At 50.1% G+C, this 139,266-nt stretch overlaps 9 protein-coding genes and 2 long non-coding RNA genes across 21 annotated transcripts; 6 read left to right on the top strand and 5 right to left on the bottom strand.

Moving 5' to 3' along the window:
- Positions 1-20: 20 nt before the first annotated feature.
- LOC122394707 lies at positions 21-5,395 on the top strand. The gene is made up of 4 exons (XM_043391776.1): positions 21-750; positions 1,143-2,579; positions 2,907-4,600; positions 4,827-5,395. Exons 1-4 carry the CDS (start codon positions 21-23, stop codon positions 5,049-5,051), a joined length of 4,086 nt encoding a protein of 1,361 aa, XP_043247711.1. The 3' UTR covers positions 5,052-5,395.
- Positions 5,396-6,547: 1,152 nt separating this feature from the next.
- On the bottom strand, positions 6,548-16,391 carry LOC122394709 (cyclic AMP-dependent transcription factor ATF-6 beta-like). The gene is made up of 12 exons (XM_043391778.1): positions 16,272-16,391; positions 15,133-15,355; positions 14,778-14,957; positions 13,771-13,850; positions 13,369-13,504; positions 13,005-13,121; positions 12,563-12,786; positions 12,051-12,355; positions 11,602-11,817; positions 10,331-10,489; positions 9,089-9,285; positions 6,548-8,776 (listed from the first exon to the last, which is right to left on the bottom strand). Exons 2-12 carry the CDS (start codon positions 15,317-15,319, stop codon positions 8,256-8,258), a joined length of 2,322 nt encoding a protein of 773 aa, XP_043247713.1. The 5' UTR covers positions 15,320-15,355; positions 16,272-16,391; the 3' UTR covers positions 6,548-8,255.
- Positions 16,392-16,690: 299 nt separating this feature from the next.
- LOC122394710 (peroxiredoxin-6-like) lies at positions 16,691-35,928 on the bottom strand. Of its 2 annotated transcripts, none has more exons than XM_043391779.1 (6): positions 35,541-35,928; positions 21,401-21,491; positions 20,886-21,029; positions 19,912-20,139; positions 18,901-18,973; positions 16,691-17,043 (listed from the first exon to the last, which is right to left on the bottom strand). In XM_043391779.1, the coding sequence occupies exons 1-6, from the start codon at positions 35,554-35,556 to the stop codon at positions 16,912-16,914; spliced, it is 684 nt and encodes a 227-aa protein (XP_043247714.1). In that variant the 5' UTR covers positions 35,557-35,928; the 3' UTR covers positions 16,691-16,911. The 2 variants fall into 2 exon arrangements, with proteins under 2 accessions (XP_043247714.1, XP_043247715.1); XM_043391780.1 differs by lacking the exon at positions 35,541-35,928 and adding an exon at positions 24,753-24,982.
- Positions 35,929-36,139: 211 nt separating this feature from the next.
- LOC122394701 (proteoglycan 4-like) lies at positions 36,140-44,748 on the top strand. Of its 3 annotated transcripts, XM_043391764.1 has the most exons (13): positions 36,163-36,222; positions 36,408-36,504; positions 37,076-37,297; positions 37,676-39,205; positions 39,558-39,789; positions 40,275-40,433; positions 40,699-40,905; positions 41,194-41,273; positions 41,684-41,861; positions 42,341-42,845; positions 43,282-43,422; positions 43,939-44,091; positions 44,449-44,748. In XM_043391764.1, the coding sequence occupies exons 3-13, from the start codon at positions 37,136-37,138 to the stop codon at positions 44,525-44,527; spliced, it is 3,426 nt and encodes a 1,141-aa protein (XP_043247699.1). In that variant the 5' UTR covers positions 36,163-36,222; positions 36,408-36,504; positions 37,076-37,135; the 3' UTR covers positions 44,528-44,748. The 3 variants fall into 3 exon arrangements, with proteins under 3 accessions (XP_043247698.1, XP_043247699.1, XP_043247700.1); XM_043391763.1 differs by lacking the exon at positions 36,408-36,504 and having other exon boundaries at positions 36,140-36,174; XM_043391765.1 differs by lacking the exon at positions 36,408-36,504 and having other exon boundaries at positions 36,168-36,222.
- Positions 44,749-44,833: 85 nt separating this feature from the next.
- LOC122394704 (zinc finger HIT domain-containing protein 3-like) lies at positions 44,834-49,376 on the bottom strand. Of its 5 annotated transcripts, none has more exons than XM_043391772.1 (4): positions 49,286-49,376; positions 45,808-45,896; positions 45,350-45,501; positions 44,834-45,176 (listed from the first exon to the last, which is right to left on the bottom strand). In XM_043391772.1, exons 2-4 carry the CDS (start codon positions 45,882-45,884, stop codon positions 44,986-44,988), a joined length of 420 nt encoding a protein of 139 aa, XP_043247707.1. In that variant the 5' UTR covers positions 45,885-45,896; positions 49,286-49,376; the 3' UTR covers positions 44,834-44,985. The 5 variants fall into 5 exon arrangements, with proteins under 5 accessions (XP_043247707.1, XP_043247708.1, XP_043247709.1 ...); XM_043391773.1 differs by having other exon boundaries at positions 49,326-49,364; XM_043391774.1 differs by lacking the exon at positions 49,286-49,376 and adding an exon at positions 49,051-49,109.
- Positions 49,377-49,634: 258 nt separating this feature from the next.
- LOC122394703 (ras GTPase-activating protein 1-like) lies at positions 49,635-65,217 on the top strand. Of its 2 annotated transcripts, none has more exons than XM_043391769.1 (18): positions 49,635-49,967; positions 54,034-54,183; positions 55,063-55,269; positions 56,087-56,289; positions 57,047-57,161; positions 57,503-57,605; positions 58,022-58,136; positions 58,399-58,520; positions 58,782-58,943; positions 60,402-60,634; positions 61,008-61,128; positions 61,432-61,652; positions 61,978-62,182; positions 62,495-62,610; positions 62,970-63,124; positions 63,338-63,504; positions 63,753-63,878; positions 64,262-65,217. In XM_043391769.1, the coding sequence occupies exons 1-18, from the start codon at positions 49,798-49,800 to the stop codon at positions 64,409-64,411; spliced, it is 2,841 nt and encodes a 946-aa protein (XP_043247704.1). In that variant the 5' UTR covers positions 49,635-49,797; the 3' UTR covers positions 64,412-65,217. The 2 variants fall into 2 exon arrangements, with proteins under 2 accessions (XP_043247704.1, XP_043247703.1); XM_043391768.1 differs by having other exon boundaries at positions 49,661-49,967; positions 61,432-61,645; positions 61,971-62,182.
- On the bottom strand, positions 65,142-68,951 carry LOC122394705. The gene is made up of 3 exons (XR_006258916.1): positions 68,664-68,951; positions 65,823-65,932; positions 65,142-65,533 (listed from the first exon to the last, which is right to left on the bottom strand). It is a non-coding gene; the product is annotated as an uncharacterized LOC122394705 (long non-coding RNA).
- A 4,617-nt stretch (positions 68,952-73,568) lies between these two features.
- LOC122394702 lies at positions 73,569-110,771 on the top strand. Its single transcript, XM_043391767.1, has 7 exons — positions 73,569-73,626; positions 105,187-108,408; positions 108,622-108,725; positions 108,981-109,250; positions 109,607-109,980; positions 110,199-110,336; positions 110,571-110,771. Exons 2-5 carry the CDS (start codon positions 105,195-105,197, stop codon positions 109,754-109,756), a joined length of 3,738 nt encoding a protein of 1,245 aa, XP_043247702.1. The 5' UTR covers positions 73,569-73,626; positions 105,187-105,194; the 3' UTR covers positions 109,757-109,980; positions 110,199-110,336; positions 110,571-110,771.
- Positions 100,229-102,498, bottom strand: LOC122394706. Of its 2 annotated transcripts, none has more exons than XR_006258917.1 (3): positions 102,309-102,498; positions 101,454-101,638; positions 100,229-101,032 (listed from the first exon to the last, which is right to left on the bottom strand). It is a non-coding gene; the product is annotated as an uncharacterized LOC122394706 (long non-coding RNA). The 2 variants fall into 2 exon arrangements; XR_006258918.1 differs by lacking the exon at positions 102,309-102,498 and adding an exon at positions 101,767-101,790.
- Positions 110,772-111,330: 559 nt separating the features above from the next.
- Positions 111,331-124,872, top strand: LOC122394727 (ATP-dependent DNA helicase PIF1-like). Its single transcript, XM_043391828.1, has 10 exons — positions 111,331-111,417; positions 112,617-113,230; positions 113,396-113,513; positions 113,665-113,933; positions 114,308-114,428; positions 114,813-114,969; positions 115,400-115,542; positions 115,964-116,173; positions 122,343-122,491; positions 124,011-124,872. The coding sequence occupies exons 2-10, from the start codon at positions 112,631-112,633 to the stop codon at positions 124,188-124,190; spliced, it is 1,947 nt and encodes a 648-aa protein (XP_043247763.1). The 5' UTR covers positions 111,331-111,417; positions 112,617-112,630; the 3' UTR covers positions 124,191-124,872.
- A 1,183-nt stretch (positions 124,873-126,055) lies between these two features.
- On the top strand, positions 126,056-138,645 carry LOC122394725 (5-exo-hydroxycamphor dehydrogenase-like). 2 transcript variants are annotated; one of them, XM_043391825.1, is made up of 9 exons: positions 126,056-126,167; positions 127,127-127,296; positions 128,320-128,473; positions 128,715-128,936; positions 131,612-131,762; positions 133,574-133,635; positions 136,043-136,169; positions 136,510-136,634; positions 137,879-138,645. In XM_043391825.1, the coding sequence occupies exons 1-9, from the start codon at positions 126,144-126,146 to the stop codon at positions 137,927-137,929; spliced, it is 1,086 nt and encodes a 361-aa protein (XP_043247760.1). In that variant the 5' UTR covers positions 126,056-126,143; the 3' UTR covers positions 137,930-138,645. The 2 variants fall into 2 exon arrangements, with proteins under 2 accessions (XP_043247760.1, XP_043247761.1); XM_043391826.1 differs by lacking the exon at positions 126,056-126,167 and adding an exon at positions 127,504-127,684 and having other exon boundaries at positions 127,208-127,296.
- The last annotated feature ends 621 nt before the right edge of the window (positions 138,646-139,266 follow it).

Raw genomic sequence — 139,266 nt, 5'->3', positions numbered from 1 at the left:
CAGTGAAGCCACCAGCCTTCATGGAGACGGCTGTCCAGGGCTGGTTCGCGATCATGGAGGCCCAATTCCATCTGGCCAAGATTACCAGCGACACCACCAGGTTCTACCACGTCCTGGCTGCCCTTCCGCCCACCACAGTCTCCAAGCTTGACACATCAGTGCTTGGTTCGAGCAGCTATGCAACCCTGCGGGATGCTGTGTGCTCCCTCTATGAGCGGACTAGGTCTGAGCTATTCGATCAGCTCATCAGCAAGGTCCAACTGACCGGACGACCTTCTCTTTTCGTCAGAGAACTACAGGAGATTGGCTGCAAGGTGGGGGTCGGCGACGACCTCGTGAGACACAAGTTGCTCCAGAGCCTGCCGCCCACCGTGGGAACTGTCCTCGCAGCCCAGCGGGACCTCACGCTCCACCAGCTGGGCAAGCTGGCCGATGAACTGATGCCTCTGCTTCAGACGTCCTGCTTAGCAGCAACTGCCCAGCCTCAGCCGCCCTCGACCAGTCAGCAGCAGCACCAGTGGGACCATCGTCCTGCCGCCCGATCCAGTGGCCGCAGTCGGGATGGACCTCTACCTGCTGCCAGCTCCACTCCACGAGGCCTGCAGCCATTCTACAGAGACCAGCGACCACAAGTCTGCAGGGCGCACCTGTACTTCGGCCAGGAGGCCCGCACGTGCAAGCCCTGGTGCCGGTGGCCGAAGAAGGGGGACGCCAAGATGGAGCCCTCCTCCCGGCGTGGTTCTCCCCAGCGTCCGGGAAACTAGAGGGGCAGGCCCTCGCGACTGCGACGCGCGGCCTGCCACTCTTTCGAGTCGCAGCCCAAGCTGGAGCCAGCACTCTACACTTCATCGTAGACACTGGAGCCGGCGTCTCTCTGGTGCCTCAGGACGTCGTCAAGGGAGCCATCCTGCAGCCGACAGCTGTCCGCATCACCACCGCCAGTGGAGCGCCTCTCCCAACGCATGGTGAAGTACTGCTCTCCTTCGTCATTCCTGCCCTCCGCCGTTCTTTCCTCTGGTCGTTTGTTGTTGCTGACGTCACAGCTCCCCTGCTCGGCCATGATTTTCTTGCCCATCACAACCTCCTTGTTGACTGTGGTTCCCAGACTCTCCTGGACTCCGTGACCTCCCTCCGTTCTCCAGGTGCTCCCGTCGACCGCCCCGGTCCCGGCGCCTTCCTGGTCAACCAGAGCGACAGTCTACCACCGGAGGTCCAGACACTCCTGCAGCAGTTCCCCTCTCTGCTGATGCCGCTGCAACTGGGAACAGAAGCTGATGCGTGCCCGATTCCAGCCTCCCACAACATCGACACCGGCAGCTCTCCACCGACGTTCGCCAGTCCGAGACGACTCCCGCCGGACAAGCTGGAAGCTGCCAAGAAGACGTTCGACACCCTGCTGGAGGCTGGCATCATCCGACCGTCCAACTCTCCCTGGGCATCGCCTCTGCACATGGTCCCGAAGAAGACACCCGGGATGTGGAGAGCGACAGGGGACTACCGCGCGCTGAACGGCAAGACCAAGCCAGACCGCTACCCGCTGCCACACATCCACAGCATCAGCACCCGTCTCCATGGGATGCGTGTGTTCTCCAAGGTGGACCTGCTGAGAGCCTATCACCAGATCCCTATGTCGCCACAGGATGTGGAGAAGACGGCTGTAACGACACCATTCGGCGCGTACGAATACGTGTTCATGCCGCTGGGCCTGCGGAACAGTGGGGCTACATTCCAGCGTGTGATGGACCAGCTGTTCCGCCAGGTCAGCTGCGTCTTCGTCTACCTGGATGACGTCCTGATCTTCTCGCCAGACGCAGAGCAGCATCACAAGGACCTTCAGACCGTCCTCGGCATCCTCCATCGACACCGGCTAAGGATCTCGCTGGACAAGTGCGACTTCTTCAAGTCGCAGGTGGTCTATCTAGGCCACACCGTCTCCGCCGAGGGGCTCCGGCCGCCAGACGCCAAGATCGAGGAGATCGCAGATCTGCCGACTCCACCGGACTCCACAGCACTCCGCCGATTCCTCGGGATGGTCGGGTTCTTCCGCCGGATGATCCCACACTTCGCCGAGATCGTCCACCCGCTGACAGAGCTGATGAAGCACAACCAGAAGAGCACCAACCTCCCGTGGACCGAGACGGAGCTCGCCGCCTTCACAGACATCAAGGAGGCACTGCAGACAGCATGCACCATCCGACATCACCTGCCGTCCTGTGAGACCTACCACCTGGTCACCGACTGCTCACAGGTGGCAGCCGGTGCAGCTCTGTACCAGATCGCGGACGGTCAGCCTGTCCCCGTCGGCTTCTTCTCCAAGAAGCTCAGCGACCAGCAGAGGCGATACTCAACATACGACCGCGAGCTGCTGGCCGCCTACCTGGCCGTGCTTCACTTCCGTCACCTGTTGGAAGGTCGTGTCGTCGCGCTCTTCACTGACCACCGGCCGCTCACCACCGCGTTCCTCAGCCCGCAGACGGCCAAGTCGGACCGTCAGCAGCGGCACTGGAGCGTGATCTCCGAGTACGTCTCCTCCGTCCAGTACGTGCGCGGGGCTGACAACGTGGTCGCTGACTGTTGGAGTCGCCCTGTGACCCCGACGCCCTCAGTCCGCCCGACCAGAGCTCCGAGACCCAGGGGCGCGGGAACTACTTACCGACTGGGGGGGCACACCATAATAGAGATTAACCTAGGGTACCCCCAAATCTAGGTTTCTCACCGGTTTTAGGCCACTTATTTTTCACCCCTCGGATTTTTTCAACAAAAAAAGAAAACATTTGCAAAAAAAGTGTGGTATTCCGTCTCAAAGCTGTGGGGGCACCGCCCCCACGGCCCCAGAGTTGGGGGGGCAAGCTGCCCCCACTGCCCCCCCGGCTCCCGCGCCTATGCCGAGACCTCGCCACCGACAGGATCACTCCTGGCCACACTGGGCAGCGCGGCTACCGCGCCCGTCGGTGCGGGTGCGCGCCCTGAGTCGCCTCCGGTCACCGTACCGGACGGCGCGCGCGCGCGCCCTGTGCCGCCTCCGGTCGCCGCACCGGTCGCCGCGCGCGCGGTACGCCTCGAGCCGCCACCGGTCGCCGCGCCGGACAGTGCCCGCGCGCGCTCGGAGCGGCCACCTGTCGCCGCACCGGACCGCGCGCGCGCGCGCCCCGATCCGCCGTCTGCTGCGCTCCGCAGCACCGCCGCCGACACTGGCATGACCCCGGTGACTGCTGCGCCGCACCCGGCCACCGAGTCGCTGGCGGCTGCCGCGCCACCGAGCACCACGCCTACAGCGTCAGTGAACGCCGCCACCGTGGACGCCGCCGACCTGCACGCCATCGCCGAGGCTCAGAGGGACGACCAGGAGACAGCTGCCTACTCGGACCGGCTGACACCCTTCCCGTTGTCAGCTGATCTCACCGTCCTCTGTGATACCACTCTGACACTTCCCAGGCCGTTTGTCCCAGTCCCCCTCCGCACTCATGTGTTCGAACAGGTGCACAGCCTCGCTCATCCTGGTGTCAAGGCCTCCCTTCAGCTGGTCAAGTCGCGCTACTTCTGGCCCGACATGGACCGCTGTATCCGCCGGTGGGTACGCGAGTGCTCCTCCTGCCAATCGAGTAAGGTCCACCGCCACACCAAAACCGTCCCGTCTCCGTTTTCTCTCCTCAGCGACAGGTTCGAGACCATCCACATAGACATTGTCGGTCCTCTGCCGCCATCAATCCCTCACGGTGAGTCTTTCACCTCCCCGTGTCGGTACCTCCTGACGTGTGTTGACCGTTCCACCCGCTGGCTGGAGGCGGCCCCTATCGCCGACATCTCAGCAGCCACCGTCGCAGCCGCCTTCATGGACGTCTGGGTGGCCCGGTTTGGTGTGCCGCTGCACGTCGTCACCGACAGAGGTACTCAGTTTGAGTCCGCCCTCTTCCGACAACTGGCCGAGATCCTCGGCTTTCACCGCCTGCGGACAACGGCGTACCACCCCAAGACCAACGGCATGGTGGAGCGTCAGCATCGGACGCTGAAGTCGGCCATCATCGCCAGCAAGAAACAGTGGTTACAAGCACTACCTGTGGTCCTCCTGGGCATCCGGGCGGCCATGAATGAGACTGGCTATGCGCCGTTCACTGCCGTCACCGGGGGCATGCTGTTGCAGCCCCGGATAAGTGTGGACCGGCAGCCTGCTCCGGACGGCGCCGCCGAGACCGTCGGGGAGCTGGCCCGCCGACTCGCCAGGACAGACTTCCTCTCGCCGTCTGAAGGCAGCCACCATGGACTGACCCAGCCGCACATGCCGACCGACCTCTCGACGTGTTCACACGTCTGGCTGCGGGTTGACCGCGTGCGCCGCCCTCTGGAGGCGCCTTATATCGGCCCTCTGCGCGTCCTCAGACGATGGGATCGCTGGTACCAGCTGGAGCTGCCGTCGGGGAAGAGTGACACCGTCTCGGTCGAGCGGCTCAAACCAGCATACCTACCGCAGTCACCGCCGCCGGGTGGGCTGGGCGGTGCCGATGCCGCACCGCCCCTGCCCCCCGTGCAGTCCGGTACAACCACATCGCCGTCGGTGGAGCCGGGCCGCGCCGATGCCGCGCTGTCCCCGCTTCCCGGCCTGGCCAGCGCTGCACCGCCTGTGCACGCTTCATCATCGCCGCCAGCGGAGCCGGACCGTGCTGACGTAGCGCCGCCACCATCTGCTCCGCCACGTCGTGGTCGCCGTCTTGGGGGCCAGAGCTCGGCGCCCGCGTCGCCGCCGTCGCCTGTGCCTGTTCGTCCACAGCGAGACGCCGTGTACACTCGTGCTGGTCGCCGCGTTCGGTTTCGTGTTCCACCCTCGTGAGGCCAGCGCTGCACCGCCTGTGCACGCTTCATCATCGCCGCCAGCGGAGCCGGACCGTGCTGACGTAGCGCCGCCACCATCTGCTCCGCCACGTCGTGGTCGCCGTCTTGGGGGCCAGAGCTCGGCGCCCGCGTCGCCGCCGTCGCCTGTGCCTGTTCGTCCACAGCGAGACGCCGTGTACACTCGTGCTGGTCGCCGCGTTCGGTTTCGTGTTCCACCCTCGTGAGTTTTTTATCTTTTCCCGCTCCGCTCTTAGGGGGGGGGGGAAGTACTGTGGTGCCGCGCAGCCCACCGGCACATTATTTAGTTGCGGCGTCTCCGCCCAAGTGCGCTATTGTTTTGTCGCGTGTGCGCAAATACTGTTTCCTTTTCAAGTACCTTCTGATCTCGTTTTTAGTATTATATTTAAATCGTATTATCTTCGCTATTGTCTTAAGATTATATAATGTTACTTGCGTTCTAAAATAAGTTTATTGTGCTTTAATTGGCGTAATTATTTCGTTGTTTTCTGTAAGCCCGTTTCTATCTTTTATCTAAAATAGTTTGTGTTTCTGGCACTGTCGCTTCCGCCCCTTTGTTATTCCGGCTCTCGTTACACAGTTGTTTCACATCTCGATATATCTACGCTAAATATAGCTTTTCTACAGTGCACAGTGGCGTCTGACAGGCTGAGTATTCGCGCGAGCTTTCCTCACGTTTTTCCTTAATTTTTACCGCTGATCTCTCGTTATCTCGCTTACCTAAACATTGTCTTTCGTCCCACGTGTCATTTTGGCAGAACAATCATTTTCCTTCCAATCACAGAGCACGTAGCCTTTACCTGACCACTTCAAGGGAAGGCGCGAGATTCCCTCTACGTGCTCATTGAGAAAGGAATCGCTTATCAAACATCAGCACAAATTATAAGTTTCAGAGTTGCTTAGCTTGACGTGGTGAACTGACGGTAATTAGGTATGTACCTACCTTGGCGTGGGATCAAAATATTTATACGCTGTGGCTGTGACAAGTCATGTTCAATAAGCCTCACTGTTTCACTGCGCTGTGCGCCTTGGTTTTTCTGCCTATATGTACATCTAAACTTGAGTGTGACAAATACGCCCCCCACCCCACCCCGCCTGTACCACTGTTTCTGTAAATTCCGGCTCTGCCCCGAGAAAAAAGTGCTTCAGGACCTAATAAGCACATTTTGCCCGGTTCGAATTCGAGAGCGCGCTTTTTATTACCACCTTATGCTGTCTCAGCACTGCATCACTATGAAACGGATGAATTCCAATCCATTTCAATAAACAGCCATGCCTTCTTGTAATCTGACCATTGCTGACCATTGACCATTGCATCCAGCATGCATAGAGTCCTGTTGTTCAGTTTGCGTCCATCGGTCTCCGTTTGTCACACGGTCACACGCGGCCAGCCCAGTCCGGGCCGGAGCGGAGCGGAGCGGCCGTTTGGCGGGGTCGCGGCGCCGCCGTTTACCGCCCGTGAATGTTTCATGGAGCGTCCCGGCGCGGAGCCGCCAGCCGCCTCTCCGCAGAGTCCGGCCAGTCAAAGCGCTAATGCAGTATTCCGGCTCCGTCCCGGCCGCGAGTTACCGGCGAAATTCAACTCCAGCCCGGCCGTGACGCAGCGCCGGACAGCGGCCTCGCTTCCGGCGAGCCCTCGCCCAATGTCGTGCATTCCAGAAATGCAGTCGCAGTCCAGCGGGATCGACAAGCAGACGCCGAATCGGTGTATCCGGTATATTGCTGACGCATAACTGCCACCAGTACACTGTAAGTATACACAAATTAACAAACACGTGAAGTGCTACAGCCGGGCCGGACTGGGCCTCGGCTTCGTACAAATTAATGTCACCACCAGACTGACTGAAAGTGGGTTGACCACTCGGTGTTCCCTGCAACGGCCGACCGAGCTACCAAACGCACACTAACACGCATACGAACACACGACAAGCAGTGAAGGGCCGAGCACAGATCAGGGGACACCCACCCGCTGAGCGTCCGATGAGCGGGGGTCAGTGCGCAGTGGGCACTCGAGAGCCGAATCCGCCTTACGTGCATAAGACAGATAGTGTGATGTCACACCATCAAACTGACTGCGTCATCGTTCCACCCGCAGCGGCCGAGTGCCACCACCGTCTGGTCGCCCCTCCATAGCCTCGCGCCTCCCACCCCAATGCCGTCCAGTCTGCCGATGCAGACATTTCTTTGTACACGAAACGTGCCCAATCGAGCACTCCCTCCACACAGATACCGCCACCGTCACCGTGAGTAGCAACGGCTCCGGCCGGGCCGAGCCGGACGCCGCCACAGCGAGCACACAACCCGGACAAACAAGGCAACGCGGCCGCTGTGCGCGAGCCAAACAATCACAGCCCACAAACAAGACTCCCGCGGCTGTGCAACCCATAAAACAAAGTCGTCGTCTTCTCAAACGCACTCTGTCATGCACTTAACCCATAAATAACGAGGCTATTGTGGTATATCCGTAATTGGCAAATAAATTGATTGTTTAAAACGAACAAAAACAAAATAAAGCATGACTCCTCAAATGGTTGTAAACATATAACTATGGTGTGATGGTGCATCATTATATGACGTCATTTCCTGTTCACAACGTGTTATGTGCACATTGACCGAGCGATTGGTCAGCATTACCCCAAAGCAGTGGTTCGAAGGGGATAAAGGCACCCTCCCTTTACAACCCCATTGTGACATTATCGTGCACTGCGCGACCCACCAGCCCCGCACACCTAGCAGGGTAATGCCCAGATGCAGCGTGCTGTCGCAACTCTGCCCCTCACCACCCTCAAATTAGCCCGCCAGTGCACACAACTTTGCGAAGTGAGAGCTCGTGCGAACACCCTCCGGAGTATTCCGGACAAAAACACCCTGTTTGTGACGGAATAGTGGTACACCCGCGGAGAGACTGCCTCAGCCGAGACCTTAGGAAGTAGGTAGAAAAGAAGAGATCAGGCCCGCCACCAATAGCTTGGTCTGTTCGCCAACCGGGGAAGATGCCAACGGCCCAGCCGCGACCGACTACACTCGGGGTTCACCGTGCGTAACTCGATGAAACTATCAATGTACCAGCCAGGTCCAATTAGGCAAGACTCAACGACCCACTCACGAAGCGAAACTACACGATTAGAGTTACAAACTTCCGAATGACTTCCCAGCCCACGCTGAAATTAGCACACGCAACATCCATTGTAGACTTTACCTCTCTGGTGCAAAATGTGCGCTAGACAAAATACAAAACTGCAAAAGTCCGCCGTCAGTTGCGCCAATGGCTGCATTGTGGGGCAACCAGTGGAGGTATGTGAGGCTCATCACACCCAAATACTGTACGGGACGGCACGTGGGACCTGACTCGCCCGCCCCACCATTCCCCGCCCTCCCAGAACTCCATAACTCCGTTACGGAGGAGGCTCTCAGTGCTCGGAGCTGAAGTAGTCGACCCCATTCGCTCTGTCCGCCGCCGCCCGCGGCCGTGGTCGCCGCTCAGAGTCCGTTGGCAGACCGAAGGTCGACTCCGCACCAGCGCCATCTACCGAGTCGTTTCGGAAGCGCAGCCGACGCCACGAGTCCGCTGAGGAGTTGGTCGGAGCCGGCGCTGCCTTCCGGGACGCGGTAGGCGCCGCCGGCTGGCGCACCGTCCGTCGCGGTTTGACCTTCTCTCGCCGTCCCAGGGAGGCGCTCAAGTTCCAGCGGAGCGGCGTATCGACGGCCAGGCCCTCTGTCGGCGCAGCGGGGAAGTTGAGCTTACCGCGGGCGGCGCCGGTGTCGTTGAGCCGGCTGCTGCCGTCTCCGGAGTGCCGCGCGCCCGTCGGTGCCGAGTGGTTGGACGGCGGCGTGGGGATGGCCGACTCGTGGATGTGCAGCAGCTTCGTATTGACCACCTCGCAGTCGATCTGCATCATGGCCACGTAGTGCTCCGGCGCGCGCATCGACTCTGCGGACGGCGGCGCGGCGTCAGACACAGTCGGCGGGCACAGACTGACCACACCTCACCGCACAAGCCGCAGTTCACACACTGTTTGCAGTGCAGACACAAATAAACGAATATTAGAAAATCCGAAACATTAAACCTTCATTTTACGAAAGAATGAGCATAAAACCTTCATTTTACGAAAGAATGAGCTTGAGCTTTACTTCAAAATGGCAGTAAAGTTCAAGCTCGCCAACTTACAGCAATACCCCTGCATCGTCAATGACTACCTACGTGTGTAGCCCCCTCCCTTCCCTAGACAAGCCGTTTTCTCACCGTTGAGCGGCAGCGAGGGCAGCAGGAGCGACATGCGCGGCCGCTGAGTCTGGTTGTGGCTGAGCGCCGGTAGCAGCAGGTGGTCGCCGTTGAACGACACCACGTAGAACGTGTCGTCGCGCCGCTCGATAGCGTCCAGAAAGGCGCCATACGCGCCAAACCAGCGGTCGTAAAGCTGCAGCTCGGCCGCCCGAACACTGAAACACAGGCGGAGGGACACGGTCAGACAGAGCCAAATCAGCGGTCACAGAACAGAGCCAGCGGTCGTACAGCTGCAGCTCGATCGCCCGAACACTGAACAAAGACAGACAGGGTATAAGCAGTCAGACATACGAATTATAGACACCGTGAGACAGAACAGAGCATTCGGGCGTACGGCTGCAATTACACCTAGACAATGGCCGTAGGCATACATTGACACATACGGAGAGAAAATATGGTTCGAAGTTACGGGTGGCCACTTAAAGGAAGACTGCCACCTTCAAAAAGTTTTCTCAGATCGGCCTATGATTTATTCCCTGGACAAAACAAAATTTTAGAATTCACCTGACAAAGTATCATCACGTGAATCGCGAAAAAAATTGTCGATTATCATACAATTATCAATCGGTTAATGTCTAGCGACAATGTTTATACATCACTAGACTTCAAGGTCATAAGATTATTACATTTTATTTGAAAAAGTAAGGTATTTTATGATTTACTAATATATGATTTCATAAGAAATTGGCCATGTTTAATTTATTTTGCATTTAAGTTCGTAAAACATTTAAAAATCATGGCTCATTTGGAATGGGTCTGGCCCATGTTAAACCCCATTTCCCACACTTTTTTGGAAAAATGAACTACTGAATATATAGGTTTAACTTTTATTTTGACACTCCAAAATTCTTCTCTGATCTCGAAACAATCAAAGTTTTGACATATATTTACCAAAAGATAAGAAAATTCATGTTTCAAAGTTATCGATAAACAGTAGAGATGTCGGTTTTCTTGGACTAAAAAAATGGCATCAAACTGAACTTTGGTCTCCGATTTCTCGCAAACGGGTTCGAATTTCGGAAAACCGACTTCAGTCTGGGACATAGGTGGCTCAGCTCTAGTGAAAACCGTTTTGTGGAAAAAAGGTGGCAGTCTACCTTTAACCACATTTACCAACAATTGCTACGTCTAAAGATCAACACCATTACAGCATAAGTCCCTGACCACCCCGCGAGCTAGTGATCCGACACCCGGTCTGACCTGTCGCGTCTCCTGGATGGTCTCTTCCTGCGCTGGCGGCCGGCCGAGCGGGCGCGTGCGGTGCCGGCAGTGCGCGCGACGGGCGGCGGCTGATGGACGGTCCCATTGTCGGGCCGTGCCGGCGCCGGGTCAAACCAACCGTGCAGCACCCGTGATAGCCTGGAAAGACACGGACAGTCAGATGACTACAGCTATATCACACGCAACACTACACTGTAGTACTAGACAGCAGTACTATACGTATAACTACTAGACGTACTATAACTGTAGTAGGTCAGCCAATCCGCGTGTTTGTACGGAGATAAGCTGGTAATCCGAGGCCTCTTGCACCAAACTACCTAGCTAGGTAGAATCGGCAAAATACCTACCTAGTAAAACTACCTACGACGGTAACTTCTCTTGCACCATCCTACCTAGCTACCTAGGTAAACTTGACAGCTCGCGTTTTTAGGATTTGTTTTGATTGGCTGTTCGGCGACGAATTATTCGTGGGCGCAAACAAATAGTAAGCAAAGAAAACTAATAAATGGATATTGTTTCTATAAATATATATTTTGGTATTATGAAATCATTTTTCATTTATGTAAATACCGATGAAAGCTGCCTAGATATCAAATTATTTGAACAAATAGGCTTCGTTTCCATGGCAACGAGTGAGTCTTTAATGAGGCTGTTTTGTTACGGAGGTTTATCGCCTTGATACGGAGAAGCACCTCAGTGTACCCATGGAGTATGTGGTCAATTATATTATTATTCACTCATAAAGGATTGATTTATCATTGTCTTAAACATTTTATAATGCCTAATTTACATCAAAGTACCCGTGGATTATCATGTATTGTGCCTATTATTACTAATTGAATCATTTTACCTAAGGTTTTGCTAGTTATTTTGGAAGCCCGAGTTTACCGTCAAATCGTCACAAATTCCTCCGCGAGTACTTCTTTCCGGCTTTCGGTGCAAGAGGAAAACAGCCGGTCGGACTTTAACAACTGGTAAGTTCCGATGCCGTTCGTTGGAATTTCTAGGTAAATTTTCACGGTAGCGTTTTTTGGTAGGTAGTTTGGTGCAAGAGAATTTAGGTATAATCGGAATTTACCTAGGTAGGTAGTTTGGTGCAAGAGGCCTCAGGTCATTGATTCTGCTTTACTGACAGCCAAGATAAATAAAGCACGTCCTAATCCCACTTAGAGCAGACTTCCGGTGTGATTCACCACTGTACCGTGAACGATCGAAAGGCCGCCGCCCGGGCCTGTCCGCCGCCCACCCACCTCCTGGCCTCGGTCTGGTTGACGTATTTGGGGCACATGTAGCCACTGGACGCGTTCACCGCCTCCACCAGGTCGTTCAGGTCGGCCTCGGCGTCCGAAGGCGCCGGCGCCCAGAGCAATGTGCGCCCGCCGGGCGCCCGGTTCACCGCGCCCCCGTCCAGTCCGCCGCCGCCGCTCAGCTCAGGCGAGAGAGACAGCGGACTGGAGAATATCGAACTGGGAATGGAACACAGTCTGTTAGACGTGGGAAATGGTCCGTCGCAAATTACAGCTGAACGTTCAAAACAAACTTAACTTGTGCTTAGCAGGCAACAGAATATTAATTTATGAATCAGGGACGTTCTACGTTTAGTCCACACACACCATTTCTGATTCCGCGCCCATTTGCTCCCAGTCCCAGCCACATTCCCACTGATACGGCACCCAAACGCCCGCCCACCCCGACTGACCCGAGCGGCGCCAGGTTGAGCGAGGCCAGCAGCAGCACGGAGAGCAGCAGCAGCGGCCGGCGCGGCGAGCTGGGCGGCGGAGAGGCCGGCGCCTGCAGGCCGCCGCGCAGCATCTCCACCTCGGCCTGCAGCTGCGCCACGCGCCGGTGCAGCTGCGCGTTCTCCTCACGCAGCCGGCCGTTGTCCTGCTCCACCTCCTTCACACGCGCCTCCATCTCGCTGAACTGGTCCTTCTTCTTCTTGCGCGACAGACAGGCGGCCATGCGGTTCTTGATGATACGCTCCTGGCGCTTTAGCGCACGAGGCTACGGGAACATTAACATATGGTCAGGATCAGAAAAAGAACAAGCGATCAAGCAAGAAACTTCCAGAAATGTGCAGAAGTAGCTACCAATTCAAAAACTGTCCATTTATCAATTTATCAAATACGCTCCCATGTTCCCAAGATGTTCAGCTATGCATTCCACTTCACAGATCTGCCAACCCCTCCGAAGTCAGGTCAGGTTACTCACATCCATGTTCTCCCTGGTTGGTGGTACGGTGACGGTGCGCGGCAGCGGACGGGCCTTGGGGTAGCCGTCATCGGGCGAGGCGGCCGGCGCCGGGCGCGGCCGGCCGGCCGGCACGCCGCCGCTCGGGCGCGGTTTGATGACGGCCGCCGGCCGCGGCGCCGCCGCCGGGGCCGCCGCAGCTGGTGTGGTGATGATGTATGTGGTGGACGAAGAGCCCGGAGACACTGCCGCGAAAACACACAGTCAGAACTAAGAACAAGATACGTGTTAGTAGATAGGGTGCGACAGTGCAAAAAGCACGTCAAGATTAGCGTAGACCGATCTTTTAACTAGCGCGAGCTGAAATATTCGATACCAACTGATTACTGACTAAATGATGAGGCGCTACGAGGTACCCATCTATTTCCCGGTAACCAGGGGTGGAGCGAGGGGTGCAGCTCACCGTTCTGTGGTAGAATAACGCTGGGTGCCGGCCGCAGAGGTGTGCCTTTCGGCTGCAGCCGACGGGACATCGGGAGGATTTGCGATGATTGGTTGCTGCCAGAGTCGAAACAGATCACTGAAACAGATGGCACAGAGTAGCTGCGGTGAGTACACCAACGAGGTTACAGAGCCATTAAGCAATAAGGAAGAAAATCGCATGAGAATGGTCGTACAATTTGTATATGCCCGGTCGTATATCCTGTCAGCAGCTGAGAGATTTACTAAAAATGCATTCATTCAAACAGACTTCAGCCTCATGGGACAAGTCGGTACGTAGCATACACCGTTCGAACAGCACCACGCCTGGTGCTCCCGCAGCCCACCTTGCTGCGGCGTGGTGTCGATCTGGAGGGGCTGTGACGCCGCCGCCGCCTCCTGCTTTATCACCTGGATGATGGCGGCCGGCGGAGAGGCCGTCACCGTTGCCTGGGGCGGCGTCACCGGCGGCGAGTCGCAATACTGCCGGTGTCAGGGGGAAGCGGTCAGGGGGACAAGTCTGACAGCGGGAGTCAGCAGAGTGAGACAGCGGGGCAGATGGTCAGCATGGTCCAAATCATGGGTCGATTTCATTTAGTGACAAGTAGAACAATTACAAGAGATCCTTTACATATTCACCAATCACCAATTTATATCATAGTGCATAGAACAGATTCTCCGTGATAGAACGTAGTCCAAAACTCAAATTTCCCTTCAGGGGTTGAAGGACGGCGAGGTTTTGCTCTCACCTCAAAGCCGACTGAGTAGGACTCGACACCACTGTCGGAGCCACCGGGTGACGGCGGAGACCGCGGCTCCGGCTTCATACCTGGAAGAACGGCGGTAGCGTCAAAACCTCAGTCATAGGCCAATATATCGACTGCGGATATCGCGCGAACAATGGTGATTACAAGCGACCACTACAGGTTCTGCTGGAAATCGCAGGACGTTCCCACTTTGCTACCAGATACGGGATACCTACCATAACGCAAGAAAACCGACATGCAAGATGTCAGCCAAGAAGCCAATCGCTTGTTTCTTTTTTTTCGGAACAGCAAAATGAGCACAAATAATTATTCAGCTCGTATTTTTTTCGTAACAAAACATGCTGTGTGTGACTGTTTCACGATATTATCAATGTGCAAGAACAAATATGCCTTGAGTGTTTTCTCTTCTCGGTAAACAATGTGTTTCACGTGCATGCCCACGTGTTATATAACGCAAATATAACGTTTAGCTTGCAACGAAAGTGGGACGTGCACGTGCGGTAGCATCCAAGGGCTCCCTCAGATACCTAGCAGCAGAGGTTACAGCCAAGGCCCTAAAGTAAATACAGTTACAGCATGGAGAAAGGGCCGAGAGCAAGGCGCCAAGGGGATCCTCAGATGCTGCACTAGCACGTCAGAGGGCTGTTCCGGGCCCTCAATATACCCTGTTCACTCAATATACCCTGGTTCCGGGCACCGCAAACTGCTGAGTGCGGGGTTTGCAGCAGGCGTGGGGGAAGAGGATGGGTAGTCGGCATGACGTCACAGGCTGTGTGCGGCTGACGGTGACTCCCGACCGACGACAGCGGTCGCTGTGTGCGGTACCCGTCCACCGGCTGAAGGATGGCAGGGAGATAGCGGGCGGAGCTTATAGCCTGTGTGTGGCCCCACTGCACGTGCACCCAGTACCCGTGAACAGCCCTCTGATAAATAAATGCAGATAAACGAGCTGAGCACGTGTGGTCCACCGGCTGGGTGTCTATGCGTACCGCCGGGGTAGTCGGCCAGGTCGGCGATCTCCGGACACAGGTGGCCCAGGTCGATGGTGGCGTCCGGCGCTCCCTCGATCAGGTCCGGCCCGCCCGGCGCCAGGAAGAGCATGTCGTCGCTCAGCAGGCCGCTCTCCATCGACGTCGGCGACGGGCTGAAGATGTCCGACATGGCCTCGTCTGTCCCACAGGATGGTCCATTGCTCACATTAGATACAGCAGCAGTGAGTAGCTCATGATTTTAATTAAAATATTTATAGGAGCAACACATTACAAATTTAGTCCCAAAATATCATTTACCTATCACATGTTACAGAATTGGATGGTTTGTCTTTTTACTATCATAAGTACTCACCCATCACATTGTCATAGCTGCCTGAGGGTGGGTTCTGATCAAATATGCTTTCTTTCAGAAAGTTGGCAAAGCTGTCATCAATGTCATCATTTCTATCATCATCATTTGATTCTGATGATGACTGGGACCGTTCCTTGTTTGAGACAGATGAACAATGAACCTGGTTTATTGAGTAAAGTGACCTCATACCAGATTCTATTGCTCAACACAACTCACAGGTGCTCTGAAACAAGCATAAATTGTCACATATCTACCACAATTCCAACACTTCACATGATCGATTAGCTGTGAAAAAAAACATATAACACAGAACTCCAGTTCCATTCGTAGAGCTCACAGCTTCGTTGTTATGATTTAGGAAATCACTAAATAATTACCAAAAAATAAAATTAAAAAGAACCCTAATAATAATGTAAAATGATAAAAAACATAAGGGCAATGTCAGTTGACATCTGACAGCAGCATTCCACCAGCACTTCTGAAATTATGAATATAGAGTTTTGTTTTCTTTTCCTGAGGCCATATTATCTCAATCTGGTAAAGCAGACAAACCTTGGAAAGAATGGAAGCTCACGTACCCAAAACATTTAGAAAATTTGTTTGTGTTATGAACAATGCAAATATAGTTCCGAGATATCTAATTTGCCTGAAGACTGAAGAGCAGTGACAGTGAGAGAAATGTTCTGTTGTATTGGAGTGGAGGCAATGTAAGGGCATGCAAATCAAGGAAGGTTGCACCCATTTTTCTTGTTTGCCAGGCTAAAATTGGTATCAATCTACTTATTTTGGCTTAATACTGGCATGAAGCTTGCCTTGAAACAAAAGAAAGTCTAGACACTCGTACCAATACCAATGCTGATGTCAATGTCAAGAACACGAACGTGGACAGGAATTGAATATTGGCTATAGGAATTCAAGTGCAACCAAGGCAAAGCATTGGCTGGAGTTATTTTAAAAGGCATCTTAAAAATATACTCAAGTTAATCGATACTGATTCTGATGCCTTTGTCATCGTTCCTGAAGCAGCGCATTGGAATCCACAACCACAGCATAAGAAATAATTACCAGAATTTATAAAAACTACACCGTTGAGTGCGATTCAATATAGCATTTGTAGATATCAACTAAAAATTACCGACCTTTTCTGCCCTAAAGATGAAGACGCACATGCAGCACACCGGAAACCCGTCGGTCATTCACTTTCCTCCTCGCCGCGGACGACACAGCAGACTGGAGCCGGCACGCCACAAATGTCAACGCCCTCAAGCGGCGGAAAACTTCGGTTGGTAGCCGCGTGCCGCGTGCCTTTGCGGCCCAAGGTCAGCCACTCCTGAGCCACTCTGCCCGCGATTAGCCTGTTTCGGGTATTCCCCGGCCAATGGTAATTAAATGTTAAGTGATTTGCATTATTCAGCCTTGTGGCCTCTCTCCCTGTCCCTACAGGCCGTACAGGTACAGGCCTACAGCCTGCGCCCATTCTACATCCACCGGACAGGTCTTCGCGGACCATGCTTTGTTTATCATTGCTCGATATTCGATAATCGTTCCATCACAGCGATGACCGAGGAGGCATGTTTATTAGAGCCCGCAACAATATCACAATGAGGAATAGAAAGCGACCGTGCCCATAAGCCGCGTTACAAAACAGGTGCAATCACACACGAAGTCCTCCGGGCTGCCCCGCCCCCTCTGACACGTCAGCAGTCCCGGCGGGAGGGGGCGCGGCCGCCGCACCTGTCCGGCCGGGACTGGTGCGCAGCGCGGCGCCGGCCCGTCGGATCACTGCGGCTGCGGCGTGGTGCGGATGTACTTCTTGCCTGAAGGCACCTCGTGCACCTCGACACCGGCTGGGAACAGCTTTTTGGCGTCGTCCTCGCTGATAGATGGCAGCACCATGCACTTATCGCCGGCCTGGAAACACATGGGAGACCGGTGAGACGCTACGGGCGCTCACTTTCTCCGTCACTCAGAACCGACTGCAGCAGTAAGTGAGAGTGGATTGAGCAAATACAACGGATTAAAGTGCGGCCTGCATGATAATGTCCCACTGCATCGGATAAGTCGGTGTCGCCTGGCGTCATTCATTTCCCCCGCTGCCCAACGTTCCCCGTTCCACAGGTCCGAGGTGCACCGCCGCCCCAGCGGGTCACTGCCCCACGCGGGCCGGCCGCCGCCGCCAGCTGCGGGCAACCCAAGGTCAGACGGCGCGGCGACTGCCGGCGGACTGTGGGAGCCGACTCCCTCGTGGCCGGCCAGCCATGGACTCGGAGCCGACTCCCTCGTGGCCACTGGCCGGCCATGGACTCGGAGCCGACTCCCTCGTGGCCGGCCAGCCATGGACTCACGGAAAGGGTCTCTGATAAGGAATCGGAACGACCCGAGACGCAGTAGGGCCGGCCGAGGCAGGGGTGGGCTGCGGCTCGCGGTTGTAATGTGATGACTGGGGTGAAACCGATACGGTCACCCGTCACTCGACACCGCTGACAGCTCATATGTCAGCTCGAAGCCGGCTGATGCCTCCAGTGCGTCACTCTCAATGGAGCTAAAAATAGCGTTGAAAGCAAACATAACCGCTATATCAAGAACATTGATGCGGCAGTTGCATTCCGTCCCAGACCGTCCAGCGTAGTAGCGCTGCGTTGCAGTTATGCAATAATGCAACGTCGCAGTTGCACGTCAGGCCGGTTCCAAAGAAGTAATCGTTAGTTATTTACGGTTGGCCCGTCGGCTCGGCATTCCCAACATTTTAGGACAACCAGCGTCATAATGTCGAAAATCAAAACATTGCCGAATTTCAGAACCCGGTGAGCATTGGTAGTAGCTCAGCTTCTAAGATAACTAGATCTTAAAGGAAATAGTTCACTTTTAACATGGGATTTTGAACTGGAATAGCAGTTTCGTAGCTTGAGCTGAGACTAGCACAAATCAGGAGCTTTTACGGCTCAACGATCACCCTAGACGAAGATATTCCATTTCTCGTTCCGAAAAGAGTGCCTTGCAGAGGAATGTGTGCCTTGCACAGGAATGCAGCCACATCATCGTCAGCCAATGAGCATGCTGCTTACAGCTAATGCAGCATGCGTAGGTTTGAACTACGCAATATGATTGGTCAACGCGTAATAAGCTTCCGCGTCAAACATTATTTTACATAGAATATAGTTCGTCCTATATTAAAATATAGAAAATAATTGTTTTTACAAAAAGGTTTTATTTTATTTTCTGATCATTTTGAGCATAAAAAATCGTAAATCCATAGCAAAATACTAATTTCAGGAAAGTGAACTGTTTCCTTTGAGACGCTACACCTCTGCATCCGCCGGTCCACATAAGTCGGCCCGGCCGTCCGCCCCAGCCTGGTCCCAGTCCCACGGACCCCTATCACAGCCCCGTCCCGTCCCCTCCGCGGCTCTATTCCGCAGCTGCAGAAACGGCCGGTTCGCCGGCGGACAAAAGGACGGCCGGTTTTCCAGCGGCGATGACTGGCAAAATCAGACCGACCTTTCCGGAGTGGCGACGCGACTCTCCGTTTCACCGGACTGAGTATTATTTCCTGCACGCCGCTCCGATCTTTGCCAGTCATGGTCGGCGGCGTCACTAACGGGAGACTGGTAAAGCCCAGCTGCTCTAACCGGTCTACACCTCACTCAGAGTGATTTCTGGATAGTTGGCGGGTGCGGACAAAACTGCCCGCTTTTTGACATGTTGCTGGGAAAACGTTCACGTCTGTATCGTCCAGGTTTGATGACGATGTTATGTTGGCTCTCTCACCTTCCAGTTGACCGGGGTGGCCACCTTCTTCTGAGCTGTCAACTGCAGTGAGTCGATCGCCCTCAGAATCTCACTGAAACGCACAGTCAAAATGGCACGTCAGGCACTGAGTGAGTAAGCTCGGATGAAAATTCATCAACAAATGGTTACAGTCCGAAGTTTACATGGCCATGTCTCGCGTAATGATTATCGGAAGTGCATGGAAATCAGTACGGAAGACGTTTTACGGTCATATTCAGACACATGGCAGAAAAAAACATATTTATAAATTTCTTACAGTGCACCGCATACGCCTAAAAAAAACATCAGAATGCTTCCTTGAGATAAGCTTATGAGCGAGAGACATGACATCTCTCCCAAGGTGAGCCTATTGTTATGTAATAGCGGCCCATCAGATATTCAATTCTCGGCGACTCGCTTTGCCAGGCTCCAAACCGGACTCCTCTGCAGCAACAAACCGCGATCAACATGCACGTGCACGACGGTTCAGTGTTCACCATCGGGAAAACGTGCACAATGATAATACGGTAGAGCTCTCGACATGACTTTCTGCATGACTAGGCAGAAAGTTCGATGGGGCAACAGTTATTACAAAACACGCGGACTGAATGTCTCAACTTCCTCTTAGAAATATGTAGCCACCGTCTGATGAGGTGCAGGGTGACGCAAAAGGCATCCGGTGTTTGGATAACATCATGACCTCAAATGTAAACCGCACTGATGCTATGTTGACACGGCGGTCATTAGGATGCAACGTCAACCCTCCGCTGCAAATACAGACCGATTGATGAGGGCTCTGACGCATCGCTAGGCGATGAGCAAAATAAACCACAACACGACCCTGAGCGCACCGACGAGAGCGACATAATTACATCCCAGGCAATGCTAAAATAACATCACCGCATGCAACTATCATAAGTAGTCAGACCAGTATAATCCGCTAAGTCTATGCCTCACGCTAAAACCTCGACTGCCCGACTTCAGGCTCGCCACTACAGCAGCTCGACTCACTGGAAGTTGCGTCCGGTGGTGGCCGGGTACAGGATGGACAGCTTCAGTCGGTTGTCGGGCCCGACGACGAACACGGCGCGCGCCGTCAGGCAGAGTCCCTCGGCGGTGCGCTCGTCAGGGTCGAGCATGCCCAGCTGCACCGCCAGGCGCCGCTCCTCGTCGGCAATAATCGGGTACGGGAACGCGCCGGCCAGGTGGTTGTACGCCTCAATGTCTTTGATCCAGTCCCTGAGGCGCGGGAGGGGAGGTGAGTGAGACGGGGAGCCATGACGATTACCGGATCATTTGGTCCGTGTAGCCGCAGAATTTTTCGGTCCCTACCGGTTGCGGGATGAGAGGAAGGCAGCAATTTTTGCCCATCCTCAGTTCCCACACCTGCGCAGCACAGCACGTGGACATACGACGGGACGGGCGGGTGGTGGACACTGGACAGTGGACAGGCCGGGCGAGTCACAGTTGGCAGCGGTGCAGCCATGCGACGTAGCACGCCGACGCTACCGCTCGTATGTCATTCAGTCATCGGCTGCACGCTGCAGCCGTCAATAGCACAACAGTCATGGTCGCAATGGATGAACGACGCAGCGTCATCAAGGGCAAACGGACATGCATGGCAGCATCCAAACTACGCAATAGGGTTGTGTAACAAATGCGCCTTTGTGATGCAAATCCATTTCCCATAAATTTTCACAAACGAATTCGCTGGCAGTCACATATTACCTTTTGGGTAGCAAAATTAATACCGAACCAACAAAACAAGCACATGTTTCGTAAGTCACAAATGCATGCGAAACCTAGTGGCAGTGAGCTGTCGAGCTCGCTTCCAAAAATAGCATCTTGGTTACGCCGCACAATCTACCGCAAATTATGCCATAACTTCCACCCACCAGACCACACACATACCTGGCTCAGTGCCCTCCCCACAAACCAAACCACTCTTCACTCTCCCACTTCCCACAGAGCGACCGGCGGCTTACTTGTGCGACTGCACTGGATCGCAGGAGACGGCGATCATCTTGACGCCACGTTTGGCGAACTCGGGGGCCAGCTGTGCGGCGGCTCCGAGCTCCGTGGTGCAGACGGGGGTGAAGTCGGCGGGGTGGGAGAACAAAATACCCCACCTGTGACAGGGTGAACAGCAGCGTCACTGAACGAGAAAAGGTTAGGGCAGTTTGCTCTGTTACAGTGGACGGTGAACTGGAAAATACATAAGCCAGAAAGAAGCTAACGGCGCTGATGAAGCAGTCATGCTCGGTAAATGCGATGAAAGTTCGAACAAACAGCTTGTTTGAAGTAGGTCCCATGGCAAACACGGTGACGCCAGGTATATAAGTTGGAGTCTCGATCGGTAATTAGCAACGTGTTCCGCAAAGAGACCGTCCTATTACCAGAGGCTCAAATCCCGGACCTGTCGTCTCCGAGCAGGAGAAGTGCCGCGAATAAGTGTCGCAGACAAAGTGCCGCGAATAAGTGTCGCAGACAAGTTACTCACGATCCACCGAGCCAGTCGTGAAACTTGATCGGGCCCTCGGTGGTCTCGGCCTCAAAGTTGGGGAACACCTCGCCCAGGAGCACCATGTTGGCTGAAACAGCACAAGGGATAAACACAGTCAGCATATAGACCCGTCAAGCCGGAATATGGGGGTGGAGCCGGAGCAGGGACCGCAGCCAGCTGTCAGCACGCGTAACGACGGACGGTACACACAACTAACAGCCAGGGGAGGATAACGGCTAGGTGCGCCGAACGATACTGCGGGCCAGTTACCTTCAGACATGCACATTGCACTCTGCACACCAGTGCAGTCCACCACACACCCTAATATTGATTTTACGAAACGAAGCAGCATGCAATCTTCCCCTTCCTTTGGTACTCGCGAGTCGCGACCACGCAATTTGTGCCACTACGCCTGGTAGGTACGCTACACCAATATACCCTGCGCTACACCTGCGTGCCGCTAAAATCGACCGAGTATTACCGGTGCATGCGAATTGAGCTAAAATGACGCATTGCACAAGTCCACCAATAAACGTGAACAGTGAAACAGACGGCGAGCTACGAGCAACGCTGACAATCTGCGGCCTGCCAGACTAAATTGGCAGTGATGTGTGACCGCCGTGCCGCCTAAATAAGACGAGGGATTACATCCGCATCCCGCGCCGTCATAAACACTGATGAGCTAACTCCCGGTAGCAGGGCCGAGTTGTAAACACGGTAGATATAGGAGCTAAGTGGTAAAACTGTGCTATAAATCCGAATATGCCCTTTGTAAGTGTTAGAAGCTCATACGGTTTCGGCTGAGAAATATGTATCACTTAATAATTATCTATGTCATATTCAAAATTTAGGTGTACCGCTCTTTTTCCATGAAAGGATTGTCTCTCAAGTATACCTATACGCCTATACGCATGCATAAATCACCAAGAAAATGGTCACGCATTAACCACAAGGAGTTCAGCGTTTCAGATTGGGTCACAAGTGGCTTCATATTGAAAACAAAATGACAAAAGATGGTTTCATTAGATTACGGAGCTGTCTGGATGCATCTGGCGCGTGTGGCAGGGACGACATGCTCCGTGATTGATCCTGGGGTCGGAGGGCAGTGGCCAGACGTGTAGCAAAAACTGTACACGAGCACGGCTCGCTACTGAACGGTCCCGGGGCAAAAACGCAGCCGGCCCGACGGAATGCGAGAGCAGCGATGTCTGCCTCAATGACGGCTTATATGTCTGACTGGGAGTGCTGCAGGCTGGTAGTCGGTCGCGCGCCAGGAGGACGTTATGACATGCGGACATGAAACGCTTTATCAAAAGCACAAAATTGCACACGCAACGTCTTGGAAAAGCACAACTATATTGCAAGAACTGCCACTGAAAACAGATACGGCTGACTGACACACACGGTAAATATAATTTCACAATCTTCATATTGCGATTGGCAAATCTTCTGGCTCAATCTCCACATAAGTAAACTTAGGCAGACTTATGCAAGAAACCCAGACCAAATAATCATACGGGCTGGCGAATAACAAAATTTGATAGGAATAAACAAAAACTGGATATTTCTCGGATGCTCATCACAGCCTAATGCTAGAACTGGATTTGGCCGTACTCTCCCGGTCGTCGGAACCAACGCACCGGGACACAGTGACCAGTCGCTCCTCATTCCTGACATACCGAATGAAGTGAAATCAGACGGGAAATAGGAGACACTTGCCGACCATTCAGGAGAAATTGGACCAAACGAGGGCAATACTTGTGAAATTATAGGCCGACTGTTAAAGGGAATAGAGAAACTAAAGGTCAGTGGCCCTGGAAACGCATCATATTTATGAGACTAGAGAAGGTGTAATGAGATATTATGGGGCATTGTGTGGAGGGGAGGGGGACGGAGCCGGAGGGACGGATAGCCGGTGGGTATGGACGCAAGCAAAACACTTCAGCTAGTTGGACAATGGTGTGCACCAGACCGGGGCAGTGCCGAGATAAATCTGGCGTCTGATGCAATACAACGGCGCACGGGTAGGAGGTCTGGGGTCACTCAGATGAGTACGATCGATCGATAGAGGCCGAAAACCTCCGTCGGAAAGGGTCACCACTGAACCTATAGAACATTGAAGGCGGACATAATTTGGTTCGAATACTGGGCACGCAACACAGGGTTTCGGTCAAGTACCTGCATTTATGGTACAATTCTGCACCATTGAAGTGCTTGTAATCTCGATCGATCGTGTCAACAGTTCCGGACGATCAGCGCGATCAATGACAAGGATAACGATTACGACTATCAGTGAAGCTGACGAGCATGAGGGTAAGCTTAGTAAGCTACCAGCGTAAGATAAGTACGCTCTACACAAGAGTGAAGAGTATGTAGGGTATGAAATGATTGAGGCAAGATGAATCTGACCACCTCCAGGAATATGGTTGCCCGGTATGATGCCAATTACCAGCCTTCGCATTTGACCGCAATTGGAAACAAACTGGACAAAGCTATCAATAACTAGCTTTTTAGTTGGACTGGGTTGCATCAGTGGCCAACAAACATGCGCCAAATATTTGGCTACATTCATTACTTCGAAATTGAGTAAGTTTACATGCGAAATAACTATATTAGAATTACAATGTGTTCCAAAGGCACGAAATAACCTTCAAGAAAATTAAGGCGATATCAAACGCAGTCATATAAGTAGGCGGTGCACGAAAGCAAGGTGCACGCATGCAGTAGAGGATCACGCAAGCAATTACCAAATGAAATGCGCATTACATCCACCGACATCGATCTGTACAGTAAGTATGTTTCCAAGGAAGAATTTCGTGACGACTCAGTCGGAGCTGACGCAACATACATGCAATATTAGACGCATGGTGGCAGCGATGAGGGGCTATTATCATCCGAGCATGAAACCGGCTTCCAGAGACCGGACGGAAAGCGCTGTGTTCCCGACTCCCCCACGAGGCCAGCACAGTGACTGCGCCGTCTTCGAACGCCCAGAAAAGTGGGCAATGGGTTCAACCTTCTGTAACTATACATCATGGACAGCCGAAATGGGGTTGTTTTGTATCAAGGCAATATTAATCCGTCATGTCGGTCGAAGGCCCGGAAATATCAAGCAGTGTTCGAGCTAAACCGTTTTTGCGATCTATTTTTGACTTTGTTAAATACATGTAATAAAAAGCCCATGAACATGTATTCAACGAATGCAGGCTGAGAAAGCGCAACATGTAAACTATGCACTCAGAAAGTGGAAAACCGTTACCGAACAAAGGTGTCGCTAACCCAATAATTGCACATTTGTCTGTCACCAGTCACACCCTTCCCAAACAGCTCCACTAGACCAGAAACTAACCTGAGAGTAACGCGACAGAGACCACCACAACTACCGCCCGCTGAGACCCGCCGCCGACTGCCTGCCCCGTGCCGCAGCCCCGGGCTGGGAGGCCTCCGGCCCGGCAGACACCGGACCTCCTCCAATTGGTCAGCTGTAGGCTCCGCCCACTGCCGTGCAAGCTCTGGGGCCAAGTGACCGGGGCTGGGGAAACGCGGGGGACATTGACATGGGAGGGACACCGCGATAACTGTAGGTCGGATGACTGATGGTTCTCAGATTTGTGTAGCTTGTTCGGCGATCGTCGGGCGTGCGACAAGACTGACGAGATCATCAGACGGAAATGCTGATGCAACGACCAGCTGTTGACTACTGCAACCAGATTCGACCATATGCTCACATAACTTGTTCGGTGGCTACATGGCTTAGAAAAATCTCATCTACCGCCGTGCTTGTGCCATGGCCCATGAGGCTAGTTCATTAACCCGCGCATGACTGGGATATTTTTCATAAGGCCGTACACTAGGGGAGGGGGGGGGGGCTCTAAAAAGCCCCCTCCTATCTTCGAAACCACTGGGCCGATCGTCAAAATTCAAGCGGCGTTAGATAGCCCTGGAAAAACTGCTCATCAATACTAATTTTATTGGCCTCGAGGTCACCAATGACATCGCAAGTCAGGTCAAAGTAAAACAACCTTTTGGCTTGTTCATACTTTTAGGCTCCATGGCCGCGGCTTACAAGTCATATCAAGCTCATTTTTGGCCTACACACTCGTGAATATATGCCTAACACGCCCTGAGGGTACCGAGCTTGTAGGTCCTTCGAATTTTTCAGCTCAAGGCTAGGTCAGTCTAGGTCACGGAAATTTGATATCATGCATGGGTTACGTGACATATGTTTTATGATACATTTCAGCGATAGACTTCGAATTCGGTGTCGTTTGTTTCCATCTGAGGCCATTTTTTCCGAATATAGCTCAGGTCAGGTCACTTAGGTAGGTATATCAGGTCAGGTCACGGTAAAAAGATAAAATTCTGCAGTTTAATTTTTTCAACAGAAAGGTTGCCGTATGCAAGAAAGTTAGTTCCTGGCTATGTTGGAGTGCAAACCTTTCGGAGCACCCAGTACAAAGCGTAGTTGTGCCTCGGATAGACGGTGCAAAGCTCCTCACACATGGGCGTAATGAAAAGCAGACGAGTGGTGTGCTCTGCCTGTCTGTCTGCCTGTCTGTCTGTCTGTCTGTCTGTCTGTCTGTCTGTCTGTCTGTCTGTCTCCCTCTCTCTCTCTCTCTCTCTCTCTCTCTCTCTTTCTTTCTCTCCCTCCCTCTCTCTCTCTCTCTCTCTCTCTCTCCCTCCCTCTCTCTCTCTCTCTCCCCCTCTCTCTCCCTCTCTCTCCCACCCACATCCACTCTGGTGCGGTGAGGGACAGGCGCTGAACGCCAGGATGACCTAGTTCTTCGTCCTCGAGTCTCAACGCTTGGAGATTGCCAAACCCAGAATAATTACGGTGATGCTATTTGTGCGCATCAGCGAGATGCCATGACTGCTTTCCAGCGTTTTCGTAAGCTTGTGAAACAAATAATGATTTAATTATATCTATGGAGCGACTTCACCGCCACGTGACATCTGAAAAGTGAGTTTTTATATAAAAAGACTGAATAAATCTTGCAGATCTCGAAAGTAACTTACAAGTTACAAGGACTTTGGCATAGACTCGGAAGAATTATGAGACCCGGGAACAGGGTAAGGGTGACTTTGCTCTCACTCACAAAACTACCCCAGGCGCACGCGGAGGCTTTACCGTGCACGGCGTGCAGTGCTACCCGCTACCGATCAGGACTTGCGAGATCTGGTAAAAATGTGAAGGCAAAGGTAAATGGTTAACATCAGACTATCAGACGGCTGGATGAATCCTGATTCTTAAATCATCATGTGTTATTTGGCAGTGGCAGTGCTCCCAACGCACTTCAATCTTTATATGGCTGGTAAAGATAGGTAGGTATAACACGGCAAAGCTAGGTTCTATCTGAATCCGCTCTTCCCGCGAAACCTTTTATGGGGTCGAAAATGACAGAACATGACGTCATTCTGACGTCATTTGTGGCCAGCCTATCATAGCCTTTGATTTTTTTTTTGTCACAATGTGTAACATTGATGCCCGGAGGCGTCCTAAAACTTGAAAGTTTGGTGACGATATCTGCAGTCGTTTATGTGTTACCTTCGGAAAAGGACAGGGGCCGTTTCGCGCCCCCCCCCCCCACGGGGCGCGGGTTTATGTGATGGTGATTGAAACTTCTTAGCGGGTTCTACGGGCCTTGGTATGAACGTTATCTACGAAGCCGTAACACCTCTCCCTCTCCTCCCTCCCCGCCCCCTCCCCCGTATGCATCCCCCCGTATGTATGTATGTATGTATGTATGTATGTATGTATGTATGTATGTATGTATGTATGTATGTATGTATGTATGTATGTACTATGTGTGCATGTATACGTATGTATGTATAAATGTCTGTATGTATGCACGTACATATTTACGTATATATGCATGCATTTTATAGATGTATGTATGAATGCATCATGCATGTATTACGTACCTATGAAGGGCGGTTTCTAGCATAACCCGCCCTCGCATATGGTGACAATTTTTGTATGTTATAGTCGTAATGCGTTTAGTTTGTGACCGTCCACACGGCTCCGCGAGGCGGGCCAGCCAGCCCCACTCACCACTGTTGTCTGTTGGCGAGACCATGACCTCAGACCTGGCCTTGCGTTGGGAAATGCGCGTACGGTATAAGAGGAGTGCGTTCGAGCGGCGGGGGACATTCCCTTTGTAGCGCACATTCTCTTTCTGGCTCTCATTCCAGGCTCTCTTTCTATTCTCTTTGGGTGGCTCACTCAGAGTCGCGGTGGTGTAGGGAGAGGCGCTCAGGGAAGCTGTGGTGTCGCAGCCGACGAGAGTGAACGGTGTGGGATCTGCCACACTGTCAACATGTAAGTACATACCTGAGCTCCATATTCAGCCCTTGCCGGATCTTACACGATTGGCAGCATTGGGCCCTAGTAGCTATCGGTCACTCAGCCGATGGACTGAGAGGGTTTAGGCGGTCCTTTTGGTTTGAGACTCCATTTGGTTGAATCACTGGACAAGGGCGCCCACCCCACAAACACTTTCATGGTCGGGGCATTCCACGTCAAATCAAACACCGAAATCCGTCATCCCCTTCGATTTTTCTGAAAATTTGTAGGCGGACTGGGCATGGTTCAAAACTGAGTTACGTATAATATTTTCGAAACTTGATAACGTATCGCCGAGATATAGGTCATCGAATATAGCCAAAAATGCCACACATCATTTTTTTAAATGCTTATAACTCTGGTTCCTTTTCTGGTATCAAAATGATATTAACAGGGTCTTGTAGGCAATTGATAAGGCTTTGATTTTTAATTATAAAATTAAATTGAAGTGACCTTGAAATGCATTTGACCTTGAATTAAAACAGAAAAATTTAAATAGCAAAAAACACGCCACCTTCGATTTGAGTAATTTTTACATATTATGTCCGTCACAATGTTCCTAACCATCTGTGAAAAAATTGGAGTGGGCCATTCATAACTTTCGCGGCAAACGCCGTTTTCATGCATCAACATCACGCAACCGCGCGTAACCTTGAAAGACAGAGTCAAGACATGCTTGCTTGTGTACACTTTCTGAAATGAATGATTGCTGATTAGTGATATCCCAAACTCTGCGAGAATGGAAATGCATAGTCATCGTAGTCAAGCATTCACGTTCCATTGTAAAAGTGTCTCAGGCAAACGGTATTTTGCGGTGAATTTTGAGCCGTGTGGAAATGCATCATGAAATAAATTCAACGAAAACATTATCACGCAACGATATCTTCACGTCTTTTGATCTTCACTATACGAAAGAACATACATTTTTGAGTATGTATGGGGAATTTCTAGTTAATCCGATAATAAATATGGCAGTTAGAGTCCTGCTAATTGAGTAACATGTCGCCGGCTGAGGCGGGATCGGCCGACGCGGGAAACGCAGCAGTCACAATTTTGTGTTTACACGTTCATATTTCAATTGTTTACCAACATATTTTCAGAATTCTTTCACCATAAGATTGCCTGTACATTTCTTAGTCTTCTCACAAAATTTGACGCGAATCGAACGTAATCAGCGGTAAGGAGCGCGATGTAAAGACGGAACCGTTCCGTTCCGTCCCGGCACAGTTGTCGCGGAGGCGCGGAAGGAGAGAAGACTGAGCGGGCCGAGACTTGTATTCCAACTGTGGTTCTGATTCTGATTCGCCAGTGCCTGTGCGTTATATGCAGGGTGGTTGCACAATGAAGGACCGGTCCGCCGACCCGCCGGGTCGGTGGACGGTGCCGACACGTGGGGAAAGTGACGGCTATTTCTATGTAACAAAGCTTGCACGTGTACTCTCTTTATCATGATATGGAAGAAGGGAATCGGTCCCACATTATCTTCCCTCCCCCAGGGAAGCGCAGGGAACCGAAGCGATCATAACAAAGAGAGGAAACGTTTAGCTGACGGAGAAAGAAATTTCCATATGAGCGTATCACCAAATGGTATGAACAGATAAGTAAGTTTCGTGACAATTACACCTACTACCGGGCGATCCCTCCGCACTCTTGGCGGGGACCGTCCCTGGGCATCTCCATGGCCCTCGGCATCTCTGGCCGAATATCAATACAATATAATTTCAGTGAATTGACCACGATTAACGTATTTGAATGTTCATACCTTTGAGGACAGGCTCTTCTTTACGTTTACTAGTGTCAAAATGACACGGCAAAGTGCAGGCAAAATTTAAACGCACTTGCAATTTCTCCGTGAATTTTGGGGTGAGCAACCACAATGAAATGCAACAAACGACAGAGCACTGACGAAAACGAATAACGAAACAGTTTTGAAACAAATCGAAGTTGACACAAATTTCACAGCACAATTTCACTGTCACTTTTTGACGAAAAAAATATAGCAAAAGTTCATAATGGGTGAATTTTCTTGATTTCGGTGCCAAGTTGTCTTGAATTTAGCGTTGATATTTTTTTTTCTTCTCTTCTCTCCTCCGATCTTGAGTCCTTCAGCGAGGTGGTGTCCATCACTCGATGATGCTGAGGAGGACGGCGCGGGCTGATGAGCCGTGCGCTGTCGGCGGGCTCCGTAGTAGTCCAGGGTAGCTGATGACCTTGCCGCAGGGCAGATAGTCTTGCTGGGCAGAGCTACTCACTGGAGACGGTGCTGCTGGACGATGACGTCTGACGAGTCCAGGATGGTCAGCTCCCTAGTCGATGACGTGACGTAGGGGCGATACACCGTCACGGAGCACGGACTAACCAGTCTGCGATGTCAGTGCAGATGTAGAGGCTGGGGTCCGTTGTGAGGGGCACAAGTCCCCTCGACCGCCGCTGCCACCATTATCGCGAAGGCGCGGATGGAGAGACGACTGAGCGGGCCGAGACTTGTATTCCAACTGTGGTTCTGATTCTGATTCGCCAGTGCCTGTGCGTTATATGCAGGGTGGTTGCACAATGAAGGACCGGTCCGCCGACCCGCCGGGTCGGTGGACGGTGCCGACACGTGGGGAAAGTGACGGCTATTTCTATGTAACAAAGCTTGCACGTGTACTCTCTTTATCATGATATGGAAGAAGGGAATCGGTCCCACACAGTCTACAATTATTCAGGCGGCGCGTAGCGGTCGGCGCCGGCTGCCGAGTCGCCGCGTCGCCGCGGCGACAGGATGTTCACTTTACACCGCTATTACTAGAACAGTTGTGAACCGATTTTCTTATTGCTTGCACGATGAGATGTGCAATTCAATTCTGGACAGGTAGCCATAAGTAATTTCGCATCAATATTATGAGATATTGGCGAAAAACAGGAGGGGTGGGGCGAAATTCACTCTTCCCCCTCCACTGCGCGTGCTAACATACGTTTGCATATGTGCCATTTTCTTCAAAACTTATGAATGGCCCACTCTAATTTTTTCACAGGTTGTTAAGAATATGGTAGGCAATAAAATATATGAAAATGAGCCAAATCGAAGGTGGCGTGTTTTTTGCTATTTCAATTTTTGTGCTTAAGAACAGAGTTAAGCAAATTTCAAGGTCATATATTTAAGTCGATGCAATTCTAAACAAATGCTTAAGAAATTACCTAAACAGTAAGGTTTATTTCATTCAAATCAAACAAGTACAACCAAAGTTATGGTCGTTCAAAAATATAAAGATGCAACATTTTGTAAAAATTTGATGCCCTATATTTAGAAGACCTGTGGTCAGAATGTGCAAAAAACATCAATGTAATGTCCGGGGCGACACAGGAACTCGCTTACAAATTTATAATGAAATCGCTGATGGTAAGGTGCAAAACAGCCGATTTTTGTTCGATTTGACGTGGAATGCCCCGGTCGTGGCACGGTATCTGCCAGCGTGATTCGACCAGTTGTCTCATCTCGCTTGTGTGGATTCGACTCAATCTGTTTTCGGCACTTTTGGACGTTTCGATATTACGATTCGTTTCCTCTGTTTCGGATGTCACATTCCGATGCCTGAATTTGGCTTCCTTTGATTATGTTTTGGCATGGATTCTTTTGGTACTTTGGCTTGTTTTGCTCCAGCAAGCCACTGATTTGGTAATTGGTGGCATTGCTCATTTCGGCTCTTTTGGTTCATCCTGACTATTTACCATTTCGCACTTACTCGCCCCATCGGACATACTGGGCTATCGGATTTATTCAGTGTTTGATGTTTGGATATTTGTTGTGAACAGTTCGTGAACAATGGTTATTTGTTTATTTGATAGTTAACGAAGTCCTTCATTCAAGGTCACATGTTCACGAGCAATGCTCTGTTCATGAGCAGTTAGTGAACGTTCATGAGCGTTCATGAACAAGTAATCGTTTCTTATATACCTATATTTCGCTTTATTTTTCTCATACAGTGACACACACGGTTGAAAGCATGTTTTACATGTGAAAATGCGCCAACCGTATCTCAAGCACACGGATTCGTAATTTATAATGCTCTTACATTACAATGCTGAAGCTTAAATTGTGCATTTCGGACCTTGCATGACGTCATATAAGACGTCACTTAGGTTGTTAGGTGCATTGGGAGTTTCGCCAATAACCCCCGAACAAATTGAGTTAGCGAGTCGGTTGAGTCATCTACTGACTCAGAACGAACTGCCATATCGAATGATATGCAGCCTAACACCCTCCAAGCAGTTTTGTGAACCGAGTGGCTTTGATCTGATCTGACCTTGACCTGAAGTCGATATATAAAATGACCTAACCCAAACAAAAGTAGGCATATGGCATTCGACTGGCCCCTACGGGCACGATGGTGCCACAATCACGGCTCTGACCCCATGTGTGGCGAAGTTATTTACCAAAAAAAAAACAAGCTTCTATTTTGGGGCACTTGACTTTGACCTGACCCAGGGGTCACCGTTTAGCCTAAGACCTTAAAATCGGATAACAGCCACTGTATCTCGTAGCGCCGCAAACGCCCTACTTTTATGCAAGGTTCTAGCTCGATTAAAAGCAAAACGGCTTAGGAGGTGGTCTTATCCACCCCCTGGTTACCGTGTTTGCAAACAGTTCATGAACATTCGGGAACGCCCGCTAGTACCGGGGCAACTTGGCTCAGGGTCGCTTTGCTGGGACGGCCGAGTTGTCATGGTCAATTATACCATAAGTGACATAATTCATGACCAACTTTGACTACCTTGATGCCTTATTTCCTATTGGACAGCTGTAAGAGCAGGTGACGTCATCAAAGACAACCAAACGTTTTTTTTTTTGCTAATAAATCCTAACAGAAAAAAGATACAGCCGCGCAAATGGTCTCATTGTGTTCAGCTCGTCAAGGCGCATCGAATGATATGCATGATGACCTTGAAATCACGTGACCTTGAGGTCAAGCGACTTGAGGTAGCGTGACCTTAAGTCAACCTTTGACCTTGACCTCTCGAGGTCAACACATATATTTTGATGCGGACTGACGAGAGAATTACGATGAATCTTTTAGTTTTGACCTAGCTTGATTGCTTCAAAAATTATTCGTTAAAAAACTGTGATCGCATATAGAGCCACTATTTTGACAATTTTCGACCCCTGTAATTGGTTAAGTCAACCTCCGAAATGCGTCAGATGCGTCGTAGGACACACGTCATCGCTGAATGCGAAGCTGACTCGCCTATAACAAAAAATCTCGGCCTCAAACTAACACCGGCCAAATTGCCCCACACCCCCGGCCAAATAACCCTGCTAGTGGGGTAATTTGGCCGCCCTGCAGACCTTTGTAATACGTCACAATTACAATATAAGTAATTACTCTATCATTTCAAGTTCACTGTCCAGTAAATTAGAATGAATGCGACACCTGCCAGCGTTGAGAAAATGCAGAAATGTGTTGTCAATTTTAAGTTACATCGTTTTCTAAAAAACGCGGCCAAATTACCATAACTTCCCCTACCAAAATTTGGCTGATGACGTCATTTGTCCGCGAACACAATTGTTCGTGAACAGTTTGTTTGTTTGTTTGTTTAGTTGGAAAAATAAACAAACACCAAAACCCTGGCTTTATTAGTATTCGCAAATCGCAATATATTTTGCTTATCTCTTTAGATCCAGTGGATTAGGGTTGGTGTAAAGGACGGGTAGAAGGACATGAAGGAGATCGAGTGAATGATGATGAATTGAACGATAAACCACAAGTTCACCGTTCGCGTATGTCGGTGGACGTATGTCGGCCATGATTCATATCCACCTAGAAACTGATGCAACGGCGAGCGTAACGGAATGTGGTTAGCAGACACCAGTCACAATGACTTGCAAAAACCAAAAACAGGTTGTAACTGACGGAAAGACCTTTAATTTATCTGAAATCAGCACAAACGTTTGCTTTGTAATTGTTGGCTGCTGTCATCCACCACGCAACCAATCCCGACCAGATAGGTACATGCAACGGAAATTCAAACTAGTAAGACTGCGGCACTCAACCTCTCACAGCATAATTGAACTTCATCAGTAATGATGCCAAGTTAAGTGCATAACCTAAAACAACAAAATTTATTATTACCAAAAACGTATATTGCTTCTCTTCTCCACGATACTACCAATCGAGACACAGATCAGAAGTGAGAGCGCGACCGAATCCTTTCCAAAGAACACATCTTTTTTTTAAATAAGGAGAAAGTCGGCGGTCAGGACGTTGCGATAAGCGGGCTATGAGGATTGAGGGGGCTTACAGACCGCAGAGCCGTCGGTCGCCAGTTGCAGTGTAACAAACTGAAACGCCACTTAAAAAGTTGTCGCGACGTACCAAAACATTGCACCTGGGGTCAGCGAGATACCTGTTTGCCGTCTACACAGACCAGATTATGGGATAGAGGCTGAGAAGGGGCGATGGCACCTGCAATGCAACGATACGGGAGGACCCGGCCACGATGAAACGGTCTGGACAGCCGATACAAAGCTGATGCAGCAAAACATACTTCACAGTGTTTCACACCGATTATGGACACCGACATCTGCAAAAATGCTGGTCTAGATATTGCAAATTGCAAAATATTGTAGGTGCTCACTGCTCAGTCTCGAGACTGGCCCTCCCCCGCCCCCCAGCGTGACGCAGGCTAAAACGAACTGTGAAGGCAGTCTGGGTTACGAAGATGACTGTTATGTCTCAGAGCAGAGGAGAGAAAGATCACTCCGCTCGTGGTCACAAATGCTGAGCCAGGGCTACGAAGTCGGAGTCGCGACAATTCTGCCCCCGTAGTCGGAGCCGGAATCGGAGTTGATTTTTGGAAGTTGGAGGCGCAGTCGGAGTCACCAAAAATCCATCGATTCTGCACTCCTCAGTCCTGGAGGTGACAGCTAGCTACAGAAGTCAAAGTTCGGCCCAATGAATAATCTTTTGGAGGAGCGATCTGGGGCGCTCGCTCTCGGGAAGAAACGATGGGACGATCAAGGCACCCTGCATCACCACCCTCAAACCAAACAGCGGTCTCAATCAATCCAATTGGGAGAGACCAGAGTTAGACGCGACCATAAACGGCGTGCCCGGTGCCACGGTGACTATAAATATGACCGGCGTGCAGTTGCAGCCCATAATACTTTGGTCTAGGTCCCATTGCAACCGAGTCTGGGAAAGTGCAGTAGGTAAGTCAAAAAAGTGAAGTGGGCGGCTGCCTCGGGTGATAGTTGGTCGTCAGCGACACTTGAAATTTGTTGAGCGTGATGTACGGGGGGGGGGGCTGACACCAGATTCAGAATCACCAGAACCACCGGCACCGAGACTAGCTTATGGATCAGAATCAGAACGCCAGCCTCTTTCTATCGGAACTCGGAAGGCATGTTAATAGGCCGGCAGAACGATCTTAACCCTCGCACTTAGGTAAAGGGGGTTGAACGGACCCCCCCCCCCAGTCTTTGGGAATAACTCGTGTTAAATGCGGCGGGTCGTGACGATACTTTCAGCACCTCCCTTATTCAAATTCACATCTTCTCTAAAAACTTCACGACCCTAGAACCTAAATCAAAATGAGCTCGGACCAACCGACGGACCAACGACTTACGTATTGCTCGAGAACATGACCAGAACCACCAGAACAGCGGATTGACTTAGGTCAGTCACATTATCCATGCATTTCCAGACTTTCTGTAACTACAAACGTTGGACATTCTGGAACACATTATGGATGGCGCCCCAACAAGGCGTTGAGAACTGTTGAAGAGAGCCAGAGTGGAGACCGACGCAAACTTACCTTGATTGTTACACATTTTGCGGCTTCTTGATGCTAATTTCGATTTGAAGTTGTGTCTTATAGTTATTCTGAGCCTTATAGAATGAATATGTTAAGGTATTTATTATTCTTCTAATCTATTTACGATTTCATCCCCAACCCGACTTGAAATCAAACCGAAATAACTGTCGTTCTCGTTTCTTTACTGGTCGTTTCTGCTGCGTCACAAATGAAATAATGCGCCATCTTCCTTACGTTACCACGCGTTTCTTAACTTATTATTATTTTCTACGTGCTTATCTATTTAAGTTGCGCAAAATAGCTAAAAATAAAATTAAAAAGTAATGTATTTAATTCTGATATGGAGGCCAAAAGAATAGCTGGACTTCAAAGCAACTACTTGTAAATCACCTATTGGCATTGAACTCCAAAATGTAGGCAGATACTGCGCAGCTATTGCATTTAGATACATGTTCTAACTTACACTTTACAGTTAGTGAAAGCGTGAGTTCATAAAATAAACCAATTGTACTGGCGAATTGAGCGAAACATGCCTTTCCTTTTATGAAAGGGATCAGGCTAAAATATCTTCAATTATTGCCAGCTTGGTAAACGTGGTAACACACAAAAAATCAACAACATCGCCATTCGCCGTGTGGGGTGGAATTGGAATTGCGAAATTATTGATACCTACTGGGTGAAAGTCAGTTCATCTCATCTCATGATCTCAGCATTCACATTGCGTTGATGATAATGATTAATTGTGAGGCCTCTGATACCTCTGGGACTGGATTAGCGTATCAGTAGGTAGTATTTTTCAATGCAGGGGTCATGCCCATATTTTTGTTTTGTCAAAGCACTGCCACTCTTAACAGTTAACATTTACAGAACCAGACAACCAGCAAGATATTCTTGACTAAAAACATTGGGCCTCGGTAATATCTGGATTGCGTCAGCTAGCTGGCTAGCTGGCAATATGTGATAGGTACGTACCTACTGTGCTTTTACATATAAGCATAGTAGTGGATAGATATAAACACAAAAATGGCTTTGAATACAGAAATTGACAGAGATATTTAGTCTTTTATGCCTAACATTGATATATAATAAGCTCTGCTTGCACCAGCATACAGCGCCAGCTGGCAAATAATCCAGTCAGCACCACGGCTCAAAACATTGAGTCATAGTCTTTGAACATTTTTTTTCTGATTCCAGAAACTCATGCAAGTTCCCTTTAATGTCACTATCAATTTGAACAAATGTTTACTTTTTCTTTGCTTAGCTCTGCGGGAAACAATGTGTGGTTTATGTTTCATCAGAATTTATATACTTGTGGGATCTCTGTTCTGTATGTAAGTGTTGTGTTTTTCCAGATATTTGGGAGCCATACTCCAGCTAGCGTGTAGCGTGTAAGCTAGCTAGCCATACCCATGGATTTGTACATACTTCTGCCCCCCCCCCCCCTGGCCCCCAGATGGCCAGATATCTTTATCACCATCCTGAACAGTGAACACACACAGAATAATTGGTTGAAAGTTTAATTGATTTTGTTTCAGGAGACAAGCTATGTAGGTCAGTATTAAAATATAAATTAAATGATTATCTTGAATTAAAAAATGGATAATTCTGTAATTGGGTCTTTGCCTGAGGGATGGGTTATCAAGACATCTCGCTCTCAAAAAGGAAAAGAGTATTTCTGCAACCCCAGCAGGAAAATATCACTCTGGAGTCTTCCTGAAGTGCTGGCCTTTGAGCGTGGGCTCAAACAACTTGAAAATGTAAGCATGTTGTTTTAAGTGCTTTTATATTGTACTTTTATAAGCCACAAAATGATGGTACAGGTACTGTGCATGCAACCAGGATTTGATTGATTTGTTACTCTCTTTAACATGTAAAGTCACTGGTTATCTTTTTCTACTGATGTTTCATCAAGCATGAAATCACTTATTTGTCATTTGTGCATAACTGGCAATTCATTCCATGATAAACTACAAATACATGCAGGATACAAGCATAGACAGATCTCAATAGTGGTACTGATGTTCAATCTCAATGCATATCTGAGTTTTTTTAGAGCCTATGATGATACATTCAATGCACAGCATGAATGTATCTTTTTTCCTTTTACCATTGTAATGACAATTTTTGTGTTTCAGACAAGTCCATCTAAGAAGTTTAAGCCTGTGGCCAGTAATTCTGAGGCAAAAGATAAGGACCTTGCCAGCTCTGATACTGGTCCAGAAACAGCAGTGTCATCTAATGGCTGTACAAAACAAGAGCAAAAACCATTCAGAATGGTGTTGAAAGCAGCAAGAAAGCTGCCACTATCAAAGCCAACCCTCAAGGACTGCAATTCTGAAGCAGAAGTGTGCTACTCAGCTAGTGATGAGGCTACAGCAGCTAAGCTACCCTCAAAATATTTGAAACAGGATTCATCTGACAAAGTTGTCTCAAAGAAACAGAAAGGACTGTCTTCGCCAACATCATCGGGAAAACGATCTTTTTCAGACACATGCAAGGAAGATGAAACCACTAAACACGCTCAGAAATCGCCGCCTGGTAACAACAAGAAAAAGCCGGCGGTCGAAATCCGTGCATCTCAGGTGGGTGCTTCTGCATCCAAGCTTTGGGGCAAATTGTTTCCAGGAAAAACCAAAGTCACTGGAAAGTCTACTGATGACAAGACACAGAAGCAGACAGTCACAAAAGCATCACAGATTCAAGAAAGGTTAGCAGCAATCAGAGCTAGAATCGACAGTCAAAGCAATGCTTTCTCCAGTCAGTATATCGCTCCAAGCAGCAAACCGCAGTCCCCGGCCGGTGGAACTGAGGCACGGCGACCTCCTGAGAAGTCCGGCTCTCACTCTGCGCCACCGAGCAAAGCGGCGAGCTGTGCAGGCTCGGTACCGGCTACGACTGCTCAGGGCGCGCAGACCGGCGCCCCCTCCAAGGGAGCGGTCACCGCGCCGACACAGACTCCAACAGCAGGAGCGAAACGGGCTCTGAATGCCCAGAAAAGTGGCCTGGTGGTCAGCAGGGGTCCTCAGCTGTACGACGACATCCCATTGCCGAAAGCCAGACGCCCGGCGCAGGAACCTCCGGTGCCGCCTCTCCCCCAGCAGCCCAGCGCCGCACTCAAGCACTACACCATCCCGAAGCGGCCGCCTGTCTCGGAGCCGGGGGTCCCTTCACAAAGCGCCCCTCCGACTCATCCGTCCGCCGTGCCGGGGGCTGATGGGTCCGCTCCGTCAGGCTCTCCTGCTCGGGTGGCGGTGGTGCCGCCGCTCCCTCCCACCGCGCCGCCCGCTGACGGCTCCCCAGCGGCGGCGAGGGCGGCAGCCACGGCCTCAGCTGTGACAGAGGCCTCCTGGGTGAATGGCTCGGTGGGAACCAGTCAGCGGCGGCAGCAGCCTGCTACAGACATGACGATATGCGCGGAGACTGTCGTGCCGCCACTGCCGCCACCGCTACCCCCACAGCAGCCTCCATCTCAGCCTCCTCCGCCGCCGCCTCCCCCGGCCCCTCCGACGCTGCAGCCACCGCTCCCACCACCACTGCTGCCGCCTGCACTCCTGCTGCCGCCCCCGCCACCGCCCCCGCCCCCGCCAGAGGAGGAGGCGCTGGATGAGGAGGAACTGATGGAGCTGGATGAGCCGGACCTGAACGACGACCAAGTGCTCTCGCAGGTCAGTTCCCGCGGCTAAACAACGTTAAACGCGTAGACCACAGATTTAGAACAGTACTTGCGAGTTCACCTTGATTGGCGACCGAAAGTCGCTATGCGCTAGTGTCATCAGCAGCTGATGGTCGTTCGAACTCCGGATGGGTGTATGTTCTGATATTGCATTGGTTTCAGCTGCAGTTTAAGCCTAATGTAATCGAGACGCTCAGTCACATAATGCATTTGAACTTTTAAAATTAATCTGGTTTCTTTCATGTAAAATGTAAATTGTATTAGCCTAAATATGTTCAAAGCTGTTTTTACGCTTTATGCGTGCGTTACGGTTCCGTTCATTGACACGTCCTCACTCCGGCCAGATCGCCTGTGTCCGGGACGCCGACGGTGGTGCCCCGGTCGCCGAGCTGCCCTGGAGTCACCAGCTCGCCTCCGCCGGTACTGGGGCTCCTCAGTCCGGCTGGAGTCCCACCCAGCCGGCTCCCCCGGCCGCCGAGCCGGCTGCGCCCACACACCTCACGGTTGTACTGGACACGAACGTGCTGATCCACGGCGTGGGCTTCGTGCTGGACCTGCGAGACTCGTTCATAGAGGGTGAGCACTCTTTAACTGTGGTTAAAGGTTGTGGAGTGTTATTTCAGGTTTGTCACGAGCCAGGATGACTGGTGCGACATGCTTTTGCACATACAAATTTGTTTGTGTTAGTGTCGGCCTCAGTCTTTCTATGTAGTTCTTGGTCCGATAGCACGCTCGTCATTCGTGTTTGTTCTTCGGAATCGACTTATGTATCATACATAGAGGGTGAGCACTCTTGAGCTGTGGTTAAAGGTCGTGGAGTGTTATTTCAGGTTCGTCTCGAGCCAGGATGGCTGATGCGACATGCTTTTGCACATAAAAATTTGTTTGTGTTTGTGTCGGCCTCACTTTCTAGTTCTTGGTCAGATAGCACGCTCGTCATTCGTGTTTGTTCTTCGGAATCGACTTATGTGTAATATTTTTTCTTGTTTTCCGATGAGATCGGTCCGTTTCCCTCTTCCGCAATGCTCTCCGTCATGTTGCTAATGTTTGTCTGTGTCCAGGTATGCGGCCTCAGCTGCTGATACCCTGGGTAGTCGTCCAGGAGCTGGATCGACTGAAGCAGGACGGGCCCTCACGTGACCCCACTGTCTGCACGAAGGCGCGCGCCGCCATCAATTTCCTGCTCGAGTGTCTCCAGGCGCGTCATCCCGCTGTCAGAGGTCAGTTACCGTAAAATCGAAGAGGTTACAGCCTACAGGTCAGGGTAATGATTAACCCACTATCGTAGGCTAGTTGTCATGATGTGAACGAGTTCACACGATAAAGCGAAAGATCAACTTGCTGAGATGCTGACCACTTTCGGATATTAGGTGGATAATCAGGAATTCAGCTACTTGCCAAGCTTCTGTTTTCAAACATCTGTTTGTAACTTTGCACTTCTGGGTATCCGATGATCCTGAGCTCGCCTTTGCCCGCGGCGCTCAGGCCAGACGACCGAGGAGGCGGCGGCGGCGCGCGGTCGAATGGAGGGCCGCGTGGCCGATGACGCCATCCTCGAGTGCTGCCTGGCGGCCGGCCGGCGCGACCACCTGCTGCTGGTCTCCGACGATAAGAACCTGCTGACCAAGGTGCTGCTGCACGGTCTGACCGGCGTCAACCGACAGCAGCTGCTCGAGAACACCGACCTCTGCGGTGAGTTGAGAGCGGACGGGGTGGATAGTGCCTCCTGTGGTCAGTTGGGAATGGGATGGAGTGTGGATGTTGCCTCTATTGCCGGGTGGGAACGGGACGGGGTGCACAGTGGCTCTGTCGTGAGACATGAGGGTGTAGGGAGAACAAGTTGGTCGCAGGCAGCCTGGGCACCTTCTGCCAGAGCATTAGCGTCATTGTACCACTAGTCAATTGCTGTCGACATGTGTTGAGCATTGAGCGAGTAAAGAAACGATGTAATTTTGTCATCGATAAACGCTGTATTGACAGGCATTACGGATGAGCTAACAATGACGGAAGAGAACCAGATCTGCTTCGCCAAGATCGTGCTTCGGAAAGTGCTGTCCTATGTAAGCTATTTTGTCTTCCCCAATGCCATTCAAAAAATGGCATGCATTTTCATAAGGAACGTTTTTTAGTGTTGCCAGTTACGTTGCATTGTATCGTTTCATCTCGCTTTCTTATGTGCATGTGCAAGAAACATTCGGCGTTCATAATAGATTTCGAGATTCCTTTTCCGACCTCGCCCAGACATTTTTGCTCCTCGGGCCGCTGTCTTGCCTCCATTTCTTGGGTTCTAAGCCTTCCCTGTCCACACCAAGGCAGTCTTCCTGTCTCTCTGGCGTTCCCCGACCTTCCCTCCCCTGACGTCCCTCCTCATATGGTGGCTGTTATTTCTCGCCGTCTGATTGCCTCGCCCCTATATCCGCCCGTGTCTCGCCGGCTCCCGTACCATCCCTCCCCACTGTCCGACCCGCAGGTGATCCGCCGTGAGATGGCCCTCACCTACGGCACCGCGTGGCTGGCGCTGCCCGGTCTCCGCCGGCCCTGGTGGTCCCTGAGGGACCTGGTCTCGGTGGTCTGCAGCCACCGGACCGTGTTCAAGGCCGCGTTCGCAGACCGCTGGTCGCACTGGCAGCAGGTCCTCAAACTATCCGGTGAGTGACCAAAGCGCGCCCAGTCGGTGCCCTGGTGAAGTGGAGATGCTGGCCGTGACGAATGGTGCTAGATCGCTTCAGAGTTTATGGGACATTTTTTTTTTTCAATTGTCCCGGATGTTTGTCTGTATGACATCACCAGTTTATTGCTATCATGATGATGTAGCGACTGTTAAATAATTGATGCCAACGGCGTTGGAATTTTAATGTACCCCAGCCGCACTAGCTATGTCTATGTTAGATTGCCCGTTCCTGTTCGTTCTACCAGTTTCGGTCATGCTGACCGCTTTGGCCCGTTGCCCTCCCGCCATTGGGACAGTGCTGTCTACTTCGGTCCTGTGTGCTCTGTGCCCGTCCTGTCTCTTTCGGATGGGTCTGACTTTCCGGCTGTCGATACTGACCACTGCGGCTCTGTGCGCGCTGTCCTTGTCTCAGTCGGCCGGTCGGGTTTGTCTGACTGCTCCACGCTGTCCCGCCAGTGCGGACGGTGCTGTCGGCGGAGGAGCGGCTCTCGCTGTGCTCCGGTCTGGTGACGCTGCTGCCGCTGCTCCAGCCCTCCGACCACTACCTGCCGCGGATCCAGCCGCTGGTGGAGGCTCTCCGCTCGGGCGCCGCGCCGCCGGCCGCTGCGCTCGCCGCGCTGGGACCCTCCCTGGGGGGCCGGGCTGCCGCGCACTCCGAGCCGTCCCCTGCTCCGGCCGAGGGCGGTCCCTCCGACCCTCCCGAGGGTCGTGCCGTGTCCCTGGCGGCGGCGGTCCGGCAGCTGGACCGTCAGAACGGTGCCGGCTCCGCGGAGCGCCCCCCGCCGGGACCGGGCAGCCCCGCCCCGGCGGAGGAGGACGCCGACAGGACGGCCGGCACGCCGCCGCCACCCGACGATGATGACGCCGTGATGGGGTCCGGTGGAGAGTCGCAGCAGGACATGGACCCGGCCGAGGTGCTCGACCTGTTCCAGGCCGTCTGGGCATACGTCAACACGTGCTGGTAAGAGGGGATGGACCACGCGGTGATGGGACGTCCGATGCCATAGTCTGTTTCTTTAGTACAGCAGTGTAACAGTAGTTACAGTAGTTATATCGCTTTTTGCGTACGCCTTTACGTGCCACAAGATCGCTTGCTCAGTGATCGGCACATTATTAGAAATTAGGTGACAAAGCATATGCTTCGAGACTCGATGAGCTGCTCTGACTTGAAAAGAACCCGAAAGAAACATCACCCTGGATTTTTTTTTTCATTCCGGGTTTAGCCTAGGCTTTGGTCGCATCGAAGAATTTCTGGTCTCATCAGTCTCAGCTGGGAGGACGCGGCTGGTCGTTGGTTAGATATTGCGTAGTAAGTAAGCGCTGCTGACGAGTGGCGGGCCCGTGGCGGCGGGGCGCCAGGTGGTGTGCTGCTGACTGATATTTTCCCGCCCCGACAGCGGCCTGCTGTTGGATGCCGCCGGAGTACCCCATCAGTACGAGTACGAGCGGCCGTCGGTACCGCCCAGCCCAGAGCAGTGCGCCGCGTTCCTCCCAGAGCTGGGCACCGCCGTACAAAACCTCAACGGTGCGCTCAAACGGTGAGCACTCATGGAGGTGTGTGTTGTCATTCACAACGGCCGTTTGAGCTATCGGTGTGGCCACTGGCCAGGACATAATTAACTGCATCTTTCCCTATTTCATGTTAGGTCGAATAACACGCCGAACTTGACTTGTCTCCAGACTGATGGTTGTGTCATTGTGTTGCTGACCCCCGCCAGTCCTGTCCCCGGGCTGATCCGTCCACAGGCTGACCCCTGACCTGACCTGTCCCATCTGACCCCTGACCTGCCTCGTCCCCAGGCTGATGTCGGTCTCGGTGGTGGCCCTCACATCTGACCTCTGACCTGACCTGTCCCAAGGATGATCCCAACCCTGACCTGCCCCCAGGCTGATGTCGGTCTCGTTGTGGCTCTCACCACTGACCTCTGACCTGTCCCATCTGACCCCTGACCTGCCCTGTCCCCCAGGCTGATGTCGGTCTCGGTGGTGGCGCTCACCTCTGACCTCTGACCTGACCTGTCCCAAGGATGATCCCAACCCTGACCTGCCCCCAGGCTGATGTCGGTCTCGGTGGTGGCGCTCACCTCTGACCACGCACCACTGGTGGCCGCGTGTGACGCGCTGGGTGCCCTGGTGGCCCTCGCCGGCCACGAGGTCACCCTGGCGCCCCTGAATCTACTCCGGTTCCTCCGGTCACCCGCCAACAGGTACTGGCCACCGGCCTCGGGAAAGGGTCGCAATGGGGTGCAGGTGCCACTCGAGACTTGCTGGGTCCAGTTTACGCTTTCACGTTGCTCATGCCATTCATGCAGAGCGACGGTATTATATTCGGCATTAATGCCTCAAAGAAGGCGCCTGAGCGGTGTTTGATTAATATATTATGCCGTGTATCTACCGATTATGGACAGTGCGCTGGCTAATGAGCGGAGGCGGGGCACCGAATAGTGGTGTTTTTAGTGTGTCGGGTGTTTTTACCGGGCACTGAGCCGGCGTATCGAGAATTGGGCGCGTTTCCCGATGACGTTCGGACTGCAGACTGACCCGGCGGCACCTGCGCGTTTCAGACTGCTGCTCGGAAAGGGTCTGGAGCAGCTGTCCGGCTTCCTGCGCACCCTGGAGGAGCTGCACAGGATGGTCTCCTGACGACCACCCGCGCCGTGCCGTCCCGTGATCAAACGTGCCTCGCACACGCACAGTACAAAGCTTCAGGCCTCCTGCATGTGATATGACCCAGTTCTCAAGTTCAGATGTTAATAAGTGCGCAGAGACGTATATGCAGGTTACCAGTGTGCTGTGATGACTGTTATTTATATTTGATATGGTCCAGACGTTGAGCTTGGTAATATACTATTGGGAAATATTGAGTAGGTAGTTTCTAAGCTAACATTTTGCGTCAACTACCCCGTGCTACATCTACCCGTGCTACATCACCACTCATCTATCAACACATTTCGACAAAGAGTTCAATGTATTCGACGGTTTTGACACATCTTAAGGCTGGAAGTCCCCACAACCATATCATAACCCGTCATCGTACCTGATGCTCGTCTTCGCGCCGTCAGATCGTACCCGTCCCTTCCATCTCCACTCACACCGTTCTGTCAGTCGCTCTCCTCCATGGGTTCGGGCCGACCCTCTACAACACGCAGACACTCGTCGGCGAACTCGACAAACAGCGGCTCAACCATGAGCCGGCGCAGGTCGTCGTCGGGGTGCGGCGTGGTGTCCGCCTGTTGGACCAGCTCCCGCAGGTGAGGGTTGTTCAGTAGCTGCCGCAGCCGCCGCGACTCGCCTGCGGGGGAGGGGACGGGCGTCAGGTGAAAATCGGGGCTTGAAGTGGGGCGATCGAAAGTCGTACTGCTGATGTGAAACGATGGTGAGATTGGAGACAAGTAACACAGCACTGACGTGGCTCAATTTTACAGCTACGCCGGGTTACGGCACCAGCCGGCGTGGCAGACTCACTGAGCCAGCTGAGAGCCTGTGCAGAGACCACCTGGTCCGAGGACTCATCCCAGAGCACACGCTGCTCCCTCTTCTCGGCTGGCTGGCCGCTCTTGGCAGCCTCTGGAGCCACACACGCCAACTTGTGGGCCTGACAGCAGCTGGAGCAGCAGCTGAAATTGAAAAGTACACTGGTTCAGTGCAGTTTGGTGATAAGTAAAAAAAACATTAACACTGGTTCAGTGCAGTTTGGTGATAAGTAAAAAAAAAAAAACATTAGTGTACAGTTTGTGAGCTATTCAACATAGACATGCAGGACATAATTTGTGGTTGACAATTGAAGATTATTGAATTGCTGGTTGAAGAAGGAATAATGTTTAACTTGCAAGTTCTCACTTTTCTTGAAATGCCTACCATCATTGAACATGGAGAGAACAAGTAGTGCTATTAATATTACACTAAATCATTGAGCTACTTACTACATCAGTCTGCAGATTGGACATCTGTACTTTGGCCTTTCACTGCTACATACAGTACAACTTTGGGCAGGCTCCATGCTGGTACATATCTGAAAAAGTAGAAGTGAGATCGAGATAATCATCCCATCTTCCTCCCTTTCCTGGATGTAATGCTAGGTATTCCTTTCTGTGAAGTTTTCAATGCAACACAAATCAAACAAACATTAGGCAGGTATAAAACAATTTCCCTGCAGTATCCACTGTCAGTACACATTCGACAAAGAAATTTGCTCATCATCACACGTGCCTGGTCACATACTCTGGCACAAAGGACAATACAATAATATCAACAACGCCCTCAGCGAGGTGGATTGGGATGTTGAACTTGCGCACCTGAACGCAGAAGAGGCCTTCAACAGGGTACTTCAAGTCCTACAGCAACTGATACGCCAATATATCCCCATCTCTAATCGCAACAAACCAAAGAGCAAAGTCCCCTGGAAGACTAATCCTCCGACATCTCTCAAGACGAGACGTACCAGGGCATGGCAACAATACAAGCGTGCTAGATCTCTACATGGTCGTAAATCGCACATCACTCAAGATCTCCTCTCTTCATTTATGCGAATCAATAAGGAGCTTCACCTCTTCACTTTCTACTCGCAAGTGGAATATGAAAAGTCGCTACTTCTGAAGATGAAGGAGAACCCAAAGCTACTACATGCTCACCTCCGCAGCAAGAAGAAGTTCCGCTCCTCAGTAGGACCAATTCGACTTCCTGACAGCACCACAACTGACAGTCCAATTGAGATGGCAGAATGTTTTGCCGAAGCTTTCGCCAGTGTGTATCGACCTGAAGTGCCGTCACACCCAGCACCTCACCAACAGTGTGATGGAGCACTTGAATCCGTCGATTTCGACTCTGCAGAGGTGAAGAAGGTGCTGATGGATCTCGACGTGAATTCTGCTATGGGCCCAGACGGTCTTCATCCCCGTTTTCTGAGTGTGCAGCTCACCTGGCTCGCCCTCTATCCAGGATATTTCATCTCTCACTGGAAGAAGGATCACTCCCCTCACTCTGGAAGCTATCGATCGTGGTACCAATCTTCAAGAAGGGGTCTCACGTCGATCCTTTGAACTACCGGCCGATCTGTTTGCCATCAGTCCCCGCAAAATGCCTGGAAAGACTGATCTCTAATGGTTTGAACATCTTCCTCAATGAAAACAACATCTTCATCGATCACCAATTTGGTTTTCGACCAGGGATGTCTACGGAGGACCAGCTTCTGTCCACTTACGAGTATATATCAAGTGAGATCGACAAAGGGAAAATAGTTGATCTTATCCTCTTCGACTTTGCAAAAGCATTCGACGTTGTCTGTCACCATATTCTGCTAGACAAGCTTGGGCACATAGGCATCGGGGGAGACCTTCTAAGGTGGCTCAAAGAATTTCTATGTGACAGATCGATGCAAGTGGTCGTCAAAGATGCATACAGCGCACCAAGATACGTCAAAAGTGGTGTACCCCAAGGGTCAGTCCTCGGCCCAGTTCTTTTTCTAATATATATTAACCACATCGCGACAAACCTTAAATGTCACTACAAGATATTCGCAGACGATCTCAAAATATACACATGCATTGATAGTTCGAACATCGGCCGTGACACTGCAAGTCTGCAATCTGATATCAACCTTCTCCACGCAACCGCCAAGTCATGGGGATTACACATGAATTCAAAGAAGTGTGTCACTCTTCGTTTCAAGAGACGCTCACACATCTTGGATAGACCCAGCTATACCCTCGATGGACGTCAACTTCCCGATTCAGTCGCCCAGGTTGATCTTGGAATACTCGTTGACGACCAACTGAAGTTCCATGAACACAGCAGAACAGTGACAAGGAAAGCCGGCGGCGTAGCCCACAACCTCCTGAAAGGCACAGTATGTAGAGAACCTGAATTTATGATACACATACTTAAAACGCACATCAGGCCTATTCTGGAATACGCGTCGCCTGTCTGGAACACTGGATATGTCCAGGACAGGAAAAGGCTGGAATCAGTGCAAAGGCTATGGACCCGCCAGATAAAGGGACTTGAAGGCAAAGAGTATGGGGACAGGCTACGAACGCTCGACCTTTACTCCATAAAGGGACGACTACTGAGGGCTGACCTGATCAAATGCTGGAAAATCTTCAACGGAAACTGTCCAATACAACCTGCAGATCTATGGGATATCTCCCGTGACACTCGTACAAGAGGTCATCCGTTCAAAATCCGAGTGAGCCGCAGTCAAGTTGACGCCAGAGCCCGCTTCTTCTCCCAGCGTGTCGTCCAAGACTGGAACTCCCTGCCGACCTGGGTGGTCACATCCAAGACACTGAAGGAGTTCAAGTCTGCCTTGGAAACCTGTCTCGGAAGTCGACTATTTGATTATCTCCAGTAGCTGAAAAAGAAACACACCCAATCAATCCTGCCTGTCCCTGGTAGGCGCCCCCTCTTATCAAGCAAGAGTGGGGTTATACGCGCCAGGGACTCCCATCCCCGCCCTTGTTCCTAATTCCCTCCCCAAATCCTCACTATCTTGTCTATCCATTCTGATTCATCTCATTCTCCATATGTTACTCACTTCATCGCACATCTTAGTCAACACTTCTTTTGTTGTTGCAAATTGCACAAAGACTACCTCCATCAGCAACAACTACACCCAAGCAGACGTACCATTCCAACCCTTAACAATTGCACAGTCCAGTTCTGAATGTCCTGCTTATCTATTGTCCGGGTTGGCACGTCTCTCTTCGACACGGTTTCCTGTCTCTAATAACCCTACCACCATCTGGGCAATGAGCAAGGAAACCTAACAGGTGAGTTCAACAGGTGAGTTCCCTGATTTGCAAGTGCTTGAAGATTGAGATAAATATCTATGGAAAGTAAGGAAATCAGAACTTGCTTTTTTTAAGCAGGTAACCACACTATTGGGATATTAGGTCATGATGTGGAGGTTATTTGTGTTTAGGTCATTTTGAAGCAAGTGCTTGGAAACAGGACAGGAAATCTTGATCTGATGCCAGTTTTACCAACAGAAAAATAGCCACCTGCCAGAATTTTTTGCCTCAAGACTGCTTCACATGCTGAGCATAAACGCGATGGGCACATGCCAGTACCTAAGCGGATAGGGCTTTACTGTTCACGTGCCGTATGTGAAGCAGTCTTTTAGGCAAAAGGTTCCGGCAGGCGGCTATTTTTCTGTTGGTAAAACTGGCCTCTGATTTGCTGTGCTAAATCTAGATCATTTTCGATTTTATACTGATTTTTTTTAGACAGCTGGAGAATTGCTGCTTTTTATGGACATGCACAATGTTATGTATTAATTGCGGCAAAATTGACTAGCAGATAACAAGAGGGTGGCGAAGACCAAATGGACAGATCAGGGACGTACGACCCCGGACGTTTTTTCAATATTTGTAGCTGTTTATCCAATAAACACAATGAACTCACAAACTCATTCGCAATATGCCCTGCACAAGGCCCTATATACTCTGCAAAACGTCTCAAAGCTTTGCTATTTTGATTTGGTAGTCCTACTACGATATATGGAAGCAGTTTTTCTTTAACGACCTTCCACTTTACTTTGAAAGTATAACTTACTTGTATCTTACTTGATATCAACTGTTAAAATTTTTCTTGAAAGATCAATTTATTCTCATTTTCTCTTACTTATTCCTTGACCATTTTTTTATTCATTTCCTAATACATTTAAGATGTCTTATGTTAATTATAACGTTAAAAATGAGTAAAGTAATTCCTTTAGAGAAATTCTCGACATATGTGCGTTAGAATTGTCGACAGTTTCTTTATAAACATTTCCCTCAGCTGGGCGGAGTGTCTCTTGTTGCTCGCCGAAGAGTTTTGAAAGCTATCGGGCGTCGGGGCGGGGCTGGAACGTACCTAGTTGTGTCTTTGTATTTTAATTCAGCTGAAGCCATAGATACACTATACAAGTACAGCTCATGGCTTCCGCCAGACCTGGAACAGGAAGACATCGGTCGGCCGGTCATCATGTAACAAGCGTGGATATTGATCCCACCGAGCCTGTCGTGGACGAATTTGATCCATTTCAAGATCAGAATAATGTAGATGTCGATGAAGATCCTACATACGAGCCTCCACCAGAAAAAGAGTAAGTACTTCATTTTTCATATTTATTCTTATGTTATTTCAATATTGGCCTGAGCAATAAGCAAAGATGCTTTGCATCTACGATTTAGATCTTGCCTCGTGATCGTTTGGATCAGTTTATTTGCATTTGTGTTTGCAAATTCATAAACCTCACCCCATACTGCAAAGCATGTCATGTGCACGCACCAGGTGCGCCAAGTTTGCTGGGGGACTGAGACTGACTACTGAGTGCACGCCTCAGATGGCATGCAACGTCAGTCGGGGAAACTATGGTAAAATCTGCTATTTTTAGCAGAAATCTGCTAAAAATAGGTACGCATGTGACGTCATCGTACCCAAATATAGCAGATTTGGGTACGGCCCCATACAAAAGCAGATCTGCACCCTAATTGAAGCAAATGCCTGGCAGATTCATGATGAGAATAGTGCTGAGAGTGATCTCTGCTATTTTTGTTCAGATCCGACTATTTTCAAATTCATTATTTGAAAATAGTCGGATCTGAACAAAAATATCAGAGGACATTCTCAGCACTATTCTCATCATGAATCTGCCAGGCATTTGATGCGCATTTGCTTCAATTAGGGTGCAGATCTGCTTTTGTATGGGGCCGTACCCAAATCTGCTATTTTTGGGTACGATGACGTCACATGCGTACCCATTTTTAGCAGATTTCTGCTAAAAATAGCAGACTGCTAAAAATAGCAGATTTTACCATAGTTTCCCCGACTGACGTTTCAAGTTCAAGCTTACATGCCCCACACAAGCATGATATTGAACATCATACAAGACTAGACGGCATAGAAAGTCTCAGCTAGTGACAGCCAGTGATGTCGAAAGTGATGTTGAGCAAAGTCAGTCAGCGATTAAAGTCAGCAGTGTCTTTCATAGATTAGGTAGGTACCTAACCATCACACTTATAGTGGGGGTAGGGTTCCAATGTGCCTGACGAACTCAGACTAGGTTGTTACTTGATGACCTTGGTTGACTGGTAAATGCATCATTGGTGGTAAATAAGAAATATTGCTGAGAATAACTAGTGGGACAAATGCTGGTTTACCTGAAGTGACCAGTCACTAGCACCCAGCCCATCCCAAATGCACATATACGTTATCAAACAAAACTAGTGTGAAAATCAGAATCAAGACCCCAAAATACTCCACAGAAGAAAAGACTCATCTGCTCCACCCCCAAGAAGATTGAGCAGGTCCTGATTTTCCTGACATATGAAATAGGTCATTGAACTGACCTGGGAGATCAGCCATCTGCAATGCTCAATCGTAAGATCTCAAGATCGGTTAGCATTTGCTTCCTCTCGTCACGGAGCAGCAATGCTCTATTTTTCTGCAAGGCTCTATCTCGATAAAGGGTAAGGGTCGAGCGGTCGGGAGGGGCCCGACCGAACCGAGGTCCACCGTCAGACAGAGGTTCCTCCGCCCAATCACATATATTATGCCAGCCACAGTGAAAACGCTGGAATTTCTGTCACATTCGCACATTTAATCGCAATGAACAGCGCAGCACTGAGCACTCTCACAAATATGCGGTAGTTGCGTAGACGTCCATCCGCGCATTTCACGTTTGTTTCATTAGCAAGCTTCGAGTGAGAGCTCAAATAAAAAGGCTAGATAAAAGATGCTAGATAGAAAGATAAAAATATGGATCTTGGACATGAGCTTTACTATGATGATATCGACTTAGAGAAATGTCCGGAGTCGGATCTGGACTCAAAGTCGGAGTTGACCATAGAAGCTGGAGTAGGAATTACAAAAACATCGACTCCGCAGCCTTGCTCGTGGGCGCTGTTCAGTGTTCACGGACCTGGATATCGATAAACACCAATAATCTCACTTGAAATGCAAAAGCATACTTATGCTAGAAGGCAAGGAAGCTCGCCCAGATCACAAAAGCTGCCGATTTAGGCAGGGCATGACCTGACTGACCTGTCCTGGTAGGGCATCGAGATATTCAGGTTATTTGTGTAAAGAATGTAAGCTGTCCGAATTTTGGCGGCATCATTTTACGCGTTCTGGAGATTTAATCGAAATGGATGATTGCACGAACACATTACACAAGCTTTGGTGGAAGCAGACTTAGCTGGTTGATGTCAACAAATTTTGACTTAGGTAGAACACATAATTTCACATTTGGGACAGTGTAGGCCAGGGCCTTTACGACCAGCGTGCATTACGTGGGCTGGGGCGTTATCAATTTTCCGATTCAATGTATTGGAACAAAAGTGCACAGGAAAGTATTACCATGGATGAAGGAGAACCTGGATTGGAAACTAACAGCTGATTGCGTTCCCTTCGGTAAGTGCCCGAGGGCACGCGCGGCGGCAGCGGGAGCCGCGTCTGCCGCGCATTCACTGGCGCCGCGTAAGCGTTCACCGGCGCCGCGTAAGAGAAAAACACTAGAAATGGCCCTCTTTTTCAAGGTCGCCTGTATTCGGCCCTCGTGTACGACTTTTGTGCGGAACGGACAATAATAGTTTTGGTCTCATTCGATAGCCTGATCAATTTTGTCTGTCGTAAGTAGCTTCTAAACCTAAAAATAAATCCGCATTGCGGTCTAATACCCGTTTCAAGACATGCCGCCCCGCGTCCCCCATAGGCCGTAATGCTTAACGGCGGGAGTTTCCAGTCCCGATACTTACCGAACGCTAGGTGGCAGGTCGATCGCCCGGAACGCTGCCCGTAATGTTGAAGGAATAGGAGTTTCCTATCCAGGTTCTTTCATCCATGGTATTACGATTAATTTGTTTAGCTTTTTAGTCTGTAACTCGTGTTCAAGCTCGTAACGAAAGTTTCGACGTTGAGAGCATTTGACTGCATCATACATATATTTAGATACCTTTCCTTTTCCTAGACTCACTTCACCGCACATTATTTACAAAACCTTTTGTGTAGAATCAGCCATGATTCTGAACTGAACTTTCTTAAAGGTCGTGAAGCCAAAGTTAGCGTAATACTAGCATTCGGGAAGATTCCTTTGGTTAACGTTTGTATCACATAGCACCTATTTTTTAGTATAATGGTAACAAATGCGTTGGCTGCCGTCCTGAGAACTGTAGAGTATGAACTATGACGTTATCTTCCGCCTACGTTGTGCCTCACTATCTGTTGTGCGTCCATCCGCTCCTTTCCAGTGGTGCCTGACCGACTTTCCGGACCCTGCCCAATCCTTCCCTGCCGGCGGCCACATGAGTCATCCCCTGACCGGCGGCAACGGGAAGAGTCGTCGGCACGAGGAAAACACGGACCGGCCTAAAGTGCCGGCGTGTCGCGTGCATGGCACTCTGCGCTAGGACAGGGAATCAGTTGCCTTGATTGACGAATTTCCATGCGTTTTCTTGCTTGTTTACGGTTGTTGGCACTTCAAAACGCGTCCTCACTCTTCACTTATGGGATATTAACACTTGAATACAGTTTTCAAACAGGGTCCGTTTAGCGTCATGGTAAGATAACAGTTATTGCGCCAGATTTATCAGCATATTATATCGCACACAGTAACTGCACACGTCGGGACACGGTATAGATTCGGTTGTCCGGCCATGGAATAAATTTATCTGTCCATGTGATTTCCGATGACAGACTGGAATGTTGCACAGCTGGTGCTTCATTGTCCCGTTGTTCGTGTCCCCAATGGTAGTTTGGCGGCCCCGTGTCGCTGCATGGGTCCTTCTGCCCTTCATGTAGCTCATGTAGGTATCGGCACGTGTCGTAACGCTCCGGCACCGTGTTACCACCGCTGAGCTCTGCGCATTCCTATCGGCAATGCTCTATTCTAAATATATTCCCTGCTGTTCTCTGTATCCATATAGGCTTACTGAGTGGTCTCATTAACATCCAGGTCATCTTTTCCTTCAAGCAACACCTGTATTGTGCTTTTCCCCTCCCTTCCGGTTTACCGTACTTATTCCACTTCGTATTGACCTCCAATAACTCGTGCTGTTCTGCGGCGTGCTGTTCGTGCTCCGGTCTAGTGCCGTCCGACACCTCATGCGCCCGTTACAGACAGACACCCTGTGCGCCTGTGATTGACGCCCGTCTCGTCTCTCCCCCGGCAGATGGTACCACGGCCGTCTCGATCGGCAGGGCTCCGAGGAGAGGCTGCGCAACTTCGGCAAGACGGGCGCCTACCTGATCCGCGAGTCGGACCGCAAGCCCGGCTCCTACGTGCTCTCCTTCCTCGGCCGCACCGGCGTCAATCACTTCCGGTACGGCCCGTCGGCTAACACGTTCTGTCGCCCGCTTACCAGTTTGCTAGTCGGTCACTTATTCGCTTATGAAACGTGTATTTGTGTCGTTAGGAATGTGCGCCTGTGCTGTTTTGATGAGTTTTTATTTTAGTCTACGGCAGTTTATTTCTGATGTTTATCACGGTCAGAACTCGGAAAGACTCGGGCTCACAGGTCGATGTTTACTCGTATGTCCCCCCAAATCGCCCTGTCTGAGTGTTCGGCGCTCCCCACCACGGCCGTCCGACACCGCCCGCGGCCTTCCAGCCGGCGGCACTCGGCGGGAGGCGGGCGCCGTTTTATCGCCGTCGGCCGGCCCGGTTCGGCGGTGTAACCGGCCGTTTTTGCCGCTGACTCACACCCGCAGGGTGACTGGCGGGGGGAGAGTGGGGGGGGGGGGGCTGCAGCTGGTGAGTAGGCCCGAGACGCCGCCGGTCTCTGTCTCTTAGCGGGGGTGGGGTTATCTGATGGCGTGGTATCCCGAACGGTCCGCAGTGACCTTGTGCAGTGGGGGGCACCGAGATGACGATATCGGATGTCGCATAATTCTGCAACAGCCGCGGATAAACGATAGCGTGAATCATGTGGCTAGGTGGCTGTTGGTTATTTATCCTCATTCGTAGACGTGACTTCTTAATACACACGCATTTAACTACTAAAGTTAAGCATATAACCATATCTCTTACTATATGCTGGTTGTGTTTAACAACAAGGCACAGGGCAACACAACGTGGCCCGATGTTCATTATCGCTGCAACCATCTTAGACCGTCCTTTACACCCATGGTATGTAATTTGCGTCCCATCACCCGCCTTCCCCGACCATACACACGTGTTGACGTTTTCCGTCTCGCGTCAGGATCACGGCCGTGTACGGCGACTTTTACATCGGCGGCCGCCAGTTCGCCTCGCTCTCGGACCTGATCGGCTACTACACGCAGTACTCGGACCTGCTGAAACGGGAGCGGCTGGAGCACCCGGTGCCGCCGCCGGAGCCCGTCAATGACCGCAGGAAGGCCGTCGCAGTGCTGCCCTATACCAAGATGCCCGACACTGAGGAGCTCAGGTGGGTGCCGACTCCGAGGGGTGTTGCGGTAAAGAGCTTGAGAGATAAGGGGGCGGTGGTGGGTGGAATTAAGGGGGCGGCTGGCGCTTGATGAGCTGAATTGCAATGGTGCGTAAAGTAGAGGTTAGGTAAACGGGAAAAGACCTCATGAGTCGGTCAGCTGGTCAGAGGGGCTGGGTTGATGGCTTGTTGTTGTTCGCCGTGGCAGCTGGTCTGGGACTTAGTTATCATACAGAGCACTGAGACCCCGAGTGGTACTGGTGCAGACCTGTGTTGAAGAGGTTTGTTTACCGTCTACCAGGTGTGCTGCTGACTGAGTAATCCGTGCTGAGGGTGGATTACCGCGATACTGGGACGTTCTTACCTGATGTTTATCGCCTCTAAGTGCCGCAGGGGGCGGGGATCAGCCGCTGGCGCGGCATTGTTTCGAGTTGTGATTGTCGACCGGTGGATTTTTCCATCGGTCGCCGTTAGTATGATCGTTGACGTGTGTACAACGCATGACAATGGTGAGGTATAAATGCTGTTAGGAATTAGGATTCCTAGCTGTATTCGGACATTGGCATGCCTTCACAGAGTTTTATTATTTTTATATGGATATCTGTGATCGGAATGTGTGAAAGCTGATTTACCTGCCCTGTTCACAACAAGGTGCGTAATTGCACCGTTTGCACTCGATGCTTCTGGTCTTTTGTTAGTGACATAAAAAACATCGAGTTTACAATCAGCTTCAAGTGAATGTCACCAGGCAATAAGTATTTTCGTTCACATATCCTCATCTGACTTTTGTTTCTCTCCTCGTTCCTTCTCGGCGCAGTTTCCAGAAGGGCGACATCTTCTTCGTGCACAACGACTGCGGCGACGGCTGGCTGTGGGTGACGGCACACCGCTCCGGCGAGCAGGGCCTCATCTTCCAGGAGCTGACCGAGACCCTGGACGAGACGGTCGACCCCAACTCGGTCTACCCCTGGTTCCACGGCACCGTATCTAAAAACGAGGCCGTCGATCTTCTAGTCAAAGGTGAGCTGGGGCTCGGTGGCCCACCCGGCCCGTGAAACCATGGACTGTGGCTCGTTGTGTGACTCTGGCACGTGTCAGTACAAGCGCTTTGTGAAAAGGAACGTTTTGACTGAAGCGACTTTATGTGTGTTGCCAACAGTTTTTGGGACACACAGACACAAGTTATCAATGAATATTGTCGATGGTTCATGAATAGTGTCGATGGAATATTGCCGATATTGTCGCACTTTCGACGAAGTGCGACAATAAATCGGGTAGTTTGAGCGATTCAGTTCATGTCGTCAAAAAAAGTATAAAACACATCACAGCACATGTATAAAAGTTTGTGTGAACGCATTTGGTTGCAGGCAAAGTTCAGTATATTCGCATCTCTCTGTTGGGTCTTGAATCTCGTCCCCTCAGCAGGACAGCTGTATATTGTCTCGGTGCCGTGTTTTTGTCTCGGAGGTCTGTGTTATGATTGTGAAACAGACAGTGGTCTGTTTGTGTTATCGTGCGGATTGTCAGATGTTGTCAAGTGATGGACCGCGCATAGGTCAATTGATGTCTGCCGTTTGCTTATCAGCTCACTTTAAGCATATCGCTGCGTAAGGATATATAGACTGCATGACTGGTGTTTTTTTTTTTCGTAAAAAAATATTTGACACGGACTGTAAGCTGCACAGCTGATTGTTTATGCGTCTTACCTAGAACATTTAACGTATAGTTGCAGCTACTTCAACCACCTCGTTGACGTGTGTACTCTATCGTTTTTCAGCTGGTCCGGGCAGCTACCTGGTCCGTCCCAGCGACAACTCTCCCGGCGACTACTCTCTGTTCTTCCACATCAACAACCAGATCCAGCGCTTCCGGATAGAGAAACGCGGCGTCCGGTGAGTGCCCGGATTAGCGCCGACACCGCACACGGACAGCATTCCGTTGTCGATGGCGGCATGGCGCTGCTGTGTGGCCTACGCATAGGCATGGCTGATGCAACACTGCACGGGTTTTAACGTTTTATCCAAGAAAATGGCAGCATTTTCCCGGCAATAGCCTTGTGCTACCGGCAAAAAAAAAAACGTGGCATTTCGCTGCGTTAAATGGACTATTTTACCACGCCCAGTAAGTCGCCGTCTGAGCTTCTTCCTTTACCTTATATGATTTAAGTATAATCTGACATCACGTCCTTTCCTGTGGCTGCATTCACTCTGACCCTCCCTCACTATGTCGCCAGGTACGTGATGGGCGGCCGGACGTTCGAGTGTCTGGAGGCGGTCATCAACCGCTACAAGGTCGAGCAGATCGTCGAGGGACACACGCTCTCGCAGCCGGTCAAGGTCAGTAAGCGGCCGCCGTAGGTCAGTAGGCATTGTGGGGTCAGCAGGCGGCCGTCCGGTTGGTGTGGCTCTGCCCCCGGTCAGCTGCACAGCAGGGCGGCTTTGCGCAGCGGTAGGGATCGCTCAGGGCTGGGAGGCACCGGGTTATGATACGTCTAGTTAGAAGCGATTATTGCATTTCCCGTTGCCTATCCGTAATAAGCTGGCTTTTATCCTATAATCGGTTTTGTTTCGAGCCCTTTAACCCGTCATTATCAAGGCGCTTCATCATTGGCTCCGCTAAGCCGGCCAAACCCCTGCGATTGTAACTCAAGCACCCATATCGCCAGCAATGTCAGCCCTGTGCACTGGCTCGTGATGCTATGTGCGACGTCGTAACCCTGTATGACACCGCTGTGACCTCATGTGACCCGCAGAAGGTCAGCTCGGAGCTGGACGGCCCCGTCCAATCGCGGGTCGTCCACCACGCCGACGAGATCTACGCCACACTGCGCGAGTGCAGGGAGATGCAGGGACTCAAAAAGAGCAAAGGTCAGCACGGGTGTTATAGCCCAGAGTTGCGTAAGAATGCATAAAATGTAATTTATAGATGGACGTGGTGTTTGCTTGGGAGGTAAAGGACAGATACAGAATGAAGATGTGAACGTCTCATGGATGTCAGCTCACAGGTCGGCAGCCACTTTTGCACGAGTGGGATGATACGATTTCATTATTTATTTGGTTACCATGGAAATGTTTATTTTTATGAGTCTGTGTTTGATCGTGACCTTACTGATGTACTTGTTTTCTTCAGGTATTAAAATGCAGGGATATCTTAGCAAGAAAAATGAGAAGAATAAGAAGTGGAAGACCATGTACTTTGTGTTGCAAGTGGAGGGCACCGATACTCATCTTCTGTTTTATGATAACCCCAAGGTAAGTCACCGATGTTACTCATTGCCGTAAAACAGCGACCAATGTCTCTTTAGTAGTTTTAAGAAAAATTATCGCAGTAAAGGACCACTCAGTAAATTGTCTGAGATCAAGTCAGTCCATAAGATCAGGCTGTAAACGTGGCTGATCTTACTAGGTGTCTGCACCAAACGAATAAGATCTACATCAACATGTTTTTTTTTTAAATAAATTTCACTGTTTGTTGGCCGGCGGCGGTCTGACCCCGTGTGTGTGGCCTGGCAGCGTATGAAGCCCAAGGGTCTGATGGACCTCAGCTGTGCCTATGTGTATCCGGTGGACGACTCGCTGTTCGACCGGTCCTTCTGCTTCCAAATCGTCGAGAAGGCGCTGCCGTGCCTGGCCACCGTCACCTACCTGTGCGCCGGCTGCCAGGACTCGATGCAGGTGGGAACACACCTGAGGGGAGGGGGAATGTGGGGAGGGATAGGGAGAGACAATTACGGATGCCTGGCCACCGTCACCTACCTGTGCGCTGGCTGCCAGGACTCGATGCTGGTGGGAACACACCCGAGTGAGGGAGGGGGGAGTTTTGGGGGGGATAGGCCTAGAGATTACAGTCCCGGAACGTTTTGCCAATCCCGGGATCCCGAAAAAAGTTTTATTTCGGGATCCCGGGATCCCAGTCTTGTCGCTAAAGGTTGTAAGAATGATTTTCTACTGACATATTTTGCGTCTTTTAGCTTACCACAAACAAAGAGGCAACCAAAAGCCATCCTTAGACCATGTCATTTGCATTAAAAACGATTAAATTTGCGAAGGAAACGTTTCTATTTGATTAGTATTTATTCCTAATTAGCCTTTATAAAACTGTGCGTCGACCAGTGCGTTTACTATCTTGTCATTAAGACGGGTTCCAGCACATCCACGCCTCACTCACTCTTCGTCTACGCTACTCGTAGTTGGCGCGGCAGTTTTAAGCCATTGTTGGTAAGTCTGTCTATTTTAAAACTCGCGACCAGTGTACGCCAAATTTGGCAGCTCCCTATTTCACAATGTTTTCAAGACGTCGCTTGGTCACTTCACCTCCTTCCGGTTCCGCTTTCATCACTAATGTCTCTCAGACTTTGCTCCAAAGTCGCTTTGAGGGCAGAGTCACTGACTGGGAGAGCTCCACTCTACCGTCTTCAACGTTTGAATCAGTGAGCTCTGCCGTCACTTGCGGCATGCGTGACATGTGACATCTTTCTGCGACACGAGCTCAAAGACTGTCTTGATGGCCTCTTTTGTTCCGGCCACGGACGAATAAGTCAGAATCGCGGAAAGATCCGTGATCCTGATAAAGATGTTGCAGCACTTATGTTGCATTTTTGTTTTGTTTTTGGCGTTCGGGGACCCTTTTTCGTACGCATTTAAGCGGCTTATCCGCTGTGGGTGATACCCGGGAGCTACCAACACGGTCGACCGTGGACGGCCAAGACGGGGCGCCAGCTAAATAGTTTCTCTGCTTTATGTCACGCAGCACCATGAACAGTGTAAACAAGACTCGTGCAGCGGCTGCATTCTTTTTGTGGTGAAAAACGTTTTTTTCTAGATCCCGGTATTGGCGGAATTTCGGGATCGGGATCGGGATTAAAATCCTGCCGGGATCCCGATCCCGAGATTGCAATCTCTAGATAGGCCGAGACAGTTACGGGTGTCGGAGCTGGGACTCGGGCGCAATGGAAGGCGTATTAAACGCCGAATGTTCCATCGGTTGTTCGCTCACCCGGTTTCTAGAGTTCTCCGACAGAATTTAAGGATATCGGCGTTGTTAATTACGCTAATACCATTAATGCATCGAAGCTGTACGACACTGACGCTGGCATTCGGCAGGACTGACCCTCCCCTTCCCCCCTCCGGCAGGACTGGGTGTCGGCGCTGAAGCCGCTGTGCGTGCCGCAGAACGCGCGGCTGCCCAAGGTGGCCAACCTGCGCGAGCTGCGCTGTCTGCAGATCACCGTTCTCGAGGCGTACCGGCTGCCGCTGAAGCTGGTGCCCAGTCCCTTCTGTGTGATCGCCGTCAATCAGGTCAAGGTGGCGCGCACCAAGGTCAAAACTGGACCCGACCCTGTCTGGGGAGAGGACTTTGTTCTAGAGTGAGTAGGCCCCTGCGGTCCGGACGCCCAAAACCCGTAGGGTGGGTGGTGGACGTGGTAGGCGGCGTCAGCGGCTGGTGTGGGAGGATGAGGCCGGTTAGGTGACATTGTATCTAACTTCGAAAAGAAACAATGCGTTGTGCTATATTTTCTTCTTTTTTTTCGTAGTACGACGGAACTCAACTAACGAGACCATAACGTGTTTGTGCTGGAATGCAGGAACACTTTCATCACGACGAGCTGAGAAAACCTCGTCTCGTTTGTTTTATGCTTACCCTGTTGGATAGTAGGTCATACTCATCATGTCCCGTTCATAGGCTTCGTGTCTACGCATCTATTGTCTAATCATGTATATGTCCGATGTGTTCCGCAGCGACCTTCCACCGGACGTGCTGACGTTCAGCGCCATGATCTACAACAAGGGCAAGCGCTCCAAGGACAGCGAGGTGGCCGAGGTCACCGTCGAACTGAAGGACCTCACCAGCGGCGAGGAGGTGAGACCGGGGTGGTAGCGCTGCAAAGTAGCCGTGGCTAGAATTGAAGATTCATGGGTTGGGGCGCGCAACGATACCTTTAGCATTGTGCCTAGCCTCGTAGAATATAGCTGAGGAGTAGACTGATAAAATTAACCGCCCACATTTGAGAGGCTTATGGCTTTTATGGATCGCTATGCCTCTTATTATCAATGGCTGTATAATTATATTCTCAGACTTTGATCCACTAGAGACTGCCGCTTGGGGTGTTATTCGCTCACGATTGGTCTAGTTGTTCACTCTCCTCCGCTGTCGTTTGCCCAGACGGAGAACTGGTACCAGCTGTCGGGCATTACGCCGATCGGCGAGTGGGGCTCGCTGCGGCTGCGGCTGCGCTACAGTCACGACCTGGCCATGCCCTGCGACGAGTACTCGTCACTCAAGGAGCTGCTGCTCGACGGTCAACTGGAGGTGGTGCGCGCCCTGGCCGGACTGCGGCACGTCGACCGGCTGCCGCTGGCGGCCGCCCTGCTCAAGGTGTTCAGGTCAGTTCCTACTGCCTCAACCGCCCTGCTCACTGCTCAGTGCTCAGTACTCAAGGTCTTCAGGTCAGTTCCAGCAGGCCGCCTACGGCGTGGCTTGACAGGCTGCTAGAACGGGAGGTAAGGGGTGCTGGCAGGAGTGTTATGAAGGCTCGAGTCGGTTAGTGCATTTTGAAGATTATCGTCGCAAGTTTAGTGTTTTATTTGGCGTCAGCATTGTAAATGCACGAGTGATCCATTCTCGGCTCCAAAATGTTTGACCAGCCGTCTGACCGGCCATATTGTCCCTCTGACTGACCCCTGACCTCTGGCCTCGCCGTCTGTTCAGGTTCGAAAAGAAGGAGGCCGAACTGCTACAGACGCTCAACGACCTGGAGATCGAGACGGAGGAGGACAAGTCGACGCTGTTCCGCGGCGCCACGCTCACCACGGCGCTGCTCGACCTCTACATGAAGTCGGTCTGCACCGGCTTCCTCCACGTGGCCATCTCCGACATGGTCAACAAGATCGTCGAGTCCAAACAGACGTGTGAGGTGAGAGACGAATAGCGAGGCCATGGGATGGGGTGAGAGCAGTGTTGAGGAGGAGGTCGGAGGATACTGGCGTAGCTGGTTGATTTGATGCTTGGGATAGGATTGCGGTTAGTGATAAGATTTCAAGCTTATTGTGTGGCCCGTGAGCGTGATGTTCCAGCGCGTTGTGGGCAGTGGGTTACACTTTAAAAGCCGCCGCTGCTGCCAGTTGTAGTCACGTCGGCTGCAGTTCGCCGTTGCACATTAATAAATAGCCGTACCAGTTGCTCATTCACCCCGTATGTGACGCACCATCTCGCTTTGTTCTCCCAGCTGAACCCGTCCAAGATGGACCACCAGGACGACGCGTGTAGTAACGCCGAGTACCTGCTGGAGGTTCTGGACAGGATCACCGACTCCATCTTCCTGTCCGCAGAGGACTGTCCCAGGTGGGTCATGGTCACCGGCGGCCGCGGAAGGTGACAGGGTAGGCAAGTATTGTACGACAACAGAGATGGTGACAGCTGATGGGTTCCAGGACAGTGGCATGGCCAGTGACGAAAAGGAACGGTGTTTTTCATAAGGATTGAATTCGGGACCAGGACCGACCGAAGATTGCAGTCTTTCGGAAAATTTTGTATCGTTCAATCTCCGTGCTGCATTGTGATTACCCATGGTGCTGGTCAACGAGTTTTCTCTCGGTGCGTCTCTGTGCGTCTACTGTTCATAAAGTGCACGCGCCTGCCAAGGCGGTGGTCTGTACCGGTGTCCGATTTTGACGACTATCCACCCCCTCCCCATCCTACAGGACTCTGCGCTACATCTGCGGCTGCCTGCAGCGCAGCGTGGCCGCCAAGTGGCCCAACGAGAAGCTGGTGCGCACGCGGGTCGTGTCCGGCTTCGTGTTCCTGCGGCTCATCTGTCCGGCCATCCTGAACCCGCGGCAGTTCGGACTGCTAACCGGTGAGTGTTGTGAGAGAGTGGTGAGTTGCCACCGCCGCATTGTTCGGGTTGTGAGGTAAACGAGGCGAACGGAAGCGGAGAACTATAATTAGAAAGAGCGGATTGGAAGTGCTGCCGTGTAAATGGGCTCGATGTTTATTATCCTGCCTGCGTTAGCTCTGACGTCCTGCTCAGTCCCCGCTGATGTGACCGTTGCGTGTCTCTTCCTCTCAGAGCCGCCGCCGCTGCAGGGCGCCCGCTCGCTGGTCATGGTCGCCAAGTGTCTGCAGAACCTGGCCAATCTGGTCGAGTTCGGCGGCAAGGAGCCCTACATGGAGGTGGTCAACCCGTTCATCATCAAAAACCGCGAGCGTATGGTCGGCTTCCTGGACCACCTCTCGGTGAGTCGGGGGGAGGCGGCGCCGCGTGGCGCTCACACGACCTCCCACAACGGGAGGTATGATTCAGTCTTTCCTTGAAACGAAGCATGTTCATTATAGGTACGAAGGATAAAGACCAGTTGCAGCATTCTATTGTATGTGGATATTTTGAGCGTGCGAAAATAATTACAGATTCGTTGTGCCATTGTATGTACCCAGCTCTCCGCCATGCCGTTTTCTCAACTGACCTCGCCACTGTGACTCCACAGAACGTACAGGTTCGGCCCGAGCCGGAGGACCTGCCGCTCAAAGGAGACCCGGCCAGGGAGCTGGGCATCATCCACCAGATCTGCTCACAGCATCTCAAACACATCCAGGACCAGTGCAGGACACAGGTGATGGCAACAGAATGGGAGGATGGGTAAATGGATGCACGAATCAACGATCAATTAATCGACGAATCGATTCATGAATGACTAGTAATATTTCCCGTACCTTGAGTTATTGATAGAACGCATGCTAAATATAGAGTATTGAATGTCCTCAATGGGCGAACGAATGAAGGAAGGAATAAATTAGGTTTAGCATTGCATGTTCTCATTAGAGGAGATTTCTGAGTGACTCGTAACACGTAGACACAATTGTTGTCGCTCGCCATGCTGGCTATCTGAAAGGAAGTCTAGCGCTGATTCCATTCGATGTAGCTGCTGAACTGTGATCCCACCCTCCTGTTTACCGCGCACGTTTCGTAACGCCACCTCCACCGTCCGTCCCACAGCCGAGCCTGCGGAAGCTGGTGACGGTCACTCAGATCCTGGACAAGCACAAGAAGACGTACCAGGAGATGATCCGGCAGGCGGCGAGCGGCGCGACCACGGGCAGCACGATGGGCTCGCGGCCGCCGGCGCCCTCCACGCCGCTCGTCTGACCGGCCCTCCCGCCTCAGACACTTCACGCACAGAGCGACTGAGAGACCGAGTGGCTGGCGGACAGACCGGGCGCGCACCCACGCGCACGTGCGCGCCCAACGCGATATTATCGGGGCCGCTCCGGCCCGGACTGGCTGTTTTCTACTGGCGCGAGCGAGCGAGAGCGTTTGTTTGCTGTGCCAAATGTGTTGGTTGGTGCGAGTCGGCGCCGAGTGGCTGCGCGGTCGGCGAGTGCGGCAGGCAGAGTCGGAGGTGAACGCACCGCGCCGCGACAGGTTGGAATCGCCTCGATTTACGTGTGCGCATGGCCCCGTGTCGGTGTAACGGTCTGTCATAATCGGGTGAAACCTTAGTTTGAAACGCTTCAAGCGCATGAATTAGGTGTTTCCAATCGTTGGCGGCGCTTTCGACGTCGCGGTTCCGCTGTGTTGTGCCGAACAGATCTGTTGCCTCAGTCTTTTCCCGCTGTCTTTGCGCACCTTTCGGTGTCGATGCTTGCGCGCTGGCGTCATAATGGTGCTCTCAGGTTCCGGCGCGGCGCTCGCCGGTGTCCGCTCAGTTGGCGTCGTGTTCCGTCTCCCCGTGCGTCGGGCGCCGCGGCCCCGCCCGACCGCTCCGTGATACGTATTGCTTTCCTGTAGCCGCAGCCCGAGCCGCAGGGAGCTGCGGGCGCCGCCTGGCCGCGTCGGCGTGTGTGTGAACGCGGGCGAGTGGCAGTCAGTCACGCAGTCATACCATCATTTGTATTCATTTGTGTTCATTGTTTTGTAGTATTTTAACCGATGAATATAACCCCCACATTGTCGTCCGCGTTGGGTCTCGCTGACCCGTCCAGTCAGCACGGTAGCGTTACCGTCTGACGGCGCTCGGGTGTCGGTTACATCACAGTTGGTCCCGGCCGCCGACCGACCGCGGTCGGCTGACACTTCTCAGTTCTTTTCTGATACCGCGCCGCGAGGCCTGGCCTCGCCACCAGGGTGTAAGTGTATATAAATAAGCCACCGGCGCACCGAGGTCACGACAGGAACAGCACTGAGAAGGCCATCATGCAGCAGGCCACGCAGACATACGGGCTGAGACGCTCTCCGATGCGCGCAAACTTCCAGAAGGTGCCCACCACACTGCCGGGGAGGAGGGAGGCAGTCAGAAGCGCGGCAGGGACCAGAGGGAATCGGTTGCACGCCAGACTGTTCTCAGCGGGACATGTTCTTGGGAGTAAGCATATAGGGTAAGTATTGCTAATGGGAAGCCCTATTAAAGGTGGGCATTAAATGGGTACCTCTTGAATAGTGAAATGGACAAGTATAGGTATGGGCATTGGGGGCAACCATGTCACGAAAATCAGTGTGTGTAGCTAGTCATTGGGCTGGTGTGCCAAGCAATGCCACCAGTTTTAACACTTATGCCTACCCTGTCTTGTTTCGGTCCAGTATGCTTGGAAAAATGGCATGGATGAATGTGCAGGTGCAGATCATCAGTAACACCACTGTCAGAAGAGACTGGAAGTTGAAGATGGCTGACTGAAAAGGGACAAAGCACTTGTTATCAGACATGACAACTCAACAATGGATAAACTAAATGCCAGAGCAGTCAGAAACAGTAGCAATGCCTTCTCTGTCAGGGTGCTAAATGGCTGAAACAGACTACTGCCAACACCAGTACTAGCCCCTAACATGCTTTCCAGGTTCAAAACCAGCGTCCAGCTATGACACAATGGACACACCTGACACCTAAACATAGCTTACACCAAACTTGCACCAGACCTTATGCAGATGAACAGAAGGTGGACATTGGACAAGGTGCTTGAGTTGCTTGACTAGACCTCGCCCTATAGACCAATTGGTCTATCTAAATAAATCCTGCATACTATATAAAAGAAGGTAAGGAAAGGATGGCTCGCAGGTGTGTTGCCAATGCAAGATTCATGGGTTCTACCTACCACGTAAGCAAGGGCTCCGCCACGGACTTTTGGTTGGGGGGGACGGTCTGCTCTTCGCCCATCGCCTTAGTGTCTCCTCTAAAGCTAGGGTACCCCCAAATCCAGTTTTCTCATCGGATTTAGGCCACTTGTTTTTCGTCATAGCCCTGATACGATGATTTTTTTGGCTAAAAAAAAAAATAGAGAAATGGTAGGCCACCTGACCCATGCCATATTAGGTACCCAATATTAGATTGTACCTTTATCATATTGACAAACCAGACAGAAAAAACTTGATAGGTAAACAAACTTCAATTTTTAATGGTATTTGGCTCATAGTTTTGCGCTGAATCTGAGTCCGTTTTTAGCATTTGGCAAAGGTCGGGTCAGGTTAGGTGAGATCGACAAGTGCGTGTCCCGCCGGCTAGCCAAAGTAGGTGTCAGCCACCACAGACAGCTTTGTAACATGTTGCATTGGTACCAAAACTACTTCTCAATGTTCAAATGGATGCTTAATTCGACATCATCTCCTAAAAGTTTCCTATATAGTAACATGCCTATTGCCTAACTCGAAAAAGAGAGCCAAATTCATCTAACGGTAATGACCTTGACCTGATATTCACGTGACCTTGACACCTACCATAATGCATGCGTCTACCGTCATTTCACATGTTGGCTCGGTTTTATGACACAACAAGTCTGGAAACGTATAGATAATGCGCGCTAACATACGCCGAATCGGTGTTTCGGCCTGACATGGTCTGGAGAAATATACCACAGGCCCAAAAGTCATGGTCCATGGAAGTTAGGATCAATACATTTTAAGAAGATGTGTAAAATTCCTGGGAAAAACTAATAGTTTCGTCTTGATAAACCACTTTTTACGCGAGTTATTTGCGAAAAACTGAGGGGTGGGTCAATCCGACCCACCATAAGAACGAGGGCTAACCTCTCAAACACTGGAAGCAAACAGCTTCTCTCAACCTACAGTTCTGCGATATTCTTATTTAGTTATTTGACCGATGGAAGTTTCATCTAAAAGAACGAACGCGTTTACCCGAAAGAATAATCTCCGTATTGAGCGTTTAACTGATTGAGAGATCCTTATCTGATATACCTACTGGACCAGTATAACGCCTTTTGGGGCGACTAACGGAGCGAGCGAGAGGGTGAGCCTTGCACGTGCGAAATTTCGAGGGAGTACCTCCAGCTGACTTGTGCACGGCACCCTACTAACCGGTCTCTAACGATGTGCCAAATTTGAGCACAATCGGCCCAGCCGTTCTCGAGATCTGGAAGCGGCACCCTGCACGTGCGCACGTGCAAAATGGGTCCCGACTGACTTTTGCACGGCACCCTACTAACCGGTCCCTAACTGTGTACCAAATTTGAGCGCAATAGGTCCAGCCGTTCTCGAGATCTGGAATCGACCCCTGCACGTGCGCACGTGCAGCAGCACCCCAACTCTGGCACATGGATATGCAGTGCCTAGTGGGTGCTTACCTACATGCCAACTTTCAGCGCAATCGGCCAAGTAGTTACCGAGATATTGCAACAATTACCAAACTGACACCTCTTCGTTTTGCACGTGGCACGTGCATAAGGGGTCACCCACATGCATCGGGAATAGTCCAATACTTGGTAGAAGGAATGAAGCTACCCTACAAAAATTACCGCATGTAAATCGGTCAAGTGGTTGCTGAGATATAAGCCTCGCAAAAGCGTCCGCACGGCCGGCCGGCCGGCCGGCCGCTCATACTCAGAAATTTCTGTTAATCTAAGGAAAGACTACGCTCGCTTCGCTCGCTCCGTAATTACCTACTGGATATAGGTACCTACTGGATTCATCATCGGAATGGCACGTGTGATTGCGAACATTCGTCAGTAGACTCACGTTGATATACCTAACGCGAAAACGCCTGTCGATATGTTCTACTAAAAAAACAAATCTGTGGGCCGTGGCCCCCATAACAGAAAAAGACTAAAAGCACAGCGACAATATAATTATCGACGACAGGTTAATTAGATTCCCATCACATTTTTCTTCGGAGATTCTTTGCACCTATATGTTCTGTTTTCGGTGTCAGGAACAAGAGTCAATTTATCTACCAGCGGGAGAGCCGATTATTGGGGGGGACAAAAGATAGTATGTCCCACCCAACATTTTGGTTGGGGGGGACATGTCCCACCCGTCCCCCCCGGTGGCGGAGCCCTTGCACGTAAGTTCTGCATTGATGGATGATACCGTTGACAACCTTTCACGTACCAGGTAAAATCAATGCATTGTGGATAGTATTTCAGTGGAATTTATATTCGAATTTTCTAAAGCTTACCATTGCTGATCGCAGTGCTGGTGCAGTGAGTGTGTTGCCTTGGCAAAATTCGGTGAATTGTTTGAATGGGAAATCTAAGAATGCCTGGTGAAAGCAAATCTTAAAAGATATTTAACGCTTCGGCAGAGTTCAGAATTCCCTGAAGCACAATATTGGCCTATGCCCTTGAACTTGAACTAGTGGCACGCACGGTATATAGAGAACTGGGGCACGAATTGTAAATTGAAATATTTCCACTTCACAAAAGGTATTTTCTATTTAGCAGCCTACACAGTTGTGTCATCCTCCGTTTATGTTTCTTGTGCGCCATTTCTGTAAAATGTGTCTGCTGTTCGACGTTTGGTATGATGCTTGTCAGTGTCGGCCTCTTATTGGTCAAACGTATGGTCAAACGGCGTATTTACAAATTGCAACCGAGCTCCGCCGTGGGGTAAGGTGGGCAGGGGTTTTCGCACTACGGCTGCGGTTGAACTACCGTCTGTGGTAGAAACTTCAGGGCGATGGCGCGTTTCATACGAAATGTGGCGCAATGTTTGTTTGCTTCTGAACTTCTACTGTTATTGCTGTGAATTCTTGAAGTGGGAGTGTTTCAATAACAATTTGTGGATTATTTGAGTTTCTTTATATAAACATAAAATAGTATTATGAAACATTGTGTGGAAACTGCAAATACTGATATGATCAATTACTTAGTTTGGGAATTGATACACATTTTGTAGAGATTTGTCTGACAAATGGTGTAACAAACCTCAAGCATATCATGATCTGAAGCTGTTGCAACAAATCAAAATTGCTTTGTTGGAAAGACTGGAGCATGGTTCAAGATGATGTGTAAAAATTCAAGATTTGTGGGAAAGCTTGTGACTGTAGAACGGAAACAGTTCTATATGATGGCTCAATCAAACATGGAAATGGACGACAAAAGTAGAGTTTCATCATTCCGCATGTGAGAATAACTTCATAAATTCACAATTCTTGTAGTATTTCATTCTTCTTATGTACAGTTATAGGTGTTGTTAGGGTATTTGAAATTCATTGTGTCAGTCGAGATATAGATGGATTGCGGACAAATTTTATAATCATTGCATGGAAGCTAGGTATAAGGTACTTGTTCGGTAGAAAGGTATTGATGAATGCCATGAGAAGGTTTTTTATGATTTAATATATGGTCGTTGATGTGCCTACAAAAATGCAAGCTTACTAGCAACTAGTTTCTGAATCAAATCGAAAGTATTTGCCATGAATGTAAATATGTACCTGCAAAATATGTCAATAAATTTGTGTGTTGTTGACCAGAGAGCTTTATCATCTGGGCATTTATGTCGCTTCTTGCATTAGGTGTTAAGCATAGTAATTACGGATGAACTTTGTGCCAATATCTTCAATGCACAATGTATGTAGCATGTCTACAACCCTCACTGATCCTAGCTATAGGCATTTGGCACCAGCAAGACCAAGGGCATGAACTTCACAGTTGCTCAACCTTTTGTCATGTACCACCAGTCACTTTTTTACTTAGGTGCACATAGCAGTGCACACAACAGTCAACAGTCAGGAGTAATTATTGAATATCACATTTATTATGCATCACTTGTCAAACAAGAGCATGATGACACACATTTTGACAAGCAATCATGGTAGTGTTTCAATAAGTTGGACAGTCATCTCCCTGGGCGTCATTTTTCCAGGAAGGTACCTCTGCACTCTGCAGGTGTTGTGGTAGGCTAGGTTGAACTGGGTCAAGTTAGGCGAAGTAAGGTGGTTAGGACCCGGTCGGACCGTAAGGCCTGGTGAGGTTGATTTCAATCTTTCATTCTAATTTGACATAACCTATTACCTATGTTTTTGCTCCAGCCTGAATTTCATTATGTAATGAGTTAATTTTGCTTTGTTTTTATCTGTCTTGTTTTGTGTTTTTGTCCCTTTTATTTTGCCCCATAGGCAAGGGTGGAGCTTTTCCAGGGAAGGTGGTCAGGAGCATGATTGGAGGCGCTCAACCAGACGGCATAGGAGGGCACGGTTTCTGAACGCGCACTGATGCCTGATTCAAGCCACGCTGTCTTCATGCGTGGCGGCGCGCTACTTAAAAGTCCCTAAAAGCATAGGTGTAGCAACGTATCTCTTTGGTGAAGGATACCTTTCACCAAAGTTTCAGATTGGTGAAGGATCCTTCACCAATCTTGGACAATGCAAGGGAGGGTCTTCACCTACCTATGCTTAGAACTACTGGATTCGACGGTTGATCAAATGTCTGTTTTTTAACCCGCGCCCGGCTGGGGGTCCTGGATTTCCACGCCCTGCTGGGGGGGGGGGGTGTTTGAACACCCCCCTTCTAACTCGGCTCCTGGGCCACGTAGCGATACGCAGAAGGCGGCGTTCGAAAGAGCGCCAAAAATAATGACGAAATCACTTCGGTCACTTTTTTGGTCAGGTCAAAGGTCAGGTCACCAGAGGTCATTGAAGGCAAAATTTCGCCGATTTCCAGGTCGAATGTCGACAATTTCCAAGAAACCAACGCATAGCTCGGGAACCAATAGAGCTACAGCGCCACGGAAAAGCGCATTCGATAGCCCTATTAACGCCCTTTCTGAGTAATTCTCTCAGATTTGACCTAACGTCAACGGTTTTGCCTGCAGGGGGCAAAAACTGCAAAAATAGCCGATTTTTTCGGAAAGTTTTTCTGCAATAACTTTTGACCCAAGCCTTGTACGAGCTTACTTTTACCGGCATCGAGTTCCTCTCGTCAAGACGCATCGAATGAACTATAACTTGACCTTGAAAGGTCAACTTGAAAATTTGACCTCAGGTCAAGGTCATGACCTGACCGGACATTGTCATGTTGCATATTAGTGGATCTGTATCGTCGAGCTGAACATATATAAGGCGTTTTCATCGCTCTAGCATGCCTCTTTCAAAAGTTAGTCGCAAAAAACTGTTAGATACCATTCGTGACCTGAGATGACCTTAGGGGCATAAACAGGGGTCACGGGTGCCGTTTTCATGTTCAGTGTGTCAAAGTTACTTGTAATTTAGTGTTTGAGAGTGTTTAGAATGACTTTTGTCCGAAAAAGACGGTTTTGAATTTTCTCCCATTGACTTATAATACCTAGAGAGGTCGCAAAATTGACCCGACCTTAGGTCACCGATATGAAAATTCCGAATTTTGTACATACTGTTGCACTTATCAATTGCTGAAAGCTTCAAAGCGATCCGTCACTTGGTGTAGCTATGGCATACATTGAAACATTTTATGATGTGTTTATGAAGTGAGGTCACTTGTAGCGACCTGGTGACCTGACCTTGAAGGACCCTGGTCTGAAATTTTCACAAAATGTATAAAATTGATAGATGATAAGGTGCCGCCGTTTTTCAGATATCCGCGAAAACCGCAGGGGGGGGGGTGTTCAAAAACCTCCCCCCCCCCCCTCCCAGCAGGGCGCGGGTTAACACACTTTGACCATTTGCCCCAGTAGTCAAAATTCCTTAGCCGAGGCCCTGATTTACATCTTGCTGTCATGGCAAGATGCACAATTCAGTTTTAGGCAGGCATTGAAAATTTGACGTTAATGGGATGATAAGGGCGTAAGATATCTGCAAAAAACAAGGGGTTGGCGAAATTCGCCCCCCCCCCCCCGCTTGCACTGTGCGTGTTGGTTGGCACGGTCCTGTCCCTTTTCATAAGGTTCAGGTGGCATCCTTCACCAATATTTTTGGCGCTCCTACACCCATGCCTAAAAGAACGGGAAGTGATGCCGATAGAACCTTCAATCATTCTGGGCTAACGCTTATGACTTGGAAAAAGTCGCGATCCCAATTCAATCGAAAACCTGTGGGCTCTTGTTCAGCAGGAGGTGTATGAAGAGCCACCCGCCATAAGCACTGCTCAACCGCAGGCACAGGTTTAGACGGCGGTGGTCCGCATCAAAGCCAGTGTGCTGGAGAATCCATTGGCTGAAATGCTCCAGAACATTCGCCACTGTGTGGGTTCCTCATTTCCTCTCTGACTGTCCTTTGAAACCACTCCAAAGATATGCAGAAACCAACGAGGTGAGTAAACTGTGTTTTTATGAAAGGTGGCTACAAGCTCAGTTAAAAGAAAAAGTACCAGATTGTTTTGCTTTTACAGCGGGAAGAAAGGTGTCTGGATAATTTCGTTACACCCGCTGTGATGTTCAAATGGTTGCTAAATTCGAAATCAGCTCCAAAAACTAGCCTAGAAACATGTAATACTCGAAAAAGTGAACCGAGGTCATCAAAGGTCATTGAGCTGACCTGACCTTCAGGTGACCTTGACACCCACCATAATGCATGGGACCAGCATCATATCACATGTTTCAACGCTTGAAACCACGTGAAAACTGCAACCGCGCGGCTAATGCGAGCCGACATACGCCGAATCGCGATTCGGGCCAAACATGGTCTCGAGAAATAGGTCACAGGTCAAAGGTCATTTGGGTCAGGGTCATTAAATTTTCAGGGTAGGTGTAAAATTGATAAAATCGGGGGTATTGAAAGTTTCGTCGCGATCGGACGGTTTTTACGCGAGTTACTCGCGAAAAACCGATATAGCGCACCCAAAAAGGCAGAAATATGCACATGCGATATCCTATACTGCGAAAAAAGGTGCATCATTTTCGAACGTCGCCGACAAATTGTAATTACCCTAAGCTCAGGCAGATGTATGGTAGAAAATCCCCCAAGTGAAATACACTACGGCGGAAATAAAATACCCTACGGCGGAGCTCGGTTGCAATTTGTAAATACGCGGTCAAACGCCTCTCGTAAGAAAATTTCACCAATGAAAAGACGAGAGTCATCTGCAGCCTGGCAGCGTTCTCCTGTGAGATAAGTAGTGAACAGCAGTTGAATAGATTTTTGTTTGGAATTTGCGCGTTGTTGTTTTTATTTTGAATTGTGGTCGGCGGCGGCGGATTTAGGGGATAAAAATCGAAATTGAGAAGGGGTAAGCAGGTTTTACGCTTAATAGCAATGCGATTACTTTTATTCTTATGGAATGGGGATGTTCGCGCTAAGAGTTCCGAAAAGTCTCGCCAGGTGGCAGCACGGTATGCTTTGGACACAACGCGCCGGCCGGGCGCCGGCCGGGCCGGGGATAACACTGCGGGCGGCGACGGCGGCCGACGCACCGCGAACGGAAACTGCGTTTCATGTCTTTTTCAGGTTCATCATTTTGCTAAAATGAGTAGCTACAGTTGATTTCAGTATTAGGAAGACAATGACGCGTGTGAAAGGCAAACTACTACATCGTCATTGAGCGGAAGGAAAGGCAGCTGATCGAACGGTCACCAAAAGCTACGGAGTACGAAAGATACGATGTTATCACATATTTTAACTTACACAGTTGAAATTAAAAATCTTATTACATTCAGACATATATTCACACGCATGAAACAATCGATTTACAGCACACATTCCATGACAAGAACGCATGCCTACGGTCTTAAGTTGACCTCTAGCGCTCGTCACTGTCAGATAAGTCAATCACATCCCTGTAGTTTGTACAGACTATTGACTTAACCCTTCATCCGGCATGCGTCCATTCTGTTATGATGGGCAACGAATCACCGGCGATTTCTGCGTGGCTCTATATGACATCCTCGTCCGTTCCCCAGGTCAATTGGTTCGGTGACTTTCAAATTATAGCAGGCCCTTCCTCGGTCAGGCTTGATGGATCCACCGTCACTTTGCGCGGTACTTTAAGACAGACTGTACCTTCTACCAACACGACTGACTGATTACAATCTGATGAGGGACAATATCTCGTCGGTCTATCAGTTGAAGTTTAATGTTCAGCGACACAAGTGTGAAGGCTGCCTGGAAAACTTGCATCAAACTAAGTAAACTAAGCTTGGCTTGTAATGGGCACAAACTTGTAATAAAGAGGTACTTAATTAACAAATCCACAATGTTCTGTTCAGGCAAGTAGCCTTCACATATGAAGCATTGCTATGACTACTCTTCCAGAGCTGATTGATAGCTTTTGAAGGAAGGAGCTGAGTGGCTGAGCCCTACCATTCACCACTCAACAATTGCTTAAGGCATGCAGTTCTCTATCATTAGAAAATATCTGACAATTTGCTGGCTCTCATTTGTGTATGATGCAACACGCTTTGCATCAGTGACACTATGATACGAAATGTTGAACACTAGCATAGGTTGCAATGTAGATTAAAGGTGTCCCAGAAGCCAGAGCAAAAATTGACTCCTTAATCAACTTCATGATTGTGGCAAAACTCCACTGCTTGACTACACAGAGCACTAACTGTTTGCTCCTCTAAACTTTCACCAAAGGAAGTGTTGCTGATGTCATTTGTAGCAGCAGTGACACTGGTAACTTCAAATCACAGGATCTGGTAGCATCCATGCTCTTGAATCTGGATCTTATCAATGCAGCATTGCACCTGTGAATAAATGAAAAATGGCATAAGACAGTAGGGAAAGATCTTGGCAAGTCATAATGAGATACACATGTTTAACATGCATGGATAAAAGGACATTATATACTGAAGCAATTAGTAAAACATTGCAGTTTAAGCACAGTTGAAATCTGATATGATGATCTGGATACAGTGACATCATCAAATTTAGAGTACACAAAGTGAACTTTACACAAAGTATTTGCAATTTTGAAATGCACTTTTATTGCAGTGCCAGTTACCTATACAAATATTCTAGGTGAAAATTTATTCTAAAAAACAACAAAAAACTTGCCCGTATTTAGTTGCTAAAAAAGCTGAGTGAATATTCTAAAAAGTGTTCAAAGTGTTCACTTCAGTGTGAATCAAAGCTTAGAGTAAACAATTATTGACCTGATGAAATGAAGATATTATATCAATAATGAGTTAGCTTTAGATGGTGATGAGTTAAAAAAAAAACATTTTGCAAGAAAGGCTATCAGTTACTTCTGGATGATATACTGCAAAGCACAAGCTGTTCACCAATTCCTACCTGGTCTTTCAGTGGGATCCCTCTGTATGCACCTCAGAACTTCATCCGCAGGGCTGGTTCCTTCATACGCAGGTCCTCTACCTTCCTTGATTCCTCGGACTCCATACTGACAACTCCGCACCAGTGACCAGAAGCATGATTGCACTGGGCAATGGGCATCTGTAACACCATGTAGGATTATCAATACTTATAACAATTCATAAATAGTAGTTAGCTTAGTGTTCTATTACATATACCTCCTGGTTGCTGGTGTCAAAATAGATCCTATTTGTCTTTTTCCATCATAACCTTTATCTGCATGCAATATCTTTGGTACCAAAGTAGAACACTGCTAAAATGCTTGCAATGAATCTTATAAAAATGCATTGAATTTATATAATCATTCTCAGCAGCATGTATCATCTTTTAAAGGTATTATCAGGGTTTTTTCCGAAATTTCGAAGTTACTCAGTGAAACGTGTAGAAGAAGGTGGCTGAGGCCCCAATCCGAAGTCATTCGTCTCAAAATTGCCTAATTTCCAAATGGTGGGCCTCCAAAGTTGATCCGTCTGCCAGCCAGTACCTGGAGGAGGCAGTACCAAGTACTCGGATACATTTCCCTATAAGTCCATAGGCTTAACACTAGCTAGAGACTTCTAGAGATATTTTTTATGCCAGATAAGGCCGTCGCATACCAGATAAGGCCGCAACGGCCGTTCAACGTTACGTGGGGAAATGGGAGAAATCTAAAGAATACACTCTGAAAACAGGGAGGCCAAGAAACAACTCAGATACAATTACAGAGCTGGTAACTATGATTCTATCCGTCATGAGCTAGCACAGGTGCAGTGGGATGTGATAGAAAACATGGATGTTGAAGCAGCATGGACATTCTTTGTTGATAAGTTACACGATTGCAGAAAGAAGTATGTTCCTCTATTCAAAGGCAGAAGAAAAACAAAACTGTCACCACCGTGGTGGAATAAAGCACTAGATAAGCAAGTAAAACGCAAATATAAAGCCTACAAGCAGTACAGAAAAGAACAAACAGCAGAGAATCTGAAGAAGTTTACCAGGATCAGAAACGAGACCACGAGTCACATCCGGCAGACAAGAAGGTTGTATGAGGAAGAGCTGGCAAGGTCAGCTAAGATAATGCCAAAGAAGATAGCCAAATATGTAAGACTGCAAAGCAAAACAAGAGACAAAGTGATGGAACTAGTCAAACCTGATGGCACTGTGATAGCAACAAAGAAAGAGATTGCAGATGAACTACAAACATTCTTTTGCTCAGTTTTTGTAAAAGAACAAGGTGGTGTTTTGCCAGCTTTTGAAAGTCAGGTGGAAGAAGGAGAATCACTCGAGGATATTAACATTACTTTTCAGGAAGTACTCCATGAACTTCAAACGTTGACTGAAGACAAGACATCAGGACCAGATGATGTTTCCCCCTTTCTCTTGAAAAACTGTGCACCTGAGCTAGCATACCCACTCAGGCAGATATTCCAAAAGTCCATGACAAGCGGACAGCTACCAACAGCTTGGAAGAGAGCAGCAGTGGTACCACTCTTCAAGGGAGGCTCCAAAAAAATAGCAAGTAACTACAGGCCTGTGAGTCTGACTAGTCATGCATGTAAGGTCATGGAAAGAATTATCAAAAGGCACCTGCTCAACCATCTATTAGAGAAAGATCTCATCTGCAAAGAACAGCATGGCTTTGTACCCAGAAAATCATGTTTGACCAATCTTCTAGAGGCTCTGGAGGATTGGACACACATACTGGACAGCAGCACTGGACTGGACATCATCTATTGTGACTTTAAAAAGGCCTTTGATTCTGTGCCCCACCGAAGACTTGTTAAGAAGCTGGCTGCCTATGGTGTCAAAGCAGGAGTGCTTCAATGGATCACAAACTTTCTTCAGGACAGGACTCAGAAGGTAGTAGTTCAGGACCAAGAATCTAGAGAAGAGGCTGTGACCAGCGGAGTTCCGCAGGGCTCAGTATTGGGACCCATCCTGTTTGTGATATATGTCAATGAATTGCCCACATTGGTCCAGTGCGACGCTAAACTGTTTGCAGATGACATGAAGATTTATCGTAAGGTCAGAAATTCAGAGGACTCAGAACGACTTCAGGCAGACCTAGATAGACTCTCGCAATGGACTGAACAATGGCTTCTTGAATTCAACCCCCAAAAGTGTAAAGTGATGCACTGTGGACCACAAAACCCAAAAAGATCTTACAGTATTAGAGGAGTCAAACTAGAAGTCACAGATAAGGAGCGAGACCTGGGGGTGACTATAACAAACGACCTTCGACCTACTAGTCACTGTCAAAGAGCTGCGAGCAAAGCAATGGTAGCTCTCCGAATGATAAAGAGGTCCTTTGACCAAATCACAGCAACAAACTTCACCAGCCTCTTCAACTCATATGTGAGACCACACCTGGACTACTGTATACAAGCTGTGGGTCCCCAAGCTGTTCAAGATATCAGTCTCCTCGAAAACATCCAGCGCAGAGCTACAAGATTGGTGAGGGGGTTAAAGCACAGGCCATACCAAGAAAGACTAAAAGTCCTGAAGACCGTATCTATTAAAGACAGGATAAAAAGAGGCGACTTGATTGAGACGTATAAAATCATGTCAGGGAAGCTCAATGTGAGGAGAGAGAAGTTTTTCAAACTGAGGACGACAAATACAAGAGGTCACCATATGAAATTACACAAGGAGCAGTCAGTCCATCAAGCCAGACAAAGGTTCTTCTCACAGAGGGTGGCTAATGACTGGAACAAGCTACCAGATGATGTTGTGTCTGCTGACACCACTGCTACATTTAAAGCTAAGCTAGATAAGCACCTCCAGCTCAAAGCCAACTGTGACCTGTGACCTCCAACCTCAATGAGTACCCTGACATGTTTCCTTGCCAACAATGACATGGACAACAAATAGCATACTGCTACCCCAAGTCCATTATCTATATACCTATACCTATACCTATACCTAAAGACTTTTTTTCTCTGACGTCTCCACTCCAATATCTCTAGCGCAACTGGCAAGCGTTGTTAGCATTGGCTCGTGTCGTCGTAAATAAGATTTGTTTGACGTATATTCCGTAAGTTGAGTGTGTTGTTGTAATTTCTGAGGCTGTATGAGTTGGACGGAATCAGTTGGTGACATACCAGGGAAATAAGCTAAAATTAGAGCACTCTATTTATTGCTCCTGCCCCATGTTGAAGAGATACCCCTAAAAGCGTGATCTTTTATCGGCCCTTACGCAGCAAGGCAGTAATTCTCAGACCGGTGGATGGTATCAATAGAAAGAGAATGCGTCAAGGATTAACATGAATTAATTAAAAAAACATTAAAATGTTAATTAAGCGTGGAAATTAGTCCCAAACATAAGCTAATTATTGCTCCTACCTCGGCGACGGCGCTCCCCGCAGTCGGCGGAGAAGCTAAAATAAAAGCCACCATCCTCCTCCGTAAGTCAATTTTAGAGCGGCCGAGTGGGCCGATGCGGGGCCACCAAACTGAGGTGAGACGTGGCTAGTAATTGCAAACCGCCATAGAAATCAATACAATATGGGATGATTACTCTGAAGCTGGAGTGAAAGCATGAGTAGATTGCAAGAAACGAAATGCATAGATTGGTTGAATTATGTACAATAGGCACAGCTCAGATGAAGCCATTTCTATGATGTTGACATATGACATAACCCTTCCTCTCCTCACCTATGACCTAAGTGCATTGGCAGTTACCGGCATAGTTTTTGAGCACGAGCAAAGCACGAGTGCAATTCGCCATCGGACCGCAATACATGTTGCTAGGCTGCTGCAATTACAACGAACATACGAATACTGCCTTCATTTGTAGACGTTTGTTTTTTAGGCGGTCTTTGACGTGCAAGGGGGCATACCTGTCGACAACTTGAGTTTCTCCGAATTTCAAAAACTCCCAGAATTTCAATTCCTTATGCACTGTTGTAGGTACAGCTATGTTCACAAGTTTTCGTTTCCTCCTGTTCTAAAAAGGATGATATTTGTCGATTTCGTGCGTCGCTGATAGGAGGGTGCGTTTAATAATTAGGCCCAACGCTTTCTGCATCCGCGAGTACCTTCAAAAGGGAACAACAGTTTCCATTTATTACACTATGGGACATCTGACAAAATGACCACTGGAACACGCATGAAACGGAGCTCATATTCCTAAAAATGTCTACAATCACTTCTTTTCTGACACTATTAGCAAATACCATCTCAAGTTAGGTGGTTGACAGACAGTCAATGGAGATCTGGGGAGACTGAGTGATGCCAATTCACCACTTAACTGATAATGAGGGCCGAGGGAAGAGAAACATGCAACATGCACAACTGACAACTTGACAAGTGACAAAACACTACCACTATTGCGCAGTGCACAACCAAATTACAGCAGCCAGCCCAAAAAATGCTTTTGGTGGCTAATTGCAAAACAAGTCACTAATAAATGTCTTAGTTGCAGCTGAACACTGCACAATAATCACACTGTTCACACATTGAGTGAGATGCCACAGGTGGTTTGAATCACACTTTGGTTCAACTGCAAATCTGAAGTGTTGTCATGAGGTTCATGCCTCCATGATCATAGCACTTTGGTTGTGGTTGGCATAACACTTGTAGTCTGCAGAGTTCCACATGAACTGCAGACACCTCATCTGGTGGTCTTCATGTTGCTCAACTTCTTCAGGAGGCAAATGTCGACCACCCAGCGGAAGCATGGTCCTGCAGAAAAGAAAGGTAATGCATAAGGTACAAACATTATCTGCTGAAACAGCTCCTTCTGTTGGCTGTTATTAAACTTTTAACATATGTAGGTAACATAACAACATGTATTCTATGTATATTACATTTGTTGAAGTAAAATACTGCCGGCTATTTCGAAACCAGAAAATGAAATTATATTGTGGCATAATTCACCTGCTCAGCTATCAGTATCAAATAATAATTAATTTAATATTTGGCATATTCTATATAACACATTCATAGAATATTCTACTTCACGTCACAAGGACTCACAATCTTTCTGTTGGGTGTTTGATTGACGCATTAACTAAGTTTGTCTTAGGTTTAATTATTGCAAAAAATTCATATTGCATTATTGTATCAAAATACTGCCAGCAATAACAAAACAAGAACATGAAATGCCAATGAGCAAGCCGCCTTTCCTTAAAATGGATTACTTTGAAAGGAATTTTAGTTTCTTTTAAGGAAAAGGAGAAATGATTATCAGGTAATTATCAGAAAACCACTCAACCAGCAAGTGGCTGGGTGGTTTCACAGCAAACATCAAGCCAAAACATATACTTACATCTATCTAACAATTGAGCCATTTGACTACTACAAGGATATGTGAGCAAAATAAGAATCCAATTATCCAATGTTGACTTCCTTGCAAAGTTTATGCCTTATTTTATGAAAATGTGTCACTAGAATATGATACTTATCATCGAATATTATTTAATTTACGATTTATTTCGATCGGAATGCACATGGAGTCCCGCGCCATTTTCGTCGACGATGAATATGATCGTGTTTCATGAAGAGATAAGGGGTTTCAATGGTCTTTCAAAGCAATAATTTGATGCAAAAATTTGTAGGAAATAATATGAAGCTGGTTCAAATGGCCATCAACCATTTAAAACACCGAAAATACTCACAACTCCGCCCCGACGACCACGCAGCACCGCGCACGCCACACTCTCACCTGGTTCTCTCACCTGGTAGGGTTCTCCTTGCCTAGCAGCCATAAGGATATGGTAGTAGACATGATGGGAACCCATGATCAAAGGACACGCCAGTTCACCAACAAACATTGCCCGTCGTCTGTCGCTGTGGTTTAACTGGATTTGATGTGTCCACTGGTAACATGTCTGTGTAGAACAATCACTGATTTCCTGATAATAAATGCTTTTAACAAGTCGTTGAAGTGAGTTGAGTGAGTTGGAACTCACTCAGCAAACTTGTACAGGTCATCATGTATCGCTCGAGACAATGCAGTTTTGAAGGAGCTCAGGCTTCCTGCGGCTACTACATTATCAGGCAGTCCGTTCCAGAGGGCTACGCTTCTGTGTGAAAAACATCGCTTGCGCACATCTGAGACCGCTCGTGTTACATGGATTTTGAAGCGATGCCCTCTAGTGCCACTATGAGGAGGCCGAGTGAACATATCCTCAGGCTTAATACAGCTAAGATCATGGAATATTTTCCAATATTGGATTAGATCAGCTCTCAAGAGCCTACCTTGCACTGAGTACAAGTTCAGTTCACTCAGCCTCTCTCCATAGGACAATCCCTCGAGACCTCTGATATTCCTAGTCCACATGCGCTGTACCCTTTCAAGTTTCCTGAGATCCTCTTTGTACCCGGTGTTCCATAAACATGACGCATATTCTATCAACGGTCTGACATGTGTTGTAAGCAAAAACATCATAAATTCAGGTGTTCGGCACACAGTTGACTTTAAGAAGCTCTGACAAAGTCCAAATGCTTTGTGCGAAACAGAAGATACATGTTCATGAAATTTGAGCCTGTCGTCTACCAGCAAGCCTAGGTCGCCATGAGCCTTGCGGGTCGGTAAAGGGCTGCCATCCAAAAAGTACTCTGGAGGAGCCTGCTCTCTAGAATTACGAGTGAAGCGCAACACAGCACATTTGTCTCTGTTTAAAGTCAGCCCCCAAGACTCGGATGTACGGTGCAGTGTGCAAATATCTGTTTGAATGGATTGAGCAGCACCAGGACAAGCATCTGACATAGGTGGATTAACACATGCATATAGCTTCAAGTCATCAGCGAAGATCTTATAACTAGAAGTTAAATTCGAGCCGATATGGTTTATATATATAAGAAATAACAATGGACCAAGCACAGAACCTTGAGGGACCCCGCTTTCAACTGGTCTGTAGCTACTGAGCTGACCTTTTACAGCAACCTGCATTTCCCGTCCTTCCAAGAAACTGGCGATCCACTTTAAGAGTTTCCCATCAATACCAATAGATTTCAGCTTGTCAAGCAGGATTTTATGACAGACTTTGTCAAAGGCCTTACTGTAGTCAAACAAGATGAGGTCCACTGTCTTCCCTGAGTCAACCAATCTGTAGATTTCCTCATATACCAGAAGCAATTGCTCAACCGTTGATCTTCCCCGTCTAAAACCAAACTGGTGGTGGGACAATATGTTGTGTTCACTCAGGTAGTCCATCAGATGATCAGCAATCAAGTGCTCGAGAGTTTTACAGCATATAGGAGTAAGACTTACAGGTCTATAGTTAAGGGGGACAAATCTGTGACCTTTCTTGAAAATGGGTATTACCACTGACCTTTTCCATGCCTTGGGAACCAAACCCTCGCCCAAGGAGCGCTTGAAGATTACGCTCAGAGGGCGGGCTAGCTGTTTAGCACAATTTTTCAACACCAGAGGGTGAATACCATCAGGCCCCATGGCAGTACTAGAATCAAGTGATAACAGCCTTGCTTCAACACCTTCAACAGACACATTTACAGGGTCAATGTGTTCATCATGTACCTGATGTGGCTCTTGACGTGTTGGGACAACTTTGCAAAACACGGATGAAAAGGACGAGGCTAAACATTCGGCCATGGCTAATGGGTCAGAGCAGAGCTCTCCACTTGGGAGCCTAAGAGGGCCCACCGATGAAGGATTAGATTTTTTACTGCTAATGTATGAATGGAGGAGCTTAGGGTTTTCCTTGAACCTGTCAATGAGGCCATTCTCATACTGCGCACGTGACTTGACTTCAAAACACCTCAAATCCTTATTAATAGTAGCAAATGATGAAAAGGCCTCCATTGCTGCTGAAGACTTGCGCCCACTGCACAGTCTCGCCCTTTTATATTTTGCCCACGCCTTTTGTTTAACTCTGATCAGGCTGGGAGGCGGAATTGATCGCCATGGTGGCTTGTCTTTTGCTTGTACTTTCTTACGAGGAATGCATTCTTTGATACTGGTTTGGACGATACTTGCAAACTTATCAAAAGAACTACAAGCATTTAGATGAGTAAGTTCAAACCTCCAGTCAACCTCAGAAAACATGGCATTCAGTCTGAGATAGTTACCTCTGTGCCAAGCAAAATTTTCCTGGCCAACAGCAGCTCTATCAGCATGATCCCCTTCAAACACATAATCAAAGAGCACTGGGCAGTGGTCGCAAGCTGGCAGCGGTTCAACAGCGTCAACCCTCCCCACCCTGTCCTTCTCCGTTGTCAATAGAAGGTCCAAAGTATTTCCTGAACTGGGGAATGTCGGCACTGACACCCACTGCACCAAGCCACAGGATGTAAAAACATCCAAGAACATGGAATCCAAAGGAGGCATATGATTCGATGAGATTATCTGTGATGTCCATTCTATGTTAGGAAGGTTAAAATCCCCTAGTATAATCATTTCCTTTCCAGAAATGACTTCCTGCAGCACGCATGCAAGTTCATCATTTTCTGCAGCTGAGTACGAAGGTGGCCGATAGACCACGAGAAAATAAACATCATACTTGGCCAGACGGAATAATAAAGCATTTGACATTGGATAACTGACCTTATCAATTAGTATATCTTCATGTACAAAAGCACAAACTCCATGTTTGTGTACATGGCCTTTGACATCACTTCTTATCAAATTGAAATGAGGAACCTTAACAAAAGAACTGGCTACAGCTGATGTTAAATGGGACTCTGTAATACACAATACCATAATATTATTTTTCTCAATAAAGTTTATTACAGAGTCCATTTTAGTGCTCAAACCTTTAACATTTACTGTGCAGCACTTCAAAACAAAGTGTCGTGACACAGGTGTCAGGCCACTCAGTTTACCTGAGCATTCCCTGATGGGGATGTGGGAGTGGCAGGGGCTGGTGCTCTGTGGTGTGAGTCACCCTCACCACCACTAAGCACTGCAGTTGGGGCATCAAGGGCCTGAGAGGGAGCAGCAGGAGTTGAAACCTCAGCCACTGTGTCAGCAGCCACATCAGTACTAGCTCCAAGTGATTGGTTCGGAGCAGGTGGGGGGGCTGAAGGTGCTGAAGGCACTGTGGTGTTGTGAGAAGGCCTGAACACCCTTGTGGCATCTCTCCGACCCTGGCCCTCCCGCCTTTGTTTTAGCTCCATTCTCTGTGTGAATGTCAGATCCTTTCTGATGAAGATGTGGTCATATTGAGACCCCTTGAGATTCTTGGATTTCTCCAGAACTAGCTCCCTATGCTCTACATTTAGGACCTTTGCCCGCCATAGCCCTGCATTATTTGGGATCTTGACCACTTCAGATAGAGTTACTCTGGTGCCCATCATGGTAGATGTCACATCTCCAAACTCAGCTATCACCCCAGCTGGGGAGTTGGACACTAGGCCCCTGATGACCAGTGAAAGTCGACGTTTTTCTCTTTCCCGCAACTCCCTGATTTCTTGTCTTACCACATTTCTATACTCTGGATGAATGTCCGTGTCCTGTGTGCGCCTCTGTGCACTTGAGCCCTCCCCGTCTGAGCCCCCATGCTGCTGCTCACCCTGCTGAGGCCGAGACCCGGGCTGTGAGACAACCCCAGCATAGCTGAGTGAACCCTGAGAGATAGCACCCTCCAGCTTTGCCGTGAGTTTGGCCATCTCAGCAGTAAGGCCTTTGACAGTCATGTAAAGCTGTTTAATACTTTCATTTTCACCTCCCCTTTTTTTGCGAGCAGCTGCCTCAGTCCATGTGCCTGGTCCAGGGTTCACACGACACCCAGTGCAGACAAACAACACAGAGTTCTCCTCCCGCAGGGAGGAGATCAAAGCGATGGCATTTTCAGGCAGACCTGTGCACATTTCAGACGGACAGAACCAGTCACTGCATCTGTCACATCCTATAGCAGAATCACCAACCACCCTATCACACATGCCACAGACACTCGAACTGGCATCCTTGGGAGCCTCCCCCGCTGGTGTACATGCACTTTGAAGAGGTTCGGCAGCACCAGGTCCGTCGCTCCGGGCCACCTCAGCATTCACGGGTTGAGTGCCATCAGTCCCCTGAGACGGGCCAGCAATGCTTTGGCCGTCACCTGCAGTTGCTCCACCCCTGCCTCGCCCACCACGACCACCACGAACACGACCCCGAGCCATGACTCAGACACGGTGCGTATAAAAGGACCCGGGCAATGGCAGGCAATGCGGAAGAGAAGCAGAGGCATGCAGAAGGTAGGGACAAGGAGGCTGCTCGGTCTCGGTATGCCCCACCGGTGAGTTGATGTGCAGTGCAGATGAAGCAGGCGCATGCAGGTTGCCAGGCCGTGCAGTCCAAGTTGCAGTCCAGTCACGTGCGTCACCTTCTTCTCACGGTCCAGCTGTCACTGATTCCAATCTGTTCTCTGAGCTTGCCAGCGTCGTTACGGCGCGAATTTTGGCTCTTTTCTGATCCCTTATCGGAACCCAGAAATTTCGTCGCAGTCGGGCGGCGGCGGTTGCTTGTCCCACTACTGGCACAATGCCAAAACTGCTGTCACAGCGGAAATGTTTTTTTTCTCGATTGCAATTGTGGAATTATTTATTAAACAGAAGATGATCTTTCCGAAAAATCGACTGATTTCATACACAGATGCATGGAAAATAAAAAAATCCCGGTAAGTTTATTTGTATTGTTTTGTCGATTTTGACATGCTCCTAGTTTGCAGCCATATTTCGATATGTTCTACAGGGAGTTCAGAATTATTTCAGGACAAATCTTTTCCTCACTCATTTTCCCGTCGATCATGAAATTTTTAGAGCGGAACAATTGGTTTCCAGGCGGTCCGAGCGGTTTTCGTGAGAAGGGTGCAAAAATCGGCGTCATTTTTAGAGCCTCGACACCAGCTCAACACAGGACCCTATGGGAGACGGTGAAGTAGCGGGAGCAATAAATAGAGTGCTCTAATTTTAGCTTATTTCCCTGGTGTGTCACCGACTGGAATGGCGCCATCCCGCCATGTGCGAAATCTGTGCGAAACAAAGCTGTTCCTATTCATATTTGAATGTTCAAGACTTGTGGGCTTTGTAGCCAGTGCGTGTAGCTTCTAGATATCCTGTGGGTTATCAAAATAATTAAAAAATTATGTTGTGTGCTTTCAAACTAAGCTCATCCCGAGTGTAATTCAAGAATGTCTTAGTTCAAGCAATTTAACTTGAAAGTGATATAGCTCCAGCAATGAAGAAGCTTGGATGGAACGTTGAATCAAAGTTACCTATCATTTGTAATGCAAATGTTAATGCTAAGTGCTGAACGTTACCAATAATTCGAGACATCCGTTGTAAGATGTATGACGCAGATCAACTTTGATCAAGTGAAGAAAATAGATTTCAGATGAAATAATGTCAATGTTCAAGGCTGAGCGACTGGCAGATTTCGGAGTGAGCACAAGTGGCCTTGAGACATTCTGTTTCTGTAGGTACTCAAAATAAATAAATTATCATGTTGTGTGCTTTGAGGTTAAGTGTTATCAGTGGTGCTTCATGGTTGTGCTTTGTTGTTGGTGTATGGGCATATTTTGAGCACATTGCAGCATGATATTGGTGGTGTGGTGTAAAGCAACTGATCTCCGCAGACTTTGCACTTACTTGCAAAGCCTGCGGACTGACTTTGCAGACTGGCTGACAATGAGCAATGCATTGCTGACTGATATCATTTATTCTGTGTTTGTAGCACAAAGTACAGAAGTGGCACATACATTGTTACTTTGAAAACCTGATGTGAATTTGATGGTGGCTGACGTTGAGTCCTTACGTATTGTGAGTAGTGTACAGCTGGTGCATTGAGCACAGACTTGAGACCAGTGACGTTTGTATCAGTAGACTGTGTTTGAGTCTACTTATATGGGTAGTCATAAAGCAGGCGTCACACTTCTTTTTGCAACCAAGGAGAAGCGCTATACCCAGAGTTGCTTTGTCATCCAACCTTACCCAACCAAACCTAACCTTACCTACAACCTAACCTACAGCGCCTCTCTTCGTTCGTTCATGGTTGCAAAAAAAAAAAACAAGTGTGACGCCTGCTATACTACTACCCTTATATGGCCTTGGTTTGAGTCATGAGTGTGGTGACCGAGTAAGCTGGTGTGTATAGCCATGCAATAAGTGTTTTGAAATATATTTTTGGGACAGTATTGAAATGGTGTGTTTTGGCCATCTGGCATGGATGATGGAAAGCCACTAACTCAACTTTAGGAACGCTTCTTCATTATGCTCATCTAAGGCACAATTATCTATTTTCTCTTCGCAAGGATTGATTACTAATTCACTGTCAATTATAACCTGGTCCAGAAGGTTTCGCTGGGCCACACGGTTCATACAGATTCATCCACAGTGCTCAGCAGTGCATGTTTTCAGATTTCAACAGACTGTAATTGTTTCTGTATGTACATATGCATCATGCAAGGGTACAACAGATGCGGTATTTGGTAAGCAGTTGGCAGCAAGGTGGTGTTTGTACTTATTGGCAGACCAGTTGAGCAGGACTAAAACTATCCTAGTTTCTCTCCAATTTACTCAGATCCGTCTCAACACATTGAACATATTGAAAGCGTCCATCCATGAAGATGTCTGCATGTATACTCATTTCCGAGAAGGCACGCTCGTCGCTCATCCATTGCCGAGCAGGCACGTGCGTGCCCATCGCCGGCGCGCATTAGCGCGCGTCCATGGCTGGGGCGCACGCGCGCGGCCATGGCCGGCATGCACGCGCGCGCGCCCATCGTCGGCACGCAAGCGCGCGCGCGTCCATAGCCGGCGCGCGCGCCGCGTCCTTACCCGGCGAGAACGCCGCGTCCGTACCCGGCGCGCACCCGCGCGCGTCCACAGCCGGCACTGACAGACCCTGACCGACGGGCGTGCTGCCGTCGGCGGTCCTGACAGATGGGCGGCGGGCCCGGCTCCCGCAGCTCCGGCAGCGGGCGGCAGCCATGGTCGGCATACACGCGCGCGCGCCCATCGTCGGCACGCAAGCGCGCGCGCGTCCATAGCCGGCGCGCACCCGTACCTGGCGCGCACTCGCGCGCGTCCGTACCCGGCCCGCACCCGCGCGCGTCCACTGCCGGCACTGACAGACCCTGACAGACGGGCGTGCTGCCGTCGGCGGTCCTGACAGATGGGCGGCGGGCCCGGCTCCCGCAGCTCCGGCAGCGGGCGGCAGCTCCGGTGACTGTTCCGGCAGCTCCGGCAGCGAGCGGCGTCTCCGGCAGTGCTCAGCAGCGGCGCCAAGCAGCAGCAGCGGCTGAGCCAACAGGCGGCCGCGGAGGCACGCCCCCCCGCCCCCCCCCCCCTTTGCACATTGTTCGTCCATGGAGATGTCTGCAAGCACGACCATTGTTGAGAAGGCACGTGCATCCATGGCTGAGCACTGAGCAGGCACGTGCGACCCCTTTGCACATTGTTCATCCATACATATCAATATAATTTACCTTATTGATTAGTGTGAGTCTTGCAAAATCTTAAACTCAGAAATACCACAAGGCAGGCTGCCTGGGTGAGTTGCTAATATGAACATAATGAACATTATACATTAGTGCAGTACCTATAAGTATCCATGCTGTGTGAAGGACTTGGCCCTCACGTTCATTCGTTTGGTGATTGCACATGGTGGCATGTGTACCAATTGTTCTCCCTAACCCTTCTTACAACTTTGACTAGCAAGTAGAAGCTGGCAAAATGCAAGGAGCTTACAAAGCATGCTTATATGTAGATAACTGAGGATGATTCTCTCAATTGAAGCATGATCCACACTCAGCAGCTTCTTCTGTTCTGTTCCACAAACTAAAACTGAAATGACTCAATTTTCCTCAAAATATATTCATTTATCACTCATAAACAACAAAAATATACATTAAGTAGGTACCAGGGCAATAAAAAACATACAACTTACATATTTTTTTTCAAGTACAGTCCTTTCACAGCAACAATATGTAGAAACGCACCAAGACGTTCACGGAGAGCCCACCCATAACAAACTATAGTTGAAGCCGGGGCTCTGCTGCAGCAGCAGGGGTGACGTACAGGGCACAGAGGTCATGTCACATCATGTTGTACAACCTGTTGTTCGAAAAAACAGATCAACATTGATTTTGAAAAACTGTAGCGCTTTCTTCAGTCACTTAGGTAAGCTTTCTCGCAAGACGTTACATTAGATTCACCACTCTTGACAAAATAATCAGATTGAAGCTTAGCTCTTGTGCCTGATGCACTTACATTTCAATTTATTGAAATAAAACACTCAAATTTACCCTTGAAAATTGTTGACATTTAAATGATATTAACATCAATGTTTTGATGATCAGCAAACAAGCTATTCAAATCACACCCATATAATAATTTTGGCAATGTTGATAACTCTTGCTGTCTTATTGAAAAGCAAATCTTCAATTTGTTCATATCCAAATCCAATGCCAAGCACTGAAATCTTGTTGCAAGGCCCTAAAAACAACAGACAAAAACAAAACAGTCTTGTGGAAATCGCCAGTGCGGTGCGGCGGCCTTGGCGAAATTTCCCCAGGCTGCTCTTTGTTTACATTTTAGCGATGGGCCAACTTGGCCGCCCAAGTACTTGTTTTGCGTGAGTAAGTACAATTTTGTCAATTTTGAAACGGCTATATCTCGCAAATTTTGGTACCGATTTACATTTTATGCATATCTTTAGAATCGGCAGAGTCTGGGGAGTTCATTGATTGGAAATTTATGCCGATTCCTTTCAATTTTTAAACCCTGATAATCCCTTTAAGTGAGTGTGTTTGTTTGACGAGCGTGCACATCTCAGAAGGTTGAAAAAAGAAGTATCCGGTGCGTAAACGTTTTTGCTGGAATCCGAGGGGTGTTCACGGGCACCGCACACTGCTGCGTGCGCTGTGTGCGGTGCGTCCAGCAGGCGTGGGGGTAGGGGATGGGTAGGCGGCTCTGACGTCACGGCTGCGTGCGGTGGACGGTCCGCTGTGGCCAGTCCCGACCGGCCACAGCGATCGCTGTGTGCGGTGACGGAAGGCTGACGTAGGGACGAAGTGGGCGGAGCTTCGAGGCTGTGTGCGGTCCGACCGCACACAGGGCCCGTGAACAGCCCTCAGCAGGTCAATAACACGTCAATGCTATTTCAAGCGATAACGCGTCAATGTTTTTTTCCGGGTTTTGACCAATAATGTTGGGTGAGCTTATCGCGCGGAAATTATTATCATGATACTACGCTATAATTTTGTTCGCGAGACGGCAACTGTTAAAAGTTGTGACGAAAAATGAGAACTTTCATAAACGTGCACCTTTGTTCTTCAAACGGCGCTTCTGTTCCAAATCGATATGGCCAGTGACCCTGAGTTGCCTCTCTCAAAGGGCAGGTTAATTTTGATTTCCTATATTGATATGCCCATAAACTTATACAGGTAAATTACCTCATATGGGCAATACAAGATCCAGCTATGAGTTAAGTTTGACTATTTTATACTCTTAGTTAAGTTCGCCATAAAAAAAATGTCTGGAAACGTGTTTACATCCATGGAATTACCGTTTGGAGTCGGTCTATCTTCGGCTTCTCGCCTCTCTTCGGCTACGTCAATTAAAGCCTTTCTAGGTCTCCTGTCCTTTGTAAACTTGTCTTTCCATGTTTGTGACACTTGCTGAATATAAATTCACAACCCATCTGAGCAAAATTCAAATCAATTGCTATCAAATTCACCGAAATTCAGTCCCTCGGACCGACACCGCACGGACTCCACACAGTGCAAAACACAGTGGCGCATTCGCCGCCACAGTTTCTGTGTCCAAAGAAGGCAGTGCTGCCACCTGGTGAGGAAATAAGCCGAACATCCCCATTATCAGTACACCTGCAATTTTAATCTGCTTGAGTTCATATCAATATAAGTGAAAATTGAAGCGTTTGCGATCATTTCAGTAGGTGGAACTATGGTCATGAGTACCCAAATATAGGAACGTTCCCATTTTTGGGAACGGAGTTCCCAAATATGGGAACGGGCGTTCCCATTTATGAGAACGGAAGGTAATTTTTCGGCCGTTCGCCCACTAAATGACAGTGAAATGACAATGACAGTCTGTCATGACATGACAGACAATTTGATTGGTTCATTTGATCTCAATCTGGCATCAATGGAGACATGCTTTGTGAATGTTCATATTGTTGTAGTTAAGCCTGATTAAGGTGTTGCTTCAGTAGGTGTGATGCCTGCTTTAATACTAACACTTAGGCGGCGTTCGATGTCTCCCGGACGGCAAATATTCTTTGCCGTCCGGCCAATAACGTCCAAGGTCAGCGGGGGCTCGGCTGCGGTTATGAAACGTGATTGGCCGGACGGCGTAGAATCTTCGCCGTCCGAGACATAGAGATCTTATATACATAGAGATGACACGCCTATGTTAAAGCACTTGATTTCGTGGCGATTCAGTGGGTCTTTTTAAGCAAGGTTTTCTGGGGTGCCATGGCCCGTGACTTGCATTTTGTAAGGATTCGGTCAAGGAGATTAGTGTTCACATCCGCTTATTTTAAGTACAGTTTTTCTTTTTTGCATAGCTGTGGCGCTTTCGAGCGTTATTATTGAAATGAAATTAGGCATGTTTTAACCTTATGCTCGTATCAGGTACAGCATGTATCAATAACCCTCGCCGTCCGACGGGGGGGGGGGGCGGGTGCCGCCTCCCTATAGGGTTTTTCACGATAGCTCCGAACACGCAGGCAATAGAGAGCTGAAACTTGGCATACCTGACCTTTGATCCAAGCCGCATCTTGTGACACCAACCGCATTTTCAGGTCAGGTCAGGTCACTGACCTGTGACGTCATAAGAGAACCTCTGCACAGTCCTCAGATCAGATGTCGCAACTTCGCAACGCCGTCAGTGCCAGAGGAACTTTCACAGGGAGATGAAACTTACAGGATGTAGTATCATCCAGAGGTCTCACAACTTGTACATATATCTCGGATTTTCCCTAAAAATCACATGAGGTCAGGTCGGCCACGTGACCTCACCATTAGGTATAAGTCAATGGGGGAAAATGAAAACTGTTATGTTAGCGCCGAGAACTATCTCCAACTGTCTCCAGCACATGGAATCGTGATTTGATGCACGTCTTGCAAGGTCCGATGCTTCACTTTTGCATTGTTGACATTGCGTGGCGTCATTTATGGTCACTTGGGTCATTGATTAAAGAAAGCGCGGTTTTGAGGCTCATGATTACATATATAACTGCAATGAAAACCGTAAGACGGTTTGACAAAAGTCAGTTTGTCAGTTTGGCCAACATGTCTCATTTTCTTGGCCCTATTTTGAATATAATTATTAGCATGAGGCTTACGGTTTTCATTGCAGTTATATACTTGGGTCATTAGAGTTTTTCATCAATAACTCCCCATCAAATTGAGTTAGCGAGTCGGGAAAGCCACCAATAAATTCAGGAAGACCTGCCGATTCGAGTAATATGTAACATGACCTCTTTCAACCAGCTTCGTGATCTGGGGGGAGCTGACCTGCCCTTGACCCGAGGTCAACACCTCACGTTGACCTCACCCGAACAAAAAGTATAGGTACCATTCGACGCGCCTGAGCGAGGCGAACACGATGATGCCAAAATCGCGGCTCTCCGACAGTGGCGGCGGATTCGATTTTGGCGTGGGGGGGGGGCAAGATCCCAGTCGAGATGATGTCATAGGCGGATCCAGAAAGACGTTTCCGACACTGTAGGGGACATACCCCCCGAAAAAGTGTCCCAAATCCAAAAACTCCTCGGATTCCGATTCCTTACGGATCTACTGCTGAACAGTATGAAGCAAAAAAAAAAAAAAAAAATCCTGATAAAAGTGTTATTATTAGGAAACATAAGGTACACTTTGTCTATTTCGGGCGATGCAGGGGCCAGGGGAGGGAGAGTAAATATTTGCTTTAAATGCCCGCTCCCTGGATCCGCCAGTGGACGATGTAACGCTTTTCGTATCGCTGTATTAGAAAAAAAAGTTTCAATGGGAAAAGTTGTGCCATAACCCGATCGCATATTAGATGTTGAAGAACGGTTCCAAACCTTTTGAAGTAGGCGAGCGCTTTCCTTCAATGAGGTAACTCGTTAGCATTTCCTCTGTTCATTTTACGTTCGATTTCCGTTTAACCTTCCTTTAAAAAGTATTTCTGAGACAGATATCAACTAGCTCACAGCGGGAGGAGAGCGCTCAAACATTCAGAGACAGTCGGTCGCATCTAAACCTATTGGGACAGCGATCCGCCAGAAACCCTCCCCAAGGCAGTAGCTCGCCAACTAAGCCCACCGAGACGGGCTGTCTCGATGGGTTTATACAGTTAGCCTACACCAAGGCTTAACTAAGGCCCAAATGCTCGTCAAGCTGGGAACGGAGGGCTGAGGTGAGGGAGCGTGGCGGTGGGCTGGGGTGAAGGAACGGTGGACTGAAACGAGAATCCAGAAGCTCTGGGTAGGGCGTTTCTTTTAGGGTGCGCTGACTGCGGTAAGGTCCAAATTATCACACCAAATTTTGCCACGACATCTACCGATTCAGGCACTCGAGAATCAGCGGTCAGTGATATCTGCAAGAGCATTTCCAACCCAGATTCAGCCTGGTGTCAGGGTGCCTCAGGTGGCTTTAATTAAAGTTGCACATACCTCAGTGCAGCCAGTCTGTCGCCGAAACCATTCGGAACAGACTTCAACAAAAAGTGAGACAAGGTTAGTGCTATCGTTATAAAAGTGCCATTATAGCCTTAGGCCCCGTTGGCTTGACCCACCGGAAGGTGGTAGTTATCGGACGCTGCGGGGCATACTCATTTTTCCAAAATGCCTCAGAGGATTTCGCTTTCGTGTTCATAGGCGGCGGAACGGGGAGCGCACCGGGGCACCGTGCCCCCCTTTGATTTTGGCATTTTAACGTTAGCGCTATGGGCGTTGCATGGAAAGAATGGGACCAAAAGTCGGCAGGCCCTTAATTGAAGGTGTTCCGCCGCTACTGTTCGTGTTTGATGCTCTTTATTCTATAGTCAGCCTTTAGACAGAGGGGGGCCACTAATGATCAGTGCCCTAACCCTCAAAAGTTTCCAACACTAATTTTTACTTTTTTAATAGTGAAAACTGAAATAAAGCGGATACTGAACTGTGAACATCCAGTTTTTACACTGGCCCCACACAAGCCTCCGAATGCCCAAAGCAGATCTCTGATGACTGGCCTTTGGGTGTCATACCATACCGTGCATTGGTCAATGTCGTCAATGTGTACGACCTCGGCGTTTACCATTTTATGCGCTGGAAACTGTTGCGCTCGAAGAAATCAGGGGAGTGGCTTATTATGAGCGCTCATCAGTCCTAACTACCCGCAAGCGAATGGCTAGCCATTCCGTCTCCGCTCGCTTGCGATTTGGCATTTATGTAGGTACAAAATAGAGGCAAACGACCACTGAAGGTATGAGTTGCGTCTCTTGCACGCATCTATAAATCGAATCTGAAAAGACAAAACAAAATGATATAAAGCGGAAATGGTTAGCATTTACACATATTCAAAAGGCACCGTTGGACAAACTGTAGGAGCGCATAGCTGCAATATCAGGTTATGGAAATTTTCCTCATGTTTAGGGCACAATATGGAGGGGCAAGAATATACGTTTGCCCCTCCTCCAAAAGTTTCTTAGGGAACGATGCCTCCTCTGCCACCCCGTATCCGTCGCTCCTGAAGCGGTCACTGAAGGCCTGGGTTTCCGCTGCGTCACGTTGACGCTTATAAAGCCTCCAAAACTAGGTTGAAGAGAGGAAAACTTCAATTGAACGTGAACGCTTGCCATTTAAGAAAGGCAACGTATGATAAAGTTATGGGCATCTGGTTACATCTTCAGATGATCGAACAGAATAATCAGGTACATGGTTTCTTGTCTAAGCTTTGTCACAAATTATGGGGGGCAAAAAGATACTTTTGCCCCCCCACGAGTTTGCCAGGGGGCAGCTGCCCCCCTGCCCCCCGAATCCGCCGCCCCTGCTCTCCGACCGTTTTTTTTTTTTTTTGCGAAGTTATGAAAAACTGAACCCTGGCCCTTGGTCACTTGACCTGACCTCATGAGACCTTAAAATCGGGTACCAGTCCCTGCGTCTTGTAACGGCGCACACGCTTGTTTTTCCGCGACGCTCTAGCTTCATCAGGGGCGAAACGGCGAGAGGGAAATCGTACCAACCCCCCCCCCCCCCCCCCGGCCGGCGCGTATGTAGAAAACCAATAGGTCCGGCGAGGGTTAATGTATCATTGAATGGGAACATGCAACATATGTATATTTGAGCTTGCACCGTGCTCAGAAAGGTTCAGAACAGCCGTTTTCGCGACGGTTGATCGAAAGCGCCAAACTTGACCAAAGCTCAAGGAACCTACCCTGAAAATTCCATGAACCTGACCCAAATGACCTTAGACCTGTAACCTTTTTGGGGGGACCATGTCAGGGTGGCCATAAAACATGCATCGCACAACCCTAGTAAATAGTAAAGTTGGTTCATGTGCTGACCCTTGGTGACCTGACCTGTGATCTGACATGGTATTATCAGTGACCTCTAATAGCAACATATATGTACTAGGCAACGTACGCCCTATTTTTAACGTACGCGAAACATTTTATCTTTGACCTGACCTGTGACGTCATCGGTGACCCCGAGGTCAATGAAGTTGGAGTTCCGTCGACAAATTTGACAGGGCTATCGAACATCGTTTGAATGTTACGGATCCGTCCAGTAGTTTCGGAGATACGGGAGGGGCAAAAAAATGACCCCCCGCCCCCCCCCCCCCCCCACCGCGCGGAAGGTGGCCGGGAGGACCACTGCCTGCCGGGTTGATGAGAGCCTGAATGAGAGAGAATGTTTTTAGGCGAGCTTTTAAGGAATTCAAAAAAAACACACAAAATGAAATCATGTTACAAATTAATTGCTTACCTCAGGAATGAAATCAGCAAGGAAAGAACAGCAATATTTTTAACCAGTAAAACGCGTTTTGGGGCGACCAACGGAGCGAGCGAGAGGGTGGGCCTTGGACAAGCGAATTTGCAAGGGACACCTCCAACTAACTTGTGCACTGCACCCTACCAACCGGTCCCTAGCGATGTGCCAAATTTGAGCGCAATCGGCCTAGCCGTTCTCGAGATCTGGAAGCGGCACCCTGCACGTGCACACGTGCAAAATGGGTCACAACTGACTTTTGCACGGCACCCTACTAACTGGTCCCTAACCATGTACCAAATTTCAGCACAATCGGTTCAGCCGTTCTCGAGATCTGGAATCGACCCCTGCACGTGCGCACGTGCAGCAGCACCCCAACTGTGGCACATGGATATGCATTGCCTAGTGGGTGCCTACCTACATACCAACTTTCAGCGCAATCGGCCAAGTAGTTACCAAGATATTGCAACAATTGCAAAACTGACACCTCTTCGTTTTGCACGTGGCACGTGCATAAGCGGTCACCCACATGCATCGAGAATAGTCCAATACTTGGTAGAAGGAATGAAGCTACCCTAGAAAAATCATCGAATGTAAATCGGTCAAGTGGTTGCTGAGATATAAGCCTCGCAAAAGCGTAACCACGGCCGGCCGGCCGCTCATACTCAGAAATTTCCGTTAAAGGGACCCTCCCACCTTAACATTAGATTTGAGTTGAGATAGCCAAAATGGGGTCCCTGGCTCACAATTACCGGTTTCGGCACTCACAACATCGAGAAATGCCTTAAATCGGAAATATTGAATTTCAAAATTGCAGCATTTTGATTCAGAGGGGCTAATGCTTAGGAATACCCCTCTGAATATGTGACGTCAGCGCAAATATCTAACGATTTTTAAATGTTTGACTAAAACGTTTTGTAGCACGCGGTGGTATATGCTATTTGCGCGCAACATCTGCCGCAAACGCCGCACTTCTAAAATAAAGTCGCTAGAAACAGCGGAGATCCCAAAAAAGTAAACAAAAGTAAAAGTCTAATATCTTGAAAACCGGTGAATATTTTTCGGTGAAATTTGGTAGATATTCGTTTTCGCTCTTTCTGAACCGAGCGACATCACTTTAATGCCAATTCATAAACTTTTTTGAAGGTGGGAGGGTCCCTTTAATCTACGAAAGACTACGCTTGCTTCGCTCGCTACGTATTAATTTCTTCAGACTAACAATGCCTCAGCCATATTGGCACGCTACTGGCTGAAAATAAGTTGCTTAAAAAGACCCACTGAATCGCCACGATTTTAAGTGCATGTCATCTCTATGTATATAAGATCTCTATGGTCCGAGAGACATCGAACGCGGGGTTAGTCTTGTCCTTCTCCTTGGTCCCCCACCCCCACCCATAACTTGCATGTCCAGAGATGCAGATGCTTCTTCAATTTGAGCTGCATCCCATGACAATATGTTGCAGCTCCCAAAGCTGATATTTTTTTTACTGCTGATTTTTATCGTCTCAATCTACTATGCATTTCAGACCCCATGAGACCCTGTTTTTCGGCGATAATTTATTTAATAATTATCCGATTGGCTTCAAATTTTCGCATAGCACATTTCAGCTCAAGCGCCAATTTTCGCTAATATGGTCTCTTAACAAAATATCAATTGTTAGGGTACTTGTCGTTGCCTCGTAATGTTAAAATCAGCTCCGTAAATCCGTCAGTGGAGTAGAGGCTATCCGAACGTAGGCGTGACGTCACAGGCACGTGACCATTAAGCTCCGCCCTCCCGGCGGACGGAGCGGTGATCTTGGCCGGTCAGTCGGATCAGGCTGGCACGGTCCGCCGACATCAAAACAACGGTGCGTCAGCTGATTATTGTTCCTCCGATTCAGGAGAAATTATTAACGCGGGAACGCCGGCGCTAAATAAAGGCGGTAGGATTCACGGCTTCGCATGATCGTGTGCAATATTTTTTTATAGTATCAAGCGAGGGGTATTGCTGGAGTTTTGCAAATAAATATTTTGTTCTCAGTTTGGCTATGCGATCGTGAACACTTTATTATCATAGATACGATATGAAACAGGATAAACAGGCCAACCCAAGGCTTATGTAGGCCAACCTTAGACTTCGCATAGCCATGGACATTGCGTAGGAAGGTTTAGGTACTCGCCGATCGTACCACGATACCACGGGCAAGATATCAGACTTTTGGGAGTTTTGTGTCGCTGAAATGTATTTTAAGTGCTAAGAAGGAAAATAATTCAATTTAATGATGTCATGGACAATGGACATTTAGCCATTCCAAGCATATAATTTGCCTGGCTTCGACAACCAGATAGCCAGGTTTATTTCAAGAGCTTCTAAAGAGGTAGTGGATTTAATATCGTTTCTATTACATTTATTTGATAATCCTACATATCAGTAAACCTGCCACGCTATCATTCTCGGCGAGCGAAGCGATTACCGGCACATCGTACCAATGCCAATGCAGCGTCGAGCGTCCGATGGTTTACGATAGGAATTATAACAATAGTTTTAAACTAGCGCTTTTTAGAACCATGGTCCGAAATGGTAATTCAAAGAACCTCTTCCCCTTTCAACTCACCTGAAAAAGCTGCTTTCGTGTACCACCCAGCACCCGTTTCGTAGATATATCAAAATCATAACCGGAGGCGAAGATTATCTTTATGATCTACCACGATTCGTGGGGCTGACTAGTACCGACGGGGATCCCACAAACACGACGGTCACATTCATTAAGCATGATGTACGGCGTAAAGCACCACAACTCGGCCCCAAAAGCGCAACCTTCTGAGATATCTTATATTTAGTTTCAATGCTGGTACTGGTGCAGTTTCAATGCTGGTACTCTGCTCATTTCTGTTCAATGAAGTTATTTCTCGCTTAAATGCGCCTCACATTAATCGTGTGCTGTGCTCCACAATCATTGCGCCGCGCGCTCTTCCTTCTTATCGGCCCCCTTGAGATCGTATCCATCAATATCTATTTGCTTCTAAGTTCTAATGACTTGTAGAGAAACAATTTTAGAGCGTTTAACAAAATAATTGCATAACGAGCGATGGGAAAAGCCCAATCGTCCAACTCATAAAAAAAAACTTTGGGACACAAACAACTGGAAACTGTTGGTAGTTGGTACTTTCGCGCATAGGCGGCGGAACGGGGAGGGCACCGGGGCACCGTGCCCCCCTTTGATTTTGGCATTTTAACAATGGGCTCTATGGGCGTTACATGGAAAGAATGGGACCAAAAGTCGGCAGTGCCCCCCCCCCCCCCTTCCCCAGTTGAGCTGGGCGCAGGTACTAAATGGCATCAAAGGAAATCCTATATTCATCTCGCCGCATTTAAACGCACCAATCGAAAGACGACAGCGTGACCGCGCTGACAGGCAATCAACCTGGCCACATAAAACTAGCTAGTGCAAGGAAGATGTCTATATAAACCACTGGACCATGCAAAGCGTTCAGTAAATAAAATACGAGTAAAGATGACGCGTTTGAGGGCAGACTGGCCAAACAGTGACGTTACACGCGGATCTCAACACTGCACAACACATTCATCAAAAAAGATCTCGTGGATCCCTATATACGTCATAACTAGCCCTAGTACGGGGGTATATAGCCATGGACGTAAATGGCCGGCTTAAGGCACAGGATCCCAATTGTCATCCCCATTACGTGGTCCCCAGAAGTCGCCAGGCCGAGAGCTAATGGCAGTTAAGCACATCTTACACGTGCCGACAAACGTGACACAATGAATCCAATAATGAGTCCGCTAATAAGCCTGCCTAATTCTGCATGTAGGCTGCTATTTACCACCACGGCGGAAGGCTAAAACGCATCCATACAGCTCAACATAGGTGTCAATTTCCGCCGGGTTGGGGGTGCTCAAGCTCTTTAGATTCCCCGCCGGCTCGGCTGGCTTGGCTTTGGAGCCCCAACAGACGGTGCGGGTCAAGGTCACCGCTAAGGCAGCGGCGGATTTGCTGCGCCCGGGCAGTGGGCACCCTCAATTCGGTGAAAATCGACACCCATGCAGCTCAACATGACAAAACGCTGCATACAAGCGCACGTCCTCGCATTTAATTGACGCATTTAACTGCGTCACTAACCTCGTACACTGTACAACACTGGTGAGATGACTGTCCGAAGGAAACTGCCGACTTTGGCTGGCAACATTCAGGGTTGGTGACTTATGTACTGAGTTCGGCTGGCTGACGGCGATGTGACTTCAGGACCGGTTGATGAACGGGCCATCCTAGCCCCATACTACAGGAGCCCAGCTGGTCTTGGCGAGCGGCGGCGACTGGACGAGGCTGGACCCCTACTACAGGAGCCCAGCTGGTGCTGACGAGCGGCGGTTACTGGACGAACGGGTCAGCCTGGACCCCTATTGCAGGAGTCCGGCTGGTCTTGGCGAGCGGCGACGACTGGACGAGGCTGGACTCCTACTGCAGGAGTCGAGCTGGTCCTGTCGAGGAAATAGTTCACATTTAACATGGGATTTTAAACTGAGATAGCAGTCTGATAGAGCAGATTTGTGTATGCCTTATATTTGAACCGTTTGAGATATTCACCTTTTATCAGTGAATATTGGTGCTTAAATTAATGTTCTAGTGCTCATTTACAGCAAGCAGAAACCTCTTCAACACACACAGTGGCCAATCAGCGATGAGAGCACTTACAGGAGCAGAATCCCTTGCAGCTGATAGGTTGTTCAGCTGTAAGTGTTCATAACTCTAATCATTAAAATAATGAAATCCCTTTAGAAGAAGTGTGTAATTCCAAGTTAGAATACATTTAAATTTTATTCATCACATTTTTAACACACCTTTTTAAATTTTATTTATCAAGTTACTCACAGAAGGTGAACAATTTCTTTTAACACTTACCTTGCTTCAATGGTGACATGTAGCTCTTGCAGCAGAGAAGGCACAGCATTTGGCTGCAACTTCAAATATTTACTTGTTGCTATCAATTATTCAGTTTTGAAATGCATACAGGTAGGTACAATGAATCTTGGGTTCTCCTGTAAGAATGCCGACCGCAGAAGCAGAAGTTCATCCAAAGCTTGCGCCTGAAAAAGGGCCAGGTTTAATTATCATTATACCATAATCACATTTATGCCTAATTTGTAAGAAATAGGTTTAGGTTAGCAGAAATAGGTAAGGTTTTGACTAGACCCCCTGGGCCCTGGGTCACAACAGGAGATGACCCCCGTGATTGGTGGGACCACCAGGCACCAGCACTGGCACAGTCCGTTCTGACCACCGCACACCTATCAGCCACATTTAAAATGCACTACACTACATCCCCCACCACCTGACCACACCAGACCAAATCTGCACCGCGCTACACAAAATCCGCACTGCACCAAACTAAATCCACGCCACACCAAAGCCTCACCAGCCGGACAAGCCAGCACAGACGAGATCTTGTCGAAATTGCCATGCTTTGCAGAGTGCATACTGGCCTACCTGAACCTGACCTTACCCAGCATATGAGCCTGACTGTCCTTAGCACTGGGAGCTCATTGAGACCAGGCCCCACAAGCCTAGTGGCCTCCTGAAACCTGATTTCCATATGGGGTGAGCTATTTAAGAATGGTGATCGGATATCGAACGTGAGACAAGACAGCAATGAGCAGTGGGCGGTTCATGCAACCATAATCATGTTTCCTTACCACAAGTATCAAAGCAAAATCAAAAATAGCTACCTATCGAATTCAAATTTCACTGGAACCTCACCTGCATGGATCTTAAGTGAAAGGATTTTGATACATCTGCACGAAAGATACATCTTGATCCACTCATCTCAATCTTGTTTTTCTGCATCCAGGGCATGCAACACTTCTGGTCAAGGCCGTATATAGGACATCGCTTCTGGTATTTTTGGCACCACACTCGACTGCTGAGCTCAAATGCAAATTTGGATTGCAATCACGGTCATAAAATACTGAATATTGAATCGCAATGTATGTTCAGTCGATGTACCCCTCGTTCGATGTCTCTCAGACGACGAAGATTGTACGTCGTCCGGCCAATCCCGTTCTAGATCAACGGGGGCTCGGCTGCAATTATGGAATGTGATTGGCCGAATGGCGTAGAATCTTTGTCGTCCGAAAAACATCGAACAAGAGTAATGTCGCTACTGCGCCATTGTTGCATCGAATTCGCCCCATAGAAGCACGTGTTAAAGGGACCCTCCCACCTTCAAAAAAGTTTATGAATTGGCATGAAAGTGATGTCGCTCGGTTCAGAAAGAGCGAAAACGAATATCTACCAAATTTCACCGAAAAATATTCACCGGTTTTCAAGATATTAGACTTTTACTTTTGTTTACTTTTTGGGATCTCCGCTGTTTCTAGCGACTTTATTTTAGAAGTGCGGCGTTTGCGGCAGATGTTGCGCGCAAATAGCATATACCACCGCGTGCTACAAAACGTTTTAGTCAAACTTAATGACGGACGTTCGAAAGCCTGATGACGTCATCAGATTCCCGTAATGGTTAAGAGATAGGGACCAAGCTGGTCCCACCCTGCAAGTAAAGGGAAGAAATTTCTTGAATACCATAAAGCTGCGGGGGTTGCGACCAGGATAAATGGTGGTTTCTGAGCCTGGCCGCAAACTTGGCTATCTCAACTCAAAACTAATGTTAAGGTGGGAGGGTCCCTTTAACTCTCTCCCATAGGGCCCTGGGTTGACTCTCTCCATAGGGTCCTGGGTAAACTCTCCCTTTGTCTATTTTCTTTAAACGGGGATAGTTTGGACAACAAAATATTTTCGACCTCAAAAAAATTAAAACTTAATTTTTGATGTACCTCATTGATGCAAAACATCAGAAAAACATTAGAAATTAAGTCAAAGAAACCGATTATTTATAAATGGACAGCTGACGGCATGCCTCCCGTGTCCCCTGGCTTGAAGCTTCGGCTCCGTGTTACCTTAGTATTCTATGACCGTGAGTCGGATGCGTGGAGCCGACGGGGCAGTAGCCGCCGCACCCAAGGCCGTATGCCGGACCGGGCGGCTCGCATTGGACGTGGCTGGACGTGGCTGCCTTGCGGGTGCCGTTGCAGTAATGACGATACAGCAGAAACTATGGGCCTGTTCCAGCGCCTCCAGAAACCTCCAGAAAGCTCCAGAAAGCTCTAGAATCCTCCAGAGAGCGTTCCAGCGCCTCCAGAAAGCTCCAGAAAGCTCTCGCCAAAGCTCCAGAAACCTCCAGTAGCCTCCAGAGAGTTGAGAGGTCCAAATTTCTCTGGAGGCTCTGGTCTACAATTATGGTGCACATGTGACAATCACGAATGTAAACAAAGGACATTTGACTGATTATTTTACAACTTGAATGTAAAGAAAATTACAATGCTATAATTTTATTTATCTTTTTAACTAAAATTGAAAACAAATTTTGCGTTTCAAGAGAGAACAATCGTCATTCTTTTGGTATCTATGACGCTAATCTCCAGAAATCTCCAGATTGCGTTCCAGCGCCTCCAGTAAAACCTCTGGTAGAGCCTCCAGTCAAGAATTTCTTCTGGAGGCGCTGGAACAGGCCCTAGCGCTCGTTATTAGCGCACTAGCCTTCGGTATTGCATTTATCGCAAATTAACCTGCACCTTGTCAATCAATAAAGATATATCTACTTTAATACTAAGTTCAGGGCTAGTGACTGCATTTTTGCTTGATTGAACGTCATTAAAAAAGGCCGTTGATGTCAATTGACTGTGAGCTGATGCAAGACGTCGGTCAGCCCAAGGTCAGCCTACGTCAAATTTGCAAGACATGGTAAACAGTTACACCGTAGCATTTAAGAAGTCTGGTTAAAATATGAAATATGTCATCGGTGACAGAATAGTGGCACGACCTGACCATGAGGTAGGCGCCAGAATGTGCATTCATTCAGATATTGAGATAGTGCATGACTCAGCTCTCTATTTAATGTTGGTTCTGGGGAGGTTAATACCCTCATTTTGATTATTCTTCATATTCTGAGCTGGATCGGTGTTGATATACCAAAAAGAGAGAAGCGGTTACCAACTCCCCCAAATGAAGAGCAAGCTTTCGCTCAGGCACTTCCTGTCGATTCCATGTATGTTTCCAGTGCACGGCCCCCGTGCGACCTCTCCGCGGTGCTGCCGCCGACTGAGCCTGCATAGACACAGCGCGGTCACGGCCAGTGGGCGGAGCTTAGTTGGGCCCGGCGCAACGTGATTGGCCAGTGCTCCCATCCAATCCGCTGCGGTAGCGAACGAGCCTCTATCCGGGTGCAAAATCTAATTAGCATTACGAGCCAATGACAAGTGCTCTAAATAATTACATTTTGTTAAGAGACCATATTGATGAAAATCGGCGCTTGAGCTGAAATGTCTAATGTCAAAATTTGAAGCCAATTAGACAAAAACTGAAGAAATTATCGCCAAAAAACAGGGTCTCACGGGGTCTGAAATACATAGTAGTTGTAAGTTAGGTATCAATTTATTTTCTTATTTATGCTGTATTTTTCTGAAAATTGTTGAAATAGTTCTTTTCTCAGTTTGAACATGTCTTAACATTGATCCTCACTGCTTCCATGAATGGCCAGATTCCACATGTGACACTTACCAAATTATCTTAATTCTTCCAGGATGAAAAATGGATGCAGGAAGGAGTGACACAAAATATGATATAGTTTCTCCACAACATCCAGATGAAGCATGCAGTACAATTTCTCCCCAGATGCTTATGGAAGAATCTAATCATGCTGCTTTTGAAGATGTGGCAAGCTCAGACATGCAGCATACACAAGCACCACCTCAAAATCAGTTGGAGGCAGAATGCACTGAGCTGCTTTTGAACCAGCCATGTACAGAATACACTCAGCTCCTGGTAACTGATGCTACAGCTGATGAGCTGTGGCCTGTTGGTCTTTCCTCAGAGTTCATTGAGCAGTGTGTGCAGACACTAGATGTCATCCATGATTCCAGTACTCTTACAGAGGCTGAGGATGGTTTGGCATTGCTGGCCCCTAGCATGGTCTCAGTGGAGAGCTGGGACAGGATAATCTTTCAGGAAAATGTTCAGGAACCCATGTCACTGGAAAATTTGGAGGCCGGACATTTTCAGATGCTGGAAAATGAGCCAACAGAAGAAGACAGCCCACCCATGTCTGCCATTAGTGAGGCAGAGATAGACGCACAACATGATGCCACAGATTCTGTTCAGCCTCATGTGGTCCAGTGTACTCCAGAAACCCACCAAGCAGAAGTCAGGGACTGTTTCAGTGCCTCTGGTCAACTCCGACCATCGTCCTCTCCCATACCAGTGCCGACATCTTCCAGCTGGGCAGAGCGCCACGATGGTCCCTCCCCACTCCTGGGTCACCAGGTGTGTCAGGCACCAGTGGATATCCCTGCCAGCTCCGTATCCCGGGAGTTCAGCCACTCCCGTCTCCAGTATCCCGCGCCGTCAGAGGGTCGCGCCGTCTGGACGCCGCCGGCCGCGGCGCGACTCTCCGAGGTCGAGTGTGAGCTGACCGTCAGCGAGGAGACGGAGCAGGAGGTGGCGCCGCCGGGCAGCGTGCCGCCGTCCGGGGAGCCGACCCCCTACCAGGAGCACAACTACGACTACCCGCTGGAGCCGCTGGTGGCCGGCGAGGTGCGTCCCAGCGCCGACCACCAGTACGCCTCGCGGCCGGCCTCCCCGGGCGGCGACGCGTGCTCGGCCACCGACCACCGGTACGCCTACAGCCCGCCGGCGGCGCTCACTGAGGAGGACCTGATCCGCAGCATCTCGGACCAGCTCGGCCTGCCCCAGGACCACGGCTACTCGCAGCGACAGGGCCCAGCGGCGGCGCCCGCCGCTCCACAGTCGCCGCCGGCTCCGGCCGCTCCGAGCCAGAGCACGGAGCCGCCGCAGGAGCCGCCACAGGAGCGGGTCCCGGAGCCGAGTCTGGTGACGGAGTCTTGTCCGCCGGACTGGGAGCCGATGCTGGACGAGCCGGCCGGCCACTGGGTGGACCCTAACCTGGTGATGGGTCTCACCTCCGGGTGGCAGCGGGAAGAGGAGGTCGGTGCAGGGGACGAGGCTGAGGAAGGAACAGCGAACCTGCTGGACGGAGCCGACGCTGTGTTTCTTGACGAGGCTCTCTGGGAGTCGGGACTGGAGGTGTTGGATGAAGAGGGCGAGAAATACCTGGTCCTTGATGTGGTCCAACCGAGTGAAGAAGAGCTGAATGAGGCCACTCGTGTGGAGTGGCAGGATAGTGGTATAAGTGACGCTGAGCCGGCGCCCGTTGATAAGAAGACTTTGGCACCGGCAGGGACGCCCGCCCGTCCCGTCGGCTCCGTTCCAGCGGTCTCAGAATCCGACTCGGAGCTTACCCAGCTGTTGTGGGCCGTGGCTGGCTCCGCGCTGCTCTCCTCCGAGAGTGAGGTCCCGACGATAGAGGCTGAGCCGTCTCTGAGCTCGGTCCAGTCGCGGAAGTCTGACACAGAAGCTGAGGCTGAGGTGTTACACCTTCCCTTGACCGGTCAGTCAGATCGCACGGCCAACAAGTCAGCAACGTCCACTCTGGCAACTGATAACCTATCGGCACTCGCCGCTCTGGCCTCGGTTGCATCAAATGTCTTGGATGATTTCCCGGTCGAAACGTCGTGCGCTCCGCCGACCGAGCTCGTGGAGGCAGGTACAATCACGGACCCTCCACCGTTGCAGGATGCCGCCTGTGCTCCGCTACACCCCCAGAGTACTCCATTCGAAACTGCGGTCTCGTCCGCCATGTCTTACGGCCGCGACTGGTCAGCCGAAGCTGCAGAGTCCATAACCGCTGCGGCAGTATCACAGTGCCCAGACGCGACAGCGCCAGCACAGTTACAGCCCGCACGATCAGCAGCTCCTTCTGTGACCAAGACACCACCGTGCCTCTCCACCAACATAGTTATCTCTCGGCCTGCGGCCGATGACCTCTCTCCGCCGCGACTGCCGGAGCGTGACCCGGCGACCGCGGTGCTCGCCTGGCTGAGGCAGCGCGCCGCCGCCCAGCAGCCGGTGACCCGGGCCGGCCTGAGCGCCGAGCTGGCCGCTCTGCTCGGCCCCGACGGCCGCCGCCGGCTGTCTAAGGACGGCTCCTACCTGGCGCTGTGGCTCGACAGACTGGCCTCTGTGCAGGGGAAGAGAGTCACTGAGAATGGCTCCGGGGGAAAACCGGTGCGGATAGGTTACCCGCCCCAGTTCAAACTGCTGCTGCTGCGGTTCGTCGAGTTCATGACGGCGGAGGAGGTGGCTGCTGCGTTCTGCGTGCCGCTGGCCGTCGTCTACAAGTGGCGCGCGGCTCGGCGGCAGCTTGCCGGAATGGCTGCCTCGGCAGCCGTGTGTGTGAGAGCCAAGGGCGGCGGCAAGAAGCGGCGCCCCACGGAAGTGGACGCCGAGTTCGCCGACTGGCTGCGGCGCCGCCGGCGGGACACCGCCGCACCGCCCACCTACCAGGAGGTGCGGCGCGTGGCCCGACGGATGTACAAAGACGCCGGCCTGAGCGTGCCGCACAGCCGCCACTGGCAGCGTCAGGTGCCGGACGTGACGGACCGGCGCCGCGAGCACACCGCCGTCCGCTGGCTGCTGACCGAGTTCGAGCAGGGCCGCGCCACCAGCCGGCCGGCGCTAGCCGAGTACGGCCAGCAGCCGGGCGGCCAGTTTTGGGCGGCGCGGCTGCTGGCGCGCCACCGGCCGCTCGGCCGCCCGCTGGCCACCTGGCAGATGCAGCTGCCCGAGCTGCTGCTGGCGGAGGCAGAGCTGTGGGCCGGCAGGCTGCAGCCACCGCCGCCGCACGCAGTCGTCGTCATGGTGGACGTACCCATCTCAACCAGGCCAGGTACGGCGATGTTTTATGGGCGATTGTTTTTTATTGTAGTAAATTCACTCAATCTTCTGTTCTTTGTGTTATTGGTGTGTATCGTAGCATATGTGGTATACCTTTGCTTACCTACAAACTTCTTTCTGGTCCTGGCACTTAATTGCCATTTTACGCAAAGTGGCTCTTATTTCTGACATCAACGCCACGCATCCCCTTTATTTTCATTTTCAGCGCCGTGCGCCGTTTGGAGGTCGGAGGACTCGGAACATCTGGCCACACTGCTCATCAGCTGCACGCTGGAAGGATCCGTGCAGCCACCGATGCTCATAATGAAGGTTAGTAGTGCGGTATAGAGGCCTGCCGGACATGGCTCTGTGGTACAAATCTGGTAAACGAGCTGACTTTGCGTTTTAAAACGTCACTGATGTTTTTAGGAACGCCGATACTCATAACTCGCCATTGGTAGGTGCAACCTTGAACCTGAGCAGTCTGCTTGTGTTACACCCAGTTGTAGTGATTGTGTACTGTGTAGTGTGTTGTGTATTTGCATGGCGGCGACCGGTAGCTGTAGTGACTGAGTCGTATTTCAGGGCGGCGGCCGTCAGGTTTACTCGGACAGCAGCGGGCTGCTGACGGCTCAGCAGGAGGACGGACGGCTGGACGCCGCCCGCGCCGGCCTCTGGCTGCAGCTGGTCGGCTGCCGCGGCCCAGCGCAGCTGCTGCTGCTCAACAGCTGCTGCGCGCCGCGGCCCGAGCAGCTGCGCAGCCAGGCGGCCGCTGCCGGCCGGCGGGTGGCTCTGATACCGCCCGGACTGGCCGCCGCCGCCAACCCGCTCATGGCCAGCCGGCAGCGGCTGATGGTGAGCAGAGTCGAGGGAGCGTTGGAAATTGTACTGATCAGTGCATGCAATGCATACCTGACCCCCTTTCTTGTTCATCGGCACCGGCTGTGTGGTGCATGCGGGCGTGCATGATCTCCGGCCGTAGTGATGACTAATAACATGGCGACAGCACTTAAGATTCTCGGAATTTTCGTTTGCTAACTGGCTATGTTAGTGGATCAATTTGTGATTTAGTATATGTAATACCGCCAACCAGGTTCGGTGGCTGGCACTTTCGAGTGTCGTGTGATGCAGTTATGTCTCCTTGTGTCTGTGTCTCTAACGGTCGTGAGTCGTGACGTCCTGTAACCCCGGCCGCTCCTGTGTGTCCCCAGCTGGCGATAGCCACCGCGCTGAGCGAGGGCCGCTCTGACGCTGACCTGCTGGCGGCCGTGAGGGCACAGCTGGCCGACTGGGGCGACCCGGTACAGCTGCGACACGAGCTGGCCAGGGTGGAGCGGCTGTACCGGGCGCCGGGCGGCTGAGCGGCTGCGGGGACTGGCCTACCGACCCGGCACAGACCAGCAGCGGAGATAGAACTGGGAGGAGACACTAGCCGATCGTTAGCCCTGAGAACGATCCGGCACGGGGATGGCAGGCGTTTGGACTGCAGTGCGAAGAGATCAGAGTACCAGATCAGAAGGAGGATGGACTCCGGTTTGGGTCTCGAGATCCTAGAACAGCCTAGAGAGCTGATCTTCGAAAGAAGGTGAGTTAAAACTTGTAAGACTACGTAATACGTATCATGTATGTATGTATGTATGTATTGCCAGCAAAAGCCTTCGACATATAGCGTGGCAATTACGGCTTTCTTATTTCGCGGTCAAGTGTTGCTAACTGTAATTTCTGATGGCATATCTTTCATTTCTTTTTTCTTTTTCTCGTGCGTTGATTTTGTATGTCGGTGACTTACTGGAACCTACACAGGTTTGCCGGATGATGGAAACGGAAGGAGGTGCCCAGCTGACCTAGGAGGGAACCTCCGCCCCAGATGGGTCCAGAACTGCTCGAAACCAAAACTATCGGCTTTCGGCTAACCTGGACAGTGGACAACGCACGATCCCGGTAAGTTATAGGTTTATGAATCGCGAGTCGCTATAACAGACGCCTCTAGGTTCTGGTAGCAGTCTATGAGCCGTCCTGTGTTAGTTGGTGCTGTGTTATTGTTGTCATGGTTCTGTTGGCAATCTGTGGAGCGCTGATGACCACTGACCAGTGACCATGACTGTAGTCTGGGTATCGTTCAATCAACCTATATCTATCAACATCATCGTCATCGTCAGTTCTGTCTGTTGCCAGGTCCTCAGAGAGGCACGTCATGCAGCTGATACAAAGTCGTCTACCGGAACTGCCGACTGACAAGTGACATCGAGCTGCCATTTCTGCCAGTGACTCGCGGGTTCGCGTGAGCGTTTTTGAACTGTCGGAGGGTACGCGGGTTGAATTACTGTGTGCCAGTCGCGACACTGACATGTGGTGTGGTGGTAAATACATGATTCAATGAATGTCTGATAGATGTTTCACTCTTGGGCTGTAACGCTTTGGGCTCGGGAGAGGCGGAAACTGAGCTGCTGTTCGACGTTTGATGAAAGTTACACTGGACAATTGACTGAGCGAGTCGTGCTCAATACTCGTAAGTCGTAGCTGTGTTTTCCACTCTGTTCTTCAATGGTGTGACTTCGATTGGCCACGGCCTCTGGTATCGGTGTATCGCACTGGGTCCAGAATCATGGCATCACTGATCGCCGTTGCCCGTTTGATCCCATCGTCCTGCCGTAAAATGGCAAATAACTGGCACACCCCACATTGAAGTCACGCAAGATTGTTTGGTCCGTGTAGAATAGTCCATAAAGAACCTAACAACCCCCTCCCCATCCCCCTCTAGTAGTTTCACCGCCGTATTCTCGGTGATATTCTCGGTATCTCGCTCCGTATTCCAAACAGTTCTGCCGATTTTGGTTTGGTCGGCCCACGTCAAGGGCACTGGCAAAGAAATCTAAAGAAACGTAGAGTAATGCCTTCATGTGGCAGCATTTTTACCCTATCGAGGCGATATGGCAGTAGTTTACATTTAAAAGTCGCGAATGTCTGCTGCGGTGTTCCGTGTTTTGATAGCTGGTTTCTTTCTTTTATATCTTTCTCTGAGGTTCGTATTTGTGGTTAACTGGTTACTCTGAATGTCGAAAATGCGTTTAAGTTAGTAAATTTCCTTTCCCTCCGTTCTTATTTTGCAGAAATCGTGGTCAAAAGATACCGGGATTGCCTATCCGCGCCATTTATGTAAACAGTTGTAGTTTTGTGTGCTCTAGGTTGAGATGCAATTTGCCTAAATGTTTTAGGTTGTCGCATTTCTAAAAACAAGGTTTTAAGCTGCCATCCAAACGTTTACCCTTTTCCGCTCATATTTCAATAAAGGACTTGCTTAATTTTGGTTTGGTCACAGTCAGCAATGAATTTCAATTTCAATTTTACATTCTATGAGTAATGAGTTCTTACGAGCTTATGAAAACCCCAACTTTTACTACTTAACTATTTTGAATTGAGATAGTTTTTATTTCAAAAATTATCATAATTCATTAATACCGTCCCTCAATCAATCATTAGAATTGCATTTGCGGAAAAAGAAGAGGGATGACCGATGAGCGGGAATGAGTAAATCTGTGGCATATTTTGTAGGTTTTTTTTTAGGTTTGTGTGGTTATATTGTGCTGTAATAATTGAAAACCATTCCAATTGATGTGTTTTAGCATGAAGTAGCATGTGAAAGCTAATTAGCCCCATCACAAATGCTAGGTTACATCACATTTTTTTCACTTTGACCTGCCCAAACCTTGTTTTTACCTGCCCAAACCTAACCTTCTCAACAACATCAACAGCCTTCAGACTTAGCTGTCCTACCTGTGATTGAATTCAGTATCTAATCTAAAAGATAAACAAATGCAGATTTTTCCATGATGAAACTTTATCTAACTATAATTATTGCACAAAACAATTACCTAAGTGATAACTTTCACCAACCATTAGTAGTTGGTACCATCCCTCAATGTATATAATACACATGCATCACAGTCAATTCACATCAGTGATACAGTATGTATTTAGTCAATCTTTTTGATCACCCTTCAAATTAGCAGTTAGATGATGGATGGTGTGGTAGTAAAAAAGGGAAAAAAGAAAGGTTATTTCACTAGAAGTTAAATAGTTATGACTTTTCCTGTCTAGGCAGGTGGCATTGGAGAGATTTCAGGAAATGGTTGAAGGAAACTGGAAAGATTTTAAGTTCAGTCATTCCATAGCAAGCTGAAGTCTGTGCGACACATCCTCACAGGAACCCCACCCCCACAGTGTTGCGGGTCGCCATGTCGGTGGCGACGGGCGAGTCTCCGAAGAGCTCGCTCTCGTGCCCGGTGATCTCGGCCTCTGTGACGATCGACCAGCTGGACGGCAAGGGGAGCGTGCTGCGCTCGGCGCGCCACCCGACCGCCTCGCTGTCGCTGTGCCGCAGCGAGCAGCGCGAGCTGGTGCTGCTGCTGCAGACGGCGCGCCAGCACCAGATCAAGGTGGTGCTCAAAGAGGTGACGCTGCACCGGCGCTTCCTGCGCGAGGGCAAGGCCACGCTGGTGGTGCGCGGCCAGCAGCTGCGGCTGCTCGTCTCGAACGCGCCGCCCGCGCAGCTGCTCACCTTCCTCCGCGTGCTGTCGGCCAAACTGGCGCTGCAGACAGCGGCGGGCCGGCCGGCCTGCGTCCGGGACCGTCTGCTGCGGGCGCCGGCCGACCGCAGGCTGGACGAGGTCAGTCCGCTCACCGCCGACCAGCTGGGAAAGCTGCAGGGACAGCAGGCGGGCGGCCAGCAGCCACAGCAGGCGGGGCCGGCGCCACTCACGGCACGGGACACCAACGTACCGGCGGCGCCGCGGGCCGGGAAACGGCCGGCCGCCGCCTCCGGCGCCGAGAACCAGGTACGGGTGAGGAAGGTGAACGTGAGGGATTTATGGGGGTGGGCTGTAAAGGATCAACATTTCTGCCTTCTGGCAACATTATTAGATGTCGGAGAATTGATTTATATGTAAGTTACAATTTACATGTTAGATAGGTATCGGTTACTTATGTGTGTCTGTCCTCAGGCGAAGAGGCCGGCGAAGGTTCTGACCATGAGTCAATTCCTGAACCCACTGCCCATCACCAAGGAGCAGCGCGCCGTGCTCGAGGTGGCCACCAGCAACAGAAACGTGTTCTTCACGGGTTAGTAACGAGTCGAGTCTTAACTCATTGACACAGACTACGGAGCATAAATGAATTCTCTTGAACACTTAATCATTTCGAATATTGTCACTGCCACCTTTCACTGGATGTAGGGTGATTTGCATCCGTCTAACTCATGCTGCGTCCCCAGGCGGCGCCGGCACGGGCAAGTCGTTCCTGTTGCAGCGGATCATCTCTGCCCTGCCGCCGGAGAGCACCTGGGTGACGGCCAGCACGGGCGCCGCCGCCTGTCAGGTGCAGGGCGTCACGCTGCACTCGTTCGCCGGTCTGGGCCGCGGCACCGCCTCCCTGGAGCAGTGTGTCGAGCTGGCCTCCAGGCCGGGCGTGCTGCAGCACTGGAAGCGCTGCAAACACCTCGTCATCGACGAGATCTCCATGGTCGACGCCGACTTCTTCCAGGTGGGAAACGCGTACCGACAGCATGACAGTCGAGCTAGATGTTTCCTTGAGCTATTTCTCTTTAGCATAGAATTCACCTGACTGCACAGTGTGCTAATATTACCTAAGCTAGTTAACTGACTAGTGCCACAGTTAGCAGACTAGTACCACTGTTAGGTAATATTACGTAATTTTACCGAAGCACTGCTTGACGATTTGCTGCCTGTTCATACTGTCGGGCTTTTTCCGGCGTGCCGTCTCAATCTCAACTTTCTTAAACCATACCGTCTCACCATATCACGGAGTGCGTTCGCACCGTATTCCGTCTTTGAGCTTTCCGTCGTCTGATTATGTACGCCGTCTGACTTCGTGTTCCCACCCTGCTCCGTCGGCAGAAACTGGAGTACGTGGCGCGGATGGTGCGCGGCAGCACGGCTCCGTTCGGCGGCATCCACCTGGTGTTGTGCGGCGACTTCCTCCAGCTGCCGCCGGTCGTCGCCAGGAGCGACAAACCCGGTACGTGGCGCTGTCTATCACAGGGCGAACGGCGTGGGACGGACAAACCCGGTATGTGGCGCCGCCTGCCGCTCAGTGGGAGGCGGGGATCGTCCGACTAGTGGCGCTGATCGCGAGGAGTGACCGCTGAGGCACGGCTGAGGACATCCAGTTTTATTTGTCAAAGAAGGATCAAGGAACATAGGGCCGGACTACTGTTCTTTTTTGTATCTTGCTTACTTTGTAACTTGTTGTGTTGTGTCTGCCTACCGCTCGCTTACATATTTAGCTACTAATCTGGAAGTTGACTAAATTTGTCATATAAACTTGACATGAGCTGGCGGATTGGAGATTATCTCTCCATCTACCCCCACATCGGCAATGAATGTCTTCCTCATCCCGCAGGCTCGAGCGGCTCCTCGTCAGGCGGCGGCGGTGGCCGGTTCTGTTTCGAGTCGGATGCCTGGACCCGCTGTATAGATGTGACGATGGAGCTGCGGCAGATACACCGGCAGGACGACCCCGAGTTCATCCGCATCCTGCAGAACGTCCGTGTCGGCAGGTGAGTGCCTTTGTCCTCTGTCGTAGAAGTCCATCAATTCATAATGGTACTGAGGACTTATCCGTACCCCTGAGTAGGACGTGGACCCATGGGTCATGACTGAGGGGTGGGAATCTACCTGCATGTCTGGTTCCCGGTACTCGCTGGTTAAAGTAATATGCGTTTCGGGCGCGTTATTCGGTTACGTCTTGTAGTGCATCCCGTATAGAAGCTGAGGATATCGGTCTGCTACCTAATCAATGTTGACCTCTGCCGCTTATGGATGTCGATGAAACGATCTCTGTCGATGACGCAACCTATAGTGAGAAGACCGACATTCTGTGATGTCCAGTCTTAGCCCGACTGTAACTATTCGTCAGAAAATCTGTGTATGTTCACTGTTTCATCGTCTCCCTTAGATATCCACTGACGTCTGTTCGTACCCCGCTAGGTGCACTGAGGAGGACGCCCGCCGCCTGGCCGCCACGGCCACCAACTCGATGGAGCTGCCGGCCGGTATCGCCGCCACCCGGCTCTGCACTCACCGGGCTGACGTGGACCAAATCAACCAACACAAGCTGGCCGCCCTCACAGGTCGGTGGCGCGCTGCCGGATCGCCACTCAACGGTCGTAACCGGGAAGTTTTAGTAGTATAACCGAGCTTTCGTCCGGAGACCCGATTACAAACTCATCATCTTATTACCATATCGAGAGACTCGAATCTACCCGCGGACCCTTTGCCTCAAATGAGCGGCTCTAGCTAGCGTTTACTGCCGCTGCCTACCGCCCAGACTACGATATCTCATTTCTGGCCTTTACATAGTTTTCATTTGACCAGCCCGCAGCTACTGAGTCTCATTTTCACGAGGTTAGCTATAACATCTCTCAACGTATGTACCCACTGACATTTCTCATATTCAATCGCGGGGCATATAAAACTCATCCATCTCCTCCCCTTCCCTTGGTAGCCAGTACAGGAGAATTCACCCCTCTCCCGTTCTCCCTCCATAACCAGGTCTGGAGCGTCAGTACCTGGCGGAGGACTCTGTCGGTGCGTCCGCCACCGTGCTGGACACGCTGACTCCGGTGGCCGGCCGGCTGCGGCTCCGACCCGGCGCGCAGGTGATGCTCGCCAAAAACCTGGACGTGCGCGCTGGCCTGGTGAACGGCGCGCGCGGGGTGGTGGTCGGCTTCAGCGCCGGCACGCCGTTCGGGGGACAGACCGGTGAGTGGGCTGACCTGGCGGCAGGGGGGGGGGTGGCGCTGGGACGCGGGCTGTGGGCGTGATATAGAGGGAGCAACGGTCCGGGGCTAGTGCGACCACTGATAAGCCCTTCAACTTGTAACCCTTCACGTGGGCCCATCAGTGGCTGTTGAAGGGCTATCATAATTCGGGATAGGGTCGTCAGGGCCCGATATATTTATAAACAAAAATTAAAACAGTGTGTATATAAACAATGTCTAAACTATCAGCTAAGATCGTTCGACCAGCGCTCCTTCAAAGTAGTTCACCATGAGCATCAAAAACTATTCGCTGAGCGTTCTATGACTTCAATTAACGTCAAAGAGTGGCATTTTCTCCACGATTGGCTCAGGACTGGAATCTGATTAAAGCGAAGTTGCTCACTGAACTGAACCTTGCATGGTGGTACTCCTTCCCTCACAATGTCTAGTTTATTGTGTTCTTCGGTTTCTGTGAAAACCAAGTATCAGCCGACTGGTTAGCTGTTTTGTCGCTGTTCCCAATCCCGCGTCCTTTGAAACAATGCCAATCGAAGTGAGCCGCCCTATTAAAAGTTTCGTGGCGCGCGGAGGTGGCTGGAAGTTGTTTGATACAAGTCCACCTTGTTTTCGTCCTGGGTAACCGACACTGGACTGCAGCGCGTCAAATATGAGGCGCCGGCTTTTTGACCGTTTCGCATTCTTAGGTATAGGATCAAAGGCTGTCCGGTAAGTTTCTAATGTTTGCAGTCGCGCTTCTGAGAATAGCTGCGTATTACTCGCTTCACGGAACCTATCAGCTATCACCATATGCCATTCAGCTAACAATCAATGACGAACTTGAATTCAGTAGCCCGTGCAGGTTTCGGAAATAGATGCGCTTGCTTCAGATTACGTTTATGTACTGAACATAGTGTCTTTCCACCCGATATTGAACTCATAAAGACGTTCGGTTAGCGTACTCGCAGTCACGTTAGTAAATAAATGTGTGCAAGAGCCTGTGCTGGATCGTATACGGGCATTGCTGCATTGTCGCTCATTGATCTATCTCCGAAACGGAATTGATTTGTGTTTACGATGCAGACATGTTGTTCACATCAGTCTTGCGGTATCTTATCGACTTTACATGGTGCTCACTCTCGGACTGAAAAGGTCATGTTTGTCTGGCTAGATTGTCTCGTCTTATAGTCTGTCAGCACTCTATCGCCCAGAATGGTGCTATTATTTCACTTCGATTGCAGTATCTGTCGTAGCTCGAGTGAGGTTTCCTTACGAATCGGCTGCTGCCTTACCAACGGCGAACCAAAACCTAAAATGCGAGACCACGAAAAACTGTTTGAAAGTGTGACGACATATGCTTAAAGATGATGTTAAAGTAATCACACATCTTAACCTCAGCATTCACCGAGAATTAGATCTACCACGTACCCAAGCTGTTTTTACTCATCGTGTAATGGCACTGAAAAGTTGAGGACAGCGTACTCCCATTTATGTCATTTCATAGTACTGTCTTTGTGATGTACAGCCCTCTGCAGACTGCGTGGTAGGTATTCTTTTTTCGACAAAACCGAGAATAACTCAAAGACTAAGTTATCGGTCGGTCGGATCTCATTGCATAAAGATGCGCCATGCTCCACTCCTTTGATTGGTTTTATCACTGAACGAATTATACAACTAGTGTAGCAACAAAATGCAAAAGTTTGTTTTGGGGGCAGATATAAACTTTCTTGTATTGTTGCCAAACTAGCTGGAAAATGTATACCAAAATAAGCCCAATCTAAGGTGCGGAGTCTCGCACGTCTTGCTGTTACGTTTTCCGAGTGGCCAATAGCATAGTATTCGCGTTATTCCCGGTTTTGTCGAAAAAAGAATACCTACCACGCAGTTTGCAGAGGGCTGTACGCAGTTCTGGCCTCTATTTCCAACTGTGGACAACGATCTGGTATTCTGTATGGCATCTGCTTGAACTACCTCCAACTGTGGAAATATGTTCAATTATTTTCCTGGAATTCGTCTGATATGTTTATCTCGGCGGTTTGGCTCACAGCCTTGGAAGCCGTTATCATCGTTATGTTAACCAGTAGGCGTTTTCGTGTTCTGCGAAGAAAATCAGTTGATTTAGTTCGGCGATATCTGGTGTCGCACCAACATTGATGGAAAGCTGATGAGGCCCCTTGACATTTGCTGGGAGCCGCACTCGCCATTGTGATGCAGATTTTATTTTCCTTGACGATGCTTGCGGAATTCATAGGGGGCTAGTAATGTGCTCAACTTCCAAAGCCGAATGGTTATGAAGGAAGTTTCTCGGAAAAGGTTGGATCACTCAACCATTCATTTTTATAAGTAATTTGATTTAAAAGGCATCGTTTATTTAGACCCGTTGGTAGATATGATATCATCGGCATGGTAGTTTCCTATGGTGCTGTGAATGGAATGGCCGAGTGTTTGTTTTGGTGTCATACCGGTGCCCAAAGGAGAGGCATATTTGACCTGCGTTTAGGGAGCGTTTGTTTTTTCCATGATGGTTTCAGTTTTTATGGTTACGCTTTGCTGTGAGATTGCAATATTCATAAAACGACGAATTGTTCGCAGCTAGCACCACAGATTGCAATTATTTATCTCAATTCTGTTTGCGTCCCGTTACCGGAGTCGATGAATAGGCCCTGATTTAGTCCGTCAGAATTCACTGGTCGTCTAGGTTTGTCTCGCGGCTGATTACTGCCGGCGTTTTCGTGGCGTGATGACGGCGGGCAGCACACAGCCGAGCCGACTCCCCCTGTGGACCGCCAGTCTCGCAGCGCGCGGCGGCCCCTCGGCCACCCGTCGCCGCCCGGATATACGACTTGTTTTGATTCCGCCCGCTCCAGCGGACGTGGTGGCCATTGTTGGCGTGCGGCCCTCGCCGCTCCGTGCCGTTCCGAAGTTGCCCTATGCCGTCCGCCGCGCCGGTGCAGTGGGGCCTTGGTGCAGTGGTGACCATACCGCCCGACGCCTGCCGACCCGCCGCCGAGCGCCTGATGTGCTCTGGTTACGTCTCTCTTTGTTCCGGCGGCAGTCAAATGATGTCGGTGCTCCCTGCGGCGCGCATCTGGTGCGGATAACTAGGCTCGTTGGCGGGTTTATCTGGCCCTCTGAGACGGTCCGGCGGCGGCCGCGGAGTGATTTCTGCAGATAATGTCCGGTTTACAGTGGACATTTCGGCGCCGCCGGCTGCCATAAGCTGTGATTGGCCGTCAAGGCGTGACCGCGGTCCGTGCCGATCCCCCGGGAGTCAGTGGGATAGACTCACTGACTGAACGACTGGGGGCGAGACGAGTTCATAAGGCACTGCTCTGTCCATGGGGCAACGCGGGACAAAGTCTCAGGGGTGCATGGATGCTATCTGTGTACTCATTCATCCGGTAGTATTGATTCACCTGCATAGATTTCGATAGAAAATGGATATCGGCAATTCATATGTATTGATTATAGGTTATATGGATCCATTTGTATGCATCGGCAGAAGACGAAATATATGGCGAATCGGCATGTCTCGAGTCAGTTGTTATTTATAGCATGTTTAGGATGATCGAGAAGTAAAAGTTACCAAACCAAGAGCAATATGGTGGACTTTGTTTGATTATATTTACCCTAGCATCTTGGATCACTCTAGGATCTGGTGAGCCCCGCTTTCTGACCATGAGAAAGATCTAGCCAACAAATGTCGCCAATGGCGGCGCCCGCAGCGAGCCCCATGTGGGCTGTTGTGCTACAGTGTCCTGAGGCGGGCACCTCTATCCCTCCACCAGCTTCGATTTTGCATCTTTGAGGTTACCTGGTACGTTGATTTTAATGTCTTTATGTCTTTTCATGTGTCAAATATACCTTTTGGTTCACTAGGGGACGATGAGGGACTTTTCTAGCTTACCGTGATAATGCTCTTGAAGGTATTTAATCAAATCAGCCCTGAGCTCTTAACAGTAATTTTACCCGACCGCAGTGCCTGTGAAAGCCGTCTACTGTAAACCCCGCCACAACATTTCGCGGAGACTTTACTATGGCCTCTGGTCTTTAATTGAGCTTATTGAAGCAATTTCTAAATAGCCGCTGCTCACTGTCTGAGCAGCTTGCAATGGCCAATTACATGCGGTGCCCATTCGAGCTTCAGACAGCATGCAATGGTCGCGAAGGGGGCTGCTTGTTCCCCGGGCTCAGAGGGTTCAGTCGGTACGACTTTGTGTTACTGCCGCCCTTAGGAGAGAACGCACCAATCACAGATCGGACTATCCCACTTCCAAGCTATGTGCGGCCCTTCCCGTTAGCTGACGTCACATTCCACCAGCGCAGCCATACTCAGACAGTCAGCCGGTGTGACGCCAGCGCTGGCGTGTGACGTGTTTGGCCGTGTGGCCATTATTTGTGTGCTCGTCGGGCGGCGCCGGCTATTGCCCTGATGGCCCCGCAAGCCAGCCCCGTATCGGCTGTGGCCGGCCGGGCTGGGATGACCAACCGACCGGTGTACGAGGTGTGGCTAAAAAGAAACCGGACTGCTCGTGCTGACCATAATGTAGGGGGCCCGAATACTAGCGAGACACTGGACATTAATCTTTATCATATTGTCGTGATGTGTGCCATACAGCACCTCGATATCGCTATTATTCTCCTTTCCACAGCTCTTTGTTTTATTGATGACGCTGACGCTGGTCACTCCGGTCTGGATGTCCTCGACTGATTCAAAATGGGTTTCCTTGACGATGTTTTTCATTTCAGGGAACAGCCAAAAGTCACAGGGAGGGAGGTTTGGCAAATAGGAGGGTGCTTGAGCACCGCGACCTGCTTTTCGGCAACGAACTGCTGAACGCTAATGGCAGAATGCGCGGGAGCGTTGTCGTGATGGAGCACCCAGTTCTTGGCTTCCCAGAAACTCCACTTGGTGCGCCTGACTCGTGAAATGAGGCGTCCCGGGTCTTCCTTGTAGAAGTGACTGGTCGACTGTGGTACACCTCCAGCACGAACTGGCGGTGAACGAATCCCCTATGATCGAAAAAGACGATCAATGTCATCTCCACTCTCGACTTCGACATGCGCGCGGACGTTGATGGACCTCCAGAGTCCAGACCTTGGGGTCATCACCGACATCCTCACGACCAGTGCTGAACCTCATAGGCCATTCAAACACTTGCATGTGACACATGACTTGCTCCCCATAAACAGCCTTGAACAGATTCAGCGTCTCTGTTGGACTTTTCTCCAGTCTGGAAAGGAACGTGATGTTCCCTCTTTTTTTTCGAAGTTTATTGTAGAAGCCTGGCGATGACAAGGCCGCCGAACATCGATAAAACAAAGAGCTGTGGAAAGGAGAATAATTGCGATATCGAGATGCCGTTTGGCACACATTACGACAATATGCTAAAGATTAATGCCAAGTGTCTCGCTAGTCTTCGGGTCCCCTAGTTTATGGCCAGCACGAGCAGTCCGGTTTCTTTTTAGCCACACCTCGTAGCTGGTACAGAACGTCTCTGGCTGCATCACACCGGGAGCGTTCTCACTCGATCGGAGCAGACGGTTCTTAACCCTTATAGAGACGGTTCTTAACCCTTATACATTGTAAAACGAAGCAGGAATGGAAACGGTGATAAAAACGAAAGTATAGTCATTGCTACGCATCTACTACTGATCAAAGCTAAAATAATCGATTAGATTTGCTTTCGAATCAAAATTAGCTTGGTCTCCTTCCCTCGCTGACGTGTTCCTTCAAGAGAGTAATTTTTATTCAGCGCTCGACTGTCGGTAGTTTGGCCTGCGGCGAGGTGCCAAATGGCTCTGCGGGAAATACACCCCGCCCACGTGTTGCTGTGATTCTGGGCACGTGCGTTTACGCAGCGGCCACCAGCACTCCCGTGACAACCCACGGCCTCCCTTCGATGGCCTGTTTTCTCCACGTGACATCATTGCAGGCGACTGGAGAGTCACCCGCTGACCGGTGTGTGCACGTGAGCGTGCGTGTTTGTTTTTAGTCTGACCAGTGTATGTGACGTCTACGTGTTTCTCTCGTCTGACCAATGTACAGTACGTGTGCGTGTTTTCTCTTACCTCTGTGTGTGTGTGTCTGTGTCTCTAGCCTTTGTGCGTTTTATGTTCCGTTTGGTTATTGCACCCTACGCTAACCATCGCTCGTTCTCTGTGTCTTACAGAGCTACCCGAGGTGCAGTTTGCGTGCGGTGTGCGGCGCGTGCTCACCCCAGAGAGGTGGACGGCCCGCTCGTCCGGCGGAGCGGGCACCCTGTGTCGCCGGCAGCTGCCGCTCCGACTCGCCTGGGCCTTCTCCGTCCACAAGTCGCAGGTGGGGAGCTGATAGCGCTGCCGGACAGGGCTGGGCTGGGTATTCATGACCTTCTCATGAGTTATGTTTGTGGGTGGATGGGCTAGACTGTTCACTGAACTTTCAAGTACCTATGTGGAGTACGAGTAGCTGACCTACGTTACATGACAAGCTGAAGTGGTTATTTTGAACGTATGGGTTTTGATGACATTTAGGGGCCACTGTTGCCGCGATGCTTACTTTGTGACATAATTATCTTATCAAAAGGTTGCCTTAATACGCGTCGCTTATCATTGCAATAATATTAGCGACAACCCGTCGTTACGGGTTGGCTGGTCACATCCATCCCTGTGCATCGTATCCGGGAAGTGTTTTATGCCTCCCTCAAACCCACACGTCTGGACAATGCAGAACTGGTAGCCGCTTTAACAGCGCTGGCAAACGCCAGCAAGAGCAGAATATGAGGCTGGTTAGCGATCGGGCCGTTATTCGAACGTCGCATGAACCAGAAGCATGTGCTCCCAGGCCTCAGCGTCTGTGCACTGTCCGGCGGGTCGCCGCTCTGTCGCAGCGTTCGACCGCCGCCATCCTGCCCTTTGTTTTATCCGCTAACGGAGCGGCCCGATGCGACGCGACCGGGGCGGGTCCTGTGTCAGCGGCCGGTGCTTTTTGCGGGCGGTGCGCCGCGGCGGCCGACTGTTTTCCACCGCCGTATTGTGTGCGTGTCACGGACGGCAGCGCCCAGTCAGGCTTCGGCGCTCCGCGCAACTTTGCAGGCCGCCCCAGACGCTCCTCTCGGACCAACTGGCGATTTATGGCGCTCGGCGCCGTTCGAGGTGAAAGCCGTTGATTTTAAGAGGGGTGGAAACGAGGAGGAGTCGGTCACCCGTGGTGCTGTGAGGGGCCTGGTGGTAGTGGGTGGGGAGAGGGAGGTTGTCTGGGGGGAGGAGGTTGATGGAGTGGGCCAGTTGCGGTCGGTGGGTGGTGGCGTAGCCGAATGAGTGATGAAGTGGAATAGTTTGGGAAACAGCTGGCCAACCCTCCCTTCCTTTCCCCCTCCCTGAGGAGCTGGAAGATTTACCCCATCTCTGCCTGCTATTGGGAAGGGAGAGATGTCGTAAATAACTAGATGCAACTGGCTGGAATCTCTCTGGGAGAGTTGTGCTTGGTTCGGGGACCCCCACTGTTCCGAGAGGACATGTCGGAAGCATCAGCAAACAGACGTCTTTCGCCTGCCGCCGAACGACCACCCAGGGAACATATTTTACTCGCAGAGTGCACTGTCTCCGAATAAGTTATGGTCTTTGATAACGTGACCACTGTCTCATCTGTAGATTTATTGTGGATACAGTTGGAATAATTGTGTGAAGTAGACGTCTATTTTACTTTTTAATAAAACTCTTTTATTCTCGCCTGAAGCGAGCCTTGTCAAAATTGTCGGTTTTAGTAGTCGTATAGTCCGACATATTTACTTGTTATTCTGATGATGGATGTTTGAAATGTTCCATGTGTGTGACGTATGACCCTATCTTCCCGACAGGGTATGACACTCGACTGCGTGGAGATGGCTCTATCGCGCTCCTTCGAGCCTGGACAGGCCTACGTGGCTCTCTCGCGCGCCAGAAACCTACGCTCGCTGCGCGTGCTCGACTTTACAGCGGCCTGCGTGCGCGCCCACCCGGCCGTGCTGAGGTTCTACGCCCGGCTCCAGTGTGTTTGACACGGACCTCGGGACTAGGTCAGTCTGGTGGCCGGTCAGGTGACTTTAGCAGAAGACCTGGAAATCCCTGCTGGAGTCGATGACCCAAGCCGTGGGTCTGAGGCGGTCTGGCTGCTATGGCGGCTGACCGGTACCGACTGACCCGGTACGGCTTTAGGATAATTTTCGCTGGCGTCGTGACGCTACCGTCTCGTAGTTTTTGCGTGCTTAGTTTTCTCTCATTCACTGTGATCTTTGATATTTCCGGTATCGTAGTCTTGCCAAACGCGAGCAAGCTCAGGATTTTGAAACGATTGTCACGCTGTAGCGATAGATAGTTTTTTACTTAGATCTCGGCTGATCTCTCAAAGTTTGCATTCCTAGGAGCTGAAGTGATGCCGTCGCTCGTTGTTACCTCAGCTGTGTCACTCTTCTTTAATGTGTCGTACAGCGGCGGGCGGGAGCGACTATCGAAGTGTGCATTTAGCGTCATGTGAACGTATAGCTACATCGTGTTTCAACTACCACTTGGCACGAATTCTCAGTAACAACGAAGTTCATCACTCAGGACGTAGCACTCAGCGCCAAGACGCTGGACCACTGTAGCGTGCAATTTTGCATGAGTGTGTTCAAGCGTCATGACCTTTTTATCTCTCTGACTTTTGGTACGACCTTTCGACACAAATATAGTGCATGGAACGCGCCTGTGCTCCGATAATGCCAATCACTGCTGCGATGCGTTATTTCCGGTACGTCGGGAACCGGAGATGGAATCGGACTGCCGTAATGACAGCGGTGGACATGTCATGTGCTGGCTATTCGACCGGCAGTCTCATGCCTCAGTGGAATAGTACAGAGTGCCGACTGTCTGTTATTATGAATGCCAGTTTCGTACCTTACTGTTTCTGAGATAGTCAAACGCGTGCTAGTATTGTCATTCCGGTCGTCATCCACACGGTGTTGACGTTTGGCGGTATGCACGCCTTTTCTACACCCATATGTCACCAATGGTGGCGAAAGTGCTCATTCAATTCCGGAAAGTCGTTGCTCAATCGTCCGTTAATAAAAGCTGATGTTGACGAAATCCAGCATGTTTTGATGTTTTGGGCTGCGATATATATATGAAGAGGATGATCCACAGACCAGTCGTGCAATAAAGCACCATTGTAGTTTTGCTGATGGATTTTTGCTTAGTTATGTGACAAGCGAACTGTTTTCTACCATAAACCACCATTTTCCATTAACTGAACGTCAACCCTCTCCCCATCAGTCAAATTTCTCATCTAGCTCCTCTGGGCGGTGACGGCGGAGCTGACTCACCGTCTGCCATGTGGCCGGCCGATTGGCGTGTCGCTCGGCCCGGCTACAGGCGGGTGCTGTTGACGGCCTGACACGCGCCACCTGCCAGTGATGACGGGTCATCTGTCACCATTGACAGGCCAATCCCGGCCGTCTGCCGTCACCGCTGACGGATGGCGGCGTCCGTCAACGGAACAGTCACCGCCGGTTAGCCGGTCCGATGGGCGTCATCGTCCCTAGTAACGGCTGTAGTATAGCTATATGATACACAAATTGGACGCATGGATGGACGGGGAAGGGTGCTGCTGAGTGATCGACGGGCTGGAAGAGTTACAAGTTTCATGTACGGAGCATGATACACTGGTGCTTTGATCCATCAAAGACAGGTACTCCAGATTCCACCTGCATGAGAGCGTACTCACTGACTACAGTGAAGTCACAGAAGCCGCTGCATATCTGTCATGTTCACCTGGTCTGGCTGACTGCCGATTTCGGTATTCACTGCTCGCACAGTATAGTGTATACTATAAACGTCCTCATCCTGTACGGTCCATCGTGTTTATTTTCTCTCGTACAGGCGCTGTGACGGAGCAGTGTCCATACGGGACGGCCGGCTCCTGAGAGGGCGGTGGGCGGCTCACAGACTCACAGTGACCCGGTCAGCGAGCAGCTCAGATGGCAGCAACCGTCGAAAAGGGGGTAAGAACATTACTAGAGATAACCCTGTGGCCCCTGGTTTCTAAATAATGTTAGTGGATGGATGTTGGTATGATATGGGATAGCGTAGCAACCTTAATTGGCTCGCAACGTCAGCGCTTGATGGCACTTGGCGGTCAGAATGACGATGCATGTGTAATTGAACCGTATTTCGCCGGTGCTAGAACCGTTCCGGTGCCCCATTTGTGGTCGATTGGCTTAAATTCCCAGGCATCACCTCGGTGATAACAACTTCCCTAGCCTGCCACCGTCTAACTCGCTCCCTGTCACCTCGTTCACACTGTCATTTCCCGGGATGACGTGGTCATTTGCCGCTCATTTGATTCCTTCCATCCGCGACGCTCGGCCACTACCCGTGTCATTCCTGTCTCTCAGACGGACAGGCTCGCTGACCGTTTCGTTCCCCCGGGGGTCATTGACCTGTCGGACAGTCTCCCCCCCCCCCCCCCCGACTCCGCCCCGGTCCGGCCGTCTGCTGTCTGTATGTAAATAATGGGAAATGTTGGACATTCAGCGGATGCTTTTCCGGTCTTTTCAGTTCGATACGATGTGACTCGTCTCTCTCTCTCTCTCTCTCTCTCTCTCTCTCTCTCTCTCTCTCTCTCTCTCTCTCTCTCTCTCTCTCTCTCTCTCTCTCTCTCTCTCTCTCTCTCTCTCGCTTTTACATTCGCTGGCTTTTTCCTTATTCCTCTCGTTTTCTTTCTCTCCAGTCTCCAATCTGAAACTTCAAACTTCTCGACTCCTGAGGTCAGGCGATCATAGCTCACAAGTTGGCGTTCCACCTGCCCTGTGCCTTGAACTGCAACCCCCACCTAGCTGATTAATTGCCCTTTGCTCGCGGTAACACCCGCGTTCCTCTTGCGTCGGACTTCATTCATACTTCGTTTGCCCCCTCCAGCTCTGCTCCCTGCCGACCCTGTGCCGCCGCTCTCTGCCAACAGATGGCGCTGGCGGCGGTGTTCGATGGCCCGGGGAGGCCCCTGCGCCTGACGCGTTTGCCGCTGCCCGACCGGCTGGCTGAGGGAGAGGTGCTGCTGCGACTGGTGGCGGCTACCGTGTGTGGCTCGGACGTCCACACCATCCGCGGAATGCGCACCGAGCCGACTCCGGCGTGAGTGAGGTCACAGCGAGGTCACACAGGGGTCACAGGGCCACACGGGGTTGCACCGAGTCTAACAAGGCCACAAGGAACCGTACCCTGATTTAGCATTTGGCGACGAGACAGTATTGGCGAATGGCGACCAGCCTTCGCTCGATATTGGCTCCCAGACACGTTTTTATGCCGCTGCCGATATATCAGCCTTTTTGTCGTTTTCAGGCACTTGGAACTGCCCTTTCTAGAACTTGCCGGCCCGGTCGCACCATTCATCTCCCGCGGTGTGTCATTTTTCGCCTGTGATGCGGGCCTATTACATCATGACGCCCGCGGACCATTATCGGCGATGGTCGCTGGCCGGCGGGCCACACTCGGCGGTCATGAAGGACACTAATGGTGGACGGTGAGCGATGGAGCGACCCGACCCGACCCGCGCCGGAGGCTCAGACTCTGACCGGTGCTGTGAGCCGACCGGCCGGCAGCTGTCGGACGACTGGGCCGCCGCGGCTCCCGGGCCCGGAGCGGGACTCCCCGCCCGGAAACTCCTCCTTCCTTCCCCGGCCCTCCCCGGTCTCCGCTCGATCCGTGCCGTCGAGCAGACTTCCGACGCCCGAGAGCGGAGAGCAGAGAGAGCAGGAGAGAGTAGAGGGGTCACTGTTAGCTGTTTCTGCTCTGGAGATAGGCTGCTGATCTCATGGCCTTGGCATAGTGTGCACTGTGCGCTGTGCAGACAATCATACGGACGGTTAGGACCGTAAAGTAATGGATGGTAAGCGATTTTGACCGTGACAAGACCAACTTAAGACGGTAAATTGTTGACGTGACGCTAAATTAGACAGAAAAGGAAGTAAATTCCATGACGTGGACGTATGGGCAGCGTAATAGCGATGTCTCTGGACCAGCATCATGCACTTTCTTGCGCGAGAGGAACCGCTTTACCTTTCCCCATCCGAACTGAACGCCCCAGTACCCACGTTTTGACTGTGTTTTTAGCTCGATACCCGTCTCAAACACCTCGTCTTGTGTCTCTGCCACCAGGATCTTGGGTCACGAGGGCGTGGGCCGTGTCGAAATCAGCCGTCGACCTGACCTGACCCCGGGTCAGCTGGTGACCTTCTGCGTGTGTAACGTCTGTGGAGAGTGCGATCGCTGCTCAGTGGGCCTGACACAGAAATGTCGACAGCTAATGAAGGTAAGGACGGCATGTAAATAAGTACGTCAGTTCGTGACTCAAACAAAAACGGAACTTGTAGTTGTATATGATTTGCGATTGAATTGATTGTTACCGAAAGTAGCACATACCAATCCCGCTGCAGTCGTTATCAGGCTGATGTGAAACGGGTGACCCTTACTTCTATTCAGATACATGTTAGTGACTGACCTCGGTACAGCCACTAACCGACCAGAGCTGACCTCTCCCCACCGTGCCGCAGTACGGTCACACTACGCTTAGCAGCGGCAGCGGACTGAACGGCTGTTACTCGAGCCACGTGCTGATCCGACCGGGCACCCACGTCGTTCCCCTGCCTCCGCATCTGGCCGCCTCCCCTGGCCTGGCCGCGCCCATCAACTGCGCCCTGGCCACGGTCATGGCAGCGGCGCGCGCCCTGCAGAGCCATCTGCCGGTGACCGCAAGAACTAGGGCACTGGTTCAGGTGAGATGCCTACGACCAAGGGATATCCACTGATTTTGGAGTGCCCTCGCTGTTCTGACTGGTCGATATGACCATTAGGAAAATGTCCTATAAATGTGCGTTCTGTGGGCCTCCGTAGCCGCCTGCCTGGCCGCTCTCAGCAGCCTGGAGGCTGTGTTTGTTCTGTTCCCTATCGGCTGATGCCGCCCCCCGCCGTGTGTGCCCACCGAATACTAACCGCGCCCGATGAGGTGTGCCGTAAATACGTCCCGGTCCGCGGCTCACCGTGTTGCCGGGCGACCCGATCGGGCAGTCGATAACGACCAGCGTGATAGGTGTGGATGGGTCCGTGACCCGACAGTCCCCACGCGGTGGGCTCACATGGCCGCATCAGGGCCCTCCTCATAAACCGCTTTCAGTCACCACCTGTTCTGTGTATCATAATCGCTGGCAGCAGCGCAGTCACACCGTTCTAATAATATACGCGATAAAGGTCACGTGTCGGTGCCCATGGGAACTGAGCGCTCCGCGATCTGATAAGTTCCTGGAAATACGGCTCTTCTTGTCTTTTGATGCCATTTGGAGGTAGGAATTATCGCTTGTGCGTGTGCCGTGGTGTCTCAATGCTTCCTTGATCTGTCCATTGTTTACCTATCGAAGCCGCCGACTCCCATGGACCATTCAGCACGGCACCGCAAAATTCCGAAAGGAAGGCGGCCAATTTGGTGCATTTCTCGATTAAATATGCCAATTTGAATGCAATATTGACAGTGACAACCTTATTCCTCCCCACCTCTCCTACCTGCGGTTGATAATAATAACCACCGCACTTGGTCTGGCCCACAGCATCCGTTAAAGGGACCCTCCCACCTTCAAAAAAAGTTAATGAATTGGCATGAAAGTTATGTCGCTCGGTTCAGAAAGAGCAAAAATGAATATCTACCAAATTTCATCGAAAAATATTCACCGGTTTTCAAGATATTAGACTTTTACTTTTCTTTACTTTTTGGGATCTCCGCTGTTCCTATAGCGACTTTATTTGAAAGTGCGGCATTTGTTGCGCGCAAAGCAGCATATACCACCGCGTGCTACAAAACGTTTTAGTCAAACATTTAAAAATCGTTAGATATCTGCGCTGACGTCACACATTCAGAGGGGTATTCCTATGCATTAGCCCCTCTGAATCAAAATGCTGCAATTTTGATATTCAATATTTCCGATTTAAGGCATTTCTCGGTGTTGTGAGTGCCGAAACCGGTAATTGTGAGCCAGGGACCCCATTTTGGCTATCTCAACTCAAATCTAATGTTAAGGTGGGAGGGTCCCTTTAAATTGTTGAGACGATACAGCACCAAACAGAATCGTTCACATCGGATCGTTTCGCTCGTGACTGAGATGAAGGGCAGTTGGCTGGCGAATAGCGACGTAAACTGTCACTCACAGCCAACGTTTGAAAGCACCTACTCTCGAGCTTCCAAGTTTGATGCTCCAATAACGTTTGATCGCGCCATATCTATATTCTATAATCTATATCCATGGGCTGGTTGGAATATAAATATTGCTGCGATGATAATATGTGCCCGTCCTGAATCGAATCGAAGAGCAATAACAGCATGTCTCTATCCATTTATCTGAGTATTATATAGCATGCATAATAAGACAGTCGACAGACGGCTTACACGCCCAAGTTGCGTTAATGTGAAAACATCTGCAGCATGTGTTCCTATGCAATGTATGCATGCTTGAGCCTTTTTTCTCCCTGAGTTGCTATAACCAGTCGACTGTTCTGATCGTTTCGCATCTGCGTATCTGAGTCTGCGTCCCGAAGTCATTCAAATATCTGCAAACTGATCGCACAAATGTCCCGTCGAGGATTCAAGGAAATAGCTTCGGCCGTTCACTTTGCTGATGACTTTTCTTCTGAACGCCTCCTTGAAAAACAAACAATAAATCGGAATTGTTCATGCATTGAACGGCATCTGGCTTGTCGCTGCTCCGGTCGCAGTTGATATCTCGAAAGCAGACGGGGCGTGATCTTTTCGCTCCTTCGTCCCCTCCTGCGGCTTCTGGTAGAGCCCGCCAGTCCGAGTATGTACCCGTCAGTCAACTGGGACCCGTTTAGATAGCGTATTGTTTTCATTTTGTTTTGAGTACATCACGCTCAAAGCTCAACAATTTTCATATCTAACTTCTTCCATAACGTCTGTTCCACGGATGGAGCTAGGGACAAAAATTACGCTCACCATGTAAAGTAATTTATTTGTACTTAGTCCGTTATATTATGATGGTATGTGCTACTGATTGCCGACTGCCCTCCCTCACAATGCGAAGTACCCGTGGATTGGCCTCTCTCTACGAGTAGATCGGACTCGAATGGATTTAAAGGGCTGAAATAGCAGTCTGCGAGATCTCTTAGCACGTAGCATCATGGTGATTTGTCATTAACCCTTTAGTTCATTCACTTCCCACTCAGAATTTATCGGATCACCAATGAATACCTAATCAGTAATCGTTTACCCAAAAAATGCGGTGCTGAGATGAGACCATACGAGTACAGCGGTTTTGAATGCATCTTGCTGAGGCCGTGTGCTGAGATTGCGACGCAGTGTGTGGGAACTGGGTTGCAATATCGTAAGTAACGTGCTGAGGCCCAAGTGATAATTCTGTCTGCTGACCCCTCACGCCGGCGTTTCCAGGGCGCCGGTCTGCTCGGCGTGTTTGCCTGTTCCGTCCTGCGGGACGAGCTGCGGTTCGGCGAGGTGTTCTGCACGGACACGGTGGCCGCCAGACGTCACATGGCCGCCCGGTTCGGCGCCAGCCCGCTGGAACCGTCACAGCTGGAGGGAGGTGAGCTGTACCCGCCCGTCAACGCGACCCTATTTCTGCAATTGATCCAATCGAGGCTCGCTCCCTCGGCGCTCGATCATGACGATGCATAATTTGTGGGATACTTTTAGGTGGCTACGGTAGTTTCATTTGTACATTCCTTACTTGGTACTGCCTGAAAATCCCAGCGTTAGACTGGTTAAAGTGTCTTGCCACATAGCCTTGTATCTTGACAAAACTGCGCATAAAGTTCGATAACGGCCGATATCCCATTTCAGTTCGGCATTTTTCGTTGGCTTGACATTTTACAGCAATATCTCGGTTCACTGACCATGCTGTCTTGTTTATTAGCTCAGTGTTGCCAGACGCTGGTCGAAGCGCAAATGTGCTAGCGGAAGAAAGGTCGCGAAACTGTTGCCGGCATCTGTTTCTTCATTGAATTTCAGAAGATTGAGAATGGTGCCATCATTCTTATGTTGTAAATCACACCTCGTAGGTAGCCTGCTATCAATATAGATTTGATAAACGGCTTTTATCCCTCGATAAATGATGCCCATCAATGCTATAGGGCGAAAATAATATTCTCTTCGCTCTCTTCCAAGTTCAGAACGGTGTCGTTAGTGTTGAGTCGAGTGAATATCGCCAGAGTTCCTCGATGAGTAATAGCGCTACTTACAAAAACTACGCAAACAAGCCTGATGAACACAGGCCATAAATAACAAGCAACACTGAACTCTTTCGGTGAGTTTGAAACAATGTTACAACGAAATATAGCTTTTTAAGTTATGACTATAAATATGTATGTACTCTGCGGTACATGCCTGCTTTCTCGAAAGGCCCTCCTGACGTTTAAAGCCATCTTTCCCCGGCCTGCTTCCACTTTTGGATCAGCTTAGCAGTCGGCTTCATCAGCAGCCGCTATGAATAAATAATTGCATCATTTTTCTGCGTGCCTCCTGTCTCTGTCTTTCCCAGATAAGACCTGACTCAGAAGGGATATTTTTACTCCACACTCAAAGTTAATCTCACAGGCCGTTGCGTATTTTGCTGATTCAATGCCGGTGTTAAAATGGGATATCTGACGTCAGTTTGACGTGCCGAACTGTCGTTGAGTCGCTCGGCAATCCTTGAATCGGGCTCGGGCTCGGCCGCCGTACCAATAGAAATCGTTCGGCGCGGCGCCATTGACTGGGCGGCTGAGCTCCATCCATTTGCGCAGGCCCGCTCTGGGCTCGCTCGCTCGGACGGCCGAGTGGATGGCGCTGTATCGGTCGGACCCCGTCAGCGGCCCTGGTCAGTGTGTCGGCCGAGCTGCTGACCGGAGCCGGCGACCGGCGCAGTCACAGGGGCCTCCATGTGACGACTGACTGACCTTTGAACGTTACTCGGTACTCGGCAGTGCCATGCACTTGGGCCGATGTTCCGGGCCGGCGGAGTTGTGAAAGGACGTGCGCCTGTGGTTTGGTGACCTCCCCGTAGTCTGTTCCCGTCTTCAGGGTTCCTCCAGTCCTAACCGTTATGGGTCCTTCACATCTTACCCGTTGTCCAGCGACGTTATACCCGGTATGGTATGGTACCCTGTATGCCGACCATGCACTGCTAAAAGCTCGCGTAAGGGTAGAGCACGGGTTCAGCACTCTGTAGAGTTGGGCCCGGCTCACTGTCGAGATTCGGGCCTGCGGGCTGTTTGCTCTAAAAATATGGCGGCTGTATGCCGTCTAAGTGATGCATTTGATGTGTTCGCCGTGCCGCTTTCGGCGCGGCGTCTCGTAGCTTTGGCCGAGTTTGTTCGATGGTGGCGTCAGCAGTGACAATGACCGCTGTATTTCCAGAGGCCGGTCGTCAGTTTGTGGACTCTTTCGACTGCGTCGTCGAAGTTTGCGGCAGTCCAAAGGTACGTTGCCCTGTCGTCTCTGAAGGCGTGTTCATTGATTAGCGATTAGAGCTGATTAGGTCATTAGAAACGCTGCAGTTTGTAAGCAAATGGAACCCCTTTCTTTCCTAGTTTATAGTGGAATGTATCGACAATTACTTCCTAGCTAGAGGAACGTTGTCCAAATAAACCTTGTCCCAAACGCTTTATCCGCTGTTTTTTTCGGCGTGCTATTTTTTCGACGATTTTTGATGCTGCCTTTATATGACGGCTTTTTGAGCTGTGAATAAATGCTCGCCATCAACACAAAGTCTTCTGCATCAGTCCCCTGCCAGTTCTGGGTCTGGGACGGCGTCCATGCCCCAGATATCGAGCTGGCCATCGCTCGGGATCCGACGCGGTATATCCTCCCATTGGGGTGGCGCGATGGCGCAAAATCTCGGCGGCGACGGGACGTCGCGGCAGCTGGGCGCCCTCCCGACCACTCTCTGATGAAACGGCCCAGATGCGGCCCACAGAGAGAACGGGCGCCCGGCGGAGAGCGATCTACATGTCTTACGGCATGGCTCGGCGCGGTCCGGCCGGCTGGGCGGTGAAATGAGCGACAAATAACCGCGCGGCTGCCGATTTCCCGTCCCGTCGCCAAAGAGCGAGAACGCTATTTGTTGAGACATTCCGGACTGTTGAATCGGGGGCTTTCACTGTGGCTCGGATGCATAGCAAACGAGATGGATTCTGGCTGTGAATGCTCGGGGTGCCACAAAAGGAAACCTCTCCCGTATTGCGCACTGCTTCACTAATAACCCTCGTTGCAATCCACTTGGTGTTATGCTCACTGATAAGACATGCTCCGTTCTATACATTCTTGGAACACGCAGCATAAGAGTTTATGAAAGTTATAGCGTTCGATGGAATTGTCAACAACATCAGCCTCAAGGCAGATGATTGTCCAATGAGCCTTTTTTTAGAATGAATGCTGTAAAGATATAAAATATTGTACAAATGCCAGTTTATCGGCAATAAAACTCGCTTTAACACAAAAGCTGAAAGCCTCCTACTGCTTTATTTTTGGTCTACTGAAAAAAAAGGTACGGTTTAAGACATACATAGCTCTGAAGAGGGAAAAAGGGCCTCTCATCTCACTGACCTAGGTCAGTTTGTCCGATTCCGTTCGTCGTTTTCATACTGTCCACACTAATTCTCATTCCGACCCAACCCGACCCGACTCGTCCAACCTGGTCCCGTCCGGGCCCAATCTGACCCGCGCTGGCTGCAGTCGCGTCCGTCGGCGGCCGGCCCGGCCGCTCTCCATGCCGGTCACGTCCGCTAATGACGGCTAACTCCGTTCCGGCGGCGCCAGTTTCGGCGCTCTGAAGTGGCCCCCCGTGCTGCCGGCTACCTGACGGCACTACGGCCGACGCCAAACAAAGACGCGTGAGCGCGCCGCGACAGCCAGCTTTCAATAAGACCGGTGAGGCGGACGGCTGTTTACCTTTCACTGGCCTGCCGGCCGGCTGCAGAACATAGGGCGCTGATGGGCCGCAGATGGCGGAAACTCGCCGACTGCTGCTCCTCTCTGCTCAACCAGGAGCGGCTTTTTGTCAGAGCACAAGAGCGGCCCATTAGGGCTGCACTTCCCGGCAGCAGGTCTCCGTGCGTCTCGCCGCTCAGTCGGAGATCAGAGGGCGGCGCGCGGCAGCACCTCATCGCGCCCGGGCGCCGCCGACGACGACGTCCTGCAAGTTCGACAAGAAAAACAGTGCGCTCAATTAGAAACTCGGCAAGGTTGTGTCGGAGCCTCAATCTCCGGACCGGCGAAACTAGTGGAAGCCTCAGACAGGCTTTATACGTGGGCAGCGGAAAGGATAGACGCTGCGAAGAATTTAGACAGCTTTATCGGACTCGCTTTTCTCTGACAACGTTAAACTTTTCTTGCTTTTTTAACAGCCGCTTTTACTATCAGATAACATTATTTTTCTGACATTGGCCATTTCTCTCAGCATGTTTTAGTCGTACCAGCACTTTGGCGAGCTGGACAATGGACACGGCAGAACATAAATCGATCATGATCGATAAATCGATATGATTAACCCACGTGCTAGTCATAACGTTAGTATTATGTGCCCAATGCCTCAGGGCCTGGATTCCGTATCAACTTGTTATAACTATGAGAATACTCTGGCCTCTCCCATGGTTATTCATCTAGCCCTGAGGATTTAAATTCTCAGCGACATTTGCACAAGCCTGGGATGGCCAAACACTTCACAATTTCATCATCATGAAGCCTGATTCTCAGCAGCTATGTATTCTCGTCAGTGCAACGTTGAGCCAGTAATTTTCTCACTGAGCTGCAGCGCTGCCTCGAGTGCGCTGCGTCTTTAGCCAACGGACCGTCCGTTTTGAGGGTCATGCTCCGCGGTGTTTGCAGGTGTTCCCCGGCGGACTGAGGTGTCTCCGACCGGGTGGCTGCTACGTGCTGGTCGGCATGGTGCACCCCCACTCCCAGCTGGATGTCACCGGACAGAACATCATCAGGAAGTGTCTTACAATCAAAGGTGAGCGGGCCGGCAGCGTCTCAGTTCACAAACCCATTGACGTGACCCGGGAGATAAGCATACAGCGAACGTAAAACACAGCGGTGGCGACCTCAGTTTGGTGATAGCGAACGATTATTTAACAGTCGAAGCTGAGTGCCGGTGCCAAAACCGATCCGATGAAAGTCACAATCGTTTTCATCATTACAAAAAAAAACTTACTAAGTGGGAAATTATTCGAAGAAACATTTGCTCGGTATTATTCAAATCGTCCCATTTACTAACTGACTGACAGCTAGTGCCTAGTGTGTTGGTGTGGGTTGTGATGATGCAATGTCACATACATAATTACTTTTCTCAGGCGTACACAACTACACGGCCGGTGACCTGGACAGGGCCGTCGCCTACCTGGAGTCCGTGCTAGCCGAGGACCGATACCCTCTGCACCAGCTGCTCAGCACGCCGTTCAGGCTGGACCAGATTCAGGTGGGTGCTCGGCCGTCCCCACAGTAGTACGGAGTGCCAACACGGTCACCCGTCTCCGGACGGTCATCAGTTACTTAGCGCACGGGCGCCATGAGACCGACTGACATTTGGGCGGTGTCGGCGCCGTCAGGTCGGCCGCCAGTGACCCGTCCGTCTCCCGGGCTCCTCTGACGGTCGGTCCCGCTCGGCTGACCCTCGCTGACCTCGGGGGTCGCCTGGGAGCCGCCTGTCACGCGGCTGAGTGGGCCGCTCCGTCATCGCCAGCCGGCCTTGGCGACATGGGGACATCGACTGACCCTGACTGACCAAGGGTGACTTACTGCCTTGGATGACCTTGGCTGACAAAGGGTGACTTTGACTGACCTTTGGTGACCTCTGGTTGGCGTTAGGTGATCTCTGGCTCTAACACCGGCCCCTATCAGAGTGGGAGGAGGTGTGATGACCGTCAGATTGGCCCTCGATCACACGGATTGCCGCAGGGCGGAGGGTGAGACGGGTCCTCCGGAGACGGTGCCCGACGGGAAGGGAGAGACTGTCTCCCCAAGAGCCTCGCTGTCTGAGGGGGCGAACGAGACCAACTCTCAGGAGACCAAGGAGAGTTTGGTCCCGCGAGACCAGCTGTCTGACGGTGGGGGGGGGGGGGGAGACGTGCTGTCTGACTTTTTCCGAGGAGACATAAATTATTTGTTATTCGTAGTATTTCGATAATTATTTGAGTGACTGTTGTCTGTCTCATCTTCCTCAAGTTGTGTGGCATAACTACGTCCTAGATTTATTCTACCTAATTGATTTTCCAATAATTATCTAACTCCCATTGCATTAACAGTTAATTGCATATTTCGCGCGAGTCAATCCTGAACGGACCGCTTATGCGAGACTCCGACATTAATACAGGGAATACTCGCTTAGCCCTAATGCGTAATTACCATTTGCTGCAGCCTGCAAAGATCAACGAAGCGCTCTGTAAATTAAGTGGCTGCTATTTGTGAAGTGAGGGAACCTTTGTATTCTCTTTAGCTAGATATAGCAAATTATAGTTTCATCTAGTTGGTTTACTGTTGTACAGCTCCTGGACGGTGACAGCCTATTTCAGACGATTTGTGACGTTGATGATTGTTGTGGCGGCGCGGCGGTTTCATGTGACGGTGAATTGACGGCGGTTTTATGTGACGGCTCTTGTGACGGCTAACGTGACGTTGACGGCTGACGTTTCCATGACGTTGACGGCCGTTTTGTTTCCGCAGGAGGCCGTGGACCAGTCTGATAACTTCTATCGCGTGCTGATTGAGCCATAACGCCAGTGACGTTCAACGCGCCCCGTTACGGCCAATAGTCCTGGCAATTGGCGTTGACTCGTGACCTGGGGACAACTAGCAAATGGCGCGGGGTCCATGTGCGTGCTGGCTGTCAAGTGTCACAAGTGTTGCACGGAACCTTTTTCGTGCCGTGCCATGGCATTTGTCTTGTCAACCTCGCCCTAATTTTGTTACACCAATTGCCTGTCGTTTCTAGATTGCGTTCGATTGTGATCATACCGCGGCAACCGAGCCGTCCGATATTGGATGACAGAAAAAGGTGCTGAATTATATAAGCGATATTACAGCGGCGGGCCTTTATGAAATATTGAAAAGCTCATCAGAAGAAGCGCAATATCCATTTTTGAGACGGATGGAATATTTGTGTCCCTCTATCCAATCTCATTCCGTGCCTCTGCTCATTAAAGTGGATTCCAGTCGGCTTTGTGCTGACGGCAACTCGTGTGGGCCGGTTCGCGTGTCGCCGCCCGTTGTCGGTCCGCCTGGTTAGTCCGGTCGGCTAGACCGTGATCCTCGATGAGTGCTGTGGTAAGTGGATTATCGACTCCATTTACCAACGGTATTTGGCGGCCGCCATCGGAAATGACCCGTGCGTAGTTCATTGGGTGGCCAATGCCCAGTATTGATCCCAAATGTGGCCTGTGCTTCGTTAGTCTGTGGTCCGTAATAAAAACGCACGTCGAATGCTGGGTGAATGTGCGTCTCCGTATTTCACCAACCTGTCATTTGCCGCTGTGTAGCTGCAAATGTTCCCACGTGGGCGGGACTGAATTCACCACACTCCGGGTCGGCGGTGCGAGCAGCTCCCAACACCTCAGAGGCCCCCGTCATACCCGGCCCGGCCCGGCCCGGGCGGCGCTGCCCAGGCAGCGGTCCCGCAGCAGCTAGTATTTCACTCGGCCAGATATATGATACGCGCCGGGCCGAGTGCTTCTCTCGCTGCTCAGAGAACTGCGCCGCCGCTGCGGCCGCCGGGCCAGACGTCTGTATGTGAGCAGCATGCTATAGGGAGTTTGATGGTGGCAGACAAAGTCGCAAGTCATATTTAGCTTGACGTTCAATTGATTAACTATTTCTATGCTGCAGTTTGATGTAGCGTGATGATTTATGCCTGCATTCGATTGAAATTTATTCACCATCTATCACGTGCCCGGAGCGACGACGGCCGATCTGGTGGGACTGGAGGAGCCCGTAAGCGTGCCGGCTCAGGCGTGGCATTTTCTGGCGCTCCGGGCGCACATCAATCTTCATCGCAGCAGGGCGATGGCTGACTGCGCTCCGTGATCGGGCCGTCGTCCGTCGTCCCCAGACGCTGC

The sequence above is a fragment of the Amphibalanus amphitrite genome, unplaced genomic scaffold, assembly GCF_019059575.1.
Source record: "Amphibalanus amphitrite isolate SeventyFive unplaced genomic scaffold, NRLGWU_Aamphi_draft 000607F_arrow, whole genome shotgun sequence".
Classification (NCBI taxonomy): domain Eukaryota; kingdom Metazoa; phylum Arthropoda; class Thecostraca; order Balanomorpha; family Balanidae; genus Amphibalanus; species Amphibalanus amphitrite.
The sequence above is the reverse complement of the archived record's forward strand: the minus strand, read 5'-3'. Positions and strand labels throughout refer to the sequence as shown.

Bases quoted from the DNA above. Each gene is read 5' to 3' on its own strand.
- LOC122394709 (XM_043391778.1), bottom strand. From the start codon at position 15,319: ATGAGGTCACTTTACTCAATAAACCAGGTTCATTGTTCATCTGTCTCA. The intron at 12,787-13,004 runs GTGAGCTGCACC...TTTTCGCGGCAG, and splicing joins CGTTATTCTACCACAGAACG to TGTCTCCGGGCTCTTCGTCC. The intron at 9,286-10,330 runs GTCAGACCGGGT...CCTGTGTTTCAG, and splicing joins CCATCCAGGAGACGCGACAG to TGTTCGGGCGGCCGAGCTGC.
- LOC122394710 (XM_043391779.1), bottom strand. The intron at 21,030-21,400 runs GTGAGTAACTTG...ACCCTGTCACAG, and splicing joins CACGACTGGCTCGGTGGATC to GTGGGGTATTTTGTTCTCCC. The intron at 20,140-20,885 runs GTAAGCCGCCGG...CCCGCGCCTCAG, and splicing joins GATCCAGTGCAGTCGCACAA to GGACTGGATCAAAGACATTG.
- LOC122394704 (XM_043391770.1), bottom strand. The intron at 45,502-45,807 runs GTAAGTAGCTCA...TTTCAATTTCAG, and splicing joins CCAATCTGCAGACTGATGTA to CTGCTGCTCCAGCTGCTGTC. The intron at 45,177-45,349 runs GTGAGTCTGCCA...CCTCCCCCGCAG, and splicing joins ACAGGCTCTCAGCTGGCTCA to GCGAGTCGCGGCGGCTGCGG.
- LOC122394703 (XM_043391769.1), top strand. From the start codon at position 49,798: ATGGCTTCCGCCAGACCTGGAACAGGAAGACATCGGTCGGCCGGTCAT. The intron at 60,635-61,007 runs GTGAGTAGGCCC...TGTGTTCCGCAG, and splicing joins GGAGAGGACTTTGTTCTAGA to CGACCTTCCACCGGACGTGC. The intron at 61,653-61,977 runs GTCAGTTCCTAC...CCGTCTGTTCAG, and splicing joins GCCCTGCTCAAGGTGTTCAG to GTTCGAAAAGAAGGAGGCCG.
- LOC122394725 (XM_043391825.1), top strand. From the start codon at position 126,144: ATGGCAGCAACCGTCGAAAAGGGG. The intron at 126,168-127,126 runs GTAAGAACATTA...CTCTGCCAACAG, and splicing joins CAGCAACCGTCGAAAAGGGG to ATGGCGCTGGCGGCGGTGTT. The intron at 131,763-133,573 runs GTGAGCTGTACC...CTGTATTTCCAG, and splicing joins ACCGTCACAGCTGGAGGGAG to AGGCCGGTCGTCAGTTTGTG.
- LOC122394702 (XM_043391767.1), top strand. From the start codon at position 105,195: ATGGATGCAGGAAGGAGTGACACAAAATATGATATAGTTTCTCCACAA. The intron at 108,409-108,621 runs GTACGGCGATGT...TTTCATTTTCAG, and splicing joins ACCCATCTCAACCAGGCCAG to CGCCGTGCGCCGTTTGGAGG. The intron at 109,251-109,606 runs GTGAGCAGAGTC...GTGTGTCCCCAG, and splicing joins CCAGCCGGCAGCGGCTGATG to CTGGCGATAGCCACCGCGCT.
- LOC122394701 (XM_043391763.1), top strand. From the start codon at position 37,136: ATGGATAATTCTGTAATTGGGTCTTTGCCTGAGGGATGGGTTATCAAG. The intron at 39,790-40,274 runs GTGAGCACTCTT...GTCTGTGTCCAG, and splicing joins GCGAGACTCGTTCATAGAGG to GTATGCGGCCTCAGCTGCTG. The intron at 42,846-43,281 runs GTAAGAGGGGAT...CCGCCCCGACAG, and splicing joins GCATACGTCAACACGTGCTG to CGGCCTGCTGTTGGATGCCG.
- LOC122394707 (XM_043391776.1), top strand. From the start codon at position 21: ATGGAGACGGCTGTCCAGGGCTGGTTCGCGATCATGGAGGCCCAATTC. The intron at 751-1,142 runs GTCCGGGAAACT...TCCGTTCTCCAG, and splicing joins CCGGCGTGGTTCTCCCCAGC to GTGCTCCCGTCGACCGCCCC. The intron at 4,601-4,826 runs GCCAGCGCTGCA...CACCCTCGTGAG, and splicing joins TGTCCCCGCTTCCCGGCCTG to GCCAGCGCTGCACCGCCTGT.
- LOC122394727 (XM_043391828.1), top strand. From the start codon at position 112,631: ATGTCGGTGGCGACGGGCGAGTCTCCGAAGAGCTCGCTCTCGTGCCCG. The intron at 114,970-115,399 runs GTGAGTGCCTTT...GTACCCCGCTAG, and splicing joins CAGAACGTCCGTGTCGGCAG to GTGCACTGAGGAGGACGCCC. The intron at 116,174-122,342 runs GTGAGTGGGCTG...TGTGTCTTACAG, and splicing joins GCCGTTCGGGGGACAGACCG to AGCTACCCGAGGTGCAGTTT.